Source organism: Neopsephotus bourkii, unplaced genomic scaffold (genome assembly GCF_033783945.1).
Source record: "Neopsephotus bourkii isolate Nb327-2 ecotype Australia unplaced genomic scaffold, CSIRO-AGI_Nbou_v1 NB_1476, whole genome shotgun sequence".
NCBI classification, from domain to species: Eukaryota; Metazoa; Chordata; class Aves; order Psittaciformes; family Psittacidae; genus Neopsephotus; species Neopsephotus bourkii.
In genome coordinates this window covers 444,311-553,599 of record NW_026901952.1, presented here as the reverse complement: position 1 = coordinate 553,599, position 109,289 = coordinate 444,311, and the positions used below count along the sequence as shown (strand labels likewise).

Below are 109,289 nucleotides of genomic sequence, written 5' to 3'. Positions count from 1 at the left end.
GAATTAGCACTGACTGCACTGAGCTGCAGGGCTTTATCCACAGCAAAATACAGGAGGCAGATACACAGCTATGCCAGTGGTTTCAAGTATTAATTAAAAAGTAGGCAGACAGGTTTAGAATAAAATTCTGGTTTAAAATAACATGCAGTATTGTCGTTTTTTTTCTGGTTAGCATGAAAATTGATTAATTCTTGCAGAAGTCCATATTCAAATGTGGTGATTTGAGCATAAAAATTACTCTTATCTGAACACTGCCAGAAAGTAAATTTTTGTTGCAAAATTTGGAAGCAACTAAACTGGCTAAAAAAAGTGCCAGAGAGGAAAAAAGGTCCAGTTTCTTTTAGACGTTTGGTGTATGTGAAATACAATAGTGCACATCTCTATGACTGAAGACCAAGCAAACTAGGTGGCCTCACCCACTTGTTCCTCAGTGAGCTCAACCTCAGCATCCGTCATATGTAAACACTGAAATCAGTCACATGAAATTCAGTTCAGTGAAGCAGATAAGTGTGATTTGTCATTAAGAATATACATGTTCTTTTCAACCTCTTGGAAACTGTTATGGGACATCGCCTCTAAAGTATCTCCCAGATCTCTGCCTAAGACATTGGAGAGATGGGTCTGTAAGGTGGGGTAAAACATGCAGAATTTATTTACAGCTTTGCCTGTATCCTGCAAATATCCGCATGATTAGTAAAACTTCCAGCTACTAATCAGCAGCACAGCCAAGTGCCTCACCAGAGGAAGAAATACTGGAGCATTCTCCTGCCCTTTGGTGTTCAGAGGAGCTGCCTTCTTGGGAAACCAGCAGCTGCAGGGTGCTCTGGCATGCTGTAACCCCAACCAGGACATGCCCTTATTTTTCTTGGTACAAGTCTTGTTACTGCTTGTAGCAAGCAAACTAGCTGTGAAGTATGAGGCTTCCATGATACAGATTTCTGACTCTCTTTTGCTCATAGGAGTGAGCTACCTCATGGTATGATCATAGCCCCAGGATATGTGTGTTACAGGAGGGAGTAAACCATAACATCAAAAATTATCATAAGAAACCAGGTGAAAAAGCATTATGGAGCCACTAAATAGCAATTACATAGTAAAATGAATTGGCACAAGCGGAAAACATGGGTGTTGGAACTGACAAAATGCCTTGTCATGGCCCTGTGGTTTTCTTTTGTAATAGGAAGAGCAGCCAGTCTGTAATCTGTCACCCTGAATGTACGTTTTCAGTTCCTTTACATCATAACTTCATTGATACCGTAGCATGTTACTGTGTCTGCATTTGCTAAAATGGAAGTTACTTCAGCATGAAGACATTTGAATGGGAACAATTGCAGGACATGACCCCAATGAAGTGTGTGACTGACATGAAATGAGTGTGATACTTATCTTACCCAAACCTTGTGAGGAAGCAATGCTGGTTTCATTTCCAAGCAACACTGGTTTCAAAAGAGATTAAAATAATATATTAACTGGAAATGACACAGCAATCATAAAACTTCAGAAGCATGAATTTGGACAGATAAGCAGTTGTTTATCCCTCAATCAGTGTTTCCATATTAAGACCACTTCTAAAACATATTTCTTACAGCTCACCCTATCTCCCAGCAGCACAGACACTATTTGGGGAGAGGGACTAACATTTGTGGGATGGTATACACGATATTAAATTAAACTTCTCCTGGCAGTACAGCTGCTTGATTGTGTTGCCTGCCTCTCCTGCCCACCAGAATGATGTTTATACTAGCTCTCTTGTTTATGGATCTATACATTTGCCAATACTAAATACATTCATACTGCCAGCAGCCCCCTCAGCTGTAATATCTGCAGGTCCTGTTGCAGTTCCCCTTCTATCCCCTTTTCAAATGTCAGTTTTACACACATTTGGGAACAAGGACACACCATGGCTAGCAGAAGAGCAAATGTTCCTTTTGCTCTGGAATAGGCTCATGCTGCTTATGTCATGGCAAGCCCAAGAATATATGTGTGTCTGTGTGCAGTTAATGTTGTTGTCGTGGTTTAACCAATGCCAGACAGCTTGTCCACTCACTCCCCCCTCCTTCTTGCCCTCCCCCTATTCTTGGAGGGACAGAGAGGAGAATCAAAAAGAATGCAACTCCCACGGGTTGAGATAAGAACAGTTTAGTAACTAAGGTATAACACAAATCACTACTGCTACCACCAATAATAGTAATGATAAAGGAAATAACAAGGGAAGAGAATACAACACCTCAGCACCAGCCGACCGATAACTCGCCCCCCCAGCCTGACCAAGCACCGACCGATACCTCCTCCAACCCTGCAGTCCACCTAGCCCTCTTCCCGGTCCCTCTCAGTTACATCCTGGGCATGATGTGCTGTGGTATGGAATACCTCTTTGGTCAGTTTGGGTCAGGTGTCCTGTCTCTGCTTCCTCCCAGCTTCCCTCCTCCCTGGCAGAGCATGAGGCCCACAGAGTCCTTGGCCAAACCGAAACATCATTGTTTTTCAGCTCTGTTCCCAGCTGAAAGTCAAAACACAGCACTGCACCAGCTACCAAGAAAGAGAAAAATGACTGCTACTGCTAAACCCAGGACAGTTGTCCAGGGAGATCCTCAGCAGTTCTGCCTTATAATGGGGTAGGGATGTCAAGGGCTCCTCCTCTTCCAGGTGGTGCAGAGGAACAAAATGTAAACAGAAACATCACCTTTGTAGTGGTGGCAGCTTAGTTGGAAGGATATGGACAAGCAGTATGCCTACAGGTAGTTGCAGCCGCTGTGCAGAACCACAGTCTCTTGCCTCTAGAAGCAAAGGTGGGAGCGGGTGGTCCCAATTACTCCTGGCCATGTCTCATATGGCTACAATCTGACAGCTGCTGATTTAGTGCAAAACAAAGTACTGATGCCATGGGAAAGAACTACCCACCGCCTGAAATTTACAATTTACTATTATCATTACTGTACTACCTGAGAGCCAGAGTTACCTGCAAGAGTTACCAATAAGCTGCTCAAGCCCATTAATTTCCAAAGTATCTAGTTATTTTATGTGTCTCAGTTCATGCATCCTGGGTTTGGAAAAGTGAAGCACTCAGGAGGTGATAATGGAAACTCAGGTTATTTAGCAGCCTTGGGAATGGCAGGCTGGACAGAGGGAGAAAGGAGATCCCTTAGAACAATGAACTGGGAAAAACTTGAGGATATTAGTGGTTGCTGAAGGTGCACCATTGCTGGGAAGCAACCAGTAAGACCCATATATAAACAGGCCATCACTGCTAGCTGTGCCATTTGGCCTGCAGTTTTCTCTGTTAACTGCAATTTTTCCACAGGATTGGGGTGGAAAAAAGCACCAGTAAGTCTAGAAAGTGATTAGGCACTTTGAATTGACACTTCAGGGAAACACTGCATGGCCTCTGTGCACCTGAGCCCCTAAACTGTTGATTTCCAGGTATGCTAGGGAATGGCTTGCTTCATACTTGTGCTTTATGCTCTTGCCTTAAGCAGTTATTGCTCATTAATGTCTGGCTGGAATATGGGACTAAAGTGGGCTCATGCTGGAGAGCTGTTCCTCTGTTTTGCTTCGTCTTGTCATCTTATTTTGTCTAAGCACACATTTTCCTCTCTGCAGCTCTGCCTTTTGAATCGAGGATCCTGAGCCCACCACCTATGGGTCCTTCAGCAGGGATCTGACAGGGTCTGTCCTGTGTCACCCTGCACAGTGCTTGCTTAAATGCCAAACATACTTCCCCCCCCATTCGTTTTTGTAAAACCAGGACCAAGAAAATGCCTCTGCACATATTCTTCCTGCTACAACTTTTGGAAGATAGTTTGCAGATGTCTGGGCTGGCACTGAAAGGGGCCGATATCATCTCTGAATAACAAGCCCTAAGAAGAGTAGTTAATGAAGGTCTTGCTTGAGTGGTTTTGCTCCTCTCATCCCTAAAATAGCCAGACATGTAGTACATGGTCATGATGTTCATTGCACAGTGCTATTTTCATCCCTTTCCCTTTGATTCATAGTAAAACTCTAAGAACTGGCTAACAAAGTTTAAGTTACAATCAGGTATTCTTTATTGAAACATGGGGGATAGCTCCTCTGAGCATATCTCACTTGAGCACCAAGTCATGATTATATAGTCATTAAATATACATGTTCATTACATTACATGCATATTCATAAAGCTATTTATGCATGACATCATTCTTCTAGAAAATCCCTTCTGCATGTGCACAATAATGTGGTAGTGGTCTTTGGGACCCCTGGTGGAGGTTTCTTCCTTATCTTCTTACTTCCTCCGTTGGCTGAACTTTATGTTTGGAAAGTCCCATTGTCATGCCAGCAAAAAAAGGTTCTGTTCTAGCTGGTTATTGTAAAACATTTACCTAAGCTACTTCTTCATGGTCATCTACTACAAAGCTCTTACCCATTGCTATTGTTGCAAAGATATCAAGCTCAATGCTACTTAACCACAAAGCAGAACTGTTTTTACCTATTTACAAAAGATTATACTTCATTTTGTATTTTTTTGTTTCACCCTTCTTACCAGACTTCAATAGCTTCACTGCATGAAACCTCTGCCTGTTTTGGTCTGGTAGCTTATGACAGTGATCTCCAAAGCTGGGGGCAAGCACCCCAGGGAGTTTGCAAGACAGCCCATTAGTGCTGGAAGAAAATATTTTTGTACCACTAATAGACAAGATAAAATTATATTTAAAAAAAATGGGGTTCTAATCTTTACATTGTCCTTTTTTTAATTTCTACTTTTGTGTATGTTTTATAATGTACCTAATATTTAGTAGAATAGCAGATTTATGTTATTAATATACATATATTACAAGGACATGCTCAAAAATTTTTTACTGATAAGGGTGTGCAATCAAAAAATTTGGAGGCCGCTGCCTTAAGACGCATCTCAGAAAGCTGACTTTTGCAAACTGTTCTGCTCCTTGATGAGCTGGACTGGTTTTCCAATCTTGAATCATTCCTCCCCAGTGGGGCTGTAGTCTCCCTGATTGCCATCTACGCAGGTCCTTTCAGACTGCCTTCTTTGTGCTTTTCAGTCCCACCTGAACTCTATGCAAATGATGGTGTACTCATTGGTTAGGCTGGGGTGAGTTAGTTGCATGGTACCAGCAGAGCAGGAAGTCAAACCGTCAGATTTCTGAGGGAGTCCACAAAAGCCAGATGTAAAGGTATGTAATCATTTTGCAAGGAAAGAGCAATTAACAGTCTGCTAGAGTTTTTTCCAGGAAATAAAAATCTGTTTCTAGTAACAGCCTATTGGTCAAATTAATGCTGACCTGGTGTTCTGTCTGTCCACATCCATCAGCTTGGGACAGATGCATCCTCTCTTTGTGCCTCCTTTCCACCCTTGTGCAATGAAGATCACCTTTCTTTTACTTGCTTGTGTCAATTTTCAGGCCTTTTATGAGTGTGGCTATAGCTTCCTGTGAAGTCAATGAAATTCACCTCACCACACTTACGTTGATGGTGAAGTTGGATGGAAGGTTTAGATCCCGTGGCTGTTGTCCCCTGGCGAATGCAGGTCCACGTAGACATGTAATGAGGCTGGTTTCACACAAAAGGAGGACAGTAACTAAATTCAGAACAACCTACTTAAACCATACCTGCTGAGTTAGTAGGTACTAATGAAATTCAGTGTAAAGAGCTACAAGGCAGGAAAGGAAACTGCAGTGACCTGTGGAGGGTCACCTTCAGTCACCCCCTTCTACTGCAAGTGTGTTAACAGGGAAAGGTCTGGAAACTGACGCAACTGAAACAATAAATAAACCACCTGCCTCAAATTTCAAATCAATACGTGGAAGGATTACGTCTGCCTTTAAAAATCTTTATGTAAATATGCTGAATAAAGGGCAAGAAAAAATCTTCCTCCCCTGGTTCAATAAAAAAAGCTGTCACCCTGACCCACATCCAGACATCCATCTCTGCCAACTGGGAATTGTGAAGGAGGAGTCCATGAAGAAATTGAAAGGTTCTTAATGTATTACTCCTTAGTAACAGATGTGTATGTGGATTTTTCTGAGTATCATTATGCCTTACTGGACTGGCGTGTGATTCACTTTGAAGAGGTGGCAATCACACTGGGATACATGCAGTCATTCTTTGGAAGGAAATTCAGACTTTGGGTTCTGTTCTCCAGAAATTTTCTAATACATCACTTTGAGAACAGAAACTTTAGTGACTTTAGGTTTTTAGTACCAGAACTGTGGCTGGCAAGGACTGCCACGAATGGATGAGTAGGGCCTCAAGCAGTAGGAGTAATAAACTGATTTAAGCTCCAAAGAGCTTTGCACAGGAGGACCTTGATTTATTTTATGAAGTGAATATGCAGGTGATGTGACTGTGCAGACCAGGGGTGATTTATAGTGATGGAAGGTCATGGAAGGTGTGAAGCCTGGAATATGCAGGATCCTGGAGCTGCTTGAAGGTTGGTTGCTGTAAAAATCTCCTTATTAGAAGACCTAAGTACGAAAACTGAGCAGCAACAGGGTGATGTGGTGAACATGAAAGTTTCTTAACCAGCAGGTGTGGTCAACTCGTTGCTCTAAATAATTTAAAGAGGAAAAAAGCCCCAAACTACCACTACTATCTTTCTTTGCAAGCTTCTTTTCAGAGCCTGTGGGGTGGATAGAGTCTGCCTGTTAGTAAAGGAAGCTCTTGGCCTTGCACACATCCTTGCACCTTCAGGCTATGCTGTACTGCAGAGTTTGTGGCCTGCTGAAAATGCTTAGGACTCCCAAAGAAAACCAAGAGTCCCATCAAAATAAATTGAAAGTCATTAATAACCAAGGACTGATTTATAATCTGAGGTTTGCATGTGCCCTAGCAGTCTACTCCCAGGCTTTTGGTTATTATCTGTAGTATATGTGCTAACAGAAAAGGCTGCTCAAAGTAAAACATGTCTCCCAGCTACATGACTTTTTTGTCTTAAAAACCATTTTTGCTAAGGAAACAATCTTTCTTTTTATGTAAGCCAGTGCACAGCGGGGCTGTCTTTGAAAGCAGGTTACTGTGGGGATATTTGGTCATTCCTCCTTAACCTCAGACATTGTCATCTCTAACAGGAGGAGGCACTAGCAGCAGCAGGAAGGTTTGTTGGCACTAGGAGTGCAACTTCTGATCTCGACACTGCTCTCTTTATTTTCACTGTGCATCAAAAATACAATTGCAAACGTGATAATGTTAGATGAGTCATTGTCCCCATGGATTTATCATGAGCCAAAAGCAGCTCCTTGCCCTCGCATTAGTACCAGGCACCACTGCATGTATACTGCACATCAGTGGATGTGAAGCACAGCTTTGCCCTACACTAGAACAGTGCTGTGCCTCACTATGGTCTATGAGTTAGAATTCTATAGCCACTCATGCAGAGCAACGTATTTAGGAGCATATATATGAAACTGAGTGCACAGGTATGCAGGATATCTATGTTAATGCTTCCCACTTGGATGGGATAAATTGTCCCTGCTGTGATGCACTCTCTTTTCCATGACTGGATTGCATTTAAAAGGGAAGGATGTAAATACTTCTTCCATGTGGTCTGAGCTGAATAACAAGTTAAAGGTGATGTCTATCCCAGAGCATACACCAGTAGATATGTTTGCTTGTGTCAATACCTAGTATATATGGCAGGGTTCCAAAGAAGATTATTCAAACAGATGTTAAGTACTGTATGTCTCGATTTCATTCCAAGAGGGGTTGCAAGAAGAAAGTTGAAGAAATCTTATCAGGAGCAGAAAATCCTGTAAATTTACCGACAGGAAGATTCCAGAAGTAGTGCAATGAACATTTGGTAACTTCTGGTTTACATTTCCTCTTTCCCTAAATAATCGGAGCACTTTGATTAAATTGCAATCTTGGCTGCATTTATCACTGGACTTTTATGAAGCTTTTCATCGTAGGGATGTAAAGCAAAATATGTAAGTCACAAAATACCTCCAAGAGACACGCTGTAATTCTACTGATATGCAAAGAAACAGAACTCAAAAATAGTTCACTATTTCTGGAAAGACAGAACAAGAAACTTAGCAGAGGGAGGAGGGCAGCCTGAGGTTTCTTGGGGTCTCAGGTAGTGTGCTGTCAGATATAGTTTCTTTGTGGAAACCAAGCTGGAATCTAAGATACCATATCTGTATCCTATTACTTCAAAGCAATTTTACAGGAATTATGATTTTTAAAATTGGAAATAAATGCTTAAATATGCATGCACCTTTCCAAGGGCAAAAATACTTTCCTCATTTTCTGCAAATGCAGTGTTTGTGTGAAGCAAGGTCACTAAACAGTTTTTTCTGCCCTGTTTAAAAGCATCTTACAGTTACAAACAACGTAAATATATTGCCAGCTCCCAAATTAATATAGCAAATAAAATGGCCTGTAAATAAATACATAAATAAATAGAAGCATACTGATGTACAGAAATTCATGTTGACCCTTCTGAATAGGAAGGCCTTACATTTTCCCTGTCTCTGTCACGGAAATTGCATAATTCTTTTCATCAGTTTTCAGAGAGCTTTGATGTATGCAAGACCTCCTCTAACATGGCGGCTAATGAAGCTGTGTGCAGGACAAACAATAAAATCCATTGTAGCCTTCTTCTGAGCCTCCCTGCAACACTGCCTGCTCTACCCTTCTCAGCTCCACTGAACTCTAATTGCTTCCTTTCATGACTCTTTTTCTGCCTTAGAGTGTCTTCATGCTGATACAGTGCTGCACTTCAAACAGTATGATTGTACTATTACTGTGCAAAAAAAGCGCATCTATATTTGGTTAAGATTGGGGTAGTATTTAATGGAAGTGGTGCTTAAAGCAAGTGTCCTGGTTTCTGCTTGGCATGCAAGTCTGAGAGTACATCTTTTCTCTCTGCTGTCCTCCAGGGACTAGGGTACATTTCTGTATCTCTTATTGCTTTACAGTTGACTTTTCCCTTTTATTTCTCATTATCTGAAGCTGGTTTAGGCTGCATGTGTTTCAGCATTTATTCTTGGGAGAGTTAATAATGGCCACAGGACAGCTGATGTGTTCAAACAGTAAGAATACTTTTGAGTATGTGACTAACAGGGCACAGAGTGATGGGTGTGAGCAGACTTCTTTCCTGTTCATAGTCTGAAAAATACAATCATCTCGAATGGAATGGGAAATATGAGCTGTAGTACACTTGTATTGCGTGAACGCGGGTATAGCGCAGAACACATCTAGACAGCTAGGTACACAGCACAGTATCTATATGGAAGAAAAACCTTTAGCTTTAGGAAGCTAGTGAACATAAAAAAGGTGCACTCACTTTAGCATGTAACATCAGTTGTTTCTAACACTACTGTGAAACTCACACCGAGAATCTCACGTCAAGGAAGAGACTTGTTTCCTATAATGGCATTTGTAGACAATGAAACAGAAAAAGAAAAAGCATAAGAAAGAACAAAAAAATAGTCTATTTTGATTCATTTTCTCATATAATAGCCCAGAAATGGCTTTTCATTACAAGGACAAGTAAAGGACTTCAATTAAGAAAACTCACAGCGTGTCTGATGACTTGGAGCATTTCTGCTCATGAATTAATGCCACTTAAATAAGAGATGTAAGAATAAGTTAGAGAAGAAAGAGCAAGGAGTAATAGGAGGATGGAGAAAATACAGTAGGCTAACATCAAATGTGCTTCTTTTCTGTTCTCTTCAATTTGCTGAGCCAGTTTCAAAATTCTAAATAATCAGAACCAATGAAAATTTCAGCAGTAGACTTCATAACTGAATCAGTATAACTTGCACTTTGTCTGTCCCAGGTGTCTAATGTATGAGTAGGAGTGAGGAGCATGAACATGAAACAGCTCTGTCACCTGCAGTGAATGTGGGGGGTTGTGACAGTGCCAGATCCCAAATGCCACCCCCATGGAAGTACTGAGTCTTGCTTTATCCCTCTCAAAGTATAGCGAAGGACTTCTGTGAAATCACTTAGTTGCTAATTAGGGATAATTTGATGAGGGGTCAATTTAAACTCTAACAATGCACTTGCATTTCCTGTCACAAGCTGCCACTGCTGGCTTGCTGAACAGAGTGCTGACCCAGGCTTGAGATCACTGCTGAGCAGTCACCTCTCCTGCAGTGGCTGGCTGGGCAGCCCATCTTCTCCAGTTATGGGTATGGCAGGGCAACAGCAGCCACAGATCAGTGGTTATGCTGGGGAGACCAATCCAGCTCTGTTCACTCCCTGGGAGGCTGCTCCACTCTGCATGGAGCTTTCACCAGCAGTGTCTGTACCACAGAGTGTCTGTAAAGATGGAGAGGTGATGATCCATCACAAGGATGCACGGAGCATCAGCCTTGGAGGGCTGTCTCTGAGGGCCAGCTCTTCTGTCACATAAGCTGCTGGATTTGCAAGCCTCACTGGCACAGAAACAAAGGCAGAACCAGCCGTCTCTTGACACCCATGTTAACAAGAAAATACCATTCAGACCTTGACAGGTTCGAGGAGTGGGCCCTCAAGCCCACCTAGCCCATGTGAACCTCATAAATTTCAACATGCGAGATCCTCCACGTGGGTCAGGGTCATCCCCAGTATCTATACTGTCTGGGAGATAAAGGGATCGAGAGGAGAGAGGAAGAAGAAATTGGGGATCCTGGGAAATGAAAAATAGGACATGAGCTGGAAATGTGTGCGGAAACCCCAGAAAGCCAGCCACATGCCGGGTTGCACCAAAAGGAGCATGGCCAGCAGGTCGCGGGAGGTGATTGTCCCCTTCTGCTTTCATGAAATACAACCTGTACTAATGTATTCAGGTCTGGAGCCCCCAACACAAGAGGGATGTGGACCTGCTCAAGTAAATCTAGAGGAGGGTCACAAGATTAAACAGAGGGCTGGAGCACCATTCCTATGAAGACAGGCTGAGAGAGTTGGGCTTGTTCACCCTGCAGAAAGGAAGGCTCAAGGCATACTTTGTGTAGTCTTTCAGAACCAAAAGAGGGTCTACAGAAAGTCTGGAGATGGGCTTTTTACAAGAGTATGTAGGAATAGAACAAGGGAGAATGGCTTTAAACTGACAGAGGATATATTTAGTTTATAAATTTGTGTAGAATTAGGTTAGACATTAAGAAGAAAGAAGAAGTAAGGGTTGTGAGGCACTGAAACAGGTTTATATAGACAAGCTGTGGCTGCCCCATACCTACCAATGTTCAAGGCCAGGTTGGATGGGGTTTGGAGCAACATGGTCTAGTAGAAGGATGTCCTTCCTTCTGTTAGGGGCTGAACTAGATGGTCTCTTAAGTTGCTTTGTAACCCACACCATTTTGAGATTCTGTGATTCAGGATGAAGAGTGCCCACAGCCCTAATGCCCCCTCTGCTTATCTACAGTGCATGGGGTTGAATTTGCATAGATTAATTTGTTCATTTCTCTCACCATGCAGCTTCTGCTGAAGCATGTAGGGTCCTGATGGGGATACTACGAAGGTCCCCTGTCCAGGTCACATAAGCCAAGACAGGACTTTGGAGCAGCTTTGCTTCAAGTTGATGCTGAGTTTTTCATGGCCAGCAGTGGATCAGCACCAACCTTTCATGAGCAAAGCACACTGACAGGGCAGGCTGGCGAAGTCTGGTCTGACATAGCCTGTGCAAAAGCATGGCCAGCAGCAAACCTCTGCCTGAGGTGGTAATAATGTCCTTTCTTTGATTGTCTTTAATGTAATTTAAAGCATTAAAAATAAATTTAGCTTGAAAAAAAACAGCCAAAGGCAGTTTCTTGTAAGATACTAAGTTGCCATGCTAAGACTGCAGGAACAGGTTTTAAGTTATTCCAAAAAGGAATGAAAGCATCTGTGACAGTGCGGTGACCAGTAAGAGGTCAGCTGCATGTCTGGACAGATTCAGGCCAGTGAGAAAAACTCTCAAACCTTATATTTAGGTCTCTCTTTAGGAGTTCAGTAATGAAGGTTTAAAGCAGGTACTGTGTCATCCTAGTCCACGAGTATGGCTCTCCTGCCACTCAGTTGTGATATTGTTGGAAGACAGGCTGAAAACAAACTGAAACATGTCTATGTTTTCTTGTCTTTCCCTAAATGAATCTACTTCTTTTTTTTTTTCCCCTATGGGATTACACATTTGAAAGACACGCTTCTGCCTTGAAACATCAGCCTTGGCAGGTAGCTTTAGTACTATGTTTTGGCAAACCTGTGTTTTTGGCAAAGGAGCAAAGCGAGAATCATTTGGTGTGATTGAGAAGTACATGTGGTAACCCAGATACCTGAGCTAGCTTCTGCCTACTTGTCTGCCTTGGTTCTACCAGCAGTTAGAGAAGCTGCCTTAATCCCTTTCCTCCAGGATTACCTTGGTCACATAAGTGGAAGTTAGATCAGCAAAATCTGGGAAAGAATAAGTAATCTAAACTTCTGTCTGTGTAAAAATGAAAAAACACTGCATTTAAATATGAAAATTCTGTTTAAGAAATGTCTGTCATGATACTTTTGTTAAAGTAGGTCTGAAATGATGTCCCAGATTTGCAGGCATTCTCTGTGTGCTGAGAACTGATGAATCACTTCATTAAACTGTAGTGACAAGGTAAAAATGAAATGCCGTTCAGAGCTGTTTGAGGTCCCTTTCCACCTCATTTATTTTATATACCCAATTTTCAAAACCATTTTCTTCTGATAAGAGTAGTAATTTGTGGAAGCCTTCTGATTAGGTAAGCAACTAGCAGATACCCCTGGTCAAAACAAGCTAGTTGTTCCGCAGCAGTTCTTTCAACCAGCGAATGTATCATTTTTCCAGAAGGTCAATGTTCTTAGTTGATATTGATGTACAAACAGTAAGAATCTTTCCTTTTCCTTATTGCTTACCCATGTCTCCAAGTATTTGATATTTCCAAAAAGCACAAAATCCCCAAGAGCTGCTCAAAAAGAGTAGGTATCCCCATCCCCCTTGCCTGCCTCGGCTGTAACTTTCCCGGATTTAAAGGTATGTTAAATAGGGGTGATGCTGTGATTCTCATGATTACTGTCTTATGTAAGTGACATAATTATGGAGACTATCCTCAGCTTTTATTTTTCTTCCTGAAGAACAGTCTGAATTTGACCTCTCAGCCCCACTCCAGATCCGGAGAGACACTTGTGCTGAGTTTGCTCTTGCAGTCTGCTCCAAGTGTGCAACCACTTGTAGGTAAGACAGTGCAGGTTGATCCATTGTATTGCACAACGTCAAATAGCAAATAGCAGCGTGTTTCCCTGAAACGATTCCATTTCACTGCAGGGACAATAACTGTTCTATGATGCTCAACATGTCTCTAACTCTACTTGATAATTGCTAGGAGCACAAGAACAGTTCCCATGCTGCACCAATGCAAGTTCAGTTATGCATCCTACTTCTGCCTCCAGACGTCTGCTTTGGGCCTCGTTACTTCTGTACGTGAAAGGGCAGCTTTGTCATGGCACCCTTGACCTGCTTCTAACCAGGGCAGCTGGACTGCCAGGCACATTTTGGAGAAGACTATCAAGAGGACAGGATCCTACTTCAAACACAAAAATGTTTTTTCTGCTCCAGAAGGAGTACAGAAAGCTGCCAGGCTCTCTACAAAGGACAATTTGGTTGGGTGAGACGAAAAATGGTTTCAAAGAATCATAGAATGATTGAGGTTGGAAAGTTATGCGCGTATGGACTTCAAAACTCGTTAGAGTTGTAAAGTAAATATGCTTCTATTCAATGCTGAGGCGCATGGGGATTGCTCCTCCAAAAGCATGTGCACCTTTCCTTTGCCAGTCAGTTCATTTATATTACATATAATGATTACTTAAACATGAAATTGCTGCACACCTAATACATATGCAAAACCTATTCCTGTCTAGTATTGTAATTAATTTTCTAGCATTCCTCCCATTGGAACACAGTGCCTCCTGGTGGTGGTCGTTAGGAGTTCGTGAGGATGAAGATCTGTAATTCCTGTTCATCACTGCAAGTGACCTCTTGCTTTCCGTCAGACTCAATAGCGTTTTGGCTCCTATCCAAACTTCAGGTCTGGTAAAAGCCAGTTTCATATATCTTAAAGCAGAAACATGTCAAGTTTGCAAACTTTTTTACTCTGGCTGTCTTTTGTTCCTTTTCTTTCTAAAGATACTATTTGAACAAGAACATTTTACATGTTAAGTTTTGCAGCTCTTATGGATTTTCTCTTTTAGGTGAAATCATTATAACTGGATCTGAATTTTATCCTACGTTTTTTTGGTCAAATCTCCAGCGTACATCACACATTGTCTCAACTCCTTACACATAATGGATACATAAATCTGAAAGCTGCAGAAAAAGATCTTTTCATGTTACAGCAAACTAGAAGTTGTCTTCCTTCACAGTAGATACACAGCTATGCCACAAAGGTACACGCTTTTTTGTCCCATGTCCTTGATGCTTCCAAAGCGTTGCACCTGGAAATGAACTCATGGTCACTGGATGGTGGTAGACTATGCAGTACCCTGCATTTTCAGCTGTTGGCGGGAACATATAAGGTCAGCCTGCTGCTCTGATATCTCATGAGGTCTAAAACTAAAGTCCATATTTAGATTTCCAAGTCCTAGATGTTTTGGTTTGAGGTTAAGGGGCTGAAATAGTCACAATAACAAATCTCATGGGTTTGGATAACAACCTTCTGGAGCCTTTTCTCCAGGTAGGCCTTATACTTTCACAGAGCATATTTCCATAAACCAGTTTCTGAATCCCACTTTCACAAGGCAGCCAAACGAACTGGCAGTCAATTAACAATCCGTCTAGTTGTTGATGGTGTTGTTGTCTTGAGATTTGCCAGTCATTTGACCTGGCTGTACCTGAAAGTCTCAATGGGAGACGTCTGAATTTTGCGTACATCCAAATCTCCTCAGTGTGTTGCATCCTGTGCAGCTTCTCTGAAACGTACCCGCTTTCTTAGACATGTCGGCTGTGCTTAGGTTTTTCTGACTATGTATCAGCAGGCTATCTCTGCAGTGAACTTCAGAAAAAACTGGCAACCCAGAAATTAACTTTTTAAATAAATAAGTAGAACCCACATGTTTGTTGTGACTTCGGAAGATCCCTCAAACAACGCTGGCCTAGGTAAAGCATGAAAAAGCAAACAATTGAAAAGCAAGCCAATGTATGTATGGAGTTACACATATAATTATGTGATGAGGGTACAGGTATATATCACAAACCGCTGTAGTTTTTAAAATGAGTGCTGGTGTGAAATGGACTATGCTATCATTTTAAACTACATAAAAGTGGCTTAATCTTATTTCTTTCTATCAGTCTTGATTGATTAATTTTTAAAACAGATATTTAATTGTAAGGAATGCGTTTTGCTCTATTTTTCATACTGCCCTGATGATGAAGTGTAGGGTGAGTCACCTAATTGAACAGGGATGTATGTCATTATATAAGGAGAAAAACAGAAGTCCCACCCAAATGCCAATAGGTCTTCTGATCTTGATTACAGGAAATAGGTGAGAATATTTTACTTTAAATTAAAAAATAACTAAGTTGAAAATTGCTTTAATTTAAGGACATAAGTTTAAAACAGACAAAAAAAACCAGCCAAAAAATTAACCGCAGTAAAAATATCCTTGCATCTACTGGTCCACTAATAATTTTGATGTCGTCTGGTATTTCCGGTAAGAAAAGCAAGAAAACTTTTCTCAGCCTTTGAAGAATCTTCATGGGTTATAGTCATAACAACCATCCATAAGAGCAACAAGATGCTTGGAGAGCAAGTACAGTGTCCAGTATACATTCCAGGCACTAAAGCCTTGTGGTTTAAAAAATGTGGACAAGCTTTAAGTTGAATACGGAAGCTATGCAACTGCTTGCATTATGTGACTGCGTGTGCACACACCACGGGATTAAGTGTTGAAGGCAGTGGCAAGCAGAAGCCCATTATCTTTTTGGTAAATCCCTGACTGATAATAATACCAGAGCCATTAACAATAATGAGCTCCTCATATCCCATAAGATCTTTGCGTAGTCATAAAACCCTTATGCAGCATTTCTCAGGTAGGCTGAGTCAGAAAAAACTCTTTTCCCACATGGGGATGGTGAGCATGCTGGCTGAGCAGCTAGTGCCTGGCGCAGGGACTTAGCCTTGGCTGCTACCTCTTCTCCAGGCATGGCCTTACAGCTGCTCTATTAGCAAGTAGGAAGATTACTGCTACCATGAAGCTCTCCAAAACTGTCCCTGCAGGGAGCTTTTGTTACTGAAGCCTGACCTTTCTGTACTGGAAAACAAGTGCCCTGACATTGCCCATCATGCTGCCTGTCTGATGAATATGAAAAGCATCTAGGTTTATCACAGACTTTCCGTAGAGCTCAATTTGGATCTACGTCGATATATGTCGGGCTCTAACCAGTGCTTATGGTGATGTCCCAGCCAAATCTAGCTTGGGCTGACTCCTGGACTATGCAACTCTATATGGTAAAAAAAATGCTGCTAAAACTTGCACGATTTATTCTATAATCAATCACCCCTCCTTTCCATTCTTCAAGCCAGCACTAGCTGCTTCTGTAGGCTTCTGAGGATACTTTATACCTCAGTAGAATTGGAAAGCTCTCTGCTAGCTGGGACCCAATCAGATAAGTAGTATCACACTGCCCAGAAAGCAGGCCCAGAAGGGGCAAAAAAAAGGGGGACACGTGACTGTGGGAGGCAGGCAGACACCTTCCATCATGTCGAAGGCCTAAAAACTTATATGTCCAGAGCTGAAATTAAGTGGGTTTTATGATATCTGACTAGGATAAAAGATGGCTTCCAGAAGTCAGCTAGGTATATATAGTACTCATCTGGTACCAGAAGTTCAGCACAAGAACATGGTGGTGAATCTCTGCCTCTGTAAGAACATGAGAGTGACACGATGCAATATATCAAAGTGGGCAGAAAGCACGCACACATGTTGAAGACGTCAGTAGAGCTGTTGTGCTTGCCACAATACTTCTCGTAGGATCATAGAATACCAGGATGAAAGGTACCATCTAATCCAAAGTTTCTAGGGAAGCAATGACCTAGACTAGGTGTCTGAGCATCCAGTCCAATCTTATGTGTCCAATGTTTAGCAATTCATCACTTCCCTGAGAGGATTGTTGCAATGGCTGCATGTTGTCATTGTGAAAAATTTTCTTGAGTCCACTTGAAATCTCCCTAAGAGCAGCTTGTGTCTACTATCCCTTTTCCTATTGATTCCTTTTAAAAAGTGGGTCTCCATTTCTCTAGCCATCCTTTAAGTACCGTAATATTGTGGTCACATCTGTTATCGCCTCTGGTGTGAAATGCTGCAACTGCCTAACTGTGGGCAGTAAATATAGCTTAAGTACTGGGACAGGAGGAGAAATATCACCCCATTAAGATTGCTTCTTCCTGGAGAACAGGACTTAGGCAGGCCAAAAGCAATCCTTTAGTTTTGGTTTACAGATTAACCTTAATTCTCCATCTTCATGGAAAGAATCAAGGGATAATAGATGATATATCATCTAATTTTAAAAAGAAGAGAGATACTGTCAAACAAAAGGAAATTAAAGAACTCAATGAACTGTGCTTCTCATGATATCTTCTGTGGGCAAAAGCATGCCTACACATATTACAGAAGCTGAAAGGAAATGTTCTGATTCCAAGTTGTTACCCAATGCCAGCATCACTACATTAGGAGACATGTCGATCCCAAGCCTTTTAAACAAAACGAATGGATGTCCTCCATAATAAGCAGATATATTATGTTTGGTTATTTTAAGATGAGCAATTATCTGTTCCTGGATTTATAAAAATTCAGGTCATCTTGCCTATCTGCAAGAAATGTACAGTAATGTACAAAGAAATGTAAAGTAATAACAGTCTCAAGGGAGAGATGATGAACTTTTGTAATTGGTTATTTCTTCCTTTTCAGTTGCGACTGAAGTCTGGGAGGTTGCACAACAGAGCTCAGAGTGAATTCTTCCTTGAACAGACCTCGTCTATCTTGCAGACATCTGTCTGTGTTCACATATGTGATCCAAATTATGCTAACTTCGGATGGATAATATTTGGGCTAAGTATCTTCTAAAATCCTTGTCAAAGTGGAAAGGTAATTTTTGCTGGCCTCATTAATTCTGTCAGACTCCTTTTTCACCTTATGCAAGTAAAATCTCAAAATAACTCTTTTATGACGCTGCGACATTTTTTATTCCTGTTGACATCTCTGCCTGAATTGAGAGAAAAAAGAACGGGCCTGAGTAACCAGCAGTGAAGTCTTGGATTAGGCTGTGGAGGACATACAATTATCTTTTTCCTGATGGATTATTCTGATGAATAAGGAATTTCTGCTTAGGTAGGTTCACCTTCTGTGCCCATTGCACTCTCTTTGTAATAAAGAAATCACAGCAGATGATAATACCTCCCACGCAAGATAAATGAAATGTAGCACAACTAAGCATGTTCACAGAAAAACATCTTCAAGAACCCCAGACCCCAGCGGAGTCAAGGCAGAGTCCTGAGTTGAATGGCTGGTTGTAGACCTGGTGTCAGATACAGGGTTTGATTTTGAACATAAGACAATGCTGGAGATCAGTGTCTCCTTGGGAGAGATTGGATTCACTGCACTAAATAGAGCAAACCTATATTTGCCAGGACCGTGTTTGCACTAATAAGGAAAAAAAAAGAAAAATAAAAACAACACTAAAATCCTTTGTCAAAGTCATAAATCTCTTTTTTAACTAGGAAATATTATTGCTGAGAAATTTCTGAGGGCTGAATGCTAAACTGAACACCATGAATTTCAAAATACACTATTATCAAACTTGATGGAAGCTCCACAGACAATGCTGGCACATGCATTCTATAGTGACATATGGAGAGCCATCCTGCTGTTTCAAAGGCTGGTACCTTATCTGTAGGACAGTTTTGAATCCTTCACAATGAAGGTGATCGTTAGCACATGCACAGCCCTTTCTTAGGGGTCAGTGCTGAGCAGTGGTACTTCAAAATTAACACAGAATCACAGAATCAGAGAATCAAGTGGCTTGGAAAAGACCTTTCAATGTCACGAAGTCCAACATTTACCCCAAGACTACCAGGGCCACCACTAAACCATGTGACTAAAGGCCTCATCTACACGGTTTTTGAACACTTCCTGGGATACTGATTCCACCACTGGCCTGAGCAGCCTGTTCCAAGGGCTGATAACCCTCTCTGTGAAGAAATTTTTCCTGCAAATTTAAACCTACACTGGCGGAGTTTGAGGTGATCACCTCTTGTCCTATCACTTATTACTTAGGACAAGAAACCAGCTACTTCCTCCTTTGATACCCCTCTCAGGTAGTTGTACAGATAATAAGGTCGCTCCTGAACCTTCTCATCTCCAGACTAAAAGCAGTAAAACAGAGGATTTGCTTGGCTACAGGAAACACACCAATTACAGATAAATTGCCTAAAACTTTCTTCACATTTTTACTGACTACATGAGTACTCTGCTGCAATGGAAAACTCCAGACAGATTTTTCTCAACACTTCAGCATTTCTCATTTCTTGGGTGGAAATAGGTAAAGTGCAGTAAATACATTTGTGGTTCTTTTGATATTACTGGATAGCATTTCAGTAGTTTCACTCTATTACACCTCAATTTTTGCCAAACAACCTAACTACAATTTATTTCTTATAATTGGCAGGCATGAACTTGTTGCTACCTGGAAGAAGAAAATACATCTAGTTTCAAGCTATATGCTATCAGTATCTCATCTCGAGAAACAATCTCTGGTTTTGGAGTAAAATAAAGATCTGCTATTAATCCATGTCATTTTAATAGGAAAAATATTACACTTGTATTTGAAAACTGTGTTAAGAATTCCTGTGCTTGAGAGTAAGAACTGTAATTTGCACTGTGGGTTCAATTTTTAATATTTTAACACTGGCTTTTCTTGTTCAGAGAATAAGTCCCTTGGACAAGTAAAATGATACAAATAATTTGGTTTAGGTTTATACAAGATGAAATACCTATGTGTGTTCTCTGTTCCCTTGTATACTAGAGGCTTCATGCCACATTTCAGCCAAAGATAGGTTTTTCTATTCCATTGCAACACTTGGAACATGAATGAAAGATCCTCAGCAGTTGTTAAAACATGAACAAGACATCAGGTGTAACCTCAAACAGGAACTTCCTACACAGGTTCAGAGAGAAGTGGCCAGGAAAAGCAAAAATTACATCCTCTGCTGAGGTTTCTCTCTTGCTCTTAAGCAGTTAAAATTTGCATGGGAATATACTCTTTCCTTCAAAATTCTGAAGTTGTAGTTATTTTACTTTTGGCATTCACCTGACTGACAGCTCAAAGTATAATAAATTAGACCAAGCACATAGTTTGCACGGAAGGCCAGTGCAATGATTTGTATTTGTATAACTTGTATAACCACTTGTATTATCAAAATCGCGTGAAAAAAAATCAGAAGCTCCATCCTTAAAGCTTAGGAGGATTGCACATTTAGTTCTGCAAATTGATTTACTAATCCTATGAAGCACTTCACAAACCAATTTACCCCATCCATTTGTGCAATTTAATCTCTGAATATTTGTCTATCATTTTCTTAGTCTTGTGAAACTCATGAAAATTTTCCCCAAAATGGACATATTACTAACTCCAAATAAGTTGACATTAATAACAACAAAGGAGATTTAAATAATCTTACAAAATTTCACCAGATATTTAATGAGACTTCTTTAGCCTGGATGTAGGAGCAAGCAAAAGGTAGAAAAACATGGTTAGTACTTTCCAAACAGTTCTTCCATCTTTACGTGGTGGTTCCTTCGTTTTTAGCAAACCAAGATGGACTTTACCCATTAATTTGTTTGGTTAAGATGAAAATCCAACCAACTTTTATCATTTACAATGTCTTACAGCAAGGAAGGGGCCTATAGGCATGCTGGATGTGGACTCTTCATTAGGGACTGTAGTGATAGGACAAGGGGTAATGGGTTCAAACTTAAACAGGGGAAGTTTAGATTGGATATAAGGAGGAAATTCTTTTATGTTAGTGTGGTGAGGCACTGGAATGGGTTGCCCAGGGAGGTTGTGAATGCTCCACCCCTGGCAGTGTTCAAGACCAGGTTGGACGAGGCCTTGGGTGATATGGTTTAGTGTGAGGTGTCCCTGCCCATGGCAGGAGGGTTGGAACATGATGATCTTAAGGTCCTTCCCAACCCTAACTATTCTATGATTGTAAGTCAATAGTGTGTTTTGTGAAAAGCCACCTTGTGCTCTCTTGGAACCCACCTATGATTATTTCTGCTAATTTTTTTGCTGGAAGAGCCAATGAAAGATCAATTCCTTGAAGTCTCTCAAGATGTTAGACTCTTGATTTCTACCCCTTCCCAGACTGAAGTGTCTTAAATTGTTCTATTTTTTGTTGTAGGAAAGTTATTCTCTATCTGCACAAATCCTGCTATTCTCTGCTACTTCTCAATTATTGACTTTTTCTCAGCTCTTTTAAACCAAATAACCTTGTCCAAGTCACAGATATATCCTAGATATATGTAACAGCATATTGGCATTACCTGTTTAGTCTTTTACCAGTTTCTGAACAGCTCAGGTTTTCCTTCACTTCTCTATCATTGCTGAGAACTGAATTGAGGTTTTCACTGGATACACGTCACATTCAACAAGGCCGTTCCTTTTCACGTTGCCCTAAAAGGAGGAGACACAGTTCCTAATTTAAATGGCTTACTTCAGTCTCTAAATTAATCCCATTAATTACGTATTTAAACCTTGTCTGAAAGAAACCATGAAGAGAATTTTAAGCAGAATATAGCAGAATGCCCTTAAAATCCTGTCACAGCACTGAGTATTTTGAGCTGCTGAACACTTTTGTTTTCTGTTCCAACTGCTAGTTCCGAAGTACAAAGATTTCTTTCCAGCTCTTTGTATGTCCATCATTCTTCAGTGGGAGGGGAACGTGTGTGAGCTGTGGGATGTCAGCACTCTGCACTGGTCACAGGATAGGGAAAGCGAAATGCCACTGCTGGTGACACGGGATTCTATAAAGTACAGTGGTATTTTATTTCCTTTTTCACATCAATGATGGTTGAAGCTGGAATTTCAGCATTTTCACTGAGAGTCCACCACTGATACCTGCATGTCTCTTAAGACATGTGAACACTTCACTGACACTGGGAGAAATATATTGGGAAGTAATCTTGCAGATTTGAAGCCACTTTTCAATGGCAATATCTGCCTAATGGGGATAAAATCCAGTCTGAATTGAGCCATAATATATTAAGGCACTGGTAAAGCTTCCTAGGTTCCCAGACATGTCCTTGCTTCAGTGTAGAAGGGGGGCTGGGAGTGACTTGTTAGGATAGGCCTCTTATTTCCAAAAGAAATCAAAGGGTATCACTACCTCAAGGCTTGCAGAGTGGGAATATCCTAGAAAATGCATCAGAAATACATTTGTAACTAGGGTTGCATATTTCATCAGTTTGTCAGTTACACCACGGATGTCCTAAAAAAGGATGGCGGCTCCTGCTGCCATGGAAGATTGCAGGCTTGCTTTTGGATAGGATTCTTGTATTAGCAAAACTGTTTAAAGGCAAGATAATGAAATCCTGTTCCCTCCAGCAAGGTGACTCGCTTCATTACTAATGTTCAGTATAGCACAGTGGTACAGCTGTATTTCTTGGCAAAGCAGCATATGATGTTTTCAAGATCTGTAGATTATTCATTGCAATATGTTTTCCACTCTTACTTTGCAACGCTTTTGGATACCAGTTTGTTCTTTTTATCATTGCTGCTCTAGTCCTTTTTACCTTTTCAAATGTTAATAATTTACAGTATTGATACAAGAAATTCATAATACAAACACAAATATACCTCTGTATATGTGATGTGGGGGGTTGTTTTAATTGATGTTCTGAACCACGTAAAAGCTATTTGATGTATGACTCTGCAACTGCTTCCCATGATATGTGCATGTTACTCATCATTTGGGACATCTATGCAAAGTACTGGGGCCTTGGTTTTATGCCAGCCTGAAACTCAATATATTTTTTCACTGCTTATTATATGTCCTTTGGAGCAGCAACATTTTCCTTTGGACAAGTAACCTTTACATAAGTAAGCTTGGTTCAGACACAGGCAGGAAAACAACAACCCATCCCAGAACAATCCTTATGAGTCATCATTTTCCATTTGCAGAAACCTGTTGTCAAATGAAATGAGAACAGCAGATAATCTGTTTACACGGCTGACAGTAGAGAGAAATGAAATGCTTTGGAGGGGGTCTACAAAGGGGCAAACTGAACCAGCCTGGACTGCTGAGGTAGGCTCACCAAAGTATCCATGTGGCTGTAACATTAGTTCTCCTCCCTAAATATGTGCCCCATTTATTTCTTGAGTATAAAGAGAGGAAGAAAGAAGGAGGTGTTTTACCTGGGATCTTCTTGAATTCTTTGATTATTTAAGAGGAGAGCTTGTCATATGAATCAAACAGGATTCTATGAGAGCAGTACATGTCAATAGGAATCCTATCCTGGGAATAATGACCATTATTTTTACAAAAGAACAGTACATCATGGAAAAGTGTTTCATATACAATAAGAAATCTTGCATGAAAAATACAGGAACGTAAGGTGCAAGGATTTTTCTGTCCTGTTTGTACACACAGAAATAAGGAATACATGAGTGAGGTAAACAAAATCAGGAATCAGGTGGAAATCAGCCTCATTTGGAACAAACGCTGATCCCTGTTTTGGCTTAAGAGTAGGAAACTTTAGGGTAGTAAGTCTGCAGAGAGCACACTAACAGTCCAGATTAGTCTGGACCCTACTTCTGGCAAACTCTAGGTGAATGTGTGCACATTTCAAATATAAATATGATATAGAGCATGTATTATAACATCACATTCTCTAGATATGGCGAAAGGACAATTAAGTGTGCTAATAATCTACTTTCGAAAAGGTTTCTGAAAGCCACTAAATATATTGACGGAAGCCAAGAATATTATAACGCCCTGAAAGCTAATGAAGCAGACATTTTGGAATGCAGAAATTAATTCTTCTCTTCCTGATTAACATTGTATTATTATAGGTTTTATACTCTTACTTTTATATAAAAGACAGAACATTAAAGTGTGTTTAGAAATCAGATTTTGAAGATATCAGGAATCTATTTCTGGATTGCACATGATATTTTCAAAAGGTGAAAATATAATCACTTGGTCAAATTACACTAGGTTATTTAATTTCTTTCTATATCAATATTAAACAATTCCTTACTCTTATTTTTCAGGATAGACACAAGGTACTTTCCAGCTTTCATTTTTTAAGATAAACTTTCGTTGGATTTTATTTTATTCAAACCATGACCATATAACTGCCAATAACTTACTCAATGAAGATACCAGTTAAGCCCCGTAATTGCATATGCCCCTGAAGTGTTTACAGTTCATAGTTTATAAACAGTAGTATATAGCTATGTCATTAATATTCTGGGAGTGCACAGTGTTCTGAAGCATCTCTACAAAGCAATGGACAAAATATGTGATAATAAACTATCTCTAGCTTTTAGACAACTGGTGTTTGCTCAGGCATTTCAAGTGAAAACGTAATGTTAAACGCTTTAAACCAGCTTGTGTTTGAAGCCCAGCTAAAAACCCAGAACCAAGCAGTAACTTGCTAATTTCTCTCTTCCTCCCCCTGTTCTCGGAGGAATGGGGAGGAGAATCAAAAGAATGTAACTCCCACGAGTTGATATAACAGTAGTCCAGTAACTAAGGTATAATACAAAACCACTCCTGCCACCACCAATAATAGTAATGATAAGGAAAATAACACGGGAAGAGAATACAACCTCTCACAGCATTAGAACCAATACCCACCCACATACGAACAGTGATTTAGCCCTTCTGGGTAACTGCCCCAGTTTATATACTGGGCATGACGTGGTGTGTTGTAGATACCTCTTTGGGTCGTTTGGGTAATGTGTACTGTCTCTGCTACCTCCTGGGTTTCCCTCATCCCTGTCAGAGTATGAGACATTACTGAGCAGCCACTAAAAACATCGATTTTATCAGTGCTGTTCTCTGTCTGAAAGCCAAAACCACACTACTGCACCAGCTACTCAGGAGAAAAATGACTTTTACCGCTGAATCCAGGACAGTATCCACCCCTTATTTAGTACCATTAATGTAATGTTCAAATTCCACATTTTCAATATACCATCACTCTTGTCTCATATATATGCATATATATATATATGTACATACACACACACAAACACAGAGATATCATTCCTTAGTGCACGGACCAATCCTTTATAAACCTGAGTGCATTCGGTCCATGATGTCCAACTATATCTCCTGCAACAGTCTTTCAGAACAGGAAAGGCTGTGTGCAGTGCTGGATTGTTTCCTGCTGATGGTACCATAGAACTCGTCTGGTTTCATTGAAAATCACTCTTTGTTGGAATGATGGTTGGAAGTCAAGGCCAGTCGCTGGTAACCTGATGACATCTAATTGGTGGGCTATACAAGTGTTACATAGCAGGCAACAGTATAAAATTAAGTTCATTGCTTGTTTTCCCCTGAAATCAAATCTCCTTGAGGTATAACATCGGACTTCCCCATTTTCCCACATTACCCACCAAGTATATCCAGGTCTTTGATCAAAAGCATCCCAGGAGTGGGTTTGTCTTTACCTGAAACAGGAATAACACAGACTGTGTTCACCAGTGCACTTTATGTGCACAACAGGAACTTTATCTCATTTATGATATATAAAACTTTGACTGTGATGGTCGAGCCCTGTTGGCATATCCTCTGGTATTGACCAAGCACGTGGCTTTTGCTAAATGTGTATCCCAGTGTTTGAATATCCCACGACCCATTGATATCAGTCTAGTTTTTCACTTGATTTTCCCAGAAGCTGGTGTACTGTAGGGGATGTGATAAACCCACTCAATGCCATGCTCTTTGTCCCAGGTGCCTATAAACTTGTTCAGGAAATGACTCACATTATCTGACTCAATTCTCAACCACGCACCCGGGCAGCCATATCTTGCCACAGTGCAGCAGCCCACAGTACCTCTGCATTACCAGTTGCTCTGCTTCCATTCCTAAAACCACCCCCACAGGTCATTTGCCACCATCCATGAGTCACTATAAAAGTACTGCCCACTTTTTCAGCAATGTGCAAAGCCACCTGGATGGTTTTCACCTCAGCAAACTGACTTGATTCACCCTCTCCTTCAGCAGATTCTGCTTTATCTTCAGGGACTCCATAGAGCTGCCTTCCGTCCCCAATGCTTTCCCACAATACTACAGGACTCATCAGTAAAAAACACATACTGCTTTTCAATTTCTGATAGTTTATTATATGGTTTGGCTTCAGAACGCATCATTGCCTCCTCTGGTGACATTCCAAAATCTTTGCCATCTGACAAGTCCATGATGACTTCTAGAAAGTCTGGACAACCAGAATTTTTTATTCGAACTTGTAAAATCTGTGCAGCCCACTTACTCCATGTAGCATCAGTGGGTGATGTGTAGGGGACACTTTGCCTTTGAATATCGAGCCCAGCAAGGGCAACCGGTGTGCCAGCAGGAGTTGTGTTTCAGTGCCACTTTTGAGGCAGCTTGAAACCCTTCATCGGATTTCAGTATCTCTTTTTCAGTTGAGTTATAGTTGGCTTCATATCTTCTGCATCCCTTACTTCAAAAGCCAAGCTGTCAAGCTTGAGTCTCTCCTGGACCTTTCTGACAAAGGTTCAAGGTAAGATCATTCTCCCCTGCTGCAGTGTACAGTACATTTTTTACACCGGGCCCAGTCCGGACTGGTCCAAGGGATCCTGCATGAACTATCTCACATTTAATTTGTTCAAAGACTTGTAGTTGCTCAGAACCCCAGGTGAAATCAGTCTTCCTAGTCACATGATAGGACTTACAATGAAACTGTAATTTGGGGTGTGCATTCTCCAGAAACCCGCAACACCCAAGAGAGTTTCTGTTTCTTTCTTATTAGTTGGTGGAGACATTGCTGTTATCTTCTAGATCACATCTGTGGAGATCTGGCGACATCCATCTTGGCATTTCATTCTCAAATATTGAATCTCCTTTGCAGGTCACTTGACCTTACTCAGTTTTATGGCAAAAACTGCTTTCAGCAGGATTTGGATAATTTTCCTCCCTTTCTCAAAAACTTCCTCTGCTGTATCACCCCACCCAATAATGTCCTCAATCTATTGCAGGTGTTCTGGATCTTGCCCCTCTTACAGTGAAGTTTGTATCAGTCCATGGCAGATGGCGGTGCCATATTTCGACCCCTGGGACAGTAGATTCCAAGTGTACTGGACTCCCTCAAGTAAAAGTGAACTGTGGCTTGCACTCTGCTTCCAAAGGAGTTGAGAAAAATGCATTGGCAATATCAATTGTGGCATACCACTTTGGCTGCCTTTGACTCCAGTTCATACTGAAATTCTAGCATGCCCAGTACGGCAGAACTCTAGAGTAGTCTGACTTCATTCAGGCCATGAAAGTACGGTTAGTCTCCACTCTCTTTTAGAGTTTCTCACTGGCCATATGGGCCTATTAAGCTGATGATCAGCCTTGACCTTTGCTCTCCTCTTCAATTCACCACCCATTCCTCCAGAGCTGAGGCAGGTTTTCCATCTCACTTCTTCATGTTTTGTCCGTGATCACTTAGGTAAAACCATAGGTAGGCCCTTGGCGTATACCTCCTGTATCTTCTCTCTTGAGCAGTAGGACGCCTTTTCTTAATAGCTGAGACGTGGACTGGTAAATATGTGGAGCTGGATAGATTGGATAGATCCCCTCAATTGTTTAAATTCCTGAGACAGTTTTTTCACCGCTGAAATGCTGGAATTGGCGATAATTGTCTTTGAAATTTCGGAGCTGATGAATCGTTTCATCAGCTGTTGGTGCTGCTATGTCAATCTAGGTTATTTCTGAAAATGAGTGGTCATATGATGACGGTACACTCCCTGTAAATTTGTACCATATGGGCCATGTATATTTGACTTCATCTGGATCTATGGTTCCTTTCTCAGTATCCGGCTTGCTCTAGATCATCTCTACAATGGCTGATTCCCTCAGAGAGTGGATGCATTTCTCTCGAGTAGTCCACTTGGCTGAACGACTCATAACATCGTCCTTGTATGGAAACATTTCACAGCTGCCAAGAGTAGCCTCCAAAGCCTGAGGAACTGTTTCTGTTTTGCAACTGTTTTGTCATTTCCCCCTCCCTTATCAAGTGATCCTAGCTACTTGATTTCTCTAACTTCTAGATCGTGACAGTTGGCCCCATTGCCCTAACATCGGAGCAACCAGGTGATGATGTGCTGCCCTAGTTGACAGGTAAAATCTTTTCGCATATTCCGTACGTCGAGTCTAGGGTCAAGAACTCAACTCTTCTTCCTCTGATACACGTAAAAATAACTCCTGATCACACGCTGTCTAGGACGGTGAGTACATTGTTTCTTCATCTTGCTTTACGTTTCTTCCCTCTTTTTTGCTTTTTCCCTTGAGTACAGGGGCATCCCATATTGGAATAAATTCATCCTCTGGTTTATCTGCAGTGATTACCAATGTGGTTGGAGTACCTGCAGTATCTGTTGCAGTTGGAGTTGGAGTAGCTGCTGTACTCTTCACTAGGATTGGTATAGCTGCTGTATTTGGAGTTGGAGTAGCTGCGCTGTCTGTCGCTTTGCCGTCAGATCCAGAGACATTTTTTTTCTTTGAAGGAGCTGGATAGTATTGAACAGAGCTCTGTAACCATTGGCCAAGCTACACCACGTCGCCATGATTTGTCCCTCTCTGGTATGACCAGGATGACAACACACCTCATTTAGGGGTTTTGCTAAATTTTCTGGATTTTGCATTTATTCAGTGGTGAAGTTCCACTGGCCTAGACACTTTCCTATACTATCCCACACACCCTGTGACTTGGGGTTCTCCAGCCTCTAGGAAAATCTCTTGGTCCATCTATCTCAACATATAATAGTAGAAAAGACCCAATCCCAACAGTACTTAACTTTCAAGATCAGACAAAATGGTCGTGGGTAAAACACACTCTGTATGGGTGCCAACATGGTGATCCCCATTACAATCAGTAGGCAGGTCTCAAGGGTATTCAAAGGCCATTCAAAATCTTCAGAACTCTGAAGTGATATCTACCACAAGTACTACTAAAAATGAAGGGAAATTTATCAGTATTACTATTACTAATGTTTATAATCAGGAGAACACCTGCTTTAATTTAAAAGGTAGGCTGATTGTACCTTCCAATATGCAGGTTTGAGTAGAAATTACGTCTATGATTTAGCCCTATATTAACATAGCCTTTCAAAGTACTTGTGCATGATGATATACCCAACCCCATTTAAAAAAACTACATTTTTTAAATGTACATTAATTAAGAAAAATAGTGATTCTCATATGCTCTTAGCATGGCACAGCATATCCGACTATCAGTGGATGTAGTCTCTATTTTTCAAAAGTGAATACTTCTTTTTCATGTAAAATCCGAAATTTTACTTCCCAATAACTCAATAACTATAATATATTTATTTGAATTTAATTATTTCTTACTTTCTAAGAACACCATTTCTAGAAGATAATGTAACACACTGAAATGCAACTGTATGGTGAACACTTAGGTGTGTAAAGACAGAGGTAAGTTCCATCATATAGGTGCAGGCACACCTGTGGGGAAGGGCACATTCTAAAACTTTAGATAAACACTAAGATTTTGAGCAAACCCTTGACAAAAACGGCAGTTTAACAGTTTGCCAATTTTTTGAGAGCTTTGTGCCTACTTTTTGCAATCCACTACAGGAAATATGTCAGAATATTCTGGGCATTCATGTCTGGGTATCCATCTGCTCTGTGGCTGCATCAGCTTTATGTAGGGATGCCTCAGACCAGGACAGCATGCGGCGTAGAAATGCATAGACAATGTTCATGTCTTCGTAGTCAATACTCAGTGGAAAGCATACACGTGTGCAGATGTTCAGAATGAAAATATCCTCAAGAGAGGAGCATTAGAGAAAATTGCACTTACTGACAGAAAACAGGTGGTTTTGGTGGTTTTTGATGAGCTCTAACAGTAGCTGCCATCTCAGGTGCTTCCCACAGAAAGCATTACTCAGGTAAGGAGACATACCCTGTGCTGCAAGTGTCATGTAAGCCATATACTACAACACAGGTCTGGGGTTTGGCCATTCAGTAAAATTTTCTATCATGTTTACAGGTAGATAATGTTTTTTATAGAACAAAACTTTGGTCAGCTGGAGGCTGACTCCAAAGAACTGTGTACGAGAAGTATGGCTTAATGTACTAACAAGCACGTTATGGTCAAAACCTTAAAAATCTTATGAGTAAAAATCCTGTGGAAAAACTTGATGTTTGTGTTTGATATTCATACCTGTGTATTAAGTCTTGGGAGTTGTTCTTGGGTTACAAAAGTACCCTTGCTCCTGTTCTTTCCTTTAATTGTTGATCATGACCCAAGCAGATTACTTTTTCTCACCTTGCTCTTCCGGGATTCAATTTTTCTGGCAGAACAGACATAGCAATATACAGAAAGCACCTTGATATTGTATAACAAATAGATAAGACAGAGCTGTTATATAGCTAAGCTTATTTTCAAGAATGTTAACACCAGAACACAAATATGAATCATTAGGTTCCAACAGGAATGAGGTTAGCAATCAGTTTGGGGATAGGGGTTGTGCAACACATTCCCCAGCGCATTAGAATCTAGGACCACAAATATTGGTTTTATGAAGAACCTACTCAACCATGTCAATTTACTTATGCAAGTACCTGGTTACAGGATTTGGCACTTGGACTACTGATGGGCAATCCACATAATGTTGTCATGATTTAAGCCCAGTCAGTAACTCAGAAACACACGGTTACTCGCTGACTGTCCCTCTTCTATCCCGTCAGTCCCAGAGGGATGGGGAGGAGAATCAAAAGAGTGTAAATCCCATCAGTTGAGATACGAAACAGCAAAAAAGGCAAAGGCTCAGTCTGACTGGGTGTCTCAATGTCCGTTAAGCAGCTACTATTTCCTGCAGGTAGTTCAGAAGCAGTGGCATGACATCAGCATCAGCTGCTTCATCCACCGAAGTAAAATATTTGACGAAAACACGAATAAAAAAAAGAAAAAAGCCTGCATTATGTTAAAGGGTTAAAAGGTATTTAAGACAGTTAGAGACAGATTCAAAAGGGCCAACATTTCCTTTTGATTTAATGGCTGTGAACACACCACTGTGTCTACCCTTTTATACCCTTGCAGGAATCTGTATGAGTGCAAATATGACAGGAGGAAATGAGATGTGAAAAATAACCTGGCAGTCAGACATGTATATCATATGATTGCTTCTAAAAAGAGACTGCAGGCAGGATGGAAGAAGAGATGCAGCTGTCTAGGTAAATCATGCATCCAGTGTTGTGACTTATAAGCCTCATCCTCACTGAAATCAGCTGTTTAGCAGTATGTGGCTTCCTACACTTCCAAAAGAATTTTTTCCCAAGCCATGTGCCCTGAGCTTGCAGCTGGGGAACAGAAGAGACACAATGTCAGTTTTTACCACCTGATATATGGGTCCGTTGGAAAAATCCTTCTGGATCATTTTAGCTGGATTCAGCAGAGACACAGTGACTTTAATGCATGGCAGGAGCTAACAGCACAGGCACAAAATTAGTGTTAGGACTGCTTTTGTTTTGGAGAAGTACTGAAATGCCAGTGTGTATGCTGATGAATAAATGAAGTACTGAAAGAGAATGAAGTAATGAAAAAATGAAGTAATGAAAAAGAAGTACTGAAATGCCAGTGTGTATGCTGATAAATAGACACCTGTAACATGAAGACCATGTTGAAGTCATGCATCTATCTGTTGCAGAGTTCTCCAAGGGGGGACATTTTTTCAGATCACGTTACATGAGCACTGTTAGAGCATCAGTGTGCCTAAACATATTCTAATTTGCAAGAAGAGTATCTCCTAGTCCTAGCAAATGGTGCAATCATTTGAGTGCTCAGTGTACTGCTGCAGCAGAAAAAAAAAAACAGTTAACGAAAAAAACCTCAAAAAGTTCATCAGAGATCTAGTAGAAAGAAAGGCTAACTCCTCTAAATGCACAGCAGGGATCAGAGAACTTATAGTACTCTGCTGTAAACATGAATTATGCTCAGCTCCTCAAGGGTGCTATTGGAATACTAAATGTTGTCAATAGAGTGATGTGTCTGGATAGTGTAATATAACTTGAAGGAATATTCAAGGTCCAGATTTTCTCTCCCTAGAAGAAAATATAATTGATGGGAATAGTACTTGATTTATCTCAGAAAGGGAAGGACAGAGGAGAATAATGTTGTGGTTGAGGGATATTTTCCAGCCTTATCATCCACCCATCTAGAATATGTTACCAAATGGATTACTGTATACTCACATGTATAATACCTCTCTCAGAATAGATTCAGCTAAATATCCTAAATATCTGTAAAGGATACAAATCTGTATTTTGTTTTGCTTGGGTAGTAACTACATTTGTTTGTTTTAGGGCTTTTGACCTTTTGTTCATCTCTTTACAGATGTGCCTTCTGCAAAGTAAAAGCCCTGAAATCCTACAGCTCATTTTGGATTTCCTCTCCTGTGGGTACTGAAGTCACCACTCAGCCAGAAGTCAAAGAGGATTTGGTAGGGACAGAAGCGGCTTTAAGCAATCTTTTGTGCTGCTTCACCTCTGGGGATTACCCGAGTGGAGTTCAGAAGTGTCTTGTGGCTAACAGCAAGTCAAGTACAAATGCAAACATCAGTTTATGATTTTGCATGCTGCAAATTAAATGGTTAACTGAACTAAATTCTCAGCACTGTAATTCCTTAGTGCATGTCAATGCCGTAGCACTGTCCACACAAGTGCTGCACCCCAGCGTGCATATGCCAAAGTAAGGGCAACTAGTGGCTTTGTAACTCGCCTCAGGTCTCACAAGCAGCTGGGCTGGAGGCGAGAGAGACTTCCTCTGAACCCCTATCACGGTTACAGAACCACTGATCACTGTGCATCCAACGTAAACTATTCCACTCTAGCACTCTTCAGTGCCTTGAACATTTGTCACATGGACATACATTTATTCTTCACCTACATGCAAGTGACTGTGTTTCATACATCTTGATACCCCATAAATTTCCACTGACAATAACAGCTTGATATTTTACTGTTTTGTCAGAAGACAAGGACTAACTAAAAGTGCTCTGCTTTCATTTCCTACTTTGAAAGGGGCAAAATCCTAATATCCCATGGAAAAAAAAAAAAACAAATAAAAGGAAAACAACAACAAAAAAAACCCAGAACAAAAAACCTGAAAACAAATAGAAAAGAATAAGAAATATAAGAATACAATCTAATTACTGATCCTAGTTTGACCTGCGATACCAATTGTAGCATTTTCAATCCCAAGGCAAAACACTTGCTTGACACTGAAGTTTTCTGTTGGAAACATTTTCACTGTTGGCATTTTCAAACCTTTTCTAATATCTATTTACTGGAGACAAATATCAGTAATGGCCCTGATGATCCTTCTAAGTTTGTTTTCATGCACAAATATCCTTTCATCTGCATGAAGCCTGGTCAACTTTGCCAACCAGCCACTTTTCTCATGCACCTAGAAACTCGTCCTCTCTTTTCTGCAGGGCACACTTCCTAGAGAACCATCATTATGGTGGTAATACATTCTCATTTATCTGCCTCTGACTTATGTGATAAGGTTTTTTGAGTGCTGCTGAGAGTGGCTTGAGATTCATGTGACAGAATAAAAGCTCCTGACAGCCTAAAATGGGAGGCAGTATTTTGTAGAAATCACAGGAAAGTCCAATGAAACCCCCTAAGAAAGTGCATTAATAACTAGTTATGCAAAAGTAGCATAGATGATAAATTAAATTCTCATGGTGAAAAAGAAGTGTCAGAGAGAGCTATGGAGTAAAGTCTTTAAGCCCCAACATTACTGATGCTGTCAATAGTGTGACCTACACAGACTGCCAGTTTTAAACAGTAAACTGCTTAAGCTGCCAAAGTTATCGACTGAATATAAAATGTGTACCAGTGTAAGCATCCAACATTTTTGCTGTGTTGAGGTTTGGGCAAGCCTTAAGCTTTCTGTTATTTTGCAAGAGCATACTTCTGTCCTCTGCTTGCCAGATACAAGAAGAGAGATATTTTGGAAGACTGGGACTTGAACTTTGGACTACCACCTTCAGCACATTCAGAATGATTTTCAGAAAACTTCTGAGGCTTAAGTAACACATTAAGAAATGATTATATTTTATTAGCATGCTTGTTATCTCTTCTGGTTTGTTTGTTTCTAGTTCATCTGTGGGAAACATTTTCTACTTTTTATATTTTTAATATTTTAATTTTTATATTTTTAATAACAGGAATGGGTGATGAACAAGGAGAGAATTACAGAAGAGCCAAGAATAGAAGGTGATGTGAAAATACATGCAGAAATTCTTCAGAATGGGAAAAAAAAAAAAAAAAAAGTAAAGATTTGGAGGAAGAAAGGAAGAGGATGAATTATTAAAATATCAGATTCAGATATCATTTACACAGCTATAAATCAGGAGTGAATACTTGGCTATTCCATTGCCTCCTTCCAGCCCTTTTTGAAGATGGGAGTAACATTGACCTTCCTCCAAGCATCAGGCAGCTCTCTCATTGTCCATGATTTTCAAAGATGATTGAGAATGGCAGAGCAACAACATCTGCCAGTTCCGTCAGCGCCCTTGGACACATCCCATCATGACCCATGGATTTATGAGTTTTAGGTCTGTCAAGCCTATCCATAACCCAATTCTCTATCAGGGGGAAGTGTACCTTTCTGGAGTCTTCTTCTCTTACCTCCATGATCTGGGACTCCTGAAAGCCCTCCTTTGTGGTAAAGACTGAGGCAAAGGGCTTTCAGTAATTCCACCTCCTCTGTGTCTTATGTTTCAAGGACACAAATCTCATTCAGCTGCCCTACATTTTCCCTTCTCTTCCTTTTGGTGCTGACATACATGTAGAAGAACTTCTCCTCCCCATCCCCCTGGAAGCAGGGCGAGGAAGGGGGGGAGTGAGAGAGAGGCTGGGATTAAACGATGACAGTTGTTTTTTTCGCTCAGCGTGGGACACAAAGTTTTGAGATAATGACAGATGTGACCAGAGTATGTCTAATAGCATTTGTGATATGCATTTTTTTTTTAATTGTCACTCGTCACAATGCTGATTTATTGGCTCTCAAAGTTGTTGCTTTTGATCTGACAGTTTCAGCATGTTGTACCTTACTTACGGCCAGTATTTGTTGTGTTAGTGTTGATTGGCTGGGGAGCTTGGGCTAAGGTCCTTGTTTCACTGTACTTTACGGTAATGACTTGTAATACAATAGACTCGTTGATAATGAAACTGATCTGGCTTGCACTCCCAGTTTGGTCACTGCCTCTATACTTTGGGAGGTATATAATAGGTGTGTAGAGCAATTACACATTTTTTTCCCCTCCTTGTTTGGTTAGCCTATGAGGGAGACATTCCCACACACCCTAGTGACAAGTACAGCTATTACTCAGACTCTGGCTAGAATAGATAATGCATCTACTCCGACTCCAAGCTTAGCAGTTCCACCAGCCCCAACGACAAGTACAGCAGCTACTCAAACTCCAACAGCAGCAGACAGTACAGCTACTCCAGCTCCAAGCACAGCAGCTACACCAGCCTTATCTTTGAAAAGCCCTCAGGATTCTCAATAACTGAATCCAGAAATTGGTGAGCTACTGAACAGTATCTGAATTACACTATGACTGGAGACACCTTGTTAAAATACTTGCTGAAAACACATGCTTGCTATGGCACTATCCCTTACCAGTTAACAGTTTGCTAATCCTAATAACAGAAAACATGAAATGACTGTCACCAAAGGATACCAAATACAAACAAGTTCTAGACACACTTATTCTCTTGCATGTAATAATGAATTACAAGACAATCATTGAACTATAAAATACTCAAGGTTGGAAGAGACCTTAAAAGATCATTAGTTCAAACCTCCCTTCCACTGGCAGGGACAGACACTTACTAATTCCTATTCAGCAAATACGAAGTGCAACATCATAAAGAGGGAAGACATACAAGGAAAGTGCATTAAAAATACCAATTAGGCAAAAAAATGTCTTCAGTTTATACCATGTGGTTAGCATCTGTGAAAGCTTTTGAGTTCTGTGGCTGAGAAAACACTGGTTTGCAAAATCTCTTCAGCTAGCAAAGCCATTGCTTGAATAGACTTCTATTCTGCAGAAATGGAAATCGGTAACTTGTTAAAATTTCTATTAGTATAGATGAGTGAAAAACAAGATCTTAAGAATCCCAAAAATGTATTGAATAATGTGAAACTACTTATTTCCTCTCAGGACAGTAAGGATATATTCTGATCTTCCTGAAGGAAGCAATCAATACAAAACATAAAATCCTAGCAGAAGTGAAAACAGAATCATAGAATCATAGATTCACAGAATAGTTTGGGCTGGAAAGGACTGTAACATCATCTAGTTCCAAGCCCCTTGCCATGCACAGGGACTTATCAAACTAGACCATGATGCTCCAAGGCCCTTCCAACCTGCCTGTGTATGCTGCCAAGGATGGAGCATTTAACCCCACTTCTTTAGACAGTGTATTCCAGTGCCTCGCTACCCTCACAATAAAGAACTTCTTCCTTGTATCTAACCCTAACTTCCACATTTAATTTTGCACCCATCAGCCCTTGTCCTGTTGCTATAATCCCTGATGAGAGCCCTTCTCTGGTACCCTTATAGGCCCCCTTCAGATACTGGAAGGCTGCTATGAGGTCTCCAAGAACCTTTCTCTTCTCCAGGTTGAACAGCCCCAACTTTCACATGCTATCTTTTACATGCTAGGGTGCTCCAGCCCCATATTGTCCTTATGCTCCCGCTCTAGGCTTGCTCCAACAGCTCCCTGTCCTTCTTATCCTGGTGTCATGCTTTAACTCAGAAACAAGCAGCCGCTTGCTCGCTCTGCCCCCCCACCCATTCCTCCCCAGCTCCCAGAGGGATGGGGAGGAGAATCAAAAGAATGCAGCTCCCACAGGCTGACATAAGAATATCAGGTATAACGCAAAACCACTACTGCTACCAGATAAGGGAAATAACAAGGGAAGAGAATAACACTGCTCACTACCCACCAACCAATACCCAGCCTGACCCAAGCAGATATCTAGCCCTTCCTGGTAACTCCCCCCAGTTTATACAGTGGGCATAACGTGCTGTGGTATGGAATACCTCTTTAGCTAGTTTGGGTCAGGTGTCCTGTCTCTGCTTCCTCCCAGCTTCCCCTCCTCCCTGGCAGAGCATGAGACTCACAAAGTCCTTGGTAACAGTAAACGTTACCAACAGCTAAAAACATCAGTGTTATCAGCGTTGATCCGGGGCTAAAAGTCAAAACCACAACACTGCACCAGCTACTAAGAAGGAGCAAATTGACTGCTACTGCTGAACCCAGGACAGCTGGGGACACCAGAAGTGCACACAGTGATACTCGGATAGACTCCACAACTCATTAAAGTTGTAAAGTAGGTATTCTTTATTCAGTGCTGAGGCACATGGGGGCTCGCTCCTCCAAAAGCATAGGTACCTTTCCTTTGACACTCAGTTTGTTTATATTCCATATAGTGATTACATAAACATGAGATTGCTTCACATCTAATACATATGCAAAACCTATTCCTGACTAGTATTATAATTAGTTTTCAGGCATTCGTCCCATTGATGCACTTGGGCAGTGCCTCCTGGTGGTGGTTGTTAGGGGGTCGTGAGGATGAAGGCCTGTAGTTCCTTTTCATCGCTGCAAGTAATCTCTTGCTTTCACTCAAACTGAATAGGGTTTTGTCTCCTATCCAAACCTCAGGTTTGGTACAAGCCAGTTTTATGTATCTTAAAGCAGAAACTTGTTAAGCTTGTAAATTTGGTTGTTTCTTTTTTTTTTTTTTCTATGGATGCTATTTAAGCAAGAATGTCTTAAATGTTCATCACACAAGCTATGAATCTTATCTACTACAATTCTGCCTAGCAGCTGTAATTCCTACACTTCTGCTTCACAGTTCTAGCAACTTTTAACTCCTACAGTTCTGCTTCACCAAGCACATTGACTGCTTAAGCAGGCAGGCACAATACTAATCCTTTATTCCAAGGTATCAATGGTACTTCTTAATATCAAGCCACACGGCACTGCCCTACAGCCAGCACCACTTTTTGCCATATATGTGATGGATCTCCATGCAACAGCATTCCTGTCTTCAGCACATCACTCTGCTGGGACACCAGCTTCTGATGCTCAGGCTGTGGTCCCAGCAACTCTACACAACTCTGGGTGCTCAGATACCTCTGTGAAGAGGTGCAGAGACTTTGAATGTCACCTGCCACCTCCATGACGGCGGCAATCCATGTCATCCCACACACACACCTTCATAGTTAGGTTCTGACAACGCTGGCAGACCCCACACATAAACCCACCTTCCTGGTGTGGAAACCCAGCGTTCCAGAAGGCTACAACTGCCAGTCCACCCCTAAGCACTGCCGGGCTGGGGGTGCCACTGGGGCCACTGCTGGGGCCATGCTCAACATGCGTGCCCTTGTAACGACGGTCGCTGCTGTGGCCGCTGAGCAGCAACAGGTAAAGTCCTGCCACACTTCCCTGATCCCCTGCTAGGGAGGCAGTTCCTTTCCTCAGGCCCACTGGGTGTCGGCTGCTGAGGAATTCTTTGTACGAGTTGTAGGTAATTAACTTTAAAAAGAAACCTGTAGGAAGCAGTGCGGATTTGTGTAGCTGGCCTCAAAATGTAACCTGTAACCCGAACAGTTTTATTAGCTGTGTTCCTAGCATTTAAGGTTGTTCAGGGTTGCTGTGAATCAGAGTTGGCAATTTGCAAGGGTTATTAAGCAGGTTTCGTATTTTAAGCTTGTATTTTTGTTGAACAAGATGAAATGTGGGCAATCTTCCTAGTGTAGATTACATATTTATTTATAATCAGGTAGGTATTTCTTCCAACTTGCCAGAGACTGGCTGCTGGGAGAGGCAAGGCAGTTGCAGTGTGGTGAACAGCTTCTGTTAAAGCAAGTTGATGTCACATTCTTTTTTCTTTTTTTTTCATTTATTCATGAGAATACATTTTTTGTATACAGTCATCAGCTCACTGTCACTCATCACCCTAGTTTTATACCTGTGTGACTTAAAATTAGTCGAATTGCACCAGTATAAAACCAAGGTAATGCTGTTATTCTGCACTGTGTTGTTGTCTGCGTAAAAGTAGCTAATAAACATTTAAATAGCACTGATTTTGAGTAATACTTTATTTTGTTACATACAGAATGACAGGTACTGGTCAACAATTGCAGAACTGGAATATCAAAGCGAACAAGCTCAGAAATTTGATTTCTTAACAACTGCAGAAAATCTAAAAACTCAGCAAGCTGTACAGTTTGTTTTCATGCTGTTCTGAAGGTAATATAACTCGAGGTTCATGGTAAGAGTTTATGGTAATTAAACTTTTGGGCTAAAATTTTCTTTTGAGGAACTCAGGCAGATTATCATGGTTGTTACCGTAGTTCAGGATATGCTCATGAGCTCCAAAAAGCCTGTTGCATTAGACACAAAAAAGAAAGAGGATGTGACGTAACTGAGTTCTCAGTTTTCCTACTTAGCTGGTTTTACCCTTACTTTACGCCCTTAAGAAATACCAACGAAAAGGGAATTGCAGCAGCATTACAAGAGATTCCTCAGAGAAGACTGAAGACACTTCACCTGAAATATGTAGGCGAGTGGTTTGGAAAATGGAGTTTCAAGACAGCTCAGGCCCAGAAGTCATTTAAATTTGTTTCTTCACATCTTGAATAAGTGCTGTCGTAACTATTCTGGCAACTGAAACAAACAGAAGGTTTCTTCTTGAATGTATGAGCGTTATGAGGAAGAGCTGACACAGCCACCCAACTGAAGGAGAGGTTTGTAGTTGTGAATCTTCAATGAACAGTGACACTTGAATTTCAGAGCACTGTTTTATGCTGCCTGCATCAGCTCCTCATTTATTCTGGATCCTGAGTTATAGCTCAAAAATTGACTGATGGGTAATGTAGACATTCCCAAGCATCTTCAAACAAGACATGGTATTTAATTTTGGCTCATTAGCTTTCTGTAGTTGGCCTCTGAAGTTTTCTGGTGCACTGTGTGGGGAGATAGGGTACTTGGCAAAGCAAAGCATTTGAACTGTGGACCATGAACTACACTATATAAGGGTTTTAACCATATAGCAGCTGTAGACTGTTAAAGAGCCAAGCTGCTAGGAGAGACAAGTTTGTTGGGCTTTTGGTAGTGTTTAAAGTTTTAAAGATGTCTGTACTGAGTGGCACCTGTTGAGTTTTCTCTAAAGCTTCTGAAAGCAAGAAAAGCTTGTGTATACTATACACAAAGCATTGTCATTTACTGTAGAATTCTATTAAGCATTGTATTAAGTAATTTAATATCTGAAGTTACTTGAATGATAACAAGTTTGAATTTGAATCTTCAGTTGCAGTAGTGCTACTACCAGTGTTGAGGCTGAGGGAATGTACATGTTTTGTGTGTGCTGGGCCTCCATCTATGTGTGCAGCCACATTAAGACAACCTGCCTCTGTTCCTGCACTTTCCAATGAAAATTCTCATAAGACTCCCTGATAGTGAGCCACCGGTAAAATTTCAGGCCATTTCAGTGTGTGAACCTCTTGCCTGTTAACAAAATAATTTCCTTGTTAGCATCTTTCTTTTGCTCAAGTTCTTGGGTTACTTTGGTGAGTACAATAGCAGAAAGATTTTCCTTGAAAACACCTCTAGGAACAAAACAGTGATTTGTGTAAAATCTAAGAGTCTGTTGATACAACCTCAGCTGGATAATGACCTTGGATAATCCTGGGGCTTTGTTAAGTCTTCATTTCTTACTCAGTGCAACAACCTTTTTTTCCAGGCTTCCAAATCTAGATAAAGACAAAAATGGATATATTTACAAAATGAAGAGTGATTTCAGGATAGAAGACAGCATACTAGAGGAACTGGAACACAGCTTGACTGTCAGTAGGAAAACTGAAAGTAAGTGGGATTTTGGGGTTTTTGTTTGCCTTTTTTTTTTTTTTTTAATGTTACTGTTTTTATTTAAATGGTTTAAAAATCAGTAGTACAGAGAGGTTACTTCAGGTGGAAGGTGGATGCTGATAAAAGCATGGTATTTCACCATGTGTACAGCTTATAAAGATTTCCACAGGTGACTTGCAAAATTCAAATGCATAAACATTTTGGGCATTCTGTGTTAGTAACTATTTTAATCCTGAGCGTAGCAGGTACTGTTCACAACTTTGGTGGGAAGTTACTGTTTTAGAAACTTGGAATCAATTTTGTGTGTGTATTGTAAAATCTAATATAGTGTAGCTAAGGTACAATATATACTTGCCCCAATGTAAGTTTCCACAAACTGATTTTTGCCTTTAAATATACTTTTAAACAGTTTTTTTTGCATTTTTTCATATCTGTGGCTAATTAATATTCTGAATAGTGCTGTGAGATGGTACACGATCTGTCCTACAGTATCTATTCTGCTTAGGGACTAATTAAATACTTCAGGAAAAAAGGCTTCCCTATTCACAGTACCTAGATACCTTCAGAAGTAAATAAATCATGCTATGCCTGTTGATGTGGTAGATCAAAACAAAACAAGTTGAAGAAAGGACACATAGAGATAGCTAAAAATATCCTCACCTTACAAATGTGTATGTTTCAATGTGCGTCTTTTAAATAAACTTAACATATCCTTTATGTCTTGCAATTCTTAAGAAATTTACGTATTTCCAAGGAATAACTAAGTTTAAAAAAAATCAGAAAACTCCACGGGTAAGAAGGGAACATGGAAATATGGATGGAGATACTGTTGTGACATATGAAGGACTATCACGCTATATGTCCAATATGAAGGAATGAGTACGAGCTTTTAGGGTGTGTACTAGAACTCCCAAACTTCCTATTCACTATGTTCAGGTCTCTCAATATCATCTGTGTGCTATATGCTGTCCACGGTCTCAACAGGTACTAGTAAAGTCATGTTTTAGCTACATTTTGTTACATTAGGTCTTGAACTCTGTTATCCTTTCCTTAAACCAAATCTTTCAGGATAGAAGATACAGTTCCTCAGTACCTAAGATGTATCCAGAGCTTCATCCTCATCAGTACTGTATTTAGGAACACAGGAGGAGCCAAGTGGTAACAAAGCAAGTAAGTACCTGCATGCCTGGAGTACATGAAAACATTGTAACTTAGTTAACACAGCAAACAAACAAATCTTGTTGAAGCAGTGCATTCACATACACTTTCCAAGTTCGTTTTCAATGCTGAGTGGTTTGAGGCCTAGGTCTCCCTCAGAATTTTAGAGGAGGTATCATCTGCATAGGCAACATTCACCAAATTCCACTTATGTCATAAAAGGTTTGGGGGGGTGGGGAGAGCAAACTGTTTTAACCTAAATACGACTATCCTGTTGGCCCCTTCAAAAACAGGGAGCTACTGATTTATAAGTCTGTTGATACAGTGTGGGGAGCTACATGGCTCATGCAGTTAGCTACATGCAGTTACAATCATGCTAAAATGCTTAGTATGATGCAGTTTGTTAGGATCAAACAGACTTTGTGACCCTGCTTAGATGAAATCCCCAGTTTATCTTGAACACTTTATTGCTCCTGTTCTTCAATGCAGAAATTGTTAGAACTGTGGACACCTTATTTTGTTTTACAGAAGCTAAAATCCTGCAGCAGCTGTCAAAAATAAGACTTCAAATAAAAATAAAAATAAAAAATAAAAAGAGACTTCAGCATCAATTAAAATACATGAAACCTGCACCTGTATGTAAATCATTATGACAGATTTAAAAACATTTCCATCTACAGACAGGTTCCTTGCATAGTTGCTTGTGATTCTCCTGCAGACTTGGTATACTCCTGCAGTCTATCTGCTTTTCCAGGAGTCTTGGAAGGGAAGAATGCAGAAATGTATTTCTGCATGGAAACAGAGAAACTTCCTCTCTCTCAGAATTGGTGTGGGTTTGCTTCCTCAGCCTGTTGAAAGCCAGGTATTTTCTATGTCTAACTTTGCCTTACGTAAAGTTGGTATTCTACTACTGTTTAGATACAGCTCCCTTTCATTTGGTAAAATGTCACAGAGCAAGGGTGTACAGAAAACTAATTTCTAGCCATCCACATTGATTGAAGTATTAGTTGGAATATTCTGTGGGAAATGCTGAAAGAATTTATTCAGTTTGGATGTTCTGAAACCTTTTTGAAATAGGCACATTCCCCTATGATTACTACTTCATGTAGAACTCAGGTTGAAGTTCTGTTAGCTGAGGGCTTTGTGATGTTGGAGAAAATGCATCTCATTTCATCTGTGGAGTGTCTATTCTATAAAAAATGCATTATCTTCTCCAGCTGTTAGCAAAGATGCCAAGAACTAACACGGCATGAAAGCTGAACTAGGGAGTTTCAGATGACATAACAGTACTGATTTAGTTGATTATTATTTTTTAAGCCAGGTTTTAAACTGTGTGTTCAATATGTGTTCATAGAAATATTGTGCTGGTTTAAAACAGATTCTAAAACTTTTTTTTTTCTACCATTTCTACCATAGATCTTCTCTAGGCAGCTGTCTTGCTGTTTTTCTCCATATTGAGACTACAGTATGCTGACATTACAGGATAAAGTCTTACTTTGATGGGTCTTTGTCAGCTTTGTAGAGGGAGGTTAAATAGGATTGCTGCATCCTGGCGTAAACCAAAGATATGAGCAGTCACTTAACTGCATTGTTATAAAAATAAACAAAAGTGGAAACTTTTAAATAAGGCAGTCCTATTCTGTTAAATCAGTTGAAGTTTACTCAGAATGAGACTTATTTAAAGGAAGTAAGCATTTATTCTGGCTTTGCATCCAGTGACCTCAATCACTGTGAAATCACATCTTTTGAATAAATGAGAGTCTTTTAAGGCTATTTGAGATGAAAATGCATGCTTTTTTTGTACACTGAAGTAAATGTCAAAGAAGCCTCTGCAAGCGCCTGCATTTCTGCATAGTGCTGAATTACTGGTAAATACTTAAATAATAGTCTCTTTTCCTTTTTAGTTGTTGACAAGCTCAAAGAGATGATGGAAGAAGTTGAAAATGAATCAATGCTTTTAAAGAGGAACAGACAAATACTGTTATGGCAGTGGACCAGCAAGTTAAGTGCCAGTCCCGAAGCAGTAAGTGATCCTATCTGAAACTGCAGTTCTTGTTACATCCATCCTAAAGAATGTCTGTCCCCCTGTATAGGCAATATACCTATGCCATACTGACACAGAGAATTAGAATTCTTCTGACATAGAGAGCTACAATTCTTTCAAGCTACCCACCTGAGTAATAAACAATACACTGACAGAAAAATGGAGTTATAAAATAGGATGTGGATTTGTTAATTTCAAGGGAGAAAAAATATGTTTGCTTAAAAAAAGCATAATAAACCAACATTCATAACTACCCAAAGATGAATGCCATAATTTAAATGATTTTAGCAGGAATATGTTAAATACCCCTGTGTGATCTAGAATAAATTCAAAAAGTGAGAAAGCAGATACAGTTGCTTCTTTGTCGTAGGTTTTATCACTAGTAGACTTTTAATTCCTATCTGTATGCTAAGTTGTATCCTTGGAGCATGTTTTCATCAGACCAACAGGAATGTGTATAGTTTTCATGAAAATCTTACCCTCTCCCCTTCCTTCTCCCCCATTGTTCTCCCACAGTCAATTAAGAGTTGGAAAGAAAAGCAGCAGCAAGAAAAGCCAAGGAAACTTGAAGGAGAAAAAGAAATCAGAAAGAATGCTTAAGGAAGAATCACAAAAGCATGAAGAAGCTCAGAGGCAAAAAGCAGCAGAAGAAAGAAAAAGACAAGCAGCAATAGAAGCATGGAAGGAGCAGAAAGCAGTAGCATTGGTAATGGAACAAGCTTCACAACTAAAACTAGAATAAAAGAAGGAGAAGAAGTAACAAAAAGAATGCCAATGCCACATGAAGTTAGTGTTGGAAAAGTATACCTTGCTGAAGAAATATAAGGAGGAACTGAAGTTTGAAAAGGAGAAGAGAAAGGAGGTGGGAAAAGAGGAAAGGAAGAGAATTGCTGCAGAAGAAATTAATTTTCAACAGAGTGTGCAAAATTACATCCCCATTATGCATGTTTTAAATTCTTCTACTTCCTCATACAGTATAATCTGTTAAACACAAGTTTCATTTATTTAAATCTGTGATTCACTATGAAGAATAGCATCTGTTGTATACAAGAAGCAGTATGAAACTTTATTTTATACAAAAGTGTTCCTTTTCCTCACTATTTTAAATTCTACAGGATTATTCAAGTCCGCATTCCTTTCTGCATAAAGAAATGGTTTTATTTACTTCACTGTGAAAATGTTTGGGAAAACCAGCTTGGGCTGTGTTGCTCTCCAGGCTATAGAAAATGTCAGAAGACCTGGTTATTGTATGTAGATATGAACTCAAAAGACTTCTTTGAGTATCCTGAAGGTTTCAGTAGCTGTAAGGGCATGATAGATCTCATTTCAATGTGAATCTGATTATTGGAGAACTGATAGCATTGTCACCATCCCCACTGGAGTTCATTTTTGCAGAGATTAAACAACTACAATTTCTTTTTTCAGAACTACATAACTATAATTTGTTTGTGCAGGACAAGCTGTACCAGGTAGCTACACAGTGCAACTTCGTTCTGTACTGTGACAAAATAATTTCAAGACAACAAGAAAATATAACTGAAAAGGCTATATACATATTTCATGCAACTTGTTTTACTTCCAAAGAAATGTTTGGTTTTCTATTTGTTGTATGTTTCAGGATCTACAGAAACTGGAGCTAAGGATTCTACAAAAACAAGCTGAAGAAGAGGAAAAATGAGAAAAAGAAAAAAGGCTGGCAAACTTAAGAGAGAAGGTAACCTCTATTTTAATCTGACGTGTTGACGTGTGCATCTTAGCTGTTTCAGCTACCGTTTTCCTCACTGAGACAAAAATAATTATTTTTCCTTATCAAAATGGTTGATAAAGGCCAAAAAAAAAAAAAAAAAAAAAAAGTCATGCTTGTTCCCAAGAAACAAAATTGCAGCAGGCATAGCTGTCCTTTACAAAAAGGGGGGGAGGGGGGCAGGGAAGGGGCAAGGGAGAATTTACTGATTTGTCTCCCAGCAGTATTTATTCTGGGTAAAGCCTACAGCTCATACAAATGAACTGCAGTATCAGTAATGGTTTTTATTTTTAGATGGTTTTCTATTATTAGTTAAATAAGTAGACTGGCTTCCAGAAGAGTTTTGGGAACATTGTCAGAGTTTGTGGAGTTTTTCCTCTTAAATCACTAAAGTTTAATGACAGCAAGCAGTTGTTGCTCCTCTTACTGTTTCTGTATTCATGCTGTTTCCTGTGATGGTGTGAAGGGAAAAAAACATCTCTTCTGGCTGGCCACTTGGCTTTGGTTTACTCTGTACTTTTTATTAGAGAATCATAGAATAAACTAGGTTGGGAAAGACCTTTTAAGATCATCCAAGACCACCACTAAACCATGCCACTGAGGGCCTCATCTACACAGTTTTTTAACACTTCCAGGGATAGTGATTCCACCGCTGTCCTGGGCAGCCTGTTCCAATGCCTGATCACCCTTTTGGTGAAGAAATTTTTCCTAATATCCAGTCTAAACCACCCCTGGCACAGCTTGACGCCATTAGCTCTTGTCCTATCATTTGTTACTTGGGAGGAGAGACCTATGCCCACTTCACTACAGCCTCCTTTCAGGTAGTTGTAGAGAGGGACAAGGTCCCCCCTGAGTCTTCTCCAGACTAAACGTCCCCAGTTTCCTCAGATGTTACTCATCAGACTTGTGTTTCAGATCCTTCACCAGCTTTATTGCCCTTCTCTGGACCTGCTCCAGCACCTCAATGTCTCTCTTGTAGTGAGGGTCTGTTGTGGTTTAAGTCCAGCTGGGAACTCAGAACCCTGAAGCCACTTGCTCACTCTCCTCCCTTTTTCCCACCCCCACTCCCTGAGGGATGGTGTGGAGAATCGAAAGAATGTAAACCCCGTGGGTTGAGATAAGAACAGTCGAGTAACTAAGGTACCATACAAAACTACTACTGCTACCATCACCAGTAATAATAATGATAAGGGAAATAACAAGGGGAAATAATATAAAACTAAAAGGGAAAAGGAAAACAATAAACACAAGTGATGCACAATACAATTGCTCACCACCTGCTGACCAATACCGAGCCTGACCTGAGCAGCAATCTGGGCCTTCCAGGTAAAAAAGAAGCCATTTGTCAAACTCCATGACTGTCAACCAACAAGGAGCTCCATATGTTCCTGGGAGTGAATGAATGATGCAGACTTTGGATGCATGATTATGGTGTTCAGGTAAGACCCCTAGATGAACTGTTAGAAGAAACCCCTCTCTCTTTGAAATAGACTGATTCATCAGAGGAAGGCTTTAGAAATTTAAAAGCAGAGCTAATGAGAGCTGCAGCTCTGACTTCTGGATATGACTAAATCCTTTTGGCTGTATTCCCATGAAGAACAGGGAATAGCTTTGGTGGGCCTTACTCAGAAACTAGGACCCTATAAGAGGGCAGTGGTGTATTTTTCAAAACAGCTGAATGAAGCGAGCAAAGAATGGCCTGGATGCCTAAGGGCTGTGACAGCAGTTAAGAGGCTCACAAATTCACCTTGGGACAAAGGATTACTGTGCTAGTGTCCCATGTGGTATCAGCAGTCCTGGAACAGAAAGAAGCCCCCTGGTTATCTCCTTCATGTCTTTTTACTAATGTTGTCAATCGAGCATCCTTTTGCAGAACAACCAACAGAACTATTAACACCCAACTGCTTGGCCACTATGCAAAACTGTATATTCAAGCCAACCAGATATGAAAGAAACCTCTGGAATGGGCCCAGGAATTGGCTAAAGACAAAAGGATAAATATTTGGACTGATTCTAAATATGCATTTGGTGTGGTCCATGCACAGTGTGCCATCTGGAAAGAATGAGGACCTTTTGAACACACAGGAGAAACAGATTAAACATGCTACAGAAATTCTATGACTACTGAAAGCTGTTCAGCTACCTGAGGAAGTAGCTATTATGTATTGTTGAGGGCATCAACAAGCTGAATCTGATCAGGAAATTGGCAATAATTTGGCCAGTTTTGAAGCCAAACGAGCAGCTGAACAATCTAAACTCATTCCCTTAATCCCTGATGGCAAACTAACAATTGAGAAATCTAAACCTAGATATTCAAAGGAGGATAGAAAATTGATTGGAGATCTCAAAGGAGAGGAAAACAAAAAAGATTAGGTTCAGATACCTGATGGGCTAATTATAATCCCCTATAACCAACTCTGGAAGCTTGTTATGGATGAGCATAATAAAACTCCTTGAGGAAGCAACTCTTTGTATAAATACTTAGACAAACAAATTGAAGGCAGGAATCTGTATAACATAGTTCAGTTAGTGACAATGTCAGCTCTATCTCAAGAATAACCCTAAAATTGAAAGTAGAAATCAAATTGGTACAACTGGGAAGGAAGTTACCTGGGACAGCACTGACAAATAATTTTTTTCTGAGTTATCAAGACCAATATTTGTTGGTGTTAACGAATACTTTTTCAGGGTGGCCAGAAGCATTCCCTTGTAGAATAAATAATGCAAGACAAGTAATTGAAACACTGCTAAGCAGTGTAATACCTTGTTCTGGAGTACCAGAGGCAATTTTTTCCGACCGAGGCTCACCTTTTAGTGCAAAATAGTTACAAGAAAAATTATAAATTCATTGGCAACTATATGTTCCATACAGGCCAGTGGGCAAGTTGAAAAAGACCAAGCCTTACCACTGGCTCTATTAAGAATTTGAACTAAACCTCGGTCAAAAGAAGAGGCTATCCCATGTAAAATTTTATATGGAAGACAATATCAGTCCCAGTTTAAAGGAAAGTCTTCTGGAAGTGGGAGAAGGTTATCTCCTAAAGTTTCTGATCAATCTGGGAAAAGCAATTAGAAGAAAGAAGAAAATACTGAGGACAAGAGCGAGAGGCGTGGATTATCAGACTCACCCTTTTAGATCCAGAGACTGGGTTTAGGCTAAGAAGGAGAAGTGGAGCGGACCGTACCAGATAATATTGACCACCTTTACAGCAGTGAGCTTGATATATTATTCAAGAATAAAGAAAGCACCAGAACCGGAGAAAACATGGCGGATAGAATCTTCAGGACCCTCACATATGAAATTGTATCAGTCGTAATTTGGATTTATGTGGTAACTGACATACCACCTTGGGACTAATACTTATACCTGAAATTAATGCAGAATGTTACTGAAGTTGTTAATTGTAGTGACTGTTGGGTGTGTGCACAGTTGCCTGAATCAGGAGAAGATCAGGGCCTTCCATTAATTGGCATCCCAATTTCCAACACTATCTCATGGACAATTTTAAGATTTGGAACAGTTAATCCTAATCCAAGTATTATACTTGTATACAAAGATGTATTACAGCAGGAGCCAGAATAGGAGACTATGTTTGTTTAAATGCCACAGGTGTAGGTCACTATTCACATTGTAATGGTACTGTGGTTCAGCGGTGGCCTGCTCCTGAAGGGAAAGGATGGTAGTGGTTAAGTGAGGGTTTAACCCTATTGCTGAACAGTACTGCATTTCATAGTTTTGTGAGATGGCTAATTCCATCTTTGGGAATAAGTGAATTAGAGAACGCAATCATAAATATCTTAGCAACCATAGAGGAAGTAGAAAATTGCTGTTCCTGAAACAGATTTGGAGGAAATCTGGAAACAAACAAAAATATTTAATAAAATGGCCAAGGATGATACCTCCTGGGGTTTGAAGAAGTTACCTTCATGGTTACCTGATCTCTCCGGGTTAAGGCAACTGGATGCAGGAATATTAATTGTTTTAATATTGATTACTTGTGGTATAACAAAATTTTCTTCCTGGAATTGTAAATGACCTATGATAAATTATGAACACTGAAAAAGAAATGAAATGTAAATATCAAGTAGAACCAGGAAACTATTTCAAAAAGACTCTGAATGGTAATAGCAGTATATAAAATGTTGCAACAGAATTTTCAAAAGGACAGAAAAAAGGGTATAGACATTTGTTGGTACTAACAGACACCTTTTCAGGTTGGCCAGAAGCCTTTCCAGCTGGAAGCGCACAAGCCAGGGAGGTAACAAAGATATTGTTACAGGGTGGTTGTGAGGATTTTGAAGGTATGTGCTGTGTGAATTTACCTGACCATTCTGAATCAATGCATGATAAGCTGCAAAAATCGCAGGAAAATATGCAAGAGTTAAAATTGTTGGAGGCGGATTGGATGAATGGCTAAATAACCTAGGAGTTACTGGATGGTTCAGGGAAATACTTAAACAAGGCCTTCTAATCTTAGCTGTAGGACTACTCATTTTAATGAGTGTACCTTGCATAATGCAATGTATATCGAAATCACTTCATAAACCGATAGAAGGAACATGGATAGCTATGTCATAAATAATAGAGTAAAAGAATTTACTCACTTTATAGAAAAAGGGGGGATTGATGCAGAGGGTTGACCAATGTACAGGGGGGTTGTGCAGGGGGGTTGTACAGGGGGGTTAGAGGAATTCGCTTGCTTAAGCAAAGGTATTGTCTGTACCTATCGTGCCTCCTAAGCAGAACAAAGGCACTATTGATAAGGAAAAGCAGACACTTGGTTCTATTGACAAAGAAAAGCAGATGCCTGATTCTACTGATAAGCAGCTATTGATAAGGAAAAGCAGATGCCTGAATCTACTGGTAAGGGAGAGAAGCAGATGGTTTATGGCTGGGACCAAACCCTAAGGCCATACGTGAAGACTAAAAGGTGAAAAGTTCAAGAAGAGGAAGACTCATTTACTTCATCTTGAAGACCCCTACCCACAGGAGGAAGGCTCATTTACTTCATCTTGAGATCCCTGCCCATGACCAGAGGGGGCACTGCGCAGGCGCAAAGGACCTTCTAGCTCACTGTAATAGGAAGCAGGAATAGGACATGAGTATGTACAGGCGTATGGTGCAACCTTATAAATGTAGAGGGAAACAACACTGAGGTACGCATGACTTTGAGGAATTATCCCTGTGGTCTCAGCGCTGAATAAAAAGCATACCTACTTTACAACTTTAACGAGTTGTGGAGTCAATCCGCGCATCAGTAACTCATTCTGTGATCAACGAAAAGACCGGTTTGTTTGTTTGTTTCACTCTGAGGTTGAGGTTCACGTTAACAAAGACCTATACAGACTTACCAAGGGCTGGGAGGAGCGCACAAAAGAGGTCACACTACCAGTCTCAAAACCAATTCTACATACTCCTCGCAGGTAAGGAGGGGACGATGGATGCGTAGCATGACGAAATATAATTATAAATGACCTCTTTATGCCTTTTTTTTTTTTTTTCCTTGTTTTTAGAGCTGTCCCAGCCTGGAGACAAAGGCTGTACAAGAGCCTGTCGAAGGATGAGGGTGACCGTCAGCAGTGGAGCGGCCGGCAGCCCTTGGGAGCTGTCACAGAGCTTGAGTGACCCAATGACACATGCTGCCTTTGTGTTGTGTGCGCGGGTGTGAAACGCCTCACACAGACAGACGCCACCCGCTCACGTTCCCGCGAACCCCGCGTCTCCAGCGGGCTGTGACGTAGCCGCGGAAGGGGTGGGTGTCGCCGCGCGTGACGCAGCACTAGCGCGCCGGGCAGGGGTGGCGGGAAGATGGCGGCGGCGGCGCCTTGGTCGGGAGAGGCGGAGCGGCTGGACTTCCTCCGGGAGCGCCATGTGCGCTTTTTCCAGCGCTGCCTGCAGATCCTGCCCGAGCGGTACTGCTCCCTCGAGACCAGCAGGTAGCGGGACGGCATCCGGCGCCTCTGGGAACAGGGGTGGGGGCCGGGGACCTGGCGTGACAGTCGGGCAGTACGGTGGGAGGGCGGGGCGTTTGCCGTTCGCCAGCTTCACCTGTTTCCCCTACAACCGATTTTCTCCGGCGGGTGGTTGCGCTGACGGAAAACCTTTCCTGGAGAGCTGCCGCAGCTGGAGCGGGAAGCAGCAGCAGGAGCACGCCGTGCCGGCCTTGTGAGCCGCAGTGGCCGGAGGGGAAGCGCTGCCTGTAGGATCTGCCCACCATCGCACGGCTCCCCAAAATACGAGTGGATGTACGAGCTTCGTTTGTGCTCGCTTAAGTTCCCCATTATCCACGAGGAAAGACATTTTTGTCCTTTGAATGTATTTAAAGTCTGTGCTTCACTCTTGAAAGCCGATTTTAAAATTGGTGACTTAAGCCTTTTGTTGATTGAAGTCAGAATGCATACTCTTTTACTATTTTTTTTAAATGTAGTAGAATTAATTTAAATCTTCATTAGCTAGTAGAAGAGTTAAAGTACTAGAAAAGTATTTCATTTGGAATGAGGGACAGTTGTAATGGCTTCAGGATCCATTTACTTAAAATTCGTGGTCTTTACATAGAATACGTATATCTGGGGCAGAAGAGAATCAATAGTTTCATTGTCAAGCTGCACTTGATAAAAACTTGGAGACATGTAGAGGGTTTGATACCTCATTCAGCCAGTAAAATCACCAGATGCTTTTCACTTTCTAATGTTTTGCAAGTCACACTGTGAAGAATGCTTACTACCCGTTGATCAAGTCTTCCTGCTGAATCAAGCTTTATTTGACTTGAGAGTACAAACACTTGGTAAAAACGTGTAAGAACTACTATGGATAATGCTGAACTGTGTGGAATAACCCTTTATATTCAGAAGGGAAGTCTGAAATTTTTATTTCAGAGAGATAAGTCATTAAGAATTAACTGATATTTCAGTGTACTTTGCCAGTTATTTTAAATGACAGCACAAGGAGGTCTATGCATGCTGTGCTCTTAAGTATTACAGTTAACAATAACATGCATTCATACTAGAATCATAACGCAAAGGGCTAACCTTGGCCATGCTGTCACGTAGAGAAAGGCTGAAGAAGTGTTCTGCATTAAGAAGGGAAGACCTGATCACAGCCTTCCATTACCAAGAAAACTAGCAACAGAAAAGGTAGGAGTGCACTGCTTACAAGGGCCCATGGTGGTGGGTGTCCTGGGCTACGGAAACAAATTGCTTCAGGGAAAATTGTTTAAATGCAGGAAAGATGTTCTTTGCTGTTGCACAGTGAAGTGTTGCTCCCTTGAAGACCTGGCTTGTCAGGGTCCTGTGTCTTCTCATGTACAGCCCCATGCTCTGCAGGAGGTGGGACTGGTGATCTCCAGCGGTCCCTGACAACCCGGAGGTTTCTGTTCTGTGATTTAGATTGCCAAGCTGTCAGTTTGCTAGTGAGCTGAAGCAGATGCCCTGGTTTACATGGGGTCTTTTGGATTCTTTTTAAATAATGCTAATTATAATGCCAATTGTTTTGAAAATTCTTGAGCAAACAGTGAGTTGTCTGAGGTTAAGCTTAATGTGTGGTCATAGCATTAAATAACCAGTGCCACATGTATTGTACATAATGGTTGAGTAGCTTTGCAAAAAACCACAATTTTCTGAAAACTGGAACTGTCAATTTCAGCTGTTTCAGGATGACTTAATTTTTGGCTAGTGAGCACAGCTTAGCCCTTCAATTAGGATAAAAATGGCAGTCATCTAAACTTATGCATTTTCTTTTAGTTTTTACTCAGCCAGAGGTTTTCTAGTTCTCTGACACTGATTTTCAGATCAGTGTTCTGCAGATATGCATACATATCTGTTAAGAAATTCTAAGCAAGGGATTGAACCATGAATGTGTCATCCCAGTTTGACCTTAAGGGTACTAAGTCTTTTTTTTTTTTTTTGACAAGTACAAGGTCAGTGGGTTCAGGAAGCTGCCTGAGCTGGCACTGCTGCAGAAAGAAATGCTGTTACCGTTTTATTCTTACTTTTCTTGTTCCTGCACTTGTGTGATTCTGTGGAGAATTAGATGGGGAAAATCCAGTAAATTAAAGAGAGAATTGTTAAAAAATATGCCAGTGAGTTGGTTTTACTTCACTGCACTGCAGCAGAAATGGCTGCATTTGTGGACACCAGGCAGTTTAGTAGAGCATGAAATTTTCCACACAGTGCTGGTCCGTTCTGTGTTAGTCTGTAGTTTGTCAAACAATGACAAAGTACAGTGATAAAAGGAATTCAGTACTACCTTTTTTACTCAACATAATGGCTCAAAACCTTTATAATTATTTCTGTTGTTACTGCATGCAGCATCAGCAACAGTAGTTTTTAAGTAAACTTTATCCATGCCTGAAGATAAAGAGCGCTGAATCTGTCATGAGAAACGTCTTTGCTTGCTTGTCTTGGACAGGAACTTAAGACACATGATGTGTGTTTTGTAAGCTTTCAGTAAGTTGATTAAATAAATTTCAGCTGCCAACCTGTGATGCTTGTCTTCCTGAATTAATACACATGTAGTAACTGAAGTGATACAAAGTTTGAGGAAAAGTAACAGCAGAAGTGATGCCAGACTTGGAGGCTGTCTTATAAAGGGTGGCTCTCTATGGAAATAGCTGTATACAAAACTTTTATGCTTCGTGATATGTTGTCAGCTAGGGTGCTGCTAATAGTTTCTTTTTTAGGCTTAGAACATGTAGCTGTTAATTTTCGGTGAGGGAGTAAGGATGCAGTGGCTAGGTGGCTGCATCAGGCTCTATGTCCAATGGTGCCAGATTTTCTTGATTATATGTGAACTCCAGCACACTATGTGGGCTGTTCTTTAATCATGTAGGTGCTGTTAACATAGAGGATCAACTCTCAGTAAGTAAACTGAAACTTAACTATATGTAAACCCACTTTTTACGTTCATCTGATCCGTGTTCTGATCCATCCGCAGCATCCCTGGGGACTATTCATTAGGGACTGGAGTGATAGGACAAGGGGTAATGGGTTAAAACTTAAAGAGGGGAATTTTAGCTTGGATATAAGGAAGAAATTCTTTACTGTAAGGGTGGTGAGGCACTGGAATGTGTTGCCCACGGAAGTTGTGAATGCTCCATCCCTGGCAGTGTTCAAGGCCAGGTTGGACAGAGCCTTGGGTGACATGGTCTAGTGTGAGGTGTTCCTGCCCATGGCAAGGGGATTGGAACTAGATGGGCTTAAGGTCCTTTCCAACCCAAATGTTCTATATTTCTATTCTATGTATTTTTAAGAATAGATGACAGTTATTGTCTGTCTTGTATGTACAGCCTTGTGGGTTTCTACCTAGCTTGCTGCAGTTTCTACTGCTGAAATTGGCATGCTATTTGTGCCTCACTGGAAGTAGCATAGCTGGGGTAACACAGTGTGAAAAAGTCTCTTAAGCAGCTTTCAGTACAACATTGTCTAACATGCTGTTTGTGAAAATCAGAAAATACATGCAAGGTTTCCAAGAAATAATTTACTGTAGCTGAACAGTAGCTTCCTTGTTTTTTTGGGTTTTTTTTTTTTGTTTTTTTTTTTTTTTTTTTTTTTTTTTTTAATAGGAGTAGTGGTTTTGCTTGAAAAAAGTAGGTTATTATCCAGAATCAGATTTTGGGTTACAAAGACTTGATAAACAGCAAAAGTTGATACAAGCCTTGAAGTATTATTTTTTGCACTTCAAAGGGCAGGTTTTCAGTCTTCAGGTGGCTTAAAAGATACTCTTGTTCCACCTTTGTGTAAAGTATACATTTTTAGCTTTCTATACTCAAAACTTATTTGTAATAATAATAAGAAGGCATGGTTTAGAACCCAAAGATTATAGAATAAGTTTACACTTTCTGCCATGAATACTTGTACTAGTGGAGCTGTACGCTGTTCCATGTTGGGGTTTCAGGTTCGTAGTTTCATTTTTTTGCGAGGATCTTTAGAGTTCCATGGAGGGATTTTTGAAGAAGGAATGTGCTTGAGCAAGTCCAGAGGAGGCCATGAAGATGATCAGAGGGCTGAAGCACCTCTCCTGTGGAAACAGGCTGAGAGAGCTGGGCTTGTTCAGCTTGGAGAAGGGAAGGCACAGGGGAGACCTTACAGGAGCTTCTAGTGCCTAAAGGGGGACTAAAGAAGTCTGGAGAGGGACTTTATGCAAGGGCCTGTAGGGACAGGACAACGGGGAATGGCCTAAGCTGACAGAGGAGAGGCTTAGATTAGACAGTAGGAAGAAACTCTTCACTGTGAGGGTGCTGAGGTGCTGGCACAGGTTGTCCAGAGAACACGTGGCTGCCCCATTCCTGGCAGTGTTCAAGGCCAGGTTGGATGGGGCTTAGAGCAAGCTGTGGAAGATGTTCCTGCTGGTGGCAGAGGGATTAGAACTAGATGATCTTTAAGGTCACTCCCAGCTGTAATTGTTCTGTGATTCTGTGTTAATGTCAGTGTTCAATATCCAGGCAGGTTACAGATTAATACCTTTTGTTTGCAAGAATGGTATGAAAAGCAATGGAAAAGCTGAGAGTTAAAGTAAAAGATAGGGGGGAAAAAAAGAATCAGAGGATGTCAAAAAAGGTAAAAAAAAATCAAGTAACTTCAGGTTAACAAGTCACCATTATTTATCTGAGTTCTGGCCGTTGTTTGTGCTATGTAATACTAGCAGTTTTGAAGCAGCAGTTGTTGATTTAAATTCTGGTTGTGAATGGCCAGGCAATGACTATAGCAGCCTGTCAGCCCTCCAGTAGCAAAGTCACCCTTTGAGGTTGTGTCACTGTAGTGAGATGAGTGTCTGCTGCATCATTATTTGGCTGCTGTTATTTAATTAGAAGAATTCTATTGAGGGTGTGTTTGGGCTGACTCACATCACCATTTTGTCTTTGTTCTTACTGTTGGTGCTCCTGGGGCAGAACCACATGCAAAAAATACGTGGCTGCAGAGTCTTCTGTCCACATCTGTCTCCCGTCATCAGAAGTGCCTACTACTGGCAGACAAGGTGGCTCATCAACTTGTGACTTACTGCAAATTATAACTTAAGTCTCCGAAGGAAAGCTGGCATTATCTTCTGAAGTTAGTTTGCTGAAGTGTAGTTTCTGCCTGCTTAGCAGCTGTTTCACAGTCCATCATCTTACATGGTGAAAGGAGAGCAGGAGTTCCTAGAAGAATAGTCAGATGCAAGGGTGGGTGGCAGAATATTACATCTTTCTAATTTTAATCTTGAGTCAGAGCTTCCAAGGTACCATTACATTAACATTTTCTCTCATAGGAAGCTGTCTCAAATTCCTAACACAGTGCCATTGCTTTGGTGGTCTGTCAGAGCAAGTAAAGCAGCTGCTTGAGGGTTTAAACTAGATGACATACTTTAAACTAGATGACTGCAATGGCCTGAGGTGAAAACAAAACCCTGAAAGAAGGTGTTAACATAAGGTATGGTAGCACATCCTTATGGAAGGAAATGGGCTGTGTGCGAGAAAGACATTCAGCATGATAGCTGTTTCACTCTTGCATTGAATTTGAAGCACTTGATTTTTGGTGTTTTAATTTAGTCATCCATGCTTGCAAGAAATGAGTACCTTTAGATGGTGATTCTTCCTGTGTGCCTGTTTATACATTGATTAGTTACAAAGGAAGCCTTGCTGTTTGACATCTTACAGAGAAATGTTTACAGTACAAAGACCATAATTTCATCATGCTTTCTGAGCTAGGCTCTATGTGTTGCACCACTGTCAAAGGCTGAAAATTCATAGATATATGTTTCTGCAGCCATTTGTTAATTTCCCCATGATATTTATGGTGGGAAGTGTAAGTCTTATCTTTTTCTTTTAGGTTGACAATTGCATTTTTCGCACTCTCTGGTCTGGATATGTTGGATTCCTTAGATGTGGTGAACAAAGATGATATAATAGAATGGATTTATTCCCTGCAGGTCCTTCCCACAGAAGACAGTGAGTGAGTTTTTAGTTTTTTTTATTGATATTAACATCTTTACTTTTGCCTTTTACCTGGGGAATAGTGGTAATAGCCTCTTGGTTTTTATAATATACAAAGTTGACCTTCCTGAAGTGCTGTCCTGGTAATTCCAGATGGATATGTTAAGCAAGTCCTAGAAATACATCTCTCTACATTAATAAAGCTAGAAGCAGCAGTTAGTTTAGCTTTTTAATGTATGCAAGTTGAAAAACTGGAATGTATTTGAAGATAAGACAGTATAAAATAGCATAATGAAGTTGCATCTTTAAGCATCTCAGAGGAACATTTCACCTGGTTTTAAAGGAAATGCATATGTTATGTAAGATTACAAATACCATAGTGATTATATTGACTTCCACTAATTGTAGCTATTCCAGGAACTTCACAGGTTATGGTTATTTGGAATATCTTTTGGAAAATGGAAGGTGTCAGTTACGAAGCAGAAAGGATTAACTCAGTTCCTGCTTTAAAATGAATAATCTTTTCCTTAGATCTGTGAAGCTTAAAGTTACCTAAGTTTTCAGGAGTAATGGTGTTTCTACATCCCAGCTGTCCTCAGACTGGAAGTTGCAGATCCAAGCCAGAGAGGGAGCACACAGGAAGAGTCCTTTTCCTGGTAACTTGGCAGAAGTCAGGGAGGTGCTCTTTCTGTGGTTAGTTGCTCTTGGCAATTTTTAATATGGCAGCGCATGTGAATGGTTAATAGCAATAGAGGGGGCAAAAGGGAGGGAGATGCAGGTGAGATGATTACTGCTTTGTGGCAGGAAGTGCTGAAATGTGAAGTGATGGTGCTCTACGCTGGTCTCTAGCGAAAAGGTAATTCCAGGTACTCCTCTATAGAGTCTTGAACGTGTACTTCATATGTTGCATGGTTGTAGAAAGAAAATTGTCTGTTTCCTTATAATATCTAGTCTAATTATATACTTAAAATTAGGTCTTCCCTAAAAGCAGTTCTATGAAAGGAAAGCATTTTTATGAAGTAAGCATGTGGCAGTCAAGATTGACGATGCTTAGTTTTTACAGTTACAAAAAGGTCCTTTTTATTATTCTGGAGACTTGAGAGCCACCCCAGGCATTAGTGCTAATAGATTTGTTTTCTTACGTTGTATTCCAGGACTGATTCTAGAAAATTAGGGGTTTGGATCACATAATTATTCCCACAACATTTTTAATTGTGAGAAGGTTCCTCTCCTTTAAGGTTAAAAATTTTTTTCCATGATGTACATGTTGGAGTTTTTTAGGAGTTGCTCACTTTCTGATCTTATCCCAGTTTTCAGGAGTGTATTCTGAAAGAACAGTGAAGTTTGCAAGAAGAGAGAGTAGAGTAGGCGTTTTTTTGTTTGTTTAATAGCATGCAATAGTTCGTGGGAGGGTGTTCTAACTAGCCAATGTTTGGAATAGTCCCATTGTCAAGAACCTCAGAAGAAGACAGGTATTAATTTCAGCATGCAGATGTGGAGCTAAGTCTAAGGGCACAGCTGAGATATGCTCCTCTTTTTTTCTGGCTATCATCATAAAGCTGTGGGAGAGTAGCTTTAGGAGGGCACTTTTGGGAGTGAATTCTGTCCTCTTAAGTAATTAGTATTTCCTTTTCACCAGAACAAACTTCCCTTCAATACTAGATTTTTGTATCAGATTGTAAAAACTCTGCTGTTCTTACACACTTAGGCTTTTGGTGATAAAGCTATCTGATCACTTGACTCCTAAAATTCAGCATTATTTTTGTTCCATTTTTACCTCATCTGATGGACAATTGAGGGTGCAAAACGTAAACCATACCAGCATCAGCAAGTTAGATATTGGATGACTACATGCGCAGAAGAGAATGTATACCCTCCTGTAGAGTTTACTTCGAATAAAATGTATTCACTTTCTTTTTTTTAATCCTGGGTGTGTGCAACCTTTTGTTGACAGCCCCCCAGCATTAGAGCCCTGACACTCTCTTTTTCCTCTTTGAAGTAGCTAAACCCTGGTAGGCTGTAGATGTCAAGTTGTTAGTTTTGAAATGCTTGTGCATCTCTAAAGAGAATGGTTGCTAGCTTGATGCATCAGAATCCTTCCAAGGGAAAAAAAAAAAGCAGCCTTTACATTGCTTTTACATAAACTTTCTATTGCAGCTTTTTTTTACATGCTTGCTGATAAATGTATTTTTTTTATGGAAGATTTAGAATTTTAATGTTCTTAATCACACTTTTATGGTGTAGGTTCCGGTATGATGAATTCCAATAATCTTGCCTTAAGTAAGTGTATTGTACTTTAAACAAGTCTTTACTGATTTTGTCTGTGTGACTGAAAACTTAAGTCTTGGGGCTTGTTTTTGATCGTGTCACTGTTTGAATTCTTAAAGTGAGCAAAAAGAGAACTCCTGTAATTCTCATCAGAAGAAATAAATTTCTCTGCTGTTCATGTGTTTCCCTCTAAAGGTTCCATATCCAGAGTGCTTGAGTTGACTTTTATTTGAAGTACTTTTTAAGATGGCAAATTCAATTTCGTTTGAGCACTACTGCTACTTAGTAATTTTTCAAATGAATGTGAGACAGAACAGTTGATGGTCTGCAAACTTAGTGTTTACTTGTTTTTATCGGTAACAATTACAGTAGGTATACTGGCTAGGATAGAACTCATTTTTCCCATAGTAGCCTGTTTGCTGCTGTGTGTTGGGCTTACGGCTAAAACAGTGCTGGTAACTAACACAATAGTGCTGGAACTACTGCTAAGCAGTGCCTGCACAGCCTCGAGGCTGTCTCTCTTTCCATCTCTATATTCTGCATCCTCCTGTGAGTTTATTGTGACTGTTGCAAAAAAACATAATGTCCTTTAGGTACCATAATTTCAGTTGAAGTGTTCAAGAGATTGACTCAGTACCAATTCTAATTAGGAGAGAATGGCATGTTACACATGCAAGCTGGCTCTCCCACAGAAACCTACCATCTTTAGCCGTAGGCTTAGTCTGATTACTGTCTTTGAAGGACCCCTGTCTTCTATAACTCTTGCAAAGTAGTTTGGCTTTATAGTCCTTACATTTGGGCCATAGTACTTCTCCTCTGCTTTTAGTAAATGCTCTGCTTAGGCCTATGGCTGATACATGTTTTTGTTTTGTGTGTTCACTGCAGAAAGACCATGCTGTGTTTCCTTTCAGAAAGAAGTTGAAATCTTGAAAAAAATAAAAAGTTTTTTTTTTCATTTTGTGGAGGGTGGTGCTCTCTTACAAGCCTTATCAGTAATTATATGTATTTAGACTTAGACTTGCTTTTGAAAGTGTTAGTAAAGTTGGAAAAGGGTTGACAGGAGATCCTGCTTCTGTTGAGTGTTCTTAAGATTATTGTTATGTCAAGACTTTTACTATTTTTCTTCTCATAAGGCAGCTCCTAGACTGAATTTCCAATTGAAGTACAACTCTTGGCTCTGTGTTCAAGTAATCTAAATACAGACAGACAGTGGAGACACTCATCCACCATCCTCCCCCACAGCAACATTTGCATGTGTTTGGCCCTTTTTGAGAGCTGGTTTAGCTTGTTGAAGTGGAAGAAAGCATTCATTTATTTGTCTAGCAGAAGGTTAGCTTTGTGTTCTGTTTGTGAACCGGGTTGGCTGGGAGTGCTAGTGCCAGTGCCAGCCTTACGAAAGAGAGAGAGAAGAAGATTGTGCTTTCTGACAGCAGGCTGCTTCACTACCTTTGCTGTACTGAGGAGTGCCACCAAAAGGAGAGCTGAGACTTATTTCATTTGTGGGTCTGGACCCCCAAAACCCGTGCATAGAAGGCTGAAAACCAGTACACTACATGAGGGACCTAAAGCTTTCTTCTGTCAAAGTCTAAATTTAGATAATTAATGATTATTCTTTACTTGTGTGTCAGTACTGAAGAAAATGGGTAAAATGACATTGACTGTTTTTTGAGATCATTGTTACATGTGACCTTTCTGATTGTGAGTTTCTTCAGCAAAAATACCAATTTTGCTCCAACATAACCTTCTTCAGTGGCTGCATATGAAGTGTTTAACTGGATGTGTAATGGACTTTGATTTTAGAGAATGCAGCTTTACTTTTTATGACATATTCTAGTGCTTTGATTTGTAAGAATTAACTATTTTTTAGCCCTAGTTCAGGAAGAACTGTGTATGCTTACTTTTGTCTGGATGTACTACTGTCAGCCTGTGTTAAAGCTGTGACTTCTTGTGTTAAGATTTTAGTGATGTATGTAATCTTGCTTCTGTCTGTACTTGGCAAAATGAGAAAAGCCTTGGAATGAGAGGAATGCATTGGTAACTGAATGGGATGAAGCAGTGGTAAAAGTTATTGATCTTCCCATGGAAGACAAATCATAAAAGATAAATAACTGAAATGTCCTATCTGTAACAAAAGAGCTGCCAGGATAAGTCATCTGTGGTCATGACTTGAAGCTCTGTTACTTGTTTTGAGGACTTTCTGACCTATATACACGTAAGTAATGTGGGTTTATTCATGGGAAGGTCTTGGCTTTTGATATAAATGTGGAGTCTTTTGGTATGGGAAAGGGTTAATTTTCTTTAGTTGCCTTGCTGGATGTGAAAAGTTTTTCCAGGTGTGTTTTGGTCAATGTGCAAAAGTAATAGTAGTAGTCATGCAGCAGTTGATGAAATGTCTTACTTTTTTTCGCTGTTCCAAGCTCTTTCAGTATTTAAATATGCTTAATTCTGAAAGTGAACACTAGTTGGTGCCATTTCATAACTGCAGCTGTACTTGATGCTTCAGCAGACTGTGCTGACAGACTGTGCTGAGGCTGAACTAGTCACTCCAGCAATTTTTTATTAGGGACCTACAAGAGGGAGTCCATAGAAATCTGGAGAGGGACTTTTTACAAGGGCATGTAGTGACAGGACAAGGGGGACGGCTTTAAACTAACAGGGGAGATTTAGATCAGACGTTAAGAAAAATTCTTCCCTGTGGTGTTGGTGAGGCACTGGCACAAGTTGCCCGAAGCAGCTGTGAATGCTCCATCCCTGTCAGTGTTCAAGGCCAGGCTAGACAGGGATTTAAGCAATCTGGACTAGTGGAAGGTGTTCCTGCCTGTGGCAGGAGGTTGGAACTAGGTGATCTCTTATGGTCCCTTCCAACCCTGTTTGTGGTTCTGTGGCATAAACTGCGATCATATCCTTTTAATTAGTGTATGTTTAAATTCTAATTCTGTTTCTGATTCTGACAAGCTGTTTGTGATTCAGGAAAATAGGCAAAAGTTTCATTAGCTCTACTAAGCTGTTATGTGATATAGGAAGTGCAAGGACTTTTACAAAAATCATAAACCCAGTTTTGCTGAAGATGAGGTGATGTGCATAAACTGAAAGACAGTGGGTTTTCCCCAGTTCCACTTTGGTTTCTATTTGGTTTTGAACTTGTATGTTTAGAGGAAGCTAAAAAACACCAATTGAGATATGATGTCAGTGCTTCAGAGTCATCTGATTAGAAGTTAATATGCTTTTACACTTCCTTTGCTCAGCATGCTGTTTAATTCAAGAGTTGTAACTAAAAATTTAGCAATTTACTTGTAATCCCAAAAGTCTGGAAAGCATCTATTGCATACACATTAATGACAAAGGATTTTTTTTGTTTGGGGGAGGGGATAAAATTCCTTTTAAAGATTATGCAGTAGTAAGGGCATTGAAGAGCCATGCTGTTCTCTTTCTCCTAGTATCCAGTGTGTAAATTCTGGAATGTGAGATCATAAGTCACTGACATAAAGAGTCAGAATAGATTTTAAATCAGTGACAGCAATACAGTTAAAAATCCAGTAGTTTAAAATTACCAATGCTGGGTTTTAGTTAGTAGCAGTTTAATAGTACAAGAAAAGTTTTTAAATATTACATACAAATTGAACATCTAAAGCAAGTAACAGATCCTGATTTCATTCATGTACTTTATTTTAAACTCTTTTTTTCAGAGTAGCTGTCAAGTCAGAAGTCAGTCAGAGTGACCCACTAAAACTACAGTAACTTGAGCTCTTTGCTTTCACACTGCCATTTCTACCTTGGTAATGAATTACAAGCTACAGTCTGGAAGTCTAGAGATGAGGATCTGTCTTTCTGGGATGAATCCTTCCATCTAGCAACTAACAGCTGAGTTCAGTTTGACTGCAGAGCTGTCCTGATTGTAGCATGTTTTAATTTGCAGCAGGGCAGAACAGCTGTGTGCTGGTAAGGTAGCGACTGTTTTCTGGGTGAAGGTCTTCCACATTAGTGCCTTTTCAAACTGAATTTTGTAGTTTACTTAAGCAGTTAAGATAGATTCATTTTTATCAAAAATGGGCAGAGTGAATGGTGATTTTTTTTTCCACAATGTCACCTAGGGAATTTGGTGTATAAGAAGTAGGAATTCTGGTTCTCTGCTTACTGATCCATTTACTTTGTCCTGTTTTTCATATTGTGATGCTTTTGGGCCAGTGACTCTCAGGACAGCTGTGTATGCTTTCTTTATTTTTTTTTTTTTTTTTTTGCCTACAAATACTCTGTTTTCTGTTTGTGGATATGACTTACCAGTTCCGGTGCAGGCTGAAATGACCTCTGTTACACCTGTAGTATCATCAAAAAGTACTTTTGTTTGAAAGGTGGGGGAAGTGGAGAGTTGCAGGTGGTTCACTCCATGTAAATTAGATACAAAAATTTATTTGGTAGAGAAACTAATTTACATACTTTAATGAAGGCAACTACTTAGACTGATAAGAGCTTATAGTTTAAATGTTGCATACATGCAGAATGTATTTAAAATTAGAAGCCAACATGCTGTCATGGTTTAAGCCCAGCTGGCAACTCAGGACCATGGAGCTCATCACTTTCTCCACCTCTCCTCCTCCCACTCCTGGAGGGATGGGGAGGAGAATCGAAAGAAATAACAAGGGAAGAGAACACAACCGCTCACCACCTGCTGACCTATACCCAGCCTGACCCGAGCACAGAGTAACTGGGGTAACTGCCCCCAGTTTATATAGTGGGCATGATGTGCTGTGGTATGGAATACCTCTTTGGCTGGTTTGGGTCAGGTGTCCTGTCTCTGCTTCCTCCTGACTTCCCCTCCTCCCTGGCAGAGCATGAGACTCAGAAAGTCCTTGCTCAGAGTAAACATTACGTAGCAACAATTAAAAACATCAGTGTTATCAGGGTTGATCCCAGGCTGAAAGTCAAAACCACAGCACTGCACCAGCTACTAAGAAGGAGAAAAATGTCTGCTACTGCTGAACCCAGGACACATGCTGATAAATGACACCAGAACTGGTAGACCATATTTCATAGTGATGTTTTTAGGACTTTCAGCTTTATAATTATTTTTGTTTCGTTAGTGTGGTGCAATTTTCCTTAATCTTCATGATTAGAGGCTGGAGAGATGAGGGGCAGATGATCGGTGGGAAAGATGGGGAGAGATTTAAGAACACCCAAGTGACATTGAGCTATGGCATTCGTTAGACTTTTACTTTCAGAGGGTGAGGAGCCAAGTAATTGAATTTTTGCCATGCAGAAGCAGATTTGAACCCTGCAAACCTGTACTTATTTCTAGACTGTGGTGCACACTTCTTTATGCTGGATGCTCACTTATTGTGACATGTTTCATTATACTGAGTCACTAACAGAAATGTTTGATAGCTGCAGCCTCTTGTTTTGGGTGAGATAAAAATGGCTTCAATTGAAAACTTACCTTTCACATCATATTAACTGCTTCATTCTGACAGTACTGAGTTAGATCAGTGGTAGCTCACAACTGCAAATGGTTTGTCCTTTTACATGTTGCAAAGTATCTTAAAACAACTCTGCTTGGGAACCGATGGTATTACCAGGCAGGAATCCAGAGAGGAGGAAAAAAATCTGTTAACTCTGGCTCTGGGCACTTTTCCAGGAGAGCAATCACTTTTTTCTCTTTTTTTTTTTTTTTTTTTTGTGGCAAGTGTGGAAAACAGTTCTGTGCTGATATGAGCACTGTATTTCCACCATATCAAAGTAATCTGTTGCTTCGTCATTACAGCAGGATCAGGTTTACTTGTGGTTTTGTTTGGGGTTTTTGGGTTGTTTGTTTTTTTTTTAATTAGACTGAAAACAAACTGAGTTTGGGAATATACTGAAAGACACGTGCAAACTCTAGTAATGCTGTCAGTCGTGTTGATCTAACAGGTCTTAAGCTTGACTAGAGAGTTATTATTTTATAATGAGTGCTTCAGCAAAACAAGGTAATTAAGTCCTTATTTTTGTATTTTTTCCAGGATCAAATTTGGATCGCTGTGGGTTCAGAGGCTCTTCGTATTTGGGAATGCCATTCAGTCCCTCCAAGGTCAGTTCATTGAGAATGTGTAGCGTGTCTGAAATATTTTCAGATAGGCAATAAATAATCATGTGGGGTTTTTTTATAATATTAACTGCATAATCACAGAATACATGGAAAACAGGGATTTTTGTGCTGTTAACGCACCACAATGTTTGCAGACCGTTTTAAGAAACATGTATAAGAAACATACTAAAATGGTACCACTCACGTTTCCAGGACAGTGAAAAAATTGATCTGCAAACTGGGGCTTCTCTCAGTGTACTTTCACTGTTCTTTGATGTTACTGAAGTAGGAAAACTTCTCTACCTCAAGAGCTATCACCTGACAGAGAAGGGCGTAAACCTCCATATTAAATGGTGCTTAATACACAGTACTTCAGTATTTCTCTTCCTGTGATGAAACAAGCATATCCACTGAAAGATAGTCAAGTCTCTGCTCATCCCAGTTTTTCTTGACCATAAAAGAGGATGGTTTGAAGCCCATGGAACTGAGGTTCTAGAGAGTTAAATCTGTATACAGAAAGAAAGTGCCCATAATACAAGAGAAAAAGGTTAGCAGAGGCTGCTAAAGAAGGTATAGAGGTCTGATGGGTTCAGAAGAAGAAAGTTGAAGCCAGTGTGCAAGGAAGGACTGTGAAAGATACAGTAATTCTATCCTCTATTTAAGAGTGAGAAGTCAAATCTCACCGAAGAGTGGATGAAAAATCTGCAAGACCACTAATGTATCACCAAGTGTTTGATTTTTGTAGCAAGATTTCAAATATAAATAAATGGATCTTGGGATCTGAAATTGAAAGCAAGAATAGACATCTGATACACTGATGACTGTAAAAATGTTTGTTAAAATGCTTGAACTAACGTGGCTGTGAAGGTAGCACAGCAGCCTGTTTTGACCTTATTTTTGTTTACTCTTAACATCATAACTTCATATTTCTGAGTAATTTGTATGAATGTTAATCTACATTGGAGTAATAACTGCATATGCCTCCTTGCATAGCAAATCATCCAAGTACTCATAGCAGTAATATTCAGGAGTAGCACTTTCTAACAAGGGAAGATAATTGTGAAGAGAATTTTTTACATCTCTACATGGGGTGCTACGGCTGCCCATCACAGGGAAGGTAATCTGTCTCTTAATTTGCATTGGTATTACACTACAGATGGTGTCTTCAGTGTGCTCACACTGTAGTAGCAAGATGAATTCATCATCTGTTTTATTTGGAATTGACAATTTAGTTGGCAATCCAACTACCTGATGAGCTTGAAAATAGGGAAACTTCTACGTAAAACCTAAACCAGTTTGGGATCTGTATTAGTGACTTACTGGGATGCTTTGTTAAAAATAAAGTTAGAAGACAAAATAGTAGATACAATTTCAGTGTAGTTGTATAAGAAAAATACTGGTTTTACTCAAAAGGAAAATGTTTTTCTTTGATAAGTCACGTAAGCTGAGATCATGCTATTATTAGGGCATAGCAGCATTATAAAATAAATTAAGACAAAATTTTACCAAACTGAGATGATAAAAAAATTATCAGTCATGTTTCCTCAAAGATCTGGGTCAGTGCTGTGTGGTGCATTCTTTTGACAATCTTTTTCAAATCTTCCCCATTTGAAGAGCCAGTTCTGGGTATAGTTTGAAATCTTGTAAAGGTCCATGAAGACAGAAAGTCCGTAAGATAGTCAAAGCATCATTATCCCTTCCCATCACTTTCTGATGTTTAACTCTCGACTTCCAATAGTACATGCTTCATAATTAAATATTCTCTTCTCAAGAAATGTGTTGCGGCCCATCACTGTCTTGTAATGCGTTAGCCAATCTGCAGAAGGGACAGAGGCATGAAATCGAATAGGCTGCAGCAGTTACCTACAGGACAATAACCTTTGAAAACTCTTTTGCAAATGGACAAGTTTTTTGTTCAAGCATTGCTGTACTACTTTCATTGCATCTGCTTTAGAGAGATCAGATCTGCTTGATCTATCAGCATACAAATATACAAAGTATTTTCAGTAGTATTGCCCTAGAATGTTCTGAAATTACTCAGAAAAACTTGGAAATCCACTTTGAATTATGTTTAAGGTCTTATGATTTTTCTGTTCATCATTTTAAAATATTCTCTGTCTTGAAAAACAATTTTCAGAAAAGCCTGTAAGCATTTTGGATTTGCATTGACAGTTGCTATTTATTACGTGCCACTCCAGTGATTTCATTCTTGAACTCTGAGAAAATGCCACACTGGATGTCCCCAGATCTCTTCTGTCATTAGGGACCCTCCAAAATAATAGAAAAAGGCAAGGGATATGTTACAATTTCAAACTTTACTAAATAATACCAGGATAGCTCATTTGGTTTTGGTCTGGGGTTAGTTCGGGCTTTTGAGCTGTTACCCCTTCAGTGCCTGAATGTAGTAGCTATGAAGCTCTTTGTGACTGTAGTAAAAGCAAAACCTTACCCACATGACCAACTCAACACAGCTGTAACAAGCCTTAACAATCCTAACTGAAAATGGATGCAGAGGGCTGCTTCTGTCACTGCATTTAAAATGAATCATTTAAAATAGGGTAACAATTATTTTCTGAAATGGCTTCAGATTCTGCAGCCTGTCTGATCTGGTGTTACTGGAGTTTAAACTGACTTTTTACTTTAGAGGTGAACAGATGGGCTTAGGTCTTTTCAGTCTCTTTAAGGTGCTATGAAACAGTTTTAGAGGCTAGATAAAATACCTGGAACTTCTGTGTAAGATTGCAGTAAATAACGTGCTTTTACTTGGGGAAGAAAGGTATGATTTTGTTCCCAACACACTGTATATTCTTAAAGCTAAAGAATCCATATTTGTAACACTGATGCCAGGTGGGAGAATAAAGTTTTTTGAAAGTGACACTCTGCTTGTGAAGTATGTTATGTAGGAGTATGGTTACTAGCATTCTTTAAAGGAGAGATCTTACCAATGGTTTTGCAGCAGCGAGAGTTTCTCAGCTGTCTTTGCAGTGGTCAGTGGGAATTGTTGGTGACCAAGAGTTATGTTTAAATAGCTGTTCTGGACCATGTGATAGGGAACATTATCATGTCACTGAACCAGATTTAAATGTTTAAAAGCTTCCCCTCGCCCTGCGTCTTTAGCATCAGTTTTTTTAAGGAAGACTCAGATTGTAGAGTCCATGGTGCTAATACCCATGTAGCAGAACTGTTTTACTCCATCACCAGCATCCAAGTTAATCTGTTTACTGTGTGACTTAGTGACAATAGATAATGGTGAAGCAGACGGAAATAGACCAGTACTGTTTGGCACGGGCTGTGGGAGCATAACCTTGAAAATAGGGGAGTTAACACCCCTGTTAGCAAAAGGGAGTCTCATACCAGTTGCAAGGCACATGAGATAATGGTCTGTGGTGGCTCCTCCCCAGAAGTACCTCTCTCTCTTGCTCTCTCTCAACCTGGAATCCTGGAACTCTGAAACACTTACAGACCGTACTTACTACAATAAGTGAATTGTAAGAGAGAACGAGACCAGCCTATATCACCACTGTTGTCTTCTCTGCCCCTCTCTGCACCCGTGTATTAGTTCAGATCGGTAGAGGGCACTTTTGTAAGAACAGTTTAAAAAGAGCTCGCTCCAAAAGAGTGAGACCCACAAACTAGGCCCCTTTTAAGGCAAACTAAACTAGAAGCTGCACTCTGAGTGAACTTCTCTATTAGTGGGCTGCTCATCCATGGAGCCAGACTACAGGCTGCATGGGCTGTGAAGTGCATATGGTGTAGGCAGTTGCACCTCAGCACCTACTGTTCTGCCCTCCAGACCTGTTCCTGTTGCATTACTCCTTCATGTAGTATATCCTTGCTAGATTAAATATATTTATTCTGGTTGTTCAGTCTAAGTGTTCAACAATCCATCCACAGTTTAATAGCTTTCTTGTTGCCAGTTTTTGAGATGTAACTTCTGCTATTCTTAAAATAACTTTAAACTGATTGTATGTACAGGCAACAGACATCATTGTTTGCTCTATATGCATCATACAAGCATAGTTTGTAGTCTTTATTAAAACTACCAGACTTGCAAAATTCTGTATACCTCTGGAACTGCTGAAACCCTGTTCTGGAAAAAGCAGTGTGCTGCTGCTACACCCTGAAACGTTTGCATAGAAAATGAAGTACAGTTAGAATCTTTGCATTGTCTGGATATAATGGGGATTGATATAACTGTTTTGGGGAGGATGGCAATACATAGTTTCACGAGCATACAGTATATGTGATTATCACACTTTGTTTTTACTGCAGCAAGTAATAGTATAATAGAATTACTAAAATACAGAATTCATTAAAAATATGGTGCTCAGTTATTTAAACTTGCTCGTAGGCTACCAAAGCTTTATAGACAATATGGCATTAGCATGTGTATAGAAAAGTACAATTAAAAAAAAAAATAAAACCTTCTGAAGTGGGAATTTTTAATTTATGTAGACATTGTGTGAAAAATCATCTCTTGAAAGAGAATGTTGTTTGAGAACTACAGATGCCTTAGAAAACTTCCTGAACATCCAAGCACACTTGTAGTATTTAGAACACCTGGGTAGAGTTTTCCTAAATGCAGTTTTCAAAAGCAAGTCCTTAGAATATCCTTATCCTTAGAATAAACTTTCCTTGCTTAGCAAATACAGTCTACCTCTGGAAATTACGTTTTCAAATATAAAGTCAAACTTTTACACTATTGTCTATTACTGTTCAATCATTCCTGATATCAGTTGATTTGGAGATGAACTACCTATTAAAGTGTGTGAACAGCAGTGATGAACAGTTAACACTGATATGCACACTCTGGCATTTTCAGTGTGTCTGTGTGAAACAGAGGCATCTTCTGTACATCCAAGTAGGAAGAAATCAAGTGTTCTTCTCAATCCAGTTTAATTTCAATTATATACATGTTTAAAAACTTAGTTTTCTTTGGTAACTGCTGATGGGAGCTGCCACATTTTATAAGTGTTTGGTCCTAATATTGAGAACCTTTCCAGGAATTTTTCATCAAATAGTGTGTCTTGTATTCTGTTTGACAAAGTATGTGCAAAGCTTTAGCTACAGATACAGAGAATTGTTTCAAGGCAAGAACTGTTTCAAAACTGGCTTTTTAAACTGGAGACATGCTTTGCTTACAATTACTAATTAATTACATTAAAACGAATACTTTTTTGTCAGGGCAAATTCATGTCACCCTATATGTCTGGACTTTTTGTGCAGAATTTTATATTTTAAATAAGTTGAGGCATCACAAGAGTTAAGCTGCTTATAATGAAATTTCCAAGGGGAAGGTATTCTGAAAAGATTTTTTGTTTTGATTGATTCAAAAGCGTGAAAATCAGTGTGATAGTCCAAGTTGTTCCTTCTGGGATTAGAGCCTTTCATCCACTCAGGTTAGAAAAACATGACTGCAGTAGATTTTTCTACTGTATTTGAGGGCATAGCTGTCTTGAGTCTGTGGTGTGCTCGATGGGGAGGTCTGTCAAGGACTGGTTCACCTCTGCTACGTGGAATGCCAAGAGACCTGTGACTGTTCAGCCTGGAGAATAGAAGGCTCAGGGGCATCATGTCAATGTGTATATAAATACCTTCAGAGAAGGTGTAAAGAGAATGGAGCCAGTCTCCTTTTAGTGGTGCCCAGTGACAGGACCACAGGAAATGAGCACACACTGAAACAAGATTTTCTCTGGACATTAGGAGACACTTTCATGGTGATGGTGACTGAGTACAGACACAGGTGGCTCTGATAGTGGAGTCTCCATCCTTGAACATACTCAAAAGACCCTAGATCCTCGGCAGCTGGTTCTACGTGACCCTGCTTGAGCAGGAGTTCGGACCAGATCAGCTCCAGAGGTCCCTGCCAGCTTCCCATCACCGTGTGATGGTGTGTCTGTGGCTGGATGTGTAGGGCAGGAGACAGTGATAGGGGCACTGGTTGCTCAGGGATAGGAGTTGAAGCTGTTGAGACTGGTGCCCCCTTCTCAGCAGAGATCCTGGGCTGGAAGTGAGGGAGAGGAGGAGCAGCTTTCAGCACTCATTTTTTCCCTTTTTTCCCCAGCTAGAGGTTTTTCAGTGATGCTGCAGCCATTTCCACCTTGTTTTTTGCCTTTCTTTCCCAGCTGTGTTTGTTTCCCTAGCATGAGAACAGTCCCTTGCTGTCTACTGGGTAATTTTCTAGTATTTTTCATCCAGTTTCTTGCTAGAAGCAAAGCTTTTTGGTTTCGGAAATAAGTGTGACTTGCATGAAGAATACCAATTACACATAACAATCTTAAATTAGGTTTCATCTTGCTTTTTGAATGTGTTTATAGGATTTATTGCAAAATAAAAAAGCGACTGATTAGGCAATAATGCTAGTAAAGCATGATTTAAAAACTTGCTTGTGTCTGCTACTCAGTATTGAAATAGCTTTTATCCTGTTCAAAATAGCTGTCTTCTAGTTGCTTCAAATTAAGCCATCCCAAGTACCCATACATGTGAAGTGGTACAGTCCAGGATTTGCCTATAAAATATCGGAATGGAAACTAGTAATTTAACACAGCTGTATCAATCCCCTGAACATTATAGTAATTTCTGTAGTGTGACTAGTCTGCATTTTAATGCTATTGTCACTTCTCTGTTGACATTATTTGTTATGTAAATACTTTGTTTAAGCTCTGAATGTTGTTTTAGAATAGAGATGAAAATAGATGAGAGGCTGGTTTGGTATTGCTTCAGTTGGCAGAGAGATTGCTAATAATCCCTCACACTGCTGTCTGCTTGTAGTTCATTAGATTCTACAGTCTTTGGTGAACGTATCTCCAGAGTTTTGGCTATTTCACAGTGCTTACCTAGCTTCCAGGAAGCTAATGCCCAGTATCAGGATGAGCACACCCTGTCTTTTTGCTTAAAAGCAAAATAAATAATAATAAAATAAAAATAAAATAAATCTTGCATAGATAATACTGTTGGCAAAGCTTTCTTCCAAAGCTTCCTACTAACTGACTGTTTACAAGGGTAGCAGAGCTGTGCAGTAGCTTAGTTTGATTAGAAAAGCTGTGTGGAATGCCTCTAGTTCAGCCATAATGAGTGATGGGAAAAGTGGGAAAAGAACTCTGTTTATCTCTCTCTTTTTTTTTTTTTTTGGTGTGTGTGAATGATGTTTTATGTTTTAATTTTTCCTCCCTTTTTTCTAGGGTCCAGGTTTGTCTCACCCCTATGATAGCGGGCACATAGCAATGACTTACACAGGTCTGTCATGTCTGGTTATCCTTGGAGATGATTTAAGTAGAGTAAATAAAGATGCCATACTGGCAGGACTGAGAGCTCTCCAGCTGGAGGATGGAAGGTAAAAGATTTTTTATATTCTGCAACTCTTTGGAAGGTTAATAGAAAACCCAGATGTAGAATGGGACATAGTTGAATTCCAGGGTCAAAGAAAGTATCATAGCATTACCATTCAGTGGAGGAGGAACTGGCTGGATGGTCACACAAAGATGGTGGTCAATGGCTTGATACGCATGTGAAGTGGCAAATGGTGTTCCTCAGGGGTTGATATTGGGATCAGTGCTGTTTAACGTCTTTTGGCAGCGAGATGGACAGTGGGATCTAGTGCACCCTCAGCAGGTTTGAGGATGACACCAAGCTGTGACACTCTCCAGGACCTTGTTGTCTGTCTTGTAATGAGGGGTCCATAACTGAACACAGGATTCAAGGTGTGGCCTCACCAGTGCCAAGTACAGGGATCACTGCCCTGGTCTTGCTGGTCAGACTGTTTCTGGTACAGGCATCCAAATCATAGCATCCATGTTCATTTTGAGGCTGAGAGAGCACAATATTTTACCTCGACAACACAGATACAACAACTTTAAAATGTTTGTAGAGTTTGGAAATATGATAGTTATAAGAAATCAAAAACTGGTTTGAAGGTAACTTTCACCATTTATATTAGAATGGTGACAACCACAAATACATTTATACATACATGGAAAACTGATCCTGAAGTTACAGTCAGGAAAGAAAACCTGGTCAGCTGGTAAGATTTCTAGGAAGGCAAAGAATTCTGCCTAAAACAGTAAATGTTAAAATGGTAGCTTATACATCAGTATATACTCCAAGCATTAACATCTTTGAATAAATGAAGACAGGTGTCATTACATTGTTGGAGATAAAGTCACCCAGGCCCCTGAATGTTAATAGTTCTATTTATTTTACTTGCTTTAGTTAGCATCACATGTTCTAGAAAGAAAATGCAGCATAGCTTTAGGTTATATTTATGGAAATAACGTAAATATAAGTAACTTGTTTTTAAAGTAAAAATTACACAGTTCCTCAAACTGCTTCTCATATTTTCTGATGTAAGAGGCTATGCAATGTACAATGACCAAAATATTTCTTTCAGTTTCTGTGCAGTGCTGGAAGGAAGTGAGAATGATATGAGGTTTGTGTACTGTGCTTCCTGCATCTGCTACATGCTCGATAACTGGTCAGGCATGGATATGAAAAAAGCTATAGACTACATTAGAAAAAGTATGGTGAGTATTCACAAAGTGTTATTTCTTACTGTATTTTAAATTTGCTAGCTTTATTTCTTAACAATGACTGAAAATCTCCGTGTCTAAATTTAAATACGGCAGTGTTTGTTCCTACTTTAGCAAGTCGAAACTGAGAAAGTATGTTGGTTTTTTTTGCATTTCTGTTTTCATTGTAATGTGTCTACTAGCAAGATAAAATTATCTGGTATGTTTGTTAGTGGCAAATTAAATTTGATCTTTTTTCTTTAAAATTCAATTTAAAATCAAAAGTAAGTTTTTGAAAATTGGAGCCTGATGCTCCTCTAATGTAGAAAGAATGCATAAGTATAGCACTGCATCAGTAAAATTCTCATACTTCAGTGAGCTGTAGTCCTGTGCTTTAAATGATACACAGAATCAAAGGAAAAAATAAGTATTGGCATCAGTTCAAGCTCAGTAAGTATTTCCAGTCATATACTTCATTATTTATTAAATATTGGAATGAAAGAAAATATTAGAACATACATATTTTTTCATGTATCTGTGCAAGATGTCTTCATATTTGATTGGAGCAAGAGAGTTTTCAGGGTTGTTTTCGTGATGTTTCATTAGTTTAAATGAGTTTCATTTTCCAAAATTAAAATAAATCTTTTTCAAAGAACCTGAATGAAGCTTGAAAGCTAGGGTTCCCAGGATGTGAGTAAACATAAATAGTAAATTTCTGTGATTCAAAGAGCCAAATGTATCATGGCATACAACTTCTGTTATAAACCAGTGTATTTTAATAGTCGCTGCTAGCTGATCAATTTGGGTTTTATTTTTTATGGAAGTAGTTAGTTGCATAAGCATTTCTTACTGTATCACAAGAAGCTTTATGTGATTCTGCCATAATCTTGGACCAACCAAGGTTGTCAAGGCAAGGCTCAGTCATATAAGCATACAGACAGACCAGCAGTCTGTTCCTGCTAGAGTGGTACCTTTCATACCATTCTCCCCTCTGTTTCCCGTTTCTTGTTCCACAGTCTGCTTTGATCTTTCCCTTTTTCACTGTCCATCCTGTAATAAGTTGTGCACACCCCTGCATTCCCCAGAAAACACCACATAACAAGTGTTACAATCCTGGGCAGCAGTCGTCTTAGCATGTCCTAATACATGACAAGAGATGCTGTATTTTTGTTCAGATTTACTGTGAATTGGTAGACTGACTATACACTGTGGTTAGCAGAACTCCTTTTGGCAAAAGGAGTCCTCCTAAAGGACACTGTTAATTCTCTGCAGAGCTAGTATGCACATGTTACGCTAGTTTTCGGCATGTGCACGGTTTGGTGAGAGCAGCACTAACTTGTTGCAAAGTGTCTGGTACTTCTTGGCAAATACACAAAATCTGCACGCTGATCAATCACACTGTGAAGTCAGAGATGTGTCTAAAGAAGTCTCAGATGTTTAGGGAGTAGCCCTGTGTGAAAATCATTTCACAGTAGTGGTTGTTCCTTCCTCTGATTCATCTCTTTCCACCATCCTTCTTGAGATATGTTCCGATTCAGTTCCCTCTCACATGAACCAAATATTTCTTAAAGTGTATTATTTATTAAGATAAATACAGTGAACATAAAATGTGGTATCCGGGAATGTTAGCTTGATTTCTCCTCTACAGATATAGATGGTGCTAAAAAGAACGCATATATATTACAATTCAAAATAATTTCTGTTTGAGAATATTTCATTTGTTATTCCTTGTGTAACTAACTACACTGTGAATATTGCTGCAGACTTTCTTGCAAATGCCTGTTTCTGGTTTGATACAATGTTACCCCATTCTACTACTTCTGTTAATTATAAAAAAGACTGCCTTGCTCAGTAGTAAACTGCTGTGACAGAAAGGTGTGTCTTTGTTTTACTTTCCTGTGTCAGCATACAGCTGAATACACACAGCTGAAGCAAGTGACCACCAACTTTTTTTCAGCAATTCAAATCGGCATATGTGTGAAGTGCAACTAATCTGGATGGAGAGTAACATGACTGGTTAAACACAGTAATCTTTGTATATAAGCTTCTGGATTTTTTTTTTTTTTTAGCTTGTTCTTTGGAATTTATTGTATTTAGTGATGGAGGGTAAGATTTGTGACAGATAAAATTCAACATATCTGAAGGAGAGTGGATTTGTGTAGTTGGGCCTGTCAAGAACAGCAGAAGATTGAAACAATGGTGTTGCTTTATTAAAAAAGTTAGTTAAAAATAACTATGTTAAAAGAATTGAATCTTTATACAGAATGGATAGCCTTCTTGACTGTCACTTGGCTTGACTGAAATTGATCACAAAACCAATTCTGGGTCAGTTTTATTTTCAGTAAAATAATCAGATTCCAGGAACACTATTTTTATCAACAGAGGTTGATTTTCGGCTTCCACATGCAAAAGTCAGATATATCACTAATCACAAAACCAACAAACACTAAGATGCTGAAGTGTTTAATGACTTCTTTAGGTCTTTAATGTCTTCTTAGGTCTGTACCCTAAAATACACTTTTTTGCAACATTGCTTGGTTTACCCTAAATTTTTTTTTTTTAAGTGGAAATGTTGTTAGAAGCTTTTTAAGTATAGCATACACTGCTTCTACTAGAGTAGAGTCTTCTTGAAATGCAGGTGTATGAGTCTGTTGATATAATTAACCTAATAATGAAACTTCTAGACTGTGATGCAAAGATTGTACCCAACTGGATTTGCACATTTCCTGAGGATAGTATTCAGTTATGCAGTTCTCACATTGCAGTAACCTACAGCCTCTTTTCACTTATAATTTCCTGAGTCTTTTAGAAAGGACAAGGAATCAAAAATATTTCCCTCATTCTTCAATGAGCAGGTCCCCAGAGAGCAGCTGCTGTCTGCAAATAGGCACCAGTCAGCCAAAGGTTAACGATTATCTATTAAAATTACAAGCTAATTGTGCAGCCCAACATAGTACAAGGTCTGGGATGCACACTTAGCAGCTTTTCTCCAGAGCTAATTACTTTGTCATGCATAAAGTAAAACACCTCCCTTTACAATTAGTGTTTGTAGAGTTAATTAGCTTTGCCAGCATAGCTTTGCTAATCAGCTTGCCTTTGCTTAGTGAGCCTGTGGAATGTGGTAGCTCATTTGCACTGCATTCAAGCTTACACTGTTTAGCATTCTGATGTTCACTGGAATTTCTTAAAATTGACAGGTTCAGAGTTCAAGTCAAGCTGCAGCTTTAAGCATATGTATGTCTTTTTAGTTGCTTCAGCTTGCAGCAAGAGCTAAAGAACTGAGAAATACAGTTTCAAAGTAGCTTCTGTGTCTGCTCCTGTTTCCTTTTTTCTTCTCATTGACAGCTTTAAAAACAATCCTTAGGTCATTCCTAATGGCGTGCTGAGTCCTGTATCCACTCTTTAGTTAGGACTGTGGGATTCAATGGTAGTCTCTCAAGGTGTCCTGTATCTGCTAACACTGTTAAATGTTTTCGAGAAAACAAGAGAAATTCATAGTTGGCATCTGGGGGTGGGGTTTAAAATTGCTTTCTAACTGTCTGATCAGATATTGAACCAATCATTAATTGAGCAATTAATATAGAAGATCTAGGACCTGTGTAATTTACCTCCAAGAGTTAAACTTCATCTTTGTTCCTCCTAAAGAGCTGGGTATTTGTCCAGTGATGATTTATGTAGTATTTTATGAATCATAGAATCATGGAATAGTTAGGGTTGGAAAGGACCTTAAGATCATCTAGTTCCAACCCCCCTGCCATGGGCAGGTGCACCTCCCACTAAACCATGTTACCCAAGGCTCTGTCCAACCTGGCCTTGAACACCCCCAGGGATGGAGCATTCACAACTTCTTTAGGCAACCCATTCCAGTGCCTCACCACCCTTACAGTAAAGAACTTCTTCCTTATATCCAATCTAAACTTCCCCTGTTTAAGTTTTAGCCCATTACCTCTTGTCCTATCACTACAGTCCCTAGGAAAGGGTCCCTTTCTAGCATCCTTGTAGGCCCCTTGAACTCTTGTGAAATAACCATTTTCCATTTTATAGGTATCTTACTGTGATGTCTTGTTTCTTATACAAAATAATGTAATGAATTTTTAAGGAAAAAAGATTGTTATTGCTACATGTAAAATATCATCTCCTCCTATGTTGCTCCCAACAGACCTGTACTGTAATATTCTTGGTGCTTTGTTCATCAGACTCAGCTTTCTCCTTTTTCTTTCACTTAACAAAGTGACTTTTCAGCATTGTTAAGGTATTTTTTTAATAGTAATATTTTATAGGGCAGAGAAATTGCAGTGTCTGTGAAAGTAATGTGATTCTAAAGTAACTGGTTTGTGGGCTTTTTTGTCTTCAGTCTTACGATAATGGCCTGGCACAGGGAGCTGGACTAGAATCTCATGGTAAGAATGTTAAAATGTTGTACACCTCTTTTTATGACTGGGATTGGAAATGCTGTAAGAGGTGCAGGGCATGTCATATCTGTCCTTCTTTTCTGATTTAGGGAAGTGTGATGAGAAACAAATCCAAAACATGCCTCAGAATATTGTCTGTCTTTTGTCTTCTTGCTTTAGTTCCAGCTTAATACCAGACCAGATAGGCTTTTAATATACCAACTCCATTAATCTTACCTCATGAATGTTTTGTTGAAAGGTGTTGGGTCCCTTGCTAAAAGATGAACCTTTTCCACAGGTACCATTGATACTCTGTGGATTTATCTGCAACAGATTTTGTGCAATGCACCTGATAATCTCCAATTTCAGCAGTTCTTAGTAAAACCTAGAAACATTTCCTCTGGTAGATTACAGCATATACTGGGGGCTCAAATCTTGAAGCAGCAGTTAGTTGTTGCAAATAGTTGGTAGTTGTGAAGACAGGAATTCCCAAAAGACTGGTATTAATTTAAGCAAAATGTTTCTTTGCCATGAAGTAGTCTGATTGTGACAGAAACTATTCACTTTTATGTGACTGATATTCAATCTGTCAAATGTTTATCAGTTTTATTTTTAGTATTGAGCTTTGATAGGATCACGTCTGTTTTTTTGTTCCTACGGGATGTCTCAAGTTGAAAGGAATAAATTATATCCCTGTGTATTTAAGAAATCAGTTAACTAAGGTACCATAGAATGCTAGCACTAACAAATTGCATTACTTCTGCATCCTGCTGCATTTCAGCATCAAAATGAAAACATTGGAGTTGTGGGGTCTTCTAGCATTATGATAGTGTAAGGAGCTCTGGGCCCCAGTCTTCTATCAGTGGCTTTCTTACGGTCTTTCCGGGCTATAATTTTGTCATATCAGACAGTATACTCAGAATGGGGTTTGATGGGCTTTAAAAAGTGATTGCCATTGTATTTTTTCTTCTTGTGCCCTTCCGTCCTAGTTTTTTTTTTATTTGGCTTTCTGTTCATCAGACACTTGTGTCTGTATCATGTGGGGATTGTGTCTGAGACTGCCTTTGGCATGTCTGCTTCATTCTGATTGCTGGCATCCCAATAGCTTTCTTTTTTAAGTTACATATGAAGAAATGTTTTCTACAATTTGCTTATTTCTGGATTGGTGTGTAATGTAAATTGTGCAGCACTGAGAGGGAATCCATCGTTAAGAAAACAGACATAGTGCAAGAGTTGATTTGGGGGTGGGATCCCCTTTGACATATATTCTGAACTAAAGTGTTATTATGTCTTTGGAGATTAGACTAAATATTTTCATAATTTTGAAAATCCATTGATGCTATTGCTACCACCCTAGTTAAAGTTCTGACTGAGATCATCCAGGCTTCGGTGGAAATCTGGGTAACAAAACATTGCAAAAACCATTCTCTCTTCACAGGTGGCTCTACATTTTGTGGCATTGCATCGCTGTGTTTGATGGGTAAACTGGAAGAAGTTTTTTCAGAAAAAGAACTGAACAGAATAAGAAGGTGGTGTATAATGAGACAACAGAATGGCTACCATGGACGACCCAACAAACCTGTAGACACTTGCTATTCATTTTGGGTGGGAGCAACATTGAAGGTAGTGTACAGAACAGCTACAGGATAGTTACTGCCTTGTTTTGATTTCTTTAAGCATCTCATCTTTCCTCAAAAGAGGTACATATTTGGTCTAAGTGCTTGAATATGCACACGTCACTAAAAAAGGTCTTTCACATTGCAAAAAATACAGAGTTTTACCAGATTAGTGCTATCTCTGCTATCATTGCCTATCTCATAAATAGGCACTATGTTTTAGTATTAAAAATAGACTAAGATTTAGTATATTACTGTAATGATCTAATTTCTTTCAGCTCTTGAACATATTCCAATATACAAATTTTGAGAAAAACCGGAATTACATCCTGTCAACTCAAGATCGCCTTGTTGGGGGATTTGCCAAGTGGCCAGATAGCCATCCAGGTAAATTTGTTTTTCAAACTTACAGTGCTTTCTAACCTACAAGCACACTCCAGCAGTGAGACATCGGACAGATGTAAAGGAAATTTTCTCCTCAGTCTTCTTCCAAAAAATGAGAAAAAAAAACAAAATCAAAACCAAACAAACAAAATATGAGATTTCATGATGTAAGTGGGAAGAGGGAGGTAGTTTTTCCTCATTCACCACACCCACAGAGCAAGTGAGCTGCTGTTTAGATTATTGCTAAGGGTGTCACTGTCTATTTAGAGCTGGAGAAGCCTTTTCGTATGTGTGTTAACTGTTCTAGTTAAAGGGAATATCATGCAGTTGGGTACCTTTGCAAATTGTCTGAGTAAAGTATTTCAAAACTGCTTTTACTTAATAAATTAATTCCTTTAAGCTTATTCAGAAGTCATTGATGTATGTGAAAACAGTCAAGTTTACATTACTGACATTATGATTTATAGATTGTAGTTACACATATCAATTAGATACAGTATATAAGTTAATTATCCTTTAGAAATAGATAATCTAAAGTTGTGAAAAACTTGAAAAGATGCTAAAATCTTCTAATTTGAAATAGTTTAAAAAGATGCTAGAATTCAGTGGAAGTACTGCAAACTTGCAGGGGGGAAAAAACAAATGAACAAACAAATGAAAACCCAAAATTATGCCCAGTGGCATTTTGTACAGAAAGATAAAGAGACTGTAAACTTGCCAAATGTGGTAAAAGTGGGTGAGTCTGTTCAGAATCTGTGCCTTGATATTTTTCCTTTCAAAATTTCATTTTGAACACAGTTGAGAATTTTTTAAGGTGGACCCAAACTAAAAACACAGTGCTTGTGCCACATTTGCCCTCACACACACCTGAAAAGCAGCTTAGGATTCCTTAGGTGTATTTACAGTGCATTATATAGGTAAGTATCACTTGGAGGAAATATTTCTGTTTATCTTGATGAACCATTTACTTAGTGAGCTAGGGATAAAAAAAACCTGTGTAAAACCCCAGTAATGTTCAGAGTTCCTTAACCTGTCTTAGCATAGCTGTGATTATTTGAGGTAAGATTTGAGAAAGGCAAGATTTAATAATAAAGCTACTTTCCTCTGATTTGTGTGGTGTCCAGCCTGAACACCACTGTTCTTACAAAGCATTCTTTTGCTGTCTCTTTTGTTATGATGGTGAGTTTATTGCAGCATTCATTCCTCATGCAGATAGTGACGTCTGTCTTCATGTTTTGAAGGAAGGAGAAAAATGTTAATGCAGTTCTAATGTGAAGAATTACTATAATGCAGGATTCTTTCTGTGTAACTGTGATTTTATTGTCATATATACACAGCTGAGCTTCCTGCAAGCTCAGTCTAGTATCTGAAAGGCAAGCTGTCTTTTGATTTTTGTATGACTCCACAATGAAGATTTCATAGTTCACTAATATGAAGCATCTGTGCAGCTCAGTTGTTCATTTTCTTCCTAGGGAGCCTTATGAGGCTGCGTTTTGTATTTGCAACCAAAATTAATCTTGGTAACACAAGGATGTTCTAGCTGTTGTGGAGCAGTGCTTATGCAGCATCAAGGCCTTTTCTGTTACCCATGCTGCCCTGCCGGTGAGCAGGCTGGGGATGCACCAGAAGTTGGGACAGGGCACAGCCATGACAGCTGACCCCAGCTTGCTGCAGGGAACCGCTTACCACATGGCATTGTGCTCAGCAATAAAAGCTGAGAAAAGGAGGAGGAAGAGGGGGGACGTTTGGAGTTACAGTATTTGTCTTCTCATTTACGCATGATGGAGCCCTGCTTTCTGGGAAGCAGCTAAACACATGCCTGCTGATTCATAGGGAATGAATTCCTTGGATTTTTTGCTTGCAGCTGCAGATTTCACCTTCCCCATTATCATTATCTTGACCTGCAATTTTTCTCACTTATACTCTCTCTTTCGTCTTCTCACACTAGGGCTGGGGAAAGTGAGTGAGCAGCTGTGCAGTGCTCAGCTGCCTTCCAGGGTTAATCCACAATGTTCTGCTAGTATAGATACTTAACACATTTGGGGTTGGGTTTTGGTTTTTTTTTTTTTCCCAGATTTGTGCATAAGTCATGACTAGATTTAAATAAACTTTCATCTTAAATTACTTCAATGTACTGCTGCGTGCCTCAGGAGGTCAAGCAGAACTCTGATGCATCTCGCTTCTTCTCTTCAAATGTTACACAATTTAAAAGAATTGGAAGCACGTGTGAATTATGGGTTATGAAAGATTAAAAGATTTAACATAAGGAATGACAGGATGAAAATAGGTGTGCACAATTACTATGTGTAAAACACTGAAGTGAGATTTGCTCCTGTAGAAGTGTACGTACACCTTTCTTTGTTACGTTTTTAAGACAGCAGCAGGGCGTTTGCATGTTGCATTCTGTATTTATGAGTTACTTATGAAACAAAATGTTTGGACCTGTGGTTTTTGACCCTGAAAAACTTGATGTATTTTATAGCTTGAAACAGAGATGTACACAGGATGCATATGTTTATTTTGGCTTGAACTAGCCAGAGTATTAAGTTAGCACAGATTTGCACAAGTGCTGAACTTTGTTGTTAAACTCAGAAAATAGCCATGTAGAGGTAATCCAGTTTGTATATGGTTTCAGTGCAGCTGTCCATAGGGGTTAATACACTATTTCCTGAAGTTGAGGTCTCCTTGCCTGACATACTTTCTGCAAGGTCAGTAGTGTTGTATCTTCTGAGCATGCTTTTGTCTGCATGTTAATGCTGATAAGCAGAAGCCTTCTTTCAAAGTCTTTCTGTCCAGGTACTTTCTTGTAATATCTTTTTAGTCAGATCCAAATTTACTGACACATCCGAAAAATACTAAGTGTTGAGAATTTGTAAGGGGCATGTTAAGTTCACATCCTCATTCCATCCTTAGCCTGTGATTTCATGGGGAGATAATCCAATCTCATAGCTTGATGCTGCCAGGAGGAGGCATACTTGCTTCTCTTTTTCCCAGATTCTCCAAGTGTAGTTGCACCTACTTTCTTTTTGCACTAGCTTTGGCGTATATCAAAATGTTCTGCAAACCAGTTCAGTTCACTAGTATATCAGAAAACTGTCCATTTTATCCTGTTTGGGTTAATTTTCTTCCATGTTTTTTCAATTGCTTTAGGTCATGGGGAGTTTTCAGCAAGCTGTAGTGCTGGTATAAGGTAGGCTGCAGGAGCAGGATGGGATAGGGAGATAAGTGCATCCCTTTTTGATGGCAGTCAGCTGTTAAGACTGATCAAGCCACCTCATGAATTCCTATCATTAGGGTATTATCTCAGGAAGGGGGAAAGCTAGGTAAAGTAATGACTTCTTTCATTGTTCTAAATCTTGCTCTTTGACAGCTACTGGCACTAATTTTGGTATTCAGCCAAAAAATTCTTTCATATTTAGGAAATAAAAATCTGCTTTGTGGACAAAAATTACTTGCACAATGCTCAAATTCTTCTGCTGTTTGACTTGAGCTCTCAGAAGAAACAAAGTAGTGGGCAAAAACTGTTATAAAACAAAACTAGACTCTAGTTCTGGAGATTGCAAACTGGTTCACGCTGGTCACTTTGGGCAGAAAATTATTTCTTCTGTCAAAACTTATGTTCAAACTGAAGCACCTATTTGTTTGTTTTCCTTGGCTGTAATTATTCAGGGGTGTTGGAATCCAGGAACAGTTGCCTGTGACAGCCTGACATAATTTTCTGTTCTTCTTTCAGATGCTTTACATGCCTACTTTGGGATCTGTGGTTTGTCATTAATTGGAGAATCTGGTATTTGCAAAGTTCATCCTGCCCTGAATGTAAGCATAAGAACCTCAGAACGCCTTCACCACCTTCATCAGATGTGGAAAACAAGGACTCTAAACAGTGTTCAGATGACACAAACCTCACTACATGACTGATTTAGACTTGAATTTAGTTCTGGTAGCATAACTGTAGCGCAAGGTTAAAAGCCATGTCTAACCAATGTGCTCTTTTAAGTGCTGGAGTCATACAATCAGATCTGTGTTGCTGGCATTACTTCAATAGGGAGCTGCCTTCAGCAGAATGTTCTACATTGTGAAAAAGGAGATATTTTGACTATATAGAAGTTGTCACTGCAAACTGTAAATGGCTCTTCAAATGACTTTACTTCTAAGAAATCCCTTGAGGCATTTAAACTTCATTTTTATTTTATTTTTTTAAATTTGTGCTTACTGTGTCAAAATACATAATGGGGAAGTATTTTCAAAATCTGTTTACGTATCATACAGTATAGCACAGATCCTCCGGGTTCTTTATGATCTTAATGTTCAACGTGTTTTGGGGTGGAGAAGCTCCCATATTAAAGTATCAGTTAAAAGTTACCTTTTATCGTCTACTTTCATACTCCATAAACTTTGTTTAAAAAAAAAAAGACGTAAATGCAAATAAAATTATTTTATTCAATATACTGTACTTTAAAGTTGTGTGGCCTTACTAAATGGATACCATAATTCATCTGAGTGTCTTCTACACAGATCAGGTGGATTGTTAGCCAGAGAGACTTCATCTGAAGAATTCTCTTTATGATGGAATTCAAAGAGAGTATGGCATATTGATGTTATGTCAGTAACAGATACTTAAGGCAGTCTTTTGGAAAAGTAGCTGCATGTGAGAGTAGCATTAGAACCTGTTTCCTGCCTTTGCAGTACATTACAATTGTACAATCGCGGTCTGATTTTTAACGTATTTTCCTTTTACTGAGAAGTAATACAGAGTTTCTGAACCATTGAATGAAACATTGGGCTTTAAAGTAAGTGGCAGTGGTTTACTGTTAGATGGAGAACATTCTCAGCTTATTTAGTTGTGGTGACTTAATTTATATGCTTGAATTGCTACACAGAATCAAAGCAGGTAACTTTGTGGCTGTTGCATTTGTGGCAGGTCAGTTTGTGCATTTCAAGCATACATGGATACCAGGATGTCTTTCTACTAGCCAGTCATTAAGGCACATTCTTTTTACTTTTTTTTCCAAATACAGATGACTGAAGACCTCTTAAACCAAATTAAGCACACCATTTGCCACCACTGAGCCTAAGAGACAGGATACATACCCTTTCAGTTAGTAAAAAGAGCTTCAGAACCACGGTTCTGACTGTACAGTGAAAAAGAGTAGTTGAACATCTGATCAGTGGCCTTCTTCAGGCTACCAGAACAACCTTGACGTCCAAAGCTAGCAGCTTTCCTACTAAAATAAATTCTTATTTCTGTAAGCAGATTAATTTCCGTGGCAGTAGTGGGAACATCACCAGTGGTGGAAGTCTGCTTGGAAAAGCAGAGAAGGAGCATGGGGCAGGGCTTGGAAGTAAGATGCGATTTGTGCGTGTCTCAGTAGACACTTCACTTGTAGGAGGGAAGGCTACATAGCTGGGAGAACTGTAAGATGTCTGTAACATTGGAAATGAGAGTACAGAACTGGAGAGCAGCAATAAGGTGCTTGAGTAGCACTGGTGCAGAATAAGAGGAGTTAAAACTGGGAGATACAGAAGGTGAAGGCAAGAGAAAAATAGGGAAGGGGATGTGGAAAAAGAGCGGAACCAAAATGGTGGAAGGGATTTGAGCTGCCTAAGAGTAAGTGCAGAGATAAAGGGAGCAAGAATTCAGCACTGTGAGGAAGTGAAGTAAGGGAGATAGAGTCTGGGTATTTGTTTCATTCCCACATCATGAGATGACCTGAAATTCAGCTGCAAGTAGAAATACCTAAAAGAGGATCTAGCATCTTGGCGGTGGGCTACAGCAGTTTCTGTGGGAGTCTATTTTCCTGGAGAGCCTTAATGAGATGTTGGTCAGCAAAGGCTGAGATAGCTCCTCTGAACAGAAGACTTGTCAGGTCACGGGGATCTACCTAGAAGAGAATCCATTTAAAAAAAAAAAAAAAAAAAAATACCCAACCAAAATGTTGTAAAAATAAATCATTTTTGTAATAAAAACATTTTGTAATAAAGCATTTGTTCTTGATATCAGATGGCGGCCACAAGTTGACCGGTGGTAGAGTGGGATGGGTTCTGGGACCGTAGTTAAGTTACAATGAAGATGTAATTGTAACTACCCATCCCTCCCCGTTCCTCTCTGCCTTCATGGAGAGCTGTTTTGGCTATTACTATGTCCCCTGTTAGAGGAATTTCAGAACAGTTGAATAAGGTGTTCTAAGTCTCTGCTGGGAAAGAGTCTAAATACTGATACTTTCTTACCTGGCTTCATGAGGAATGATGTATCTGATTATTGTGGGGAAAATCTGTACCTGCAAAACCCAAGCTTACACTTCTGGCGTTTCCCAATCTGTGACCACATTCTCATCTGTGGGGGACATCAGGGTGGAGGAGAAAAGAGTGAAAAACTATATTCTGTGAATAATAATTCATTGTAGCAAGTAATATAACAGTGTTCTGCTTCAAAAAGCTGCTAACATTTGTTGCTTTGTTTTCTGTATCTGTTAGCTACGTTGTGTTGTTTGTAGAGATTTTACATTTCACATATCCTTTGCCCCAGTTACTCTGCAAGATAATTCCGGAGCTGAGTAATAGCACTTTTTCAGACTGAATGTTGACAGCAGTTAATTGTTTTGTAAAGGTTGCAAGAGGCATATTTGTTTCCCATTACTTCCCAAAATTTGATCTGAAGCCCGCAAAATGCGTGTATCTTCACTCTTTGTTCTAAACACAAGAACCAGCAGTTACTCTGTGCACCAGTTAAACCAACCACCTCACATGCTCACAGTCTGAGTGGGCACAGAGGCCTTCCTGAAGCTATTTCTGCAAGAGCCACCCCTGGGTTTCTATGCAGATCTTCTCGCTGTGTCCCTTTTGCTACAACATATGAAACAGAGGCCCTGCCTTACCCTGGGAGGTAACCTTTTCTGTGAATCTGCAGAAGGACAATTTGACATGAAAATGACAGAATCCAAGTTGAGGCCCAGCATTCTGTTGTTTGTCACCCTTCCTGAATGCTGGTGGGAAAGGAAGGGTGCTCAGGCTGCCTAGAAAGGGATTCAGAGAAATCTCCAGGAACTCACCAACAAAGTTTTAAGTTGACAAGCAGGGATTCTTTATTGCGACACTGGGAGACACGGGGGATAGCTCCTCCAAGCGTGTCTCCACCAAGCATCAACCAGGCTGTGATTATATTTTCCTTAAACATACATATTCATTAGATTACATACATTACATCATACTTTTTGGAGAATGCGTCCTGTATGCATACAAAAACGTGGTAGTGGGCTTTCAGACCCCTCGTGGTTATTTCTCCATCACTTTGTCTTAAGATCATTCTTATCAGTAACCACCAGGTGGTTCTGGAAAAGCTTATCTTAGTAATTTCCTTTTTTGTACAGTGGCTAACAAAGCATAACGTTCTTGCGTTTACTTATTTACAACCCCATTCTTCAATTCACCCTATTCATCAATCAACCTCATTCTTCAAAAGCTGAATATGAAGCACTGATGTTGAAACTACATGCTGCCTTTTCTTAATTTAAATATTTCCCTATGCATAGAGCTATATTTATTTGTTGTTACACTGTACAGGACTCTTTGTTTAGCAACTTCTGGCCATGCCTTACTAAAATTGGCTTGCTTTACAGGGGGGACCTGACCCTCATACTGCTTGTTATACCACTAAATTCTCCTTTAACTTCAGCAGGCTCACTGGGGAGGAGCATCGTGTTGAAAAGCATTTGTGTAAACCTACTCACCAGGGAGCTTTTACTGGGGAGGAGGTGAAGGGTTTGAGGTGCTCCTTCACAGCAAGATAGCTAATAACAATTGGGAATGACACAGGGACTGTTAATCCTGTTTTGGGGAAGTCTGGTGGATTCTTACGGTTTTAAGAACCCTCCTGGACTATTTTTCACAGTTCTTAATTTCTACTTTGCCGTTGTTCTGTTGGTTTTTTTTTTAGTCTCTCTTTGCTCAGTGTTGCAAGCCCCTTTATATACTTAAGCCAGTTTTAAGCACGTGATTCTCTGAGGCGTCATCTACAACTTTGACAGGCTTTAGAGGGGGAAGATGCAGGAACTCCGGGTAGCACAATGCTGCCCGCCCAGGTTCTTGGCAGTGCTCCTGCTGCACTGCAGGCAGGTACTTCATACCCCCACATCTGGCAAAGTGCTGGTCCCAGCTGGACACTGATGGTAAAAGCATGTTATTATTGGTGTTATGGGTCTGGAGAAGCCAGGAGGATACCTGGAGTTCACACAAGTAAAGGAGCAGGCTCATTCTGGTGTGAGGCAATGCCAGGAGGGTCAGCAGTTGTCCACCTTACACAGAGCACAGCAGGGTCTGCACCAGCAAGTTCAGTCTAGGGAGCTTAATCCACTGTCAGTGGGGAATAAAGAGGTACTAACCTAAAGGTTACTGCAGTGGAAGAATTTCATTGCAGTAAGAAAGGATATGCCATTTGGAAAAGGGAAACTAACACAAATCTAATGCTGGTATAGTTAATCTGAAAGAAAAGTGCAAGGAGCCCAGCTGATACGTTTAAACATTGGAGGCATAAATCAGATAATCTTTGTAGAGGGACATAATGATCTCTGAAGATCACTGGGTCTGAAAAGCTTTTGTATCTATGCCATCTCCTTCACAGCCTTCTCTCTTACAGACCTTCTTTGCAAAAGTCCCAAAACCACCCTTCACCACACTTGCTTGTAGAGCTTAGCAGTGCTTGCCTTTCCCTTGTCCTTCTCTTATTTGCATGTCTCTGATTTCTTCATTAATCACATTCTTTCAAGTAAATTAATAGAATCAGTAAATGAACAGACTCAAGCCTGCTGTGTTTTGCTTAATAAACGCTTGTTAAAATTCTAGATACCCAAAATTATATTTTCAAACTTGATTAACTATAGTTGTAGCAAAAAATCACAATTAGATTACATATTCATTGTATGCATCATTATGTACTTTAGATGATTCCTTATAACTATCTAACAGTATACTCAATACATCAAATATTAACAGTAATCTACATATTTCACCCAGATTTCTTAAATGAGCTTGCTCCCATGGGCATGTGATATTGTGCTGCTGTCACATGGAACAGGGTAGGGGGAAATTATACATAGAGAGAATTTTTCACATAGTACAGATGCAGTTTTTACTGAACTTTGTTTAGTGGTTTTGTGCCTGACACATACTGAACGAATACGTTTACGGAATTTGGCTGGAAATCTTTAAATGGAGCAAGTCAAAAAGCCTAGAGCTAGCTATCTCTAGTGTCAAAAAGGTCTGGGCACAGCAGAACAAAAAGTCTGGCTCCTAAGTACTGTGGATTTGAAACTCACCTTTTAATTTTATTACATTTGCCTTTGCCAGAGAACCTGCAGCCAGAAGTAAGAGAAATGAGAGACACAGGCTGAGTGAGCCTCTTTCTTTTGGCCATTAGCAAGGGATGATGTAGACTTAGCCACAGAGCTTCTGCAGAGCTGCCTCCATGTCTCATGGTGACTGTTGTTTGTTTGCCATATTTACTATTATGGGTTTAGTGACTTTTTGCTTTTGCCAGTATCTATTAGAACAAAGTATGTAGAAATAAATAATAATGTGCTTCAGTCTTCACAAAGGAAGAACAGAGACACCGAGGAGGCAAAAGTCAAATACTCCAACAGGAAGTTAAGGTGTGAATTAGCAACTGCATCATAGAGGGACATCTGTGGATCCCAGGAAATCACAGGCTATATCTGAATCCTGAGTGGAATTTATTAACATGGCTGACAGGGAGAAGGTGCAGGCCTTTGCTTGAGGTGGACTTCGTGGGACCCCGGATGAGTGTGGTAAAGACACAGAAGCAAATAGCTCTCTGACCATTCACCAAAATACTCCAGATAGTTGTGCTTTTTTTTTCTTCCCCAGAGCAGCACAGGTGACAACTGGAGGAAGGGAAGAGGGGGAGAAAGAAATCCCTCTGTGGTGCCTAAAATAACAAGAAGGGATGGTGTTCATTCCTAGGAGAGGTTTGGTCCTACCTACAGGTACTGTCAGCTTTGAAATACAGTTTGGTCTCCTTTGTCCTGCTTGTAAAACCTTTTCAGCCATCCGACAATCTCATCTGTTTCATGTTTTTTATTTTTTTTCTGCTGACAGTTCCCATCCACATCACTCTGTGTGGAAGGAAACAGCTTATGTAAAATTCATAACCTATTCACATGAATTCTCTTTAGAATGGCTCAGCTGGATGCAGGCCTCTGAACACTGTTAGGAGAATTAAAGCAGGTCACAGTCCTTTCCAGAGGCATGTACACTTGGATATGCACTTAAGTGGTGAGTTTTTCATTATTTCAGATGTTTGTTCAATGTAGAATTTAACACTGAAGTAGTTCATACTGAATACTAGCACAGTTTTCCTTCACCTTTAACATCATCTTTCTTGTATCTCTGTTGCTCTGGCATTGCAACTGTGTGTGGCAGCAGAGTCTCCGAGATGGAAGTACATCTACATGGATCCATTTCCCTCATGCATACCATAAAATGGAAGCAGTCTGTCTCTTCTCTGTACTAAACTATTTGCGTTAGCCTGCCCCGTATCACCACCTGCATCTGGTTTCAAACACTCTCTAAGTAGATTTCCTCATGTATTGATGGCAAGCAGTTCAAGCATGGTGTATATGTGCCCAGTGGGAGATCCCCCCCCAGGACACTAGAAAACTGTCAAGAGTACATGTTTGAAAGGAGCAGCCTATATAACAGAAATGGGAAAATACCTCACCATCCATGGGCAGCAGAAATACAAGGGCTTCAGTGCTCAGATTTAGATCAGAAATGAGAACTGAGATGGAGAAGGACTTCAGACAGATAATCTGAAGCTGTCACTGCCATCCTATGAAAATGAACATAATTCACAGGTCAGGAAGCAGAAATTTTCTTTCTATTTTAATTTCCATAAGAAATGGTGCACGACATTTCAGGATTGCAACACATGGCCAGTTTTTCCACTGGTTTAAAATTATACAAACTAGTTTACATCAGTTGATAATCTGGTCTGGGATCTTGTCATTTTGGAGACCTATTACGAGTTTAAGCAATAGAAAGGAAATTAAAAATTCCTTCTACTGATTCATTTTAACATAGTATGGCTTGCTCTGAGATTGATAATTTCATGACAACCAAATGTTTGAATGCATTTTCAGACACCGTGGTTTCACAGAAAGGAACTGACCTGAGAGACAAAACAAAAGGAATAAAAGTATGAAAAGCAATTGCATATCTGGAATTTATGTGGAGCAGTTGAGGAGCTCACAGCTATTTCTGACATAGAAGTAGCCTACCTCAGTAAAGGTTATGTAAAACACAGCAACTGGTTACCAAGAGGGGTGAACGTCCCTGAGCTACCAGCTGCACCATGATGCTTCCCCATCTGTCTGCAGCCTTCCAAGTGCACATTCCCTTGTCAACCTGCAGCCACTCAAGGCAAAGGCTAGCACAAACTGTCTCACATCCAAGGGGAAAAAAAAGGGAACCCTCAGAATGGCCACAGGAATTGATACCTGCTGCAGAGAATAGTCCCAGACTCCTAACTGGTCTGGATCTATGGAGGCAGTTTGTATTAAAGATAATGAACTGCCCAGAAGGCTCTGCTCAAGCTTGCAGGACTCCACAGAAATACACTCTTCTGCAGGGCTATGGCAAAGAGTGCTGTCATACAGGGCAGGCCCAGGGTCATCCCAGCAAGAGGTGCTAAGGAAGATGCTGTTGCCAAAACTGTGAAATTAATGTAGAAATGTTTTGTGGCATTCTTCTGCTTGCCCATCACTAGCAGCCACCCAAACCTAGAATACTAACAGAGCTAACACTGAAACAAAACCACATCAAGCATGAAAGAACCATCAGCTTCTTATGTCTTCTCCCATATCCTTCTTGCCAGATGGACTTCATGAGTTGAGCTACATTTAGAATCATAGTATTATAGAATAGTTAGGGTTGGAAAGGACCTTAAGATCATCTAGTTCCAGCCCCCTGCCAGGGGCAGGGACACCTCACAAGGCTTCGTCCAACCTGGCCTTGAATGCTGCCAGGGATGGAGCATTCACAACCTCCCTAGGCAGCCCATTACAGTGCCTCACCACCCTAACAGGAAACAATTTCCTCCTTATATCCAATCTAAACTTCCCCTGTTTAAGTTTGAACCCATTATCCCTTGTTCTGTCACTACAGTCCCTAATGAAGAGTCCCTCCCCAGCATCCCTACAGGCCCCCTGCAGATACTGGAAGGCTGCTATGAGGTCTCCACGCAGCCTTCTCTACTCCAGGCTGAACAGCCCCAACTTTCTCAGCCAATCTTCATACAGGAGGTGCTCCAGTCCCCTGATCATCCTCATGGCCCTCCTCTGGACTTGTTCCAACAGTTCCATGTCCTTTTTATGTTGAGGACACCAGAACTGCAAACAGTGCTCCAGGTGAGGTCTCACAAGAGCAGAGTGGCAGGATCACCTCCTTCGACCTGGTGGTCACTCTAATGAGAGCCACAGCTCTCCCCTCCGGAGGACAGTAGGACTCAGCTGTGACTGGGCTGTTGATCAGTTTATGGAAGCAGGACATGAGGAGGTGAAGGGAGGGGAACCAAGAATCATCCTTTCTGTCCCAAGTCCTTTCAGCCCAGTGCTGCAGTGTGTAGCAGAAAGAAAGGGGAAAAAAAAAAAAAGGAAAAAACCTAATCATGCTGGTGCAGCAAAATAACCATGAGACAATAAGCTGAAATTTGGAACACATAATTCAAAATATGATGTGATTAATGGCCAAAGAAGGCAAGACAAAAGCACCGATTCAGAGCAGGTACACCAGGGAAGAAACTTGCCTAACAGGCCCTGGGAGGTGGTTGCTAGGGGTTGTTCAACATGGACATAACAAAGCTGCAATGAGATTCAGGTGCAGGCATGCTTCCAGGTGAAAGGGTTCCGGTGGAGTAAAAAGCTGTATGCTGCCTTTTGCACTATGTAGCAGGATAGGTAGTAAATTCCTTGTATTTCCACACAGCCTATCATTCCTGAGCAGCGAGGTCAAAGGTATGTGTGCTGCTTGGCACTGGTTATGTCTGGAGGTTCACACTGATAGTGGTACAAGCTCTGTTCATGCGGGAGTGCTGTTGCTTCCAAAGCCACACCAGCAGTATGTCCTGCAGGTGGCTACCAGACTTCAGCAGAGTGGGACAAGCGAGCGGCTCCTTCACGCAGTCCCCATCCCAGCCTTGTCCAGCCCCACTCTCTGACAGCTCTCAGCACTGACACAAAGAAATCACAGCAGCAAAAATTTCCCACATGAATGTTGTTTGGTGAACAGGAATTGGATCAGAGAAGTAAAATATCTTACATTGAGTTAAATTATGTATTGAGGACCTCTCAGCTGTGTGGGTGATGACAGCTCGCTGTCCCTTGTGTCACTGCTCATTGTTTATTCCTGGGCTGTTTTCTCAAAGCAATACATGGAACGCTGAAAGCCTGACTATATTCCAATAACAAGCTATTTGATTAATGAGTCATCTGATACATATTATTGTGCAGTATCTCGTAACACAAGTCTTTTAGCTATTCATGAGCCCCATTTCCTGGAAAGGAAAGGGTATATTGTTTCAGTGAGTAACCTGTAGAGAGAATCGGGTATAACATTACCACCATATCAGTACATTCGGGAAATACAGCCTCTGAGAGAAAACGTTACACTGTTATAAAACACCCTTTATTATGTTTTCTTCACATAAGGGTGATGTGCTTCTTGTGCTACCTGATAGCTACAGCCTAAAGGTGGTTTGTTCCCTTCCACCTCCCAGTTTGGGAGAGAGATGCTGAGAGAACAGTGGACACATTGACCTGTCCCTCTCCCCAGGTCTTGGGGAAAGCTAGCACCTTGGGTCTGGGGCAGTCTGAGACCAGAAGAGGAAGCAATGAGCCAGCTGCTGGCTGAAGTGACCTGAAACAAGTTATTGCAGCAGCATGAAATGGAGAGAGGCAGGGATGTCTGCAACATCACAAACACCATTCCCCATCCATGAGATGGCTAGGGTGGAGTGTTGCAGTGCCTCTCCTTTAACTGTCCCTCTTGGTAGCTGGCCCTCTTGTCAGGAGTCAGCATTCCAATGGGCCCTTATGGTTGCTGCCTTCTTCAAGCAGCGCAGGGGACTTGAATTGCTGGGGCCAGGTTTTCTGCTACAGTTGTATACAGGCACATTGTATCTATCTCAAATGGCAGCATCAGGCCTGGGATGCAAAAAACAAACAGACGATAGAAAGCTTTCTTCCTTTTTGAGTTACCCTGCAGACAAGCACAGGAGACAAGCATATACTCCAAGTGCATAAATATGAGACAGATCATACATGCAGTAATGTACATCACATTAGTAGGTGCTCCTCTCTGCAGATGTGTTTAGGCACAATGTCTCATCTAAGCTAAAGCTTGGAGTTTAAGAAAACCAGCAGGAGCCTTGGAACATATACACTGCACTGTAACTCAGCATGAATTTCACTTCAAGCTGTGCTAACAGTGGCATGCCCACATCAGGATGACGCTTTGGGTAAGACCTGGCTGCTGCACCAGCCTCACGCCACGGGCTCAGCGATGACCCGGAGTTGTTTATAAAGCCATGCTCGGGCTTGGCGAGACCTCAGGCAGGTGTAACCCCACCAGCTTTAACACCGCGCACAGCGCTTGAGCAGAGATGGTGATTTTGAGCACTGCGATGTGCCCCACCGCCCTTCCACAGGAGCGGGGTGACACCGCATGGAGGCGGGCAGCCCATCTGCCGCACTGTGGCAGCTGCAACCGTGGCCGCGCTTCAGGGGAGGGGTGTCTGCAGAGCCAGAGGCCGCAGTGGCGGCAGGCAGCCATTTCGGCAACGTCCTGGGCCTGCTGAAGCGGGACAAGGCAGAGGCGGCGTGGTGCTTGCTGGACGGTGGCACTGCGGCACTGCCGCATGGGAACAGGCGCAGCACAGGAGTGCGGTGTGGCTGCCCTGGGACACTTGTGAGGGGCCAGGAGGTGGCGGTGCCGGGAACGGCCTCTGCCTGCAGTTGGGCCTGGTCGGCTCCCGCCTTGAAATAGAAGCCTGTCCTCTCCTTAAGTTTTGTGTTTTTCTGGGTGGGGGAACTTGGCTTTAGATCTGATGTACAGATGATCACCCAACATAAGCAAGACATGGAGCTGTTGGAGCAAGTCCAGAGAAGGATCAAGAGGATGATAAGGGGGCTGGAGCACCTCCCATAGGAAGACAAGCTGAGAAAGTTGTGGACGTTCAGCCTGGAGAAGAGAAACTGTGTGGAGACCTCATAGCAGCTTTCCATCATATGAAGGGGTTCTACAAGGATGCTGGAGAGGAGCGCTTCATCAGGAACTGTAGCATAGGACAAGGGGTAATGGGTTCCAACTTAAACAGGGGAAGTTCAGGTTAGGTATAAAATGAAGAAGTTCTTTACTGTGAGGGTGGTGAGGCACTGGAACAAGTTTCCCAAAGAAGTGGTAAATCCTCCATCCTTGGCAGTGTGCAAGGCCAGGCTGGACAGAGCCTTAGGTGATCTGGTCTAGTGTGAAGCATCTCTGCCCATGGAAGGGGGGTAGAACTAGACGACCTTAAGGTCCTTTCCAACCCAAATTATTCTATGATTCTATGACTCCAATATTTGCCATGTGTTTCCAAGGCTGTTGGATGAAAACTAAAAAAATGCAACTAAAATGGGCAGTGTTGCTTGGCCCAGCACAGGCAGGCACCACTGCAGCCTCTGCGAGGTGTGTGTCAGTTTGTCTGGCTGCTTACCACTGGGCACAGCATGGTGCTGGACACAGGCTGTTTCCAAAGCTGGATTGGCAGTAGGCAGTGATGGACAGAAAAGGTGTCCCCCCCTCTGCCCCCACAATAGTTCCGAGTTTACAAGTATTTTGAGGGAAATTGTCATATGCCTTTTGTAGAAAAAGGAGGGGGAATCCAGGTTCTGGTCTTGTTCTTGTCCATTTTAAGTAATACACAAAATCGTAAATGGTTTCCTGCAAGAAACTCCCTTTGCCTGTGATTTCCCTGCTACCTCTGCCCATCTTTAACAGTTAAAGAGCCTGTGCTGGTTGCTTGAATCAGATACAAGAGCATATGGCTTGGTAGAGTTAGAACAGTAGTGTGAATCATGCATGTTTATTGCCAAGACTGCTGTTTATACATAGAGCATCACATTGCAGGTCCCATTCTCTGAGACACTTGATGTATGTGGAAAAAAAGAGGAGTAGTTTGCAGTTGTGTGACATTCACAGACTTTCCATAGTGGTGGTCACTGCTTGAGGTTCTCCAAGGGCCAGTTCTGAGACCTCTCGCTCTCCATGTTTTCCTTTTGCATTTCTTTACCTCTGGACCAGGGTTTCAGATTGCAGCCCCTTTGTAATTTATTGATGTTACCAAGCAGCTTGGACGTATCTGCTGGGATAATTAAACTGCTTTCTCAGGTGACAATCATGCCAGCAAAAGGAGTCTTCTGCATGGTAAAATATTTTTACTTAGGGACAGGGTATTACTGCTTAAAGGCCCCAGCACCCTGTTTTTTCCCTTTCTTCTTCTCCTTCATCAACAAAGCTTTTGCAACAGCCTGAGTGCATGAATATGCTCTGAATTAACTGTTGAGCACCTGGCTTTTGCTGAACAATGAACTATTAGAGAAACAGGACTCGATACTGTATACTCTCACACTCACCTCTCACTGTGTAGGGTCCCTACAGTATGATATATCAGCTCTTCAATGCTGTGCATGTGACCTTTTTTGGCACTCATGTTGTTTTTTCCACTTAGCTTGCATCCTCTGTCGGACCTCTTAAATGGGGTAATCATTATATGTCACTTTTCCCTGTGGGAATGTCACTTCAAAAACCTGTTATCTCTTTTAGTGGTCTGTACTAATTATTCCGGCATGACTGATTCACACAGACAGCTTGCACATTGTACCTGGAACAGAAAGATACATACAACACTTTTAGCTGCAATAAAACAGTCCTTGTGCAATCCATGTACCTGTAACATCTATTTAGGCTCACTTCAATACTCTGTGAGATATTTTAGGCCTCCGAGGCACGTGACACCAATGTCATAGCAGCATCTGAGCACTGCAAAATACCCCTCTGACACAGATTAACAATTAACTGCATTTTCTATCAGAGACAAGTGAGTAAGAAGGACCTTCTTTCAGGACTCTGAAATCCCAGTTCAATATATACAGCAAGGATGGACACTCTACTGTCTCAGAATGACAATATTCCAGAAGGCGGCTCAAGCTCCCTCCCCTGCTTCTTCACAATCTGTAACTTTTGTTTTCCAGCAGTTAAACACACAAACACTGCAATATTTTTTTGCCGTAACTCTGTTCAAAATTGTTTTACTTGCATAAATATGTTTTTTCAATTGGAATGCGTCTGCTTCTTGCAATTTTAATGTCAAAGAATTTTTAGATGCTATGAAGAAACATTTGTGCCTGATACAGAAACTGATATCAGTACTGGTCATCCATTTTATAGAACCATTTTCAGTCATTTTCCTGTAAGTGGAGTAAATTCAGTAAGCCAATAAAAACAAATGTGAATGTCAGAGAGAGGCTAGCAACATTGACACTGTCCTTGTGCACTAGCTTGTTGATTTTGTTGAGATAAGGAACTTGATATGCTCCATTTTTTTAATAAGACCCTTCTGTTTTTCCCCTCACGTTTTCTTTGTTTTACTGCCTATTTCTGCCCTCCACATGGTTTTCAGAAACTGACAGGTTGTTATTCATTAAGAAAAGCTTTAAAAACATTTCTCCAGAAAAAGCATTTACAGAAATAGATACTACTAAACCCCATATGATGTAAACATAAGAAATTTATAAATATAAATTTAAAAGTATTTAAAATTCTGCATGTTCTCCACCTGCCCCCTGCACATAACACTTGCTGTCCCTCCCTTCTGCCTGGTTTCATATACTGATTGATGCAGAATTGTTTTGTGGTAGCATTTCGGCTTTTCTCCAGGTCAGAGTAAGAGATAGAGCCACACAGACATGAAAAAAAAACAAATCACATGAGAAACTGGAGAGGAGAAATACAGCAAAGTTTGCTAGCAGCTGTAGGGGCTGGGGGATTGCTCTGGGCTCCTTACTTAGCTGATCTGGAGTTCTACTGCTTATCTTTAAGGCTTTACATACTTCTTGCTTATGTGTAGGAAAGATCTTAATAGGGGGTTGGGTTAATATGAGAAGAAGGGCCCTTTACCAGCAACTTTCTTTCATTTCCAGGGTATCCTGAAATGTGCCAGATTGCGCCTATGTTGAGACGTAATTGCGTATTTGCGCAAAAACATGACTTACGTTAAAAGAGCATGTGAAGATAACTTGGGAGTTCAGTTTCAGTTAACAGCTCAAGTTAGATGGTGCAGAGGGGTCCGAGTTTGAAACCTAGTAGATAGAACAAGTTAAAATACAATTTGCTTGTCTTCACAGCTTTCAATCTGAGTTACTTTGCAGGGCTAATGACTCTGTGTGACAAAGGTGTGTTTCTGCACTTAGGCGTGTTCTCATCACTCCAGCAGTGGGTTCTATGAAGTGCCTTCAAGAGCACAAGACGTAATGTGGCAAGGGCTCCAACTCTGTCAGTATTCAAGGCCAGGGTGCATAGAGCCTTGGTTGACATGGTCTGGTGTGAGTCATCCCTGCCCATGGGGACACCGTTAGTCCTTTCCAACCCTAAACATTTTATGATTCTATGAAGGTCCAGCTGCCAGCCTTGAGTATAGCTAGGTGAAGGAAGGAAGGCAGCAGGACAGAATAGCAATTCCCCATGTGGTATGTGTGAACAGTTTATACTTTTTTGTGCATATCTTTATTGTGTAAGAAACTGAGTCTGTGGTAGGGCTTCCTGTAAATTTTTAGGGTTTTTTATTTTAATGCAAACTTTTTATATTTTAAGTCATTTTAAAAACAATCTGTACATTTACTTTCTGCTAAACAGTAATAATTTGTTTACAGATATGTTCTTCCCTAGTTCAGAGCTGGAGGATATTTTGATTTAAATACCATGTATTTTTTTGGAATCTTTTTCATTACACTTCCTTCATTCTCTTGGCAACTGCATGGAGAAACAGCAGATTCCTCTGTGTGGACTCTTGTCTTCTCTCTGGATCATCTGTAACTGCAGCTTTCTGGATGTCCTAGGTTGAAGCAGAGCACATTACACATGGCAGTAACTGAAAAAAGTAAAATTATACTGAGCCAGTTTAGCACACTTTGAGAAGTGTTAGCTACAAATCCTACCCAAAGCTGATTACAGTCCAAATATTCTGGTGGTTGCATGAGTGCAGTCTATTGCCTGAGTGCTCTGAGAGTTTTTGTAACCTTCCACACTTTTTTGGTCCAGTTTATCAGGTTATGGGATCTGTCAGGAAACGTATCCAACTGTGATGTTTCTGGGCCTGTAGTACATCTCTTCAGAGAAGAATCAAAGGGTTAGGCCTTGATATTTTTTATTTTATGACAAGAGATTCTCAAATCATTGTTATTTTTGTTTAGAAAATAACACCAGGTTCTAAGGCCCTTGTTGGTTGTTTGGGGTGACACAGTTGAAGGGTAAACATCAAATAGACAAAGAAGAGCCTATGTTCCTGAGCCAAAACAGGCACATTTCTTTCAGGCAGCATAAATTCCTGCTTTATTGCTGAGCAAACAATATATCTTTCAGCCTGCATGACTGAGAAAATCCTGGGGAAAACAGTCATCTTCAACGTTCAACTGCTCAGGGTTAAGTAGAGAAGCAAATTGAGGGGATTCAAGACACGGACTCTGACTACAAGTCGAAGACCCTTTTACTTCAGATTACAAAGATTATATATGTTTTAGATTATGTCTACAAGGTCAGAGCATGCAATTGGTTAGTTGCTGCTGTTCACGTGAGCAATACAAGTTTTAATTGGTTAGTCTGCGTTTTCGACATCTTCCTCTCAACCTTCTCCTCACTTCTCAGTTCCTGCTTCTACTTCTTGTTCTAGTTGTCTTTGTTCCGCTTCTTTGCTCCACTTTTCTTGCTCAAGGTTAGTTTCCCAAAGAGCTAAGGTTACAGTCTTACTCAAAGTTAGCTCCCCAAAGAATTAAGGTCACTCAGCATACTCTGACCAAGCTCAAACTCCTCTTCTCCTACATCTCCCTCTTTTTGTTTTTCTATAAACATTATTTGCTTTACCATTTTTTCTAACATTCACTACAGGCAACTCAAAAAACATGGAACAATCAGTAAGATACAAATAACAATGAACAGCTTTGTAAGACCTCCTTTGGTCAATGAAACAAACCATATTCCAAGTCCTAGAGAGTTAAGTCAGTTTCCTAATCCAAAAAAAATCCATCATCTATTTGTAATTTTGTTACTTCTTTTTTCAGCTCCTGAATAGCTTTACGAATAGATTCCAAATGGTCCGAAAAATTCATGCAGGACATGCCTTCAAAATCTTCACAGAATAGATGTTATCAGTGCTGTTCCCAGGCTGAAAGTCAAAAACCACAGCACTGCACCAGCTACTAAGAAGAAGAAATATGACTGCTGCTGCTGAACCCAGGGCACCATGCTCAATCTCCACAAATAAAAAACACTCCTGGAGGTAAAGCTCTAGGCTTATAGTGACCACTAGATTTTCTGCATGTGGTATATCTGCATCAAGCGCTACTATTTTTATATGCTGCCAAGTTAGGATTAACACTCCACACCAAAGACTGATTGCTCCCTGAATAAATGAAAAACAAACAACAGTCCATTTTTATAGACCCAAACAGATCTAATTCTTGATGCTCCAATGAGGCCTTGGGCAGGACTGAGGTCCACCCATCCTGATTCTTAAGCTGGCTGGCCCCTTTTCAGATCCTATATAGGTTCTTGAAGGGTATTGGTCAGGTTTCCAATGGGATTCCCACAGGGTATGTCGAAAAGGTGGCAGTTGTGAGGAACAGGGCATCTAGGTTTGTCACATTAGCCAATGCGACCCATACATTTGTTCTTGGCTGCTGAGGAGGGAGCCAAGACCATGGTTCCACTGCTACTGCTGTAGCGATGGATGCTGTGACGATCCACCAGGTGAGTTGCTTTCCACTGCCGGATTCACCCATTTTGTGGGAGCCCAGTGTGGACCTGAATCTGTAATTACACAAGCATATCCTCTTCCCCAAGTTAGCAATGGTACTGGACCTTCCCAATTTCTTTTCCAAGTTTTTACCATAACTTAATTTGATCATTATATTTGAGTATACCTGTTGACATAGTTTGTATGTGCTTTACAATGGGAGGAATTACACTATCACTGGGTAACCGCAAAAAATTCATGACATATTAGACCTTTGCTAATCTATTTGCTGGCTGCTCTCCTGACTCCCCCTTCTGATAGTTTGATGGGTGGGCTCAACAATTGCTTGTCCTGTGGGTGAGTAGGGAATGCCAGTAACATGTTGGATTCCCCAATTTTGGAAAAAAATTTTGGTCAATTATGAAACATATGCTGGACCATTGTCTGTTTTTTTTTTGTTGTGGGATTCCTAAAGTAGCAAAGGCATGATGAAAATGAGTTTACATATGTCTAGAATTTTTCCCCTGCAAAACGGTCATACAAACTGCCAGAGAAAAGGTGTCCACAGAAACATGAACATATTTTAGTTTGCCAAACGCAGGCATATGTGTGACATTTGTTTGCTATATTTGAAGTGATTGAATACCTCTGGGGTTAACTGACAATGTAGGACCCTTAGTAAGTTGTTGACAATCAGGACAGGCTTGTATGATAGCTTTTGCTTCTGCCATTGACAAGTGAAACTGCCAGTTTATGATCTTCGCTGATCAGTGAAAAAATTAATGAGAAATGCAAGCTTGCTGCCACATGTTGGGCACAGGTGACACACTGACAGGTTGAGTTAGATGGTCCACTCTAGCATTTCCTTCTGCACAGAATCCTGGCAAGTTTGTATGACTACGATGGTGACATATACAGTACACTTCAATTCTTTGTTTTAACAACAACCATAACTGTTTCATATTGTTAAACAAGGTTTCAACTGTAACATGTTTCAAATAATCCCCTTTTAATTGTTGTGCAACTCCTACTACATATGCTGAGTCTGAAATTATATTGATTGGACATGTGTTCCATTGTTTAAACACCTCGGTCACTGCCTTAAGTGCTACAATCTGGGGTGATCCATCAGAAAAATTGGGCCCTGTTCTTGCCAGGTAATAGCTGCTTTGCCTGAATTTCCACTGTTATCTGTAAAGATTGTGATATCATTCACAGGTTTGAGAGTACACTTGTGTTTTTCCTCTCTACATTCCTGCTGAATAAAGGTCAATATTCGATGGCTAAGATGATGGATCTTGATTGCTCCATCAAATCCTACTAGAGTTATCTGTAGTGCTAACCTACTCTGCATACACCACTGCAAATACTGTTCTGTCATGGGAATAATTATGGTTTGGGGATTTGCCAGATAGAGCTAAAACACTATCTCTTTCTTTCATAATTAGCTGAGCAAACATTTCTGGTCTTGTTACAATGGTTTTTGATGGTTGATGTGACAAAAATAGTCACTCAAGAATTTTCAATTTTTCCTTATCAGATTCAACCCATTGCATGATTAATCCTACTGGTTGGAAATCATTATTGACAATCAAAAACTAGGTCATTTTCCCCAGACACCAGTATATTATGCATATAATGATATACTAATAGTTTGGGATGCCTTTCCCAAAATGGATGAAACACTATCTCAACACAACCTTGACATACTGTTGGTGAATTTTTCACATCTTGTGGCAATACTACCCACTGATATCTCTGCATGGGTCTGTCTTTGTTACAGGGACCGAAAAGGCAAATTTCTCACTCTTTCTAGGATCAATGGGTATTGTGAAAAAACAGTCCTTTAAATCAATAACTAAAATGTTCCAATCTTGATAAATCATCATGGGTGAGGGTAACCCTGGCTGTAGAAATCTCATCTCTTCCATCACTTCATTTATCTGACGCAGATCATGCAACAGTCTCCACTTTCCTGATTTCTTTGGGATGATAAATACCAGGGTGTTCCATGGACTTGTTGATGGCTGAATGTGTCCAGCTTGTAGTTGCTTTTGGCCGAGCTGTCGCAAAATGGCAACCTTTTCTGTGGTTAATGGCCACTGATCTACCCAAACCGGTTTTTCAGTTTTCCATTTCAGTTTGAGTACTGGCCAAATCAGTGGCCCATCTGAAAAAATTTTTGATGATGGTACATCCCATTTGTCTTAGCAAGTCCCTTCCCAACAGATTCATGGGAATTAAAGTCACATATGGTCTGGTGAAACCCTGAGATCCATCTGATGTTCGAAAGGTCACTAAATGAGCGTTTTCTTCAGTTGTGGTGTTTCCTCCTACGCCTACTAAAGTTCCCTGGGGATTAATTAATGGCTGGTCTTGGGGCTAATTTTCCTCAGCAATTACTGTTACATCCTCTCCGGTGTCTACTAGCATATCAAGCTGCACTGATCAATTTCCCCAGTTCACTGTTATTTGAATATGTGGTTTTGTTTGCTGAATATCTAATGTCCACATAATATTTGGGTTTTTGTCCTGTGGAGCCGAAGCCTCCACTTCCCCTTTTCTCTGGCCCAGTTCTGGGTGACTGATTTAAAAATGGAATAAGTTGTGTTATAGGTGTGTTCTTAGGGATATGTACTGGAGGGTTCAGAGTCCATATCATTGCCTTAATCTGTCCCATATAGTCCACATCAATTATGCTAGGCAACACAATGATACCTTGCAGCATTATACTAGAACGTTCTAATAACAGGGTACTAAAGTCGTGGCCTAATGGTCCATGGGCATTAAGAGCTACTGTGTGGACAGTAGATGTTATTAATGTGACTTCTTCAGTTGTCACTACATCCACTCCGGCACTTCGGTAAATTTTTGTGGTGAGTTGGTCTAAACACCCTGAAGGTTGTTGTTTAACAATGGGGGTCCACTCACCACATTCAGGGGTATTTGTGTCATGGTGCAGCCCTGACCTGCACTGCGCTTCTGGTTTCCCGATCCCTGCTCAAGGGGTTTGCGCTCCCAATCATATTTGGACCGACACTGATTGGCATAATGATGAACCTCTTCACATCGGGGGCACAGTCCTGGGACCCTGTCTGATGAGCCTTTGGATTTGGCTGCTTTGCCTTTCAGGGATTGGAAGCTAAGGTGACCTAGTTTGCCGCAAACAACATCTTTTATTTGAGGTTCCTAGCAGTTGCATGGTCACAGCAAACATGCCAGCTAACATTGTTTGTTGCTGTTGTAGACAGCCTATGTGGTCTGCAGCCTCTACCATCTCTATTAATGATGCAGATTTTGGCAAGGACAGCAAAACCTTTCTACAGTCCACATTCACATTCTCAATAGACAATTTTAATAATAAAGACTCTTTTGCTTCTGGATGATCTATCTGCCTATCTACAGCTTCTCACAAGCGATCTATAAATTGCATATAGGGCTCATTCTTCCCCAGTCTTATCATGGTAAAATAGACAGGTTTCTTTCCCATTTCCAGATTAGTTGCAAATGCCCTTCACGCTAAGCATGCTGAGTCTCTTAAAATGTCTGGCATCATTTGAGCCTGAACCTCAGGAGCAGTAAATGCACCTGCCCCCATTAGATGATCTACCTGTCCTCCCAGGCGTGGATCACCCTATTGCCGATTTAAGTTTTCTAGAGCCTGCACCTCACACAGTTCTGCCCATCTGTCTTTCCACAGCAACTTTTGGTTTGGTGTTAAAATCAATGCAGGTAATTGATGACAATCCAATGGGGTCACAAGGTGTCCACCCAAGACATTTTCCAATAATGTTCGGGTAAATGGCGATTGTAGCCCATTTTGCATCACAGCTTTTCAAACCTCCTTTACCAGTTCCCAATTGAAGGCCTCATGGGTCCCAGGCTAATTGGGCTGGACCATCACCGGAAATGCAAAGCGAGGGGTTAATTGCAACTTTCCCCCCTTCCTTTATTCTGTCTAAATGCATTTTTCTCCAGCTTTCTCTTATTTTACTCCCTTCATCTTTCTTGTTTTGCTCCCTGCAGCTTGCAGCCATCATCATACTGTCTGAACCCTTTTTACATGAAACTGCAGGCCGCATATGTGGCAATGATGTTACCTTTTGCAAGACCACAGTCCCCTCCTCATCTGAACTTTCCAACTCACTTTCCTCCCACTCTGCTTCACTCTTGTCTGTCTGGACTGCTATTTCCTGTTTTGCTGACTCTCCACTGTGAGTGCATTACTCATTTGGGTCTTCAGTCACTAATACTCCACTGACTTCCTCTGTCACAGTCTTTTCACGATGCACCTTTTTCAGTGTATTGTATATCAAACGCCACGTTGATTGTATATGTATGGCATTTGAGTCACCCCTTGTAGCATGGTCGAAGATCAGATTACCAGCTGTTTTCCAAATTTTACAGTCAAATACACGCAGTGTTTCCGTGGGCAAGTCTTTACTTTTTAAACATGCTAGCAATAGTTCCAAATTGTTTCTTTAATATTTTACTCGTCGTCTCTTTAACATTTATTGTATCATCCTGACTATCATCCTTTCTTCGCTCGAGATATTTGAACCCATCTTCTCTCTTTCCCTCCTGTCTCTCGGCTGCTCACTTGAGTTTTTCTCTGAAGCAGGTGAACCTACCCCTGGAGATTTCTGGTCTGCCCAGTCTGGCTGGCAAGACGATTGTTCAGCCGAAACAGTTCCCTCCAGAGCACGCAGCCGTCTTCTGTGAGTTGCACCTTTCGTTCCGCAATCACGTCAAGGTCATTATTTGAGGGGATTCAAGACATGGACTCAGATTACAAGTCAGAGACCCTTTTACTTCAGATTACAAAGACTATATATGTTTTAGATTAAGTCCACAAGGTCAGAGCTACAATGCACTTGGTTAGCTGCTGCTGTCCACCCGCGCAATACAAGTTTTAATTGGTTAGTCTGCCTTTTCAACATCTTCCTTTCAACCTTCTCCTCACTTCTCAGTTCCTTCTTCTACTTCCTGTTCTAGTCGTCTTTGTTCTGTTTCTTTGCTTCACTTTTCTTGCTCAAGGTTAGTTCCCCAAAGAGGTAAGATTACAGAGTCTTGCTGAAAGTTAGTTCCCCAAAGAATTAAGGTCACTCAGCATACTCTGACCAAGCTCAAACTCCTCTTCTAGAGCAAATTGCATCACTAACGATTTACAGAGGCCAGAATGTGGGCTAAACACCCACTACATCCATCTTGGCAGGAATACCATTGTTGTTTAGGGGAAAAAAGTGTCTCCCTTGTACCTCAGTGCCCAAGATAGTTACGTTAACTCAGGAACAAATCTCACTCTTCATCTTGCATACCTCTGCCATGGAAGCAGTGGCTCTGGCTCTCAGGCAAACCTGGTGCAAGGCAGGCTTCAGCAGTTCAGTCAGAGGAGTGCAGACCAGTTGGGAACTTGCTTAGGCTTGAGCCATGGTTGCAAAGGCTGAATGAAACGTCCTGGAAAGCTTTGGTCTTGGATCCTGATTGCTAAAGGCAGGGGAGGTGTTACAGAACTTGTGAGTGCTTTCGGGTAGGGCTGTGCTGTTTCATTCACTAGGGCCTCAACCACTCTATGTTGTTACATTGTGTAACAATAAGCTTAGGATTTTCATGGCTCATTGAAACCAGGCTGCTTCATCCTTCTTTGAATTGTACTGACTGTTAATGCAAATGAGTGTTTAGGAGACTGCTGTGTACCAGAGATTAAATTAACGAGCCATTGAACCTGAGGTAGGAGGGAAAATAGGATGACAACCCCCACCCAGGTTGTGTTGTGATGCTGTCATGGGAGCTCAAGGCATGCCCTTGACACCTGGTCAGACCCTGCCTGCTGAGGGGCAGGAGAGAATTACAAAGAATGTGTTGACCTGTCTTAACACTTTCCACGTATCACTTCATGTAAAAGCTTTCCCCTGTTGGCAGAACAGGATTCCAGTTGATGCACAAGTGGCTGGAAAGAAAGCAGAAGGGTAGGTCTGACTTGGGTGACTGCGCTGGTCATACTTACTCCTCCTGCAAATGACAGGATCTTCCTTTGGCAGTTGTGCTCTTGCCTTTTCAGTGTGCCAGTGACTCCTAGCTGTTGCTTTTTTCCTCCCAGTACCTTAAAGGTACTGGCAAATGCAGTAGTCCTAGCCTTGGGAAGCATCGAAATGTTAGCAAAAGGTGTGACAGCAGACACAGGAGTTCCACCCTTCCAAAGCTTTCAAGTACCTCTTCATCCTGTAACATCTTAATGTGGTAGAGGAGGTGGTAATTAAAATCATGCTCGAAACTACCCCGAAGCCAGAGAAAATAGGCGCACAAGCAAGCTAAGATGGTAATGATCTATTAAGAGATATAACAAGGAGTCACCAGTATTGACTGTAGCAGTAGTTGGCATTGTGGCCTCTGTGAAGGCTGTAAGAGAACAGTAGGAGAATATGTGCTTCATCCAAGTTTGTCGACACTAGCAAGACCCACCTCTGCTGGCACCTACACGTCTGGCATGCAGTGCAGAATGGCTTGCCTTGCTATGCTACCAAAGACAAAAGTTCTTCATACTGTTTCAAAAGGCAGTAGCAGAGCCTTGTTCTGATCTGTGACCGATAGTTTATTTGACCCCAAAACAATTACAGCCAGTGTCACCAATGGGTAGTGTGCTAATGTAAACAAGGGCTTACAAAGATCTACATCCTTTAAAGCCTGCCTGTAACACCAGGAGATTTGGGGGTAGTAGAGGTGGTTAAGGCAAAATAGTTATTCATATGTCTGCAAATCACTACTCAAAACATAGCTGCAAGGCTGACAACTCATGTCCTTACTAACCCATTCTCCCCACATACTTGGTTAACGTTTCAGTTTGGATATAAATACTGTGAACATTTATAATCAGTTTGAATATAAATCCTAAATATCAGAATTATTTCAAGCACAGTGTTCTGTAATTTTATGAGGGCAGTTTTCCAAAGTAAATGTGAAATAGCATCTTTACATGTGTTCTCTAGGAAGTTCTTTGTAATACCGAATACGCTATACAGTCTCCCCTATTTTCATCATTCCTGAATGTTATTTTTCATT

The 109,289-nt window shown here is 40.4% G+C and overlaps 2 protein-coding genes across 2 annotated transcripts; both read left to right on the top strand.

The window, feature by feature from the left end:
* The first annotated feature begins 39,355 nt into the window (after positions 1-39,355).
* Positions 39,356-51,677, top strand: CCDC112 (coiled-coil domain containing 112). Its single transcript, XM_061369121.1, is given in 11 exon segments — positions 39,356-39,395; positions 39,398-39,452; positions 40,981-41,102; positions 42,792-42,902; positions 44,168-44,206; positions 44,209-44,286; positions 44,678-44,868; positions 44,870-45,226; positions 45,926-46,021; positions 51,366-51,475; positions 51,566-51,677. Coding segments are annotated over 11 exon segments (1,311 nt in total).
* Positions 51,678-51,792: 115 nt separating this feature from the next.
* On the top strand, positions 51,793-85,624 carry PGGT1B (protein geranylgeranyltransferase type I subunit beta). The gene is given in 10 exon segments (XM_061369125.1): positions 51,793-51,988; positions 57,854-57,972; positions 66,216-66,283; positions 73,462-73,613; positions 74,667-74,799; positions 79,139-79,184; positions 80,614-80,798; positions 81,070-81,178; positions 84,909-85,040; positions 85,043-85,624. Coding segments are annotated over 10 exon segments (1,119 nt in total). The 5' UTR covers positions 51,793-51,860; the 3' UTR covers positions 85,090-85,624.
* Positions 85,625-109,289: the final 23,665 nt, after the last annotated feature.